General features: G+C 36.1%; 6 protein-coding genes and 1 pseudogene across 7 annotated transcripts; 6 read left to right on the top strand and 1 right to left on the bottom strand.

The window, feature by feature from the left end:
- Positions 1 to 2045: 2045 nt before the first annotated feature.
- LOC104241241 (uncharacterized) lies at positions 2046 to 4346 on the top strand. The gene is made up of 5 exons (XM_070174003.1): positions 2046 to 2177; positions 2244 to 2756; positions 2857 to 3015; positions 3136 to 4022; positions 4106 to 4346. Exons 1-5 carry the CDS (start codon positions 2046 to 2048, stop codon positions 4344 to 4346), a joined length of 1932 nt encoding a protein of 643 aa, XP_070030104.1.
- Positions 4347 to 71294: 66948 nt separating this feature from the next.
- LOC104226116 (CSC1-like protein At4g02900) lies at positions 71295 to 80433 on the top strand (annotated as a pseudogene).
- Positions 80434 to 81987: 1554 nt separating this feature from the next.
- On the top strand, positions 81988 to 83681 carry LOC104226117 (uncharacterized). Its single transcript, XM_070174002.1, has 3 exons — positions 81988 to 82303; positions 82402 to 82538; positions 82665 to 83681. Exons 1-3 carry the CDS (start codon positions 81988 to 81990, stop codon positions 83679 to 83681), a joined length of 1470 nt encoding a protein of 489 aa, XP_070030103.1.
- Positions 83682 to 104335: 20654 nt separating this feature from the next.
- Positions 104336 to 108278, bottom strand: LOC104211898 (U-box domain-containing protein 15). Its single transcript, XM_009761036.2, has 4 exons — positions 107740 to 108278; positions 107117 to 107233; positions 106077 to 106502; positions 104336 to 105624 (listed from the first exon to the last, which is right to left on the bottom strand). Exons 1-4 carry the CDS (start codon positions 108085 to 108087, stop codon positions 104566 to 104568), a joined length of 1950 nt encoding a protein of 649 aa, XP_009759338.1. The 5' UTR covers positions 108088 to 108278; the 3' UTR covers positions 104336 to 104565.
- Positions 108279 to 113903: 5625 nt separating this feature from the next.
- On the top strand, positions 113904 to 116593 carry LOC104221583 (uncharacterized). Its single transcript, XM_009772660.1, has 4 exons — positions 113904 to 114875; positions 115304 to 115371; positions 115894 to 116043; positions 116227 to 116593. The coding sequence occupies exons 1-4, from the start codon at positions 113904 to 113906 to the stop codon at positions 116591 to 116593; spliced, it is 1557 nt and encodes a 518-aa protein (XP_009770962.1).
- A 3802-nt stretch (positions 116594 to 120395) lies between these two features.
- Positions 120396 to 123531, top strand: LOC104221570 (G2/mitotic-specific cyclin-2). Its single transcript, XM_009772644.2, has 12 exons — positions 120396 to 120632; positions 120787 to 120846; positions 120991 to 121132; positions 121231 to 121290; positions 121377 to 121425; positions 121497 to 121649; positions 121734 to 121862; positions 122188 to 122277; positions 122373 to 122594; positions 122688 to 122786; positions 122864 to 123042; positions 123138 to 123531. Exons 2-12 carry the CDS (start codon positions 120792 to 120794, stop codon positions 123283 to 123285), a joined length of 1326 nt encoding a protein of 441 aa, XP_009770946.1. The 5' UTR covers positions 120396 to 120632; positions 120787 to 120791; the 3' UTR covers positions 123286 to 123531.
- Positions 123532 to 131388: 7857 nt separating this feature from the next.
- LOC104211899 (BTB/POZ domain-containing protein At2g30600) lies at positions 131389 to 138445 on the top strand. 2 transcript variants are annotated; one of them, XM_070172430.1, is made up of 13 exons: positions 131389 to 131646; positions 132321 to 133169; positions 133680 to 134006; positions 134487 to 134717; positions 135068 to 135229; positions 135755 to 135967; positions 136056 to 136103; positions 136190 to 136248; positions 136375 to 136501; positions 136592 to 136666; positions 136754 to 136834; positions 137766 to 137834; positions 138030 to 138445. In XM_070172430.1, exons 2-13 carry the CDS (start codon positions 132366 to 132368, stop codon positions 138246 to 138248), a joined length of 2415 nt encoding a protein of 804 aa, XP_070028531.1. In that variant the 5' UTR covers positions 131389 to 131646; positions 132321 to 132365; the 3' UTR covers positions 138249 to 138445. The 2 variants fall into 2 exon arrangements, with proteins under 2 accessions (XP_070028531.1, XP_070028530.1); XM_070172429.1 differs by lacking the exon at positions 131389 to 131646 and having other exon boundaries at positions 131757 to 133169.
- Positions 138446 to 144179: the final 5734 nt, after the last annotated feature.

The following is a 144179-nucleotide window of genomic DNA, read 5'->3' as shown; positions in this document are numbered from 1 at the left end:
CATTAGATGAAAACGGAACATTATACAGAAGGACGTTTGATGGACCATTGGCGGTATGTTTAGGGCCAGGGGATATCGATTATGTTCTATGATAAGTCCACGAAGGCACCTGTGGGAATCAATCCAGCGCCGAGTCTTTGATTCAAAAAATTATTAGAGAATGGTATTACTAGGACAACATGGAAAAAGACACTAAGGAGTTTGTCAAAAAATGTGACAAATTGCCAAAGGTTTTCACCGATGATTCATCAGCCCAAGGAACAACTTCACTCGGTTCTGTCCTTTTGTCCTTTCATGAAACGGGTAATGGACATAGTCGGCCCTCTACCAGCGGCCGCAGGTAAAACTAAATTCATTTTGTTTATGACTGATTATTTTTCTAAATGGGTGGAAGCGCATGCCTTTGAGAAGGTCAGAGAAAAGGAAGTTATTGACTTCATCTGAGACCACATCATATGTCGGTTCGGGATACCTACTGAGATTGTATGTGACAATGGAAAGCAATTAGTTGGTAACAGGGTAACGGAGTTCCTTGAAGCACACAAAATAAAGAGGATCTTATCGACACCTTACCACCCAACCGGGAACAGACAAGCTGAGTCAACAAACAAAACTATCATTCAAAACCTAAAGAAAAGGTTGGACGATGCAAAAGGAAAATAGAGAGAAGTTCTACCCAAGGTCCTTTGGGCATATCGAGCGACATTGAAGTCCAGCACGGGGACTAGTCCGTTCTCTTTAGTATACGGCTCCGAGGCCTTAATCCTGGTCGAAGTCGAAGAACCCATTGCTAGGTTTTGACATGCATCGCAGGAGTCAAATCACGAGGCTATGAATACTAGCCTCTAACTATTGGATGAAAAACAAGAAGCAACACTCGTTCGGGTGGCCGCACAAAAGCAAAGAGTCAAGAGATACTATAATAGGAGGACCAACCTCCGACACTTCGGAATTAGGGGCTTAGTTCTACGGAAAGTCACCCTCAATACTCGAGACCCGAATGAAGGGAAATTGGGCCTGAATTGGGAAGGACCGTATCAAGTCATCGGAGTTGTTGGCAAAGGATTTTACAAACTTGGAGCGATGAAAGGCGAGCAATTGTCAAACAATTGGAATGTATCATTACTCAAACGATATTACTGCTAAGGTATGGACTTTTACTTTTTTCATTTAAATTTAAGGCTAACTCATTGCAGGTGTTCGATCAATGTCGATGACACCTTTACACACGAAGACCTTGGGTTTTAAAGCATGTGTTGCACTCTTTTTCCCTTAGATCGAATTTTGTCCCAAATGAGTTTTACAAGTGAGGTTTTTAACGAGGCAACAACTATGTGCTACCTAAGGAGAACTCAAGCGTATTCAAGTCTTCTTTTTAATCAACCTCAAATACTGGGGGGCATCACCCTCAGAGATTATATTTTCAAGAAAATACTTAACGCCAAAGAGGGCCTCAATAGGAAAATTTTGCAATGGACCAAATGGTCAGATGAACCGTGTCCATATAGAATAGTCAAGCCCCGACGGCAAAACATATACGCATGTATCAAATTATTCAAAGACACATTCTTTCTATATCAAAAAACACTTTGTGTGTTAGGCGACCGACGCAGATTAAGCTAATCTTCACCGTTAGCGGCGGCCATGACTAGAGGGCGAGGAAGACCAAAAAACAAGCAATAGTTACAGTAGGAAGGTCAGTCAGTGCTAGGGTTATAGCAGAAACACTAGAGAATGGAAGCGAACAGAAAGTAATTACTCCATTACCAAACCAATTTCCCCCTTTATCTCCATTTTTATCAGGGGAATCGACATCTGGACCAAGGAAATTGAATTCAAGTGAATCTCTAAAGATGCAATTACCAGGAATTATGGAAGAACGTATAGCAATTCCTATCAAATAGCCAGAAGCGAAGCAATTCAATTAAACAGTGAAAGAGCAAGAGACGAGCAAATCATGGTCTAGGCTTTTCAATCGCAATCGAGCATCAAATAACGGTATGTCACTTGATTACATACCACCAGAATTGATTGATGGAAATGTCATGGTAAAACTGGATAAGGATGACACGAATAGGGAAGCTGATAAATGGAAAGCAGCACTAGTGGTTTATGTGATTGGGGAAACACAAGGATATAACTATATGAGGAGATTTATAGTCCAAAACTGGAACATGGTTGCTGAATTCTTAACTGAATTGCCTTTGTGGGTGAAATTCCCTAGTCTACTAATGAATTGTTAGAGCAGAGATTCACTAAGCAGGATAGCTAGTGCAATTGGAGTTCCAAAATATGTTGATGAGTGTACCACAAAGCAGACTAGAGTTTCATTTGCAAGGATGTTAATAGAGGTTAATGTTACTAAGCCCCTACCAGATGAAGTTACTGTTATGGATCCAACAGGAAGAACATTTCAACAATTGGTGATATTTGAGTGGAAACCTGACTATTGTAATGATTGCCTAATGATTGGGCACAACTGTGCAAAGAAGAACAAGATGAGAAATGAGCAAAAGGGCAACAGACTTGAAAATAAGAAACAAGTGCCTACAAAAATGACACAGACATGGATTCCAAAAGAAGACAAGAGAAATGTAAATGATAGCAATGCAGACAAACATAATTCCCAGACTGAGGAAGCTCACCAGCAAACCCAAAAAACAACAGAAAATGTAAAAGCAAAGGAAGTGGATCCACAATCTAAAGAGAAGAGACTGTTAAAGGGAAAGGAGGCTAAAGAGATTAATGGGAGACCAGTTGGGCTTTTAGTTGAAAGAACCATACCATTAAGGAATGATTTTGACTTGCTGCAAAGGGAAGATGAAGTGATGATAAAACTCCTACCTAGTGATATAGGAGGAGGTTTTATATGTCATCATTAATGACTTGGTTAGCATTGAACATGAGGGACTGAATAAGAGATATAACAAAAAAGAATTAGCTAATTATCTCAAAGAGAATAAAATCAAGCTAGCAGATTTAGTGGAGACAAGGGTGAAGGAGCACAGGGCTATGGTAATACATAGTAAAATAACAGCAGAATGAGGGTTTGAAAATAACTATAGATATGCATAAAATGGAAGAATTCAGATAACATGGGATACTAATGCTTACAAAGTTGACATCCTGATAAAGGAAGCACAATTCATACATTGTGCAATATTGAGCAGAAATCAGCAGACTGACTGCATTATAACCATAGTCTATGGTTTTAATACATTGGAGCAGAGGAAAGAATTATGGAATCAACTGGAGAACTTGGCTAAATCTATAAGAAAACCTTGGATTATTTGGGGGGATTTCAATGCCATCATAAGCCCACAAGATAGACTAAAAGGGGCACCAATCACAAGACATGAAATAAAAGACTTTGCAGAATGCATACAACAACTGATGATAAATCAATTGCCATGGAAGGGGGATTACTATACATGGACAAACAAACAACAAGGAAGTGACAGAATCTGGAGCAGGATAGACAGAGCCTTTGGTAATACAAAATTGATGCTGCAATATGGTCACTTGATGACTGAATATAAACTCCCACATATTTCTGTTCATTGTCCAATGATGATCTACATAAATATGAAGGAGTCACGAGTTAAGGCAGCTTTCAAGTTCTTTAATGTTTGGGCAACTCACAAAGACTTCCTACAACTGGTGGAGGAAGAATGGAAACATATATACTATCCACACAAGATGAGGAATTTCTGGGCTAAGCAGAAGGCACTAAGGGAAAAGCTGAGGAGACTAAATGAGGCGGAATTCAAAGGCATAACAACAAGAATTAATCAAGCTAGAGAAGACCTTAAAGAGATACAACACAATTTAAGGCAACACTACTCAGATGAGCAAGCAACAGAAGAAAAGAAGGTGATATGCCAACTTGAGCAATGGTCACTGATAGAAGAAAGTGCACTTCAGCAAAAGGCACGAGCAAAGTGGATCAAGTTGGAAGATGCGAACACAAGTTACTTTTCAGCTGTAATTAAAGATAGGAAACAGAGGAAACAAATTCTGAAGTTAGATACACAAGAGGGTGAGAAAATAACAGATCCTAATGATATAAAATTGGAGATAATACAGTTCTACAAATCACTTATAGGGACAGCCTTACAGAAGTTACAGCAGTCAATACAATAGTTATGAGAAGAGAGAATGTGTTGAGTCATGACCAACAAAGGCTACTATGTGAAGAAATAACAGAGAAGGAAATCTACCAAGGGCTTCAAGCAATAGGTGATGACAAAGCACCTGGAGTCGATGGGTACAATGCAGTGTTTTATAAAGAAACATGGCCAGTTATCCAAACTGAATTCATAGAAGCTGTTCAAGAGTTCTTCTAAATAGGAAAAATGTTTAAGGGGATTAACTGTACTGCAATTACCTTAATTCCAAAAGTTTCCAATCCTGCTACAATTAAGGAGTATAGACCCATTGCTTGCTGCACCATCTTATACAAAGTTATAACAAAGATCCTAGAAACAGAATTCAAAAGCTGATTGCTTCCATAATCACTGAAACTCAGTCAGGATTTATCCCAGGGAGAAAGGTAGTAGATAATGTGATAATGGCACATGAGTTGATTAAAGCATATACAAGAAAACATATATCCCCCAGGTGTATGATTAAAATTGATATACAGAAAGTGTATGATACAGTTGATTGGAGATTCCTGAAACAAATGTTAACAGAACTAAAATTTCCTCAAAAATTCATCAATTGGGTGATGGAATGTGTTACTATCGTGAACTACTCCATCATGATAAATGGTGAACCTACGCCACCCTTTTGATTCTGCTAGAAGGCTTAGTCAAGGAGACCCAATGTCACCATTTCTGTTTGCTATACATGCCAAGCAACATGGTATTCAGCTATGTTGTTTCTGTTACCGTTAGTTGTTAGATTTATGTTATCATTTTATTATTCCGTAAAATGTTAGGCTTACCCAATCGTAGAGACTAGGTGTCGTCACAACGTTACACAGAGGAAAAATTGGGTGGTGACACCCTTCTACTCTGTTAAACTCTAGCAACTCAAAAGAAGAAAATACTAACATGGAAGATTCAAATGGAATGAACATAGATGTTTATCTACACGATAACCCTCCTCCACTTTGGAAGAAGTTCTACAAGAACATCCCAATGAAGTTATTCAAGATCATCCAATTGCTAATGTTCTTCAAGAAAACAATCCAACTGTTAAAATTCCTCAAGAAATTCATAACAATGTTCCACTTCCTCAAGAAATAATACCACAAGCACCATTTCCAAATTGTGGGGCATGCATCATTGGGAGGAGACAATGTAGTCCAAATTGCCAATTTAGACCCTATTTTTCTGAAGAAAGGAAAGATGACAAGGCAAATGCAAAGGTTTACACCAAACAAAACCTTTCAAACTAGCTAAATAGCATAGAAGAATGTTACATACAATAATTCTTTGACAATAGGGCAGTAGAAGTCAAAAATATACAATCTGATTTACTAGGTGGAAGTGCAAGGCTCCTAAGAGAGAAGGATGAGCGCATGGAGAAAATAAAAGAGCAAATATCTATCAAAGATGCTACAATACTATACTTGTGGTAGTAAGTATTTCTTTACACTCATGTACCTATTGTGACAATTTTAGACAAAAATCTCAATGGCATCACTAATAAAGTAAATATTAACTATTGGAGAGATTATAGTAATCATCTTTTGCTTTATTTGACCACGAGATAAATGAATTTTGCAAGAATGTATAAAAACGAGAGGAAAAAGAAATGGGAAGGATGACTTTTGTTCATTTTTATTAATCTTGAGGAGTTGGTCTTTTTTTTTTCTTTTTTTTTTTTCATTTTTGGTCATTTTTTTGTTCATTTTTATTCATCTTGAGAGTTGTTCATTTTTTTTGGCCAGCGGCCAACTTGATACTTATAATTTTGGTATACATTTATATTATGACTAAATTATTTCTTTGTAAAATTTTGAGGAGGGTTAAAAATTACATATCTACAACACGGGTAATGAAATTTAATTTAAAATGGACGCAACAAATTTAATGTTGTGGCTTTAGATTATTACAAATATAATAAACCGTATTTTTCCTTAAAATGTTTGAACCAAAATATTTTATTCAATTCCATTATGTTGTAAATTTTATGGAATAACAATTAATACATATAATAGTCCAAAATATTCTTCGCGAGCTTTCTTTTTTGGGTACATTGTTTTATATTTTTCACAATTATTGCATGCTTCTCCCTAAGGAAATGTTAAATAATAAGAGAAATACATATTTTTAGCTGCTCCCAAAAATAATAGTTAAAATATTTTTATTTCTATATATGTGTATTATATACACTTTTTGAATTAATCTCGGCCGCCGACCGGCCAATTTTATATTGAAAAAACTACATAGATGTACAACAAAAAAGACATTGCTTACCAACTATTAGCCATTTTAGTCATGCTATAAACAAACAAAAAGAAAATCAAAAACAAAAATTACTAATGATATATAACATTAAAAAATTCTAGGGAAAATAAACATTTTTATAATGGTATTGTTAGAATTCATTGAAAACACATTTATAAGGCAATATACAAAATTTGAGGGAGATTGAAGGTGAATTAGACTAGTTTGAAGTCAAAATTTGTTACCAGTGATACAATATTATAAAAATACTAGGCACAAAAGGTTTTTTTCCAATGGGTATGTTTTGAATTCATTGAGAATAAATAGATAAGGTATGTCGCGCCCCCTTTTTATCACGAAATTGGGTTTCGATATTTCTGGGACAACTCCTTTTAGTGAGGGTAGGGAATTGGATTTGAAAGAGTCGTCACCTAACGAATTTAAGGTGTGTTAGGGCACCTAGAACAATTAACTCGAATAACCGGTTTACATCACCAGAGATCGGGTAAGGGCTCGAAATAACCTTGAGGGGAAGATGTTAGGCACCCCTCGAGGTCAACAACGATGGGTCCTGACCGAACTTAAATTAAGAGAATTAGTCTTAAAGGGGAAGAAAATAATTTGGACGAATACAATATTCAGTTTATTTCAAATAGGAGTATAGGGGGTGGTCCTAAGTTTTTTAGCCTATAGGATTATTCCATGCAATGCTTTGCAATTCCCTCAGGTCAGGGTTTTACTCATAGCATTAGCGCACGGGCTATCATCTCTTTTACTGTCCAATTACTATCTTTAAATAATTACTTAGGTGCACTAATTGATTCTAAACCGCACCCTACGAGTGCATTACCCATCCCTTACCTATGGTCCTGGAGGTATTAGGACCTCTATTTGGGATGGTTCTAGACCAACCTATATTATTTAAAAATATAAAATCTAGGCGACACACAAAAAGCAAATAGGACTTTCAGATAAAGAGCAAGTATAGACTCATATTAACCTCCACACATAAGAAACAAAGCACGCAGTTGAACCGACAAACTTATTAATTTAAAAATCTTGTAGACAGGATATCTATGCGAGAAAACAGGGTATAAAGGCAGTTTTATTAAGTCTAGCATCAAGACCTATTTGTTTGCCTACTGATTTTATCCAACATTGATCTGGGCTTTCAGGCGGTAGTATGTCATAGTTCTAAACCCAGAATCATTACTGAGTCCTATTGTCACGACCCCAAATACCCAGTCGTGATGATGCCTATCATATTAATAGGCAAGCCTACCCAAACATCGATCATAAGCCAATAGTAGCCTGCCCGTATGAGACATCTAACGAGGGCTCGATTACCAGTATGGGTTCCATCGTGGCCTTCGTGCACTTCTTCGAGGACGTGCCTAGTTTTATTCGGTCCTAGGCATTTTGCCAAGGGACCGCCAAATGTTCTTTTTATAGGTCAGAGTTGATGACATTGTATCTGGCCGCCTGCATTCGAAGCTTCTTGGCTTTTTTTGTTGGGTGGGAGCAATCTGTCCTGCAAATATGACATAATACAATTACGCCAGTCCTAGGTCAAGTTTATAGTGCGTACCTCGATTTGGTCTATTGACGAACGGAGGAGGGTGACTACATTTTCTTTTACGTCTATGTTCTTGGTGGCTGCTGCTAATTTGGCGAGTCTATCTGCTTCGATATTTTGTGCTCGGGGTATTTGGTCGAGTTGGCACTCGTCGAACTCGGGCAGTAGCTTATGAATTTTTGCCTGATATTTTGTAGCCTTTGTTCTTTGATTTGGAAAGTCCCTGTGACATGGTTGACGACGAGTTGCGAGTCACATCGGAGGATGAATCGCCGTGCACCATACTTGAGAGCTAGTTTTAGTCCTGCAATTACGGCCTCATACTCAGCCTCGTTGTTAGTCATGTAGGGACACCGTATGGATTGGCGAATGAATTCTCCTATTGGGACCTCGAGCACGAGTCCTAGTCTGATCTTAACGCATTGGAGGCACCATCGGTGTATAGGACCCATAGGTCTGGTAACTTGGTGGAAGTACGGGCGGATTCGTGCTCGACCTCAGGTAGTATTTTGGCGCTGAAGTCGGAAAGTACCTGCGACTTTATCGCCGTTCGTGGCTGATATGTTATATCGTGCTCACTTAATTCGGTGGCCCACTTGGCTAATATACCTGACAGCTCGGGTTTATGTAGGATGCTTCTTAAGGGGAAAGTCGTGACTACCAAGATGGGGTGACATTGAAAATAAGGTCTCAGCTTTCGTGAAGCTACGACTAATGCCAAAGACAACCTTTCGAGGTGGGGGTACCTCGTCTCGGCATCGACCAGGGTTTTACTAATGTAATAAATTGGAGATTACGTACCTTTGTTTTCGCATACCAAGACTACGCTTACTGCCACGTCGGATACGTCCAAGTAGATTAAGAACGTTCGCCGGGTTCTGCCTTAGCGAGTAATGAGGGCGAGGACAAGTAGACCTTTAATTCTCTTAGGGCACTAATGCATTCGGAATTCCACTGGAGTCCATTGTCCTTTTTGAGTACGTTGAAGAATTTATGGCATTTGTCTGATGATCATGAGATGAACCTTGACAGGGCAGTTATATGACCAGTCAATTTCTACACCTGTTTCTTGCTGGTCAGAATCTCAGGTATTCCCTCTATAGCCTTGATTTGGTCAGGATTGGCCTCGATGCCTCTCTATGATACCAAAAAACCTGGGAACTTTCCCGAGGTCACGCCGAAAGCACACTTTTTGGGGTTTATCTTTATGTTGTGTGTCGTCTAAATATGTCGAAGGCTTCTCTCATATGGACGATGTGGTCTTATTTTCTTTTTGATTTGACCAACATGTCGTCTATATAGAATTCCATCGTTTTGCCGAGTTGTTCTTTGAACATCTTGGTGACTAGCCTCTGATAGGTTGCCCTTGCATTTTTTAACCCAAACGGTATGACTTTGTAGCAGTACGTTCCTTGGTGGGTGATGAAGGTAGTCTTCTCCTGGTCCTCTTCCTCCATGAGGATCTGGTTGTAGCCTGAGTAGGCGTCCAAGAAGCTTAATAGCTCGTGCCCCGATATCGCGTCGATGAGCTGATCGATGTGAGGCAACAGGAAGGAGTCTTTTGGACATGATTTGTTTAGGTCCATGAAGTCCACGCACATGCGCCACTTCCCGATTTTTTTTCACCATGACCGCATTGGCGACCCATTGGGGGTACTTTGAATCTCGAATGGAACCGTTGGTGAGCAATATTTCTACCTTTTCGTGGACGACCTCATTGATTGCAACATTAAATTTTCTTCTGATTTGTCGTACTGGCGGGTAGAGCGGATCGACATTTAACTTGTGTGTTGCGATATCTTTCGGGATACCTGGCATATATGCATGGGAGAAAGCAAACAGGTCGGCGTTATTAGTTAAAAATTTATGAAATTTACCTGGCTCTATGAGTTTATGGCTGATGTAGGCTTTTTTGCTGTGGTCGCTTTCGTCCAGCTGGACGGGATCATGGTCTTCCATTGTTGACTCTGCGACTTCCATGATGTCGGGGTCTCTAAAGACATCTGTTTGTTCATCAGACTCGGGCCCCGACTTTGGTAATTGCTATGCTCCTGAGCCTTCCTCTCTTAACTGTTAGGTGTATATGCAATCTTGGGAGATGCAGTAGCATTCTTGAGTTGTGCGTTGTTCATCGCGGATGCTGAATATTCCCCATAGGGTAGGGAACTTGATGACCTGGTATAAACTAGATGGGATGTCCCTCATGGAGTGTATCCAAGGTCACCCTATAACGACGTTGTAGGCGGTGTCTTGATTCATGATATGAAACATTGTTTCAAGGGTGACGCCCCCGACTAATATGGGCAATGTTTTCTCTCCAGAGTTTCGGTCAACTGCATTATTAAAACATGTTAGTGTTATGTAATGTGGTACTATCTTATCCTCGAGTCTCATTTGTGTGAGAATTTTGCGATGGATAATACACGTGCCACTCCCGTCGTCTACTATGATTCTATTTACATTAGTATCTGAAATTTGTAAAGTAATGACAAGAGCGTTGAAATGAGGAAAGGTCAAACTGTGGGTATCTGACTTATCGAAGATGATATTGTCTTCGAGGTCATCATACCATTCATGGGTGATCGACGCTTCAATTTGTGTAGTGGTGAATTTCACATGGTTGATTGTTGCTTCAACGCCTCCGCCGATGATCATTTGGATGGTGCAGGCGGGGGAGGGTGGTTTTGGGGGGCCTTGATGCAATTCTCTTCCGCGGGCGAAATTGGCTCTCCCTCGGTCGCTCATCAGCTCTTTTAGATGTCCTTGGTGGAGCATGTTCACTACTTCGTACCGAAAGGCTATGTAATCTTCGGTCTTGTGGCCTCGTTCCTGATGGAACTCGTAGAGGTCATTCGTCTTTCTGGTGTTTGGGTCCGACTTCATCTTTTGCGGCCATTTCACTTTAGGACTAAGCTTCTCCAGGGCGTAGACTATTTCTGAAGAAGATACACAGAAATTGTGAGCAAATAAAAGTGGGGGCATACCTATCTCATTTTGGTGAGTTCCCGTTTGTGGCCAGGACGCCCTTTCGGCGTGGCTGGGAGATAGTGGTATAGTCGCTCTGTAGTATGGTTGGTGCCTTTACTGATTGATGCGTGGGCTCTTCAGCTATCATTCTGTCGATCCTTTCTTGATTCTATTTGGATTGTCGTTAGCAGTTGGGTTGGACCATTGAGGTCCTCTTCATCTGCCCTCACCTCGGTGAAGTAAGCGTTGTGAATTTCTTCCCAAATTGCGGGAGGGTATTTCATGAGTTTACTTAATAATTTTCTGGTCGCCCTCGACCCATTTCTGTTCAGCCCATTTTGAAAGGCCGTTACCGCCATCCCTTCTGATACATTTAGCAGGCTCATTCTTACCCTATTGAACCGGGCGAGGAAGTCCCTGAGTCCTTTGTCAGGCGATTGTTTAACGGCGAATATGTCATTTACTCTAGCTTCTGCCTTCTTGGCCCCGACATGGGCTGTGACGAACTTGTCGGCCATTTCTTCAAACATCATTATGGAACGTGCTGGCAATTGTGAGTACCATGTCAAGGCTCTGTCGTGCCCCCTTTTTCCCTTCTTGATGGTGAAGTCCGGGTTTCGATATTCATGAGGGTAATAACTCATTTCCTTTTTGGAATTGGGTATTTGAAGAGTCGCCACCTAACGGATTACGGTGCGTTAGGGCACCTAAAGTTATTAACTCTTGGATTGGTTTGCATTACCAGAGATTAGGGTAAGGGCTCGAAGTAACCTTGAGGGGAAGGTGTTAGGCACCCCTCTCGGTCCACAGCTGTGGGTCCCGGCCGAACTTATATTCACAGATTAGTCCATTACAAGTAAACAATTAAATCAAATAGGTTGCAAGTAAAACATGTTGGATAACTCAAGTAATAAGATAAAGATTTGGTCAAGTTGTAAAACAAAGGTTTAAATAAAAAGGGAATTTTGGTAAAGAAGGGGTCCTAGGTTGGTTATCCCATAGGATCACCCCACATAATGTCTGGTAAACACTCATCAATGAGGGGCTACACGTGACATTAACGTGTAGTCATCATATCCCATATCTACTCTTCACATCCCCTTATTGGTCATAACAAAGCGAGTGTTTGGTCAGCAATCTCTGTTGCGTGCTGCCACCCGTCCCGTCTTAATGGTCCTGGAGGGAGTTAGGACCTCTACCTATAGGTGGTTCTAGACATACCCCTAAGGTTTTAATAGGTGAAAATTCTAAGGCGACAATCAAAAACACTTAGGACTTTTAGCACATAAAAAGGAGCAATTAGAGGCTCAAAGTTTCCTCCTCAAACAAGAACATAAACAGCATGACTCAAGCACAATTAAGGGCTTTTATTAGACAGTGTCCTAAGGCAGGATAACTAGGTGAATATGCAGAAACAAGCAACTTATGTTTTAGAAACTCAAGAGTAGTGACCCTAGCAGTTGCCTATTGATTTTTAAAGCCTGTTAGGATCAGAAAAACATTAAGCAATAGAAATAGTTTTCAGAAATGCAGTTTTGAAAATGCCCTAAAGGCTTGCCTATGCGCGGAGTACTGATTAGCACATTTACATAGAAACAAAGCAAGTTTTAAAACGGACTTCTTTAATACCTATAAGCATGTTGTTCTAATGGTAAATAGAGGCAATTTTAAAGAACTTGTTTCAGGAAATAAACTACATAATTAATCCCAATTCAGAAGTGAACTACGCGTGGACTAAGTTGAACTACTTAGACTAACCTATAGGCATGATATCTAACTTTGTTAATCTGATTTTAAGACATGCAGATAGGAAAACATACACAAACACTTGCCATGACATAATCTAGATTAAGTTTTATAGGCATGACATCTATTAGTTAATCTGATTTTAGACATGATTATTTGGAACCTATAGGCATGGTTTCTAACATGGTGAGACGACAAAATGTAAAGCCCTATGAACATGATTTCTACTTAATAAAGTGATCAGATTAAATATAAAGCCCTATGAACATGATTTCTACCGGTACTACCCATAAACATGTATTTACCCATCCCTTTCACTAAATACCCCAATATTTATTTACAAGTTATTGCAGACCAATGACTGAATTACATAAGTATATAAAAAACAAGAAGTTATTCTATAGGGAGCCTCCGATTAGGCCCAGATTTCCCAAAGCCTCCAATGGCCTCAAATACCTCAATTCCATAGAAAATGTCAGAGTCTAGGTGCATCAAAGTTCCCTAAGGATATCAAGGATCTCGGGCAGTGCTTACACCTAGACTTGGTAACCAAGAATTGAACAAGTGCAGTATGGAAGGGCCAGCCTCAGTATGCCAAAGTTCAGAGGGTTCTTAAGAGGATCTCAAGACAGTACACATACTGGATGAGGCAGAACTTATTGACTAAGAGTAGAGTGAAAGTGATTTTAGTGAAAAACTATATAAAAGGAAGACCTGTTTGAAAGTAATTTAATAAAACTCAGGGACTGTTTGAAAAGAGATTGAAGAAATGAACAAAAGTCCAAACACAACACCTTAGGACATGTTTATACACAACTAGGGGTCACAACACCCAAGCAAGTTCAGTAGTCACAAACAGGGGTCAAGGGGGTCTGGGGAATACATAGGACACATAATTAAGCAAAGATCCAGGAATTAGTATAGACATGCTCAGAAGCATCTGACCAGACATAAAGAACAAACTCACATGCAGGGGATAGGGATTTGGGGATTCATGGTGGTAAACACACAACAAGTAAGAGATGATTGGTGTAGACATGCTCAGAAACAAACAGAAAGGTAATACAATGATTTTTAAGGGAGGGGAGTACATAATATGTAAACATCAACTACAAATTTCACAACAAAACCATAAATAGAAGCAAACTAGAAACGGGATGAACTGAAACAAGAACAGAATCATATCGTTGTTGGAATTTTGAATTGAAACTAGAACATACCAGTAAAGAGGATAGTAAGCAAAGTGAAAGAACATGAGAACACAATGGTTAGCATTGGCTTGCAACCGGCTAACTTGGAGCAGTAGCAAGTAGCACAAAAGAGAGCAAAAAGTTTTCAGTGTTAGAGATAGTTTTGAACCAAGAGTGTTCATGTGTTGTGTTAATGAAAGACTAGGGTATTTATAGTTTGAAAGCAGGTAGTAAATAAGGTAAAAAATCAAAGTCCATCAGAAATTAAGGAACTCAGAATTAGTCAGTCAGGAAATCAAGGCAAGTACTCCCCTTAAGTCAAGGGAATTAACTCAAATGGTAAGAACAAGTGATAAATAAGGAAAGAACTCAGTATACAACTAACAAAGAAAGATTCAAATTCAGTAAGTATAGGGTAGACAATTAGGGCCAAATTCAGAAAGCTCTTATTAAGAAAATAATTCAGTAAGAATAAAGTACTACATCAAAATAAGGTAGGAGAATTAGTTAATTCCCTCAGACTAGGTAGAAATTTAGGGTTTAAAAGAAATTTTTTGAATCAAATCATAAAATAAGGAAATCAGAATCAATCAAGAGGAAGTTATGATTCCATACTCAACATATAAATAGAGTAAGAACAAACAGACGTAGCAAACAAGCAAGGTCAACAATATCGACATAAAGAGGCAAGTCTTGAACAATCAAGATAAATATAATCACATGGAGGTGGTAGAAGTTAGACTAAGAACTCAGTAAAACATATTCGAAGCAAGGTAACCACAGAAACTTAACAAGAATCGAGTAGTCATGCTGACACATAGAACCAAACAAAGAAGATCTAGAAAAATTAGGGCTTTTAACATAGGCGAGTTGAAAAAGTAGTAAGAACATAGAATCATTCAAGATATGGAAAGGATAGAAGTTTGAACATACAAATCGGTTTAAACAAAGTGTAGAAAAAGTTTCGAAAAATCCTAACTTTAGAAAAAAGTAAAAACAACTCGAAATCGATAATTTTTGCAAAAGAAGTTCAAGAACAGTGTAAAATATAAAAGGAACAGACTTGAATCGTTTAAAAATAGCACAGATCTAGGAGGTGTAAACAAAAATTAGGGTTTTAGAAGAAACTCAAATAAAAACGGAAGAACCTGTTTAGAACTTCAAGTATCGTAACAAATATAGTGTAACTTTGCTCGAAATCACACTGGGGTAGCCATGAATAGCCAAAACATCAAACCCTAGACATAATTCGGCATGGCCCAGGGCCCTTGAAGGCCTCAGAGAAGATGAGCAAGGCAATGAAGGAGCCATTGGAGGCTTGGGGTTGAAGGGTGGTCACCGGAGAAGATCATAGAATGGAGGCGGTTGAAAAGGGGTTAGGGTTAGGTTGAGAGAAGAGGGGAGACGAGAGGATATATAGGCGGCTCCCTTTTGGAAATGAGGTAGGGTTAGGGGGTCTTAGGAATTAAAAAAGGAAAGGAATCATATGGGCCGTTGATGTGGGAGATCAACTGCTAGGATTTGATTTATGTTGGATTAGGTAGATGAATTCCGAGTTTGGATAAGTGTATATAGGGTCTGGGTTGGGTAATTTAGTAGGAAATTGGGCTGGGTATTGGGTTAAATTTAGGCTACAATTGAAAGCCAAATCTGGCTATAATTTAAATAGCCAACTTTCCCTATTTAATTTATAATAAGTAATAAACAATTTCTGGAAAATAAATGGAAAATAAATTTATGTACCAAAATGATTTAAAATATATACTTATTATTTTAAAAATATAGGGACCAATTTTACACATATAAAAAATAATTATACATTAAATGGGCTAATATTGCAATTATATGCAATTTAGCTTAAAAATACCAAATGCAATTATAAAAATGCATAAAAAATATATTAACCATATTTTGAACTAAATATAGAAATTGAATGACTAAATCACCATAAAAATAATTTTGGGAAATAATTATTGGGGATTTTATGAATAAAAAGGGAGGAAATAAATCAATTTAAATTCTTAAAATTATGGAAAAAATTATAAAAGCCTTGTGCATGCTTAAATATGCATGTATATGCTATTTTGAAGGTATTTATACATATTTAAAAATATACAGAGAAAATTGGGTATCAATAGGCTCCCCCTGTCATTATGGAAAGAGCAGCACCGACGGTACCTTTTCTTTCGAGAGGTCATTCCTTTTCATTGCCGTGATGTAATGAATGATATGGTCTTTAGAGTTTATTATGTCGTTATATATTTTCAGATATGGTGGCATTTTGAAAGTTTAGGGTATGACATGTGGGGCTGCCTCTTTGTTGTATGACTGTTCCACGAACCGACCGACGTCTCTTTTTTGGTAGGAGTTTCGGGGCGCCCGATATCTTGTCGAACCTTTCTTGGTGCTCCCTCATTTGGTTGTGAGGTCCTTTATTCTCGTTTTCCATTTATTCCATTTTCCATTTATTCCATTTTCTTCAGAACAGCCACGAGAGCGTCATTACCTACATCGACAGCGGTGTGAGTGTTACCTGCTTGGGGAGGGGCGTGTTGCTTGTTGTAAACTATTGAGGTGTTTTCTCTTGCGGTGTTCCTACTCGCCTATTGAGCTGGTTTGTCGAGTATGCTGCTCAGGGTACTTGTCAGCCACATCTCTAGTAACTTTTTCACTACGGGCGAGGCTTCTGCTGTCATGGACGTGGAGGCTCCCTTCTCATGCGAAGCGGTTACACTACCATGAGGAGGGGATGAATTAATTTGTCTTGGTGAGGAACTTGCATCACATCTTCCACGTCCTCCCTGGTCACATCATTGATAGTGCCTAGGAGGTTAGTAGTGACACCCATCACTACTTTCAGCCTTTCCTCTCCTTTTCCTGCCATGGTTAGCTTGTACAAACAAGGAAGGAAAAGGTTTTGTTGTTGCATTTTTAGATCTAGAAGAAACTAAACTTTTTAACTAGGAAGTCCCCACAGGTGACGCCAAATTGTTTGACCAAAAAGTGTTAAGCCCTTTTTGGTTAAATCAATTTTAATGAATGGATAAGAGGTAAATCCAAGTTAAAAGTAATAAATCCTAGATCCGAAATTTAACAACTTAGATGATGTGAACTGTATTCTAATCAATAGAATACCGAGTTAATGCTCAATGATTAGAAATAAATATGAGAATGAGTGCATATAATAAATGTGGTAAATGACATTTAATATAATAAGAAGCAATGCGTCACCCAAATATTGGATGAGGTGGACGATTCCTTCTTCAGAGATAACGTGTGACGACATACAATGACAGTGAACAATATGCCCTTGGATCTTGTGAACTAAAGAAGAATATTATATGATGGAATCAAAGAAGACAAGACAAGCTTTTTGTATATTCTTGATAGTCAATTCTATTACAGGATATTCTTTTACAGAAGTTTCGAATCCCCCTTTTTGTTTTCTCTCTTCCTATTTATAAGGGATATTCCTATAAAACCTTAGAAAGGTACAATGTAAGGGAATATTCAATAGAATATTCCCATTCATAGTTATAGGAACGTTCTAACAATTGTAGCCGTTTCTCTGTATCTGACCTCGGCACTGATTTTCCCCTTTGAGCGACTTTTCGCTACTAGACCATACGTAATCTCAATCTCGGCCTTAGCTCGTCCATTTTCACTTGCCACACTAGATCGAATTTTGATCCATACAGTTTGTAAACCCGATACATGAATTTACACTTTTCTATTTGACCACTCTAACTCGATGAAATGAGTATAAATAAACTACTTTGATCATTGACTAAGCTTATGTGGCAGTGACATATGTGATGTGGACAAAATGAGTGCCCATCACGTAAAAAATGCGCGTGAAACCAATAGTCTAGTTAAGAATAATAAAATTAAAAGGAAAAAAATTTGAAAAATAAAAAAGAAAGTGAAAAAGGACCCCGCCAGTACTCCCCTCCCCTTTCTTTCTTCTCTTTACCAGTAAACCCTCCCCCTTTATCCCCCGTTAGTACACATTCTTCTTATCAAGTTCTTCTCATTCTCTTTCAAATCTTACATACATTGTGATATTGCTGATTTTTCGACGACATATGAAAAAGCATCCTCTCTTTCTAATTCAATCTCTTCCTTCACTGCTATACTAGCCACTATTTGATGAAGAACTTTTCAGAACATTTGACTCTTTATTAGGTCTATGAGTTTTAGAAACTTTGGAAACTTTCAAATTATTCTTATTTGATTTGGGTTCTTGAGATTTGATTGAAGAATGGGTTCCTGAAGATGATTATGAAGATTGTGGAGAAGAAAGGGGGCACCTACTATTTTGGATTTGGGGTTGGTCGGAGGCTTTTCCGACAGTAGCGTCTTTTACTGATTTGGAGGGAGGGTGTTTGAGTGGAGAAGAAAAGTAAAAAAATAAAATAAAATTTTGATGAATAAATTTTAGAAATGGGACCCACAAATAACACATGTCAAGCAATAAATAGTCTAGCACATGACGTGTTGTACATGTCAGTGCAATTGGTATACACGCTCTATTAGATGTGTTTATTAGTACTCATTCTGTTAAGTTGAAGTGTTCAAATGAGAAAAATATAAGTTTGTATATCGATTTCGCAAACTAATGCAAGTTTAAGTAACCACGAGGCCATTTGACCTTCCTAAAATGGAACAACGTAAGAAGTTGGACATTTTGGCATTGACTATATATCAAATGTAGAGACAAAACTTACTATTCCACTTCAAATAATCTTGAGAAGACATTACATTAATGAATCCATCAAGTTAAATGATAAAAATAGCTTGTTATTATATATGTAAATTACTACTAGAAATCCGCTAATTTACGACCAGGAAAAGCGACCAAAGTTGGTCGCTTATTGGCCAAAAAGCGACCAAACAGGCATGGTCGATATTAAGCTGGTCCCTTTACCTTAGGGACCAAAGTTGGTCGCCAATTAACGACCAACTTTGGTCTCTAAGGTAAAAGGACTAAATATTCCGGTAAAGAAAAAAGCGACCAACTTTGGTCGCTTTATTATTTTAATAATATAAATTTGGCGACCAAAGTTGGTCTCCACAGGTAAATTACGTTTTTATTTATTTATTATTAATCAAAAAAGCGACCAACTTTGGTCTAAAAAGAAAATATTATTTTTTAAAATCTGGATATTTGAGACCAAAGTTGGTCGCTTTAGTATTAATTTTTTTAATTTTTTTTAAAAATAAGCGACCAAAGTTGGTTGCAAAATGCAAGAATTAATTATTTTTTAATTGTAGGCGACCAACGTTGGTCGCTATATTTCCAGAAATTATTTTTTTAAAAATGGAATAGCGACTAACTTTGGTCGCTTTTTGAGAAATTTGGGTTCAATGGCGACCAAGGTTGGTCGCCATTTAGAAATTTGTTTTTTTTTTCAAGGAAAAGAGACCAACTAGCGACCAAAGTTGGTCACTTTTCTTGGTATATTTTTGGCAGAAAATGCCTGTATTGGCAACTACACCACCTGTCAGCTTACCAAAAATCCTAAATAGGCATTTTATGCCAACAAAAACAACAACAACAACAATAAACAACAACAACAACATTAAAACTAACAAACTATAAAGTTCAATAGAAGTAACACATTAAGCTAACCAAACTAAGTTAAATGTTATTACAAGTCCATTCGAAAACCGATTGTATTTGTCTAGTTGAAAGTGTATAAAAGTCAAGGATTGTTTTGTACATCATTATCATCACCGTATGATGAACTTTCATCACCAAGACGGTATCTAGAAGGGTGTACTTGTCTAGGATGGGAATAACGATCACGGGAAGGATGGGAGGAATGAGCACGGGGAAGGCGAGCTTCTGGCGATGAGTCACGAGACCGGGGAATCGAAAAATTGCCAGAAGCTAAGAGAGATTTGATCTGATCTTGCATGCCAATGTACTGAGCATCTCTAATCTTTTCTCTCTCCTTGGCGGCTTCTAGCTCGGATGTGACCTTTGTCACAGTCTCCCGCATAAAGGAGAAGCTCTCCCCATCAAGTTGCTCGGCTTGCGAGGAAGTCCCTATTCCTTGCATACCACACTTATAGCGATGTAATTTCTTAGTAGGAAGCCTGTATACCTTCCCCCATTTTGGACCCCCAGCAGCCTGCATCCGAAGGTTGGATTGGGTCACCCGACTCACTAGGTGGCTGACTGCGTATGAATTCCTCCACTTCAGCTGTGAAGCAACCCTATAAGAAAAATTACATTGAATTAGTATTTCAAAATTCATATAAAAGTAAATCAAAATACTTAATGAAAAGTGAAAACTTACATGTACAGTCGAGGATCGGCCCTCGACCCACCTTTCTTGATCCGTCTCTTTCTTCTTCTTTACAATATGAGTCTCCTTGAATAGCTCATCTTGGTTCATCGGACGCCCCAACTTCTTCTCCTGAAAACTCATAAATTTAGTTAATAAACAGAATAGATATACTTTGAAAATTAAAATAAATTAAGCAATTACGAACCATTCTTCTCTTTATTGTCCCTAGGCTGATCGCACCTCCAGTGCGCAAGGATCCTCCCTTCTCAGATGCACGAGCTTTCTTTCCTTTGTCGCTCTTCTCTAAGAACTCTGCGGTAAGCCATTGCCTTTGCAAATCCTCCCATAAATTCTAAAGCAACCAGCCAGGCTTCTGGTTCAACTTTCTAGCTTTGGAGAAACAATGCGACAACCGCTTGCGAGCTTTGAGATAAAAATTTGCAGCCACATCCGCGTTATAGCGGTGTTCCCATACACACTTGATCTGTATTTCAAAAGTTAAGTATTATATGGAAATATCATAAATTCTATATTCGATATATTATACTTAGCTTTTGTTAGCTAATAATTATTCAAAAGTTAAGTGCATTAACTGCTTATAATATAGTATATAGTATATTAGTTCATTAGCTAATATATATATATATATATATATATAAGCTTTTATCGAATATATATAAAAGCTATATTCGATATAATATTAGCTAATGCACTAATACTTAGTGCATAGTATAGTGTAAGTATATATATATATATATAAAGTATATATATATATATATATATATAAAAGCTATATTCTATAATACATATTTAGATGGAAATATCATAAATATAAATAATTGTACTGCTTAAAAGAACATTTATACCTTAAAGTCATTGAAAATTTGCTCCTTCAGCGCGAATGGGAAATCACTCCAAGACGCATAAGGGCCATCATAAAACTTTCTGGTGGCTTTGGTGATAATCATTGTCGTAATATTACTAGGGATGAACCTGCAATTTAATAAGAAAAATACATTAATATCTTAGTAAAACTATACAAAACAATAAATGTAAAAATAACAAATAACTCTTACCCATCACCCTCAAGGATTATGATGATCCTGCCATACTGATCATAATGCACCTCCTCGTCATCATCAACATCACCGTCCGGAGCATGTATATCAGAGGCATGTGTGAAAGGTGTAGGGGGGTCAGAGCTAGTATCTCGCAGGCGAAGGCCTGAAATAGGTGGAGTTTCAGATGAAGATGGCTGTGAGCCCTGTGCTGCGACATAGTTGTATGGCCCGCAAGTGGACGTGACACTGATAGTTATGACCCGAGTGGCGTGACCTGAGTGGCTGTGACACTGATGCCTGTGATCCATGTGGATGTGACATGGATCGATGCGATCCATGCGATGCAGATGGCTGTGATCCACATGGTCGTGCGACAGCTGGACTGTATGTCGGACGTACAGTCCTATGGCCCTGTGACGAAAGACCTGGTGTCTGCACGAAGGTGTAGGGCTGGTGATGTTGTGGCAGCTCAGAATAGCCCTGGGGTGGAGGCAAAGTCATAGGCATAGGCATAGGCATCTCTAAAGAGGCAGGAAAAGATGGAGGATTATCTTCTACTCTCCTCTTTAGTTTATTAGCCTTTTCTCGACCCTTGCCTGTCATCTGCATAATATAATACATATTTAAATTGAAACATATAAAGAAACTAGCTATAAATGAGAGTTATTAAAGAAACCAACTTTTTAAAGCTCATCGACGTATAGTTCCTCGTCCGAGAATTCTTCTTCCTCACTAGTTTGAGCTTCATTAGTTGATTCTTCTTCCTAGTTTTCTATAATTCTTACTTCATTTATATCAACTTCTTCCAATATGTGTTCAGGATGTTCCAAATCATTTTTTAAAACTTCGTCCACTATTTGGTCAACACTGGAGATATCGTTTTGATATGCAACATCTAACACATTCTCGACTTCCACCCTACCCACATGCTTAGTTTTTATTACAACCCACCAATCAGACTTATTCCGCCGCAATGGATAAGGAGCATAATACACTTGCCTAACATTATGTGCAATTATGAAAGGATCATAACGATCATACTCCCTCATATGATTAACCTCAATTATGTTGTATTGATTGTGTACTCTTGTACCTCTTGTTGGATGTGGGTCAAACCACTTGCATCTAAAGAGTATCAATTTCTTATATGGCCAACCTGTATATTCTAGTTCTATTATTTCTTTGAGCACACCATAATGATCAATATCTCCATCTTGGTTGCCATCACCACCTTGAACCCACATCCCACTGTTGTTGCTATTTTTATTTTTAGAGCAATCCTCTGTATGAAACTTATAACCATTCACAACGTACTTAGACATTGTTGTGACTTCAACCCCAGGTCCCCAAGATATATCTTTCAAAAATTGATTTACACCATTATTTGGATCATTTACTTACATATTGTTAAAAAAATTCATAAGTTAGCATAACTTTCAAACATTGTTTACCTACATAGTGTTAGAATATTTTAAGGAGAAACTTACAAATTGTTTGAACTATGTATCAAATGTCGTATATACAACATCATGGCCAAATTGACCCACGAAGTGACTGTGACACATCAAATATTTTTAGTAGTTGCATTGAGATGTAATCACAATAATTTTTATATTTTGATAACCACTAAATCAATACTTACTTGAGAAATGGTACAACTTCGGGACAATTTAGCAACACGTGAAGTGTAGCTGACTTGAGCTCTATATCACTCAAACTTCTCTTTCTAACATCCTTAGAACATCTGCCTGCTTGATTGAATATGGACATAGGCGGATATAATGGATCATTCCTAAGGTCGACCTTGTGCCTGTTGGGCCTATTCCTAGCACATGGCACATTACTCTTAAAATAATAAGAACAAAAATGAGCAGTTTCCTTTGCAAGATAAGTTTCGCATATAGATCCTTCAATCCTATTCCTCTGCTTAACAAATTATTTGCATTTCCCAATTGTCCTACATAATTTCAGGTTAGCCAAGAACATTCAAATAAAACAGAAAATTACATCAAATATATAATATTACCTCTCAAAGGGATACGTCCATCTGCATTGAACAGGCCCTCCAAGTCGTGTCTCGTGTACAAGGTGGATTGGAAGGTGTTCCATCACATCAAAAAACCCACATGGAAATATCTTTTCCATCTTAGAAGAAGTTACACAAATGTTCTGATCCATCCGGTGTAGGTTTTCTTCCCTTAATGTGGAAGAACACAAGTCTTTGAAAAATAAACTAATCTCTGTGATGGGTTTCCAGATTCTTTCAGGCAAACCACAAAATGCAATACGCACTAAGGTGTCTATGAAAACATGACAGTCATGACTTTTCAAATGGCTCAACTTCCCTACTTCTATATCAACTTTTTCCCCAAAATTCGACGCATAACCCTCAGGCATCTTCAATTTCGTTACCCAATCACAAATCTACCGTCTTTCCTCCAAAGTGAATGTGTAACTTGCTTTGGGCTTGAATATCTTATCATTGTTTGCGGTCTACAAGTGTAATTCAGGCCGCCTGCAATATTCTTGTAAGTCCATTCTAGCCTTCGGGTTATCCTTTGTCTTACCTTTAACATCCATCACTGTGTTGAACAAATTGTCAAAATAATTCTTCTCAATATGCATGACATCAAGGTTGTGACGGGAAATATTATCCTTCCAATAAGGCAACTCCCAAAATATATTATGTTTTTTCAAATTATGAGTAACACCGTATCCATGGAATCTATAAGGTGGAGCTTCAGTAACTTTACTGAAGTTCTGGACCCTCTCCCAAATTTCCTCACCTGAAAGTATCGGAGGTGGATAATCATATTCTATTTTATTCTTTTTGAATGCATTTTTCATCCTTCTAAACTCATGACCCTCAGGAAAGAATTGACGATGACAATCAAACCATGATTGCTTTCGGCCATGTTTCAAAGTGAACGCTTTACTATTTTCCATGCAGTAAGGACAAGCTAGCTTCCCAGCAGTCATCCACCCAGACAACATTCCATATGCAGGAAAATCGTTAATTGTCCACATTAAATTAGCACGCAAATTGAAATTCTACTTGGTTGATATATCATATGTTTCAACACCATCGTACCACAATTGTTTTAGCTCATCAATCAAAGGTTGAAAATATACATCTATCAAACTTTTCGGATTACGTGGATTGGGGATAATACAATTTAAGTATATATATGGACTAGTCATGCACAACTCGGGTGGTATATTATAAGGTGTAAGAAAGACAGGCCAACATGAATACAGTGTCGCAGATACAAAAAAAGGCGTGAAGCCATCCGCACACAAACCTAACCGAATGTTCCTTGGTTCACTAGCAAAATCTGGATATGTCCTATCAAAGTGCTTCCAAGCTTCTCCATTTGAAGGATGACACATAACACCAGGTGGTCTTCTATTTTCAAAGTGCCATCTCATATGAGGAGCAGAACTCATCGACGCATATAACCTTTTTAGCCTAGGTATAAGAGGTAAATAATGCATTGCCTTGATAGCGACCATCTTCCCGCTGGAAAGCCTCTTGAAACGAGGCTTTTCGCAAAATTTACAACTGCTTAAATTTGCATCAACTTTATAATATAACATGCAACCATCTTCACAACAATCAATTCTCATTGACGAAAGTCATAACTTAGAAACTAATCTCTTTGCCTTATAGAAATCACCAGGTAATTCGATATCGGAGTCAACTAGTTCACGCATAAGGTCAATGACAGAGTCCATGGCTCCTTGAGAAATGTTCCAATCAAATTTGATACTTAGTAATCTAACTGCAACAGACAACTCAGAGTGCAGACTTCCTTTACGTAGTGGACGACTAGCTTCCTCTAACTGTTCATAAAAATGTTTTGCTTCATCATTAGGAGTTTGTTCTACATTTTCATTGGGCTCACCCCTAAGTGCATTCCAAAAGCATCCGCAACCATATCATGCATTCTGGAATCACGATTTGTATTCTCCACCGACCTACTACTTTTACCAACAACCATATTATGAAATATCCCATGGCTACCATCGATCTCTCCATGATTAGTCCACACAAAGTAATTCGCTATAAACCCCTTACTATAAAGATGAACCTTAACATCCGTCGGTTTTCCAAACTTCATACAGTTGCACCTAACACAAGGGCACCTAATTACTCCTTCATTTATGTATGGCGGAAGTGACATTGCATGTCTAATAAAGTCATCAACCCCTTCTACAAAATCCTCCCGCAATCCCCGCCGATTAGGATAATTCCTATTGTACATCCAAGTATAATGTTCCATCTATATAAATAAAGCAAGAACAAATTAAATTAGTTAATTCATATCCTAATCTTTTTTTAGTTAACTAAAAGTCTAATTCATATCCTAAAAGTCCAATATGACCTTAAGTTCATAATTAATACATTAATAAACTCCTCCCTTTAATTCTTTTTTCTTATCTTATAAATGTATAATGCATAGTTTAAAGCATGAATTTAGTACTCTTATTTAGGTATTGCTCCTCTTCTAAGACAATGGATTGTTTATTTTCACAATTGAACTCAATATATATTAATACAAGAACTAAAAGATTATAATTTCTACCTTAAGTTCATAAATCTAATGTAGTTCAAACCAAAAACCCTAATACTAAATAGACAAAAACTCTAAAAAATTACATAAAATTATATAGCAAAAATTAAAAATTAAAAAGCTACTAAGGTAGATTACTAATCTTGGTAGATTAAAAGGAGGATTAAAAAGCAGTGGTGGCAAGGGGTGGGGGACAGCAGCTCCGGCGACAGTGGTGGCGGCGAACAACGGCTCCGGCGACAGGTTTAGCAGCGGCTCCGGCGTGGTGGCGCGCGGTCACAGTGGTGGCAAGAGGTGGGGGGATTGATTTGTGTAAGGGAAATAGAGAAGGGGGGAGAATATAGCGACCAAAGTTGGTCGCTATTTTACAAAAAAATGAATTTACTTTTTTTTGCTATTTTGATATTAAATATATATATTTAAAATAAGCTATATATATAATGACAATATTTCAGATAAGGATATTCCTTCTCTATCTGAGATGGATTTCGACCCCAATAATATTTAATGATTCCACACCAAATTGATTTTAGCCCAGGTTCCCGGGCCCGTATTTATATTCAAAAAGAATTTTTTAGTGAAAAATGGAACCAGTTTAAAACATGGTTTTTTGATACTTATAGTAAAGAGGATTTGAGTAATATATCTCAAGAATTTTATGAAACTTGTGCCTTACATAATCAAATTATGTATTTTGTTCCTTGGTTTATAACAACTTATTTACCTCTTTATATAAAGGTATTAGAAAGATCTTATAAAGACGGGAGTGGTAATATTACTAAAGCAATTTATCCGCCTCAGGCTCCCTTTATTTTACCTAATAATACTGGTATTACTTTCACTGCCTTTCAAAAATTTATTGATGATAATGTGGCAGCTATTAGTATTGCAGAAATTAATAAATTGATTTCTCAAAACAATTATTTGGGTTTATATGTTAAAATTTTAGGAGAACATATTGGTTCTCTTGATAAAAAACTTGATGATTTGACTATTTTAATAAAAAAAATGGGTACTAAGAAAGGACCAACTGATATTGCCTCCACTTCAGGAAGTAAAACAGTTGATCAAAACATTCTTACCCATATTCAAAGACCTCCTGAGATTCCCTCAAACAAATATTGTTCAAGATAATGACAATATTTCAGATAAGGATATTCCTTCTCTATCTGAGATGGATTTCAACAGGGGAAATATGTTGCATAGCAGGTAGAAGTCTGTGATTAGAAAAAGAATGTCTATTATAAATAGTAGACTTATCATCAAATTGAATACAAATCCTACCATCCGGATTTTGAGTGACATGCGAAAATTCAGTATTTGACAAGTCGTTAGTAATCTGACTTGGGGATATAACAGAATTTAAAGTCCATGTAGTCGGAAAATTAATTTCCTCCCATCTGATAGGTCTCCTAGTGGTGACCTTGGACTTTGCAAAATTGGTTTCGACCAATATGGTCTGATCCGAAGTATCGTATAACTTACATTTCGGATTTAAAGTAGATAATAATTTGAAATAAATCCTATAGGACAGACATATAAGTTCAGAACCAGGCGCATAATTATAACCATGCGTTTTCACATTTAAAGTTAAAGCATCAAGAATATTAACATCAGAAAGAGATAGTTGCAAATTGGGTTGAGTATTAAAATATACTGGACCATAGGCCACTGTAGATTCTATCGAACCCATTAGAGACTGTCTGAAATTCAGATTTCTAGCATCTCTAAGAGCTGCTAAGAAGGTCTCTGGTAACCCTTTAAGGGTTAAAGGTTTAAAAGCAATTTGAACCATACCAATATGCACATAATGGTAATGATGTTTATATAAATCTATATCATGCTTGTTTAACAAACGAATAGTCTGTTCAGATGAATTTAATGCTAAAGACTGTTCAGTCGTTTTTATCAATTGTTTAGAAGAAAGTTTATCAAACCAACCATAATCATAAATGGTTTTTATAGAAACTTTAGGAATTGTCCATTTATTTAGCAAATCAAGGTTTTGAGGTATATCTACCTCTTCAAGTCTAGTACTTTTAGTACTTGTTTCTCCCAGATCCATTCCAAAAGCTTCATATCTATGCTAAAGCTTTCATATCTATTACACAATTACCATGAAAATTCCTAGGCTCTGATACCATTTTTTACACCAGGATCTAGGTAGGCGGGCGGTAGTCCGCACGGCCATCCAGATCTAGCTGCTTTAGTACACTTTTAAAGGTTGGCGGTAGTCCGCACGACCAATAAGGATTCGAAATATACGGAAATTCTATTATAGTTTAATGACTGTATGGAAGGATCTATATCCTTTTACCCAAGCAAGGGGCCTGTCTAAGCCCGATACATACTCTTACTGAGCCCATGTGTCTAGCAGTTCTAACTGTGAAAGAGATAGCCCTTTTGACAACTTCAGCGGGCTTTAATGTCACAGCTGGCTAGACGTAGCCACTAAGGCAAAGCCAATAAGAGTAGTACCAGAACCGACTGTACCACCATCTTGGAACCAAATCAAGAAACTATATTAAAATTTCTTTATATTTTGAAAGAGTCTGGATTCTTCATGGTTAATATGCAAGAGAAATTAGTGCTTCAACATAGATATGAATCCGTTTAGCCGGACATAGTCACGGCTAGGGAGAAAGGATAAGCTATTCCTTTGTTACAGATCCCGTAACTAGAGATATTAATGCCTTGATTAATATGAAACAAAGGCATGTTGATTCACTACAATTAGAAATTCTTAGTATGAATATATTTGATACTATACAATCTGCAAAAGTTCAGCAGAAGATTAAATTAATTGCTGAAAAAATGGCCGTTGATGTTTGCGCCGATCACCCTAGTGCCTTTTGGAACAGGAAAAGGCATATTGTAACTCTTCCATACGAAGAAACCTTCTCTGAGGATGATATTCCTACTAAATCTCGACCTTGCCAGATGAATGCTGAGCTAGTTGAATTCTGCAAAAACGAGATTGATAGTTTGTTACAAAAGGGTTTGATAAAACCCTCAAAATCTCCTTGGTCATGTTCTGCCTTTTATGTTAATAATGCGGCAGAGAAGGAACGAGGTATTCCTCGCTTAGTCATAAATTATAAACCATTAAATAAACATCTGAAATGGATTAGGTATCCTATCCCTAATAAAAGGGACTTGCTATCCAGATTATATGACGCCAATATATTTTCAAAATTTGATTTAAAATCTGGTTATTGGCAAATTCAAATATTTAAAGAGCATACTTATAGGACTGCTTTTAATGTTCCATTTGGGCAATATGAATGGAATGTTATGCCATTTGGTTTGAAAAATGCCCCTTCTGAATTTCAAAAAATTATGAATGATATTTTTAACCCATATTTGGATTTTATCATCGTTTATATTGACGACATATTGGTATTTTCTAAAACTCTGGAGATGCATATTAAGCATCTTGATATTTTCAAGAAAATTGTTATACAAAACGGTTTAGTAATCTCTAAACCCAAGATGAGTCTATTCCAAACAGGTGTTCGTTTTCTAGGTCATAATATTTGCCAGGGAAAAATTACCCCAATACAAAGATCTATTGATTTTGCCTCAAAATTTCCTGATGTTATCACTGACAGGACTCAATTACAAAGATTTTTGGGAAGCCTAAATTATATTTCCCCTTTTTATAAAAGTTTGTCACGAGATCTAGCTCCTCTATACGATCGGCTAAAGAAAGATCATAAACACCCTTTTAAATCATCAAAAGAAGTATCTCGACTAGGAGTACTGGACTTTTGAAGTCTTCTATTTATTTCAGATAAAGAATATGGTGCAAAGTGTTCAAATTCGTTTTTGTATTTTTCAACAGTTTTTGAACTACTAGAACTTGAACTTGCAGCTAAAGTAATAATTTTTTCACGAAGTTTTTCATCAGTAACTTCTTTTAAAAGTTCTATTACATTGTCAGATGTAATAGTTTTTATATTAAGATCATCAAATTGTGATTTCAATTTATAAAATTCGTCACTATCACAAGCACAAATATCACCTTTGCAAGCAGTGCAAGCAGTATCAACATTTTTATTATTATCAGAAAAATCAATTAACTCAACTTCAGCTTCAGATTCAGTCTCTGAGTAATAGTCAGATTCTGATCCCGAAGTGTATAACAAGCCATAAACCTTATCGTGTAACTCATCATCGAGTTCTAAGGTTTTTAGCATTTATGATTATGGTTGGTTTGATAAACTTTCTTCTAAACAATTGATAAAAACGACTGAACAGTCTTTAGCATTAAATTCATCTGAACAGACTATTCGTTTGTTAAACAAGCATGATATAGATTTATATAAACATCATTACCATTATGTGCATATTGGTATGGTTCAAATTGCTTTTAAACCTTTAACCCTTAAAGGGTTACCAGAGACCTTCTTAGCAGCTCTTAGAGATGCTAGAAATCTGAATTTCAGACAGTCTCTAATGGGTTCGATAGAATCTACAGTGGCCTATGGTCCAGTATATTTTAATACTCAACCCAATTTGCAACTATCTCTTTCTGATGTTAATATTCTTGATGCTTTAACTTTAAATGTGAAAACGCATGGTTATAATTATGCGCCTGGTTCTGAACTTATATGTCTGTCCTATAGGATTTATTTCAAATTATTATCTACTTTAAATCCGAAATGTAAGTTATACGATACTTCGGATCAGACCATATTGGTCGAAACCAATTTTGCAAAGTCCAAGGTCACCACTAGGAGACCTATCAGATGGGAGGAAATTAATTTTCCGACTACATGGACTTTAAATTCTGTTATATCCCCAAGTCAGATTACTAACGACTTGTCAAATACTGAATTTTCGCATGTCACTCAAAATCCGGATGGTAGGATTTGTATTCAATTTGATGATAAGTCTACTTCAAAAGTCCAGTACTCCTAGTCGAGATACTTCTTTTGATGATTTAAAAGAAGAAATCGAAAATTTGAAAAGAGATATTAAGTCTCTTAAGCAAAATCAAATGATTTGCGATCACCGGATTACTCAAATTGAGAAAAATATTTCTCTACCTGAATCTTCGACTAAAGGATTTTCTGATTTTTTGAGAAAATTCCTAGGCTCTGATACCATTTTACACCAGGATCTAGGTAGGCGGGCGGTAGTCCGCACGGCCATCCAGATCTAGCTGCTTTAGTACACTTTTAAAGGTTGGCGGTAGTCCGCACGACCAATAAGGATTCGAAATATACGGAAATTCTATTATAGTTTAATGACTGTATGGAAGGATCTATATCCTTTTACCCAAGCAAGGGGCCTGTCTAAGCCCGATACATACTCTTACTGAGCCCATGTGTCTAGCAGTTCTAACTGTGAAAGAGATAGCCCTTTTGACAACTTCAGCGGGCTTTAATGTCACAGCTGGCTAGACGTAGCCACTAAGGCAAAGCCAATAAGAGTAGTACCAGAACCGACTGTACCACCATCTTGGAACCAAATCAAGAAACTATATTAAAATTTCTTTATATTTTGAAAGAGTCTGGATTCTTCATGGTTAATATGCAAGAGAAATTAGTGCTTCAACATAGATATGAATCCGTTTAGCCGGACATAGTCACGGCTAGGGAGAGAGACTAAAAATACTTAAAAGAAGAATAAATATGTACCTTGTAGGCCGAGAAGCAAGGCCCTGAAGATGAACTTCAAAACTTTTATTAATTCTTGAACTCGATTTACAAACTAAGCTATGAACTAAGTGTTTACAAAGGGGGTTGGTTGAGAGAGAGAGAGAGGAGAGAGAAAGTCGAGAGAGAGGGGGGTTCCGGCCTTCTTCTTCTTCAAATGAAGAAGCATTCTTAAATAACAAAAAAAAAGAATCTTGAATAGTAAAATGGGTCCCACATCTGGGTCCCTACACAGTGTTTTTACTGTAGATAAACAGTGTTTCTACTGTTGATGAACAGTGTATCTACTGTTTAAGTGGGTCCTGGCGGCTGATAAGCTGTCAAGTCTTCTTTTTGTCCATATTTTGCATCTGTTGGAGGAATTCTTCCACCTTGTCAATTTCTCTGTCAGATAATATCATTTCTGGCTGTATAGGTTGAGTATCTTCTACGAGGTCATCACCACTCGTCTCACTTCTCATTGAAGTGTCTGATTTTTCACACTGATCTAGTGATTGGAGCAGATTTCTTTTCAACCCTTCTAAGTATTGATTTATCAAATCCATTTTATCTCCATCTTGGATTGATATTCTCCGAGCAATATGTTTAACAGTGCTTTCTTCTACTATCCTTTTTTGAGGGGCTGTCACATATAAATGAATTTGTGTTTTTATAGAATCTAATAATTCTTGGCCGTATAACGTCTTTGTTTTGGGATCAGTTTTCATCAATTTGTCCCAAAAATTGTTGTAGAATACCCTATATAAACAAGGGATTTGTTCTTCCGTATAACCCATTTCCGGGGTCCATTTATGGATCCAGGGGATAGAAAATTCAATAAAGAAGTAAATCTGATCAATTTTTTCTAAATAGCAGATATGATCTGCGTGATATAAATCTGTTAAGAACGGAGAGGCTTTTGTCCATTCTTTGTATAATTTCAGGAATGGTTCAGGCAAAATTTTGGTAGTAGGACCGTGGTATGACCACCAGTTTAAAAACCAGTTAGGGATAGGTCCTGTAAATACCTTGGCGCATACCTTGATAAACCAAGTATGCTTATGTCTTTCATTGTTATAATAAAGCACTCTATCAAATGCTTGAATATAATCCCAATAAGTGAAATTCATTGGTGATTTATTAAGGCTTATCTGCCTTTCTTTCATTGTGGAAATACCCCATTCTTCAACAGATATAATCTGTTTGATAATGACCTTTGAAAAGTTATAAACATTTTCATTTGTGTTATAACCTGAAAAGTGCTGGAATTCTGCACTACCTGTACTGATCAGGATAGTTTCATAATAGGTGCGAGTTTTATATGATTCACCCGGATAGTATAATCCATTAATCAGATATCTCTGAAATATTTTCCACGGTTCTTCTTTTCTCTGAATCTCAGAGTTTTCAAGGAGAAATATCATTTCTCTTTTTGGTAACTTTTCATATGACTTGATATCATCATTGTCTTCCTCTTTAGCAATTGAAGCAAAAGTATCACTTTGCTTTTTAGATGCTAAATAAGCCTGCAGATGTCCGTATAACGGACTGTCTTCTGGAATATCTTCCAGATGTATAGAATGTCCTGAGGATTCTCCTGTATGCGGTACCTTTGAGTTTATCAAACTCTTTTTTCCTCTTTGTATTACTGGAGAGGTTGATGAGGATCCGTATGACGATCCCTGAGAATAAGTCCTACTAGGGGAAGATCTTCCCCTACCTCTGCCCCGGGTGACCCATGAAGGGTCCATTCTGCGGAAATTGCAAATCATTATTAATTAAAAAGTGATTGCAAATCATTATTAATTAAAAAGGATAACATAATTCTAGTGCTGATATCATCTTGACCGAAGGGACACACATTTTCAATTAACTGAAGAATATCAATAACTTCTTGAAAATTAGAGTGTTCTTTCTTCCCTTGTTTGAATAATGTCAGCCATAATAATATCAAGTATAACTTCTTGTAAGTCTCTATTTAATTTAATCACTTTAAGAATAGTGATTAGTACCTTATCATCCAAAAACATGGTATAATAATTCATAATCTATTCTAAATATTCCCGGGATAGAAAATCCGGAAGGGAATTATCAATTCCTTTTTTGTATTGTATTTCAAAATCGAAAGGTGCTAGCTGAGCCTGCCATCTAGCAAATATTAATTTTGAAGCATCGTGCTTAAAATCTTTGTCAAACATGTATTTAACCGATTGAGCATCAGTTTTTATCAAAAACTTTTGGTTGTATAAGTCGTCTTGAAATTTTAATACACACTTAACAATTGTTAACATTTCATGCGCCACAGTAGCGTATTTCTTTTGAGCTTCGGTCCATTTACCAGAGTGAAATCTTATTAAGTATTCACTCTTATTATTGGGATTTACTTGTTTCAAAATCCCTCCATATCCAACATTAGACGCATCTGTCTCGATAATCTTTTGCCAAGTAGGATTGGCAAGGGTTAAACATGGTAAAGATTTAACACGCCCTTTAATATTTTTGACTAACTCAGTATGTTGGTTAGTCCAAGGGTGTTTATGATCTTTCTTTAGCCGATCGTATAGAGGAGCTAGATCTCGTGACAAACTTTTATAAAAAGGGGAAATATAATTTAGGCTTCCCAAAAATCTTTGTAATTGAGTCCTGTCAGTGATAACATCAGGAAATTTTGAGGCAAAATCAATAGATCTTTGTATTGGGGTAATTTTTCCCTGGCAAATATTATGACCTAGAAAACGAACACCTGTTTGGAATAGACTCATCTTGGGTTTAGAGATTACTAAACCGTTTTGTATAACAATTTTCTTGAAAATATCAAGATGCTTAATATGCATCTCCAGAGTTTTAGAAAATACCAATATGTCGTCAATATAAACGATGATAAAATCCAAATATGGGTTAAAAATATCATTCATAATTTTTTTGAAATTCAGAAGGGGCATTTTTCAAACCAAATGGCATAACATTCCATTCATACTGCCCAAATGGAACATTAAAAGCAGTCCTATAAGTATGCTCTTTAAATATTTGAATTTGCCAATAACCAGATTTTAAATCAAATTTTGAAAATATATTGGCGTCATATAATCTGGATAGCAAGTCCCTTTTATTAGGGATAGGATACCTAATCCATTTCAGATGTTTATTTAATGGTTTATAATTTATGACTAAGCGAGGAATACCTCGTTCCTTCTCTGCCGCATTATTAACATAAAAGGCAGAACATGACCAAGGAGATTTTGAGGGTTTTATCAAACCCTTTTGTAACAAACTATCAATCTCGTTTTTGCAGAATTCAACTAGCTCAGCATTCATCTGGCAAGGTCGAGATTTAGTAGGAATATCATCCTCAGAGAAGGTTTCTTCGTATGGAAGAGTTACAATATGCCTTTTCCTGTTCCAAAAGGCACTAGGGTGATCGGCGCAAACATCAACGGCCATTTTTTCAGCAATTAATTTAATCTTCTGCTGAACTTTTGCAGATTGTATAGTATCAAATATATTCATACTAAGAATTTCTAATTGTAGTGAATCAACATGCCTTTGTTTCATATTAATCAAGGCATTAATATCTCTAGTTACGGGATCTGTAACAAAGGAATAGCTTATCCTTTTATCTTGATAAGTAGCAGAAAAACCATGTTTATCTATATTATTAAACGGATAAATAACATTAATAAAAGGTGTTCCAAGTATGATTGGAGGGTATAACTGGTTTTTTACCAAAAAGAAGAAATGTGGAATACAGACTTTATTCTGGCAAATATGAGTATTAGGCAATTTGTACTCTATATCTAAAGCATGACCAGAAGCGGATTTCACCAAATGAGTAGTCTTTTGAAAATATCTAGTAGGAATCAATCCTTCCTGAATGCAGCTTACATCTGCACCACTATCAATCATAGCTATATCCGTTATAGAAAAATTATTATCAATTAAAATAGTACATTTAATATACCATTTGTGTGCAGTAACAATTTGCATCATACCTAAAAATAAATCAGATTTTTCATCAGAAATTTCTTTTCCTTTATCATTAGAAAAATCAGAAAATCCTTTAGTCGAAGATTCAGGTAGAGAAATATTTTTCTCAATTTGAGTAATCCGGTGATCGCAAATCATTTGATTTTGCTTAAGAGACTTAATATCTCTTTTCAAATTTTCGATTTCTTCTTTTAAATCATCAAAAGAAGTATCTCGACTAGGAGTACTGGACTTTTGAAGTCTTCTATTTATTTCAGATAAAGAATATGGTGCAAAGTGTTCAAATTCGTTTTTGTATTTTTCAACAGTTTTTGAACTACTAGAACTTGAACTTGCAGCTAAAGTAATAATTTTTTCACGAAGTTTTTCATCAGTAACTTCTTTTAAAAGTTCTATTACATTGTCAGATGTAATAGTTTTTATATTAAGATCATCAAATTGTGATTTCAATTTATAAAATTCGTCACTATCACAAGCACAAATATCACCTTTGCAAGCAGTGCAAGCAGTATCAACATTTTTATTATTATCAGAAAAATCAATTAACTCAACTTCAGCTTCAGATTCAGTCTCTGAGTAATAGTCAGATTCTGATCCCGAAGTGTATAACAAGCCATAAACCTTATCGTGTAACTCATCATCGAGTTCTAAGGTTTTTAGCTTTTGAAGCTTGCAGTTTGGAGAAATATGACCAAACTTTCCACACTTATAACACTTAATATCAGCGAGATCACGTTTGGATCTATTCTTCGCAAATCGAGTAGATTTCCTGTTCGCTTTTCTAGTATCACGTTCTTCCTTAGGCCTATATCTAGACCTCTTTTTCTTATACGGGCTATCCGGGTTAGGGTACCTATGATATTTGGTTTTCTTCTTCCTGTTTTGAGTGGAAGTTCCGGGTAAACCAAACTGGGTACAAAAGTCACCTACTTGGGACCTTTCTTTAAGCTTATCTATCTTAAGCTGTCTAGAAAGTCTTAGCTCATTACATAATTTAAGACCTTCTTCTGTACAAACACCTATAAGCTTACCATAGGTATAATTATTATACAAGAATCTCTCCGCAACTACCCTTTAACACATTCCTTACTCTTTCAGCAAATAAGGAAGGGAGGCCGTCTATAAACTTGGCTTTCCAGTGCTCATATCTATTCTCGGGTAGTTCCATAACTCTACTCATAAAAGTATCTTTATACCATCTAAACTCACTAAGGGTCTTACATCTAAGTCCATTAAGTAAAGTTCGGACGGTCTGATGGTTTGAGGTAAATCTACCGTTGAAATGCTCTAAAATTGTAAGGATAAGAGTATAAACTGCATCTTCTCTACCCACTACTAGAGCCATACCTATGTTATCAACACCTTCGTCGGTTGCCGTAGCATTTATAACGAACGCCTTTTCCTCTACAGATAAATGATTATCCCACCAGCCACGAAGTTGGCCAGTAAAACCTGCAATAATCATTTTGCAAATAGTTCTATCTGTATTTTTAACACTTTTACAGATAGTCGAATACATGAGCATTCTGTGTACGAGAATGGTTAATTGTCTATCAGTTAGACCATCAAGATTCCATTCATAAATTTCGGAACCGTTATAAGACGTATTAGTCTGATTCCAATCTCGTTCCTCAATCAACACATCTTGAGGAGTAGGACGAGGATAATAATAGGTCTGCATTCTCGGTTTATCAGCATACCTATGATTTTGTTTAACAATCCCTTTGAGTTTATTAAACTCTGACCAAGTCTCAGTTTTATAATCAGAAACGGTCTCCATTTTATCAGCAAAATTTTTTGATAAATCAATAGGTCTAATATTTAAACCAGAAAGCTTTTTATCTAAAAGCTGAGCTAAGTCATCAAGAGATTTAAATTTAAAATCCTGAATCTCAGGAGGTCTTTGAATATGGGTAAGAATGTTTTGATCAACTGTTTTACTTCCTGAAGTGGAGGCAATATCAGTTGGTCCTTTCTTAGTACCCATTTTTTTTATTAAAATAGTCAAATCATCAAGTTTTTTATCAAGAGAACCAATATGTTCTCCTAAAATTTTAACATATAAACCCAAATAATTGTTTTGAGAAATCAATTTATTAATTTCTGCAATACTAATAGCTGCCACATTATCATCAATAAATTTTTGAAAGGCAGTGAAAGTAATACCAGTATTATTAGGTAAAATAAAGGGAGCCTGAGGCGGATAAATTGCTTTAGTAATATTACCACTCCCGTCTTTATAAGATCTTTCTAATACCTTTATATAAAGAGGTAAATAAGTTGTTATAAACCAAGGAACAAAATACATAATTTGATTATGTAAGGCACAAGTTTCATAAAATTCTTGAGATATATTACTCAAATCCTCTTTACTATAAGTATCAAAAAACCATGTTTTAAACTGGTTCCATTTTTCACTAAAAAATTCTTTTTGAATATAAATACGGGCCCGGGAACCTGGGAATTGTCCATTTATTTAACAAATCAAGGTTTTGAGGTATATCTACCTCTTCAAGTCTAGTACTTTTAGTACTTGTTTCTCCCAGATCCATTCCAAAAGCTTCATATCTATGCTAAAGCTTTCATATCTATTACACAATTACCATGAAAATTCCTAGGCTCTGATACCATTTTTTACACCAGGATCTAGGTAGGCGGGCGGTAGTCCGCACGGCCATCCAGATCTAGCTGCTTTAGTACACTTTTAAAGGTTGGCGGTAGTCCGCACGACCAATAAGGATTCGAAATATACGGAAATTCTATTATAGTTTAATGACTGTATGGAAGGATCTATATCCTTTTACCCAAGCAAGGGGCCTGTCTAAGCCCGATACATACTCTTACTGAGCCCATGTGTCTAGCAGTTCTAACTGTGAAAGAGATAGCCCTTTTGACAACTTCAGCGGGCTTTAATGTCACAGCTGGCTAGACGTAGCCACTAAGGCAAAGCCAATAAGAGTAGTACCAGAACCGACTGTACCACCATCTTGGAACCAAATCAAGAAACTATATTAAAATTTCTTTATATTTTGAAAGAGTCTGGATTCTTCATGGTTAATATGCAAGAGAAATTAGTGCTTCAACATAGATATGAATCCGTTTAGCCGGACATAGTCACGGCTAGGGAGAGAGACTAAAAATACTTAAAAGAAGAATAAATATGTACCTTGTAGGCCGAGAAGCAAGGCCCTGAAGATGAACTTCAAAACTTTTATTAATTCTTGAACTCGATTTACAAACTAAGCTATGAACTAAGTGTTTACAAAGGGGGTTGGTTGAGAGAGAGAGAGAGGAGAGAGAAAGTCGAGAGAGAGGGGGGTTCCGGCCTTCTTCTTCTTCAAATGAAGAAGCATTCTTAAATAACAAAAAAAAAGAATCTTGAATAGTAAAATGGGTCCCACATCTGGGTCCCTACACAGTGTTTTTACTGTAGATAAACAGTGTTTCTACTGTTGATGAACAGTGTATCTACTGTTTAAGTGGGTCCTGGCGGCTGATAAGCTGTCAAGTCTTCTTTTTGTCCATATTTTGCATCTGTTGGAGGAATTCTTCCACCTTGTCAATTTCTCTGTCAGATAATATCATTTCTGGCTGTATAGGTTGAGTATCTTCTACGAGGTCATCACCACTCGTCTCACTTCTCATTGAAGTGTCTGATTTTTCACACTGATCTAGTGATTGGAGCAGATTTCTTTTCAACCCTTCTAAGTATTGATTTATCAAATCCATTTTATCTCCATCTTGGATTGATATTCTCCGAGCAATATGTTTAACAGTGCTTTCTTCTACTATCCTTTTTTGAGGGGCTGTCACATATAAATGAATTTGTGTTTTTATAGAATCTAATAATTCTTGGCCGTATAACGTCTTTGTTTTGGGATCAGTTTTCATCAATTTGTCCCAAAAATTGTTGTAGAATACCCTATATAAACAAGGGATTTGTTCTTCCGTATAACCCATTTCCGGGGTCCATTTATGGATCCAGGGGATAGAAAATTCAATAAAGAAGTAAATCTGATCAATTTTTTCTAAATAGCAGATATGATCTGCGTGATATAAATCTGTTAAGAACGGAGAGGCTTTTGTCCATTCTTTGTATAATTTCAGGAATGGTTCAGGCAAAATTTTGGTAGTAGGACCGTGGTATGACCACCAGTTTAAAAACCAGTTAGGGATAGGTCCTGTAAATACCTTGGCGCATACCTTGATAAACCAAGTATGCTTATGTCTTTCATTGTTATAATAAAGCACTCTATCAAATGCTTGAATATAATCCCAATAAGTGAAATTCATTGGTGATTTATTAAGGCTTATCTGCCTTTCTTTCATTGTGGAAATACCCCATTCTTCAACAGATATAATCTGTTTGATAATGACCTTTGAAAAGTTATAAACATTTTCATTTGTGTTATAACCTGAAAAGTGCTGGAATTCTGCACTACCTGTACTGATCAGGATAGTTTCATAATAGGTGCGAGTTTTATATGATTCACCCGGATAGTATAATCCATTAATCAGATATCTCTGAAATATTTTCCACGGTTCTTCTTTTCTCTGAATCTCAGAGTTTTCAAGGAGAAATATCATTTCTCTTTTTGGTAACTTTTCATATGACTTGATATCATCATTGTCTTCCTCTTTAGCAATTGAAGCAAAAGTATCACTTTGCTTTTTAGATGCTAAATAAGCCTGCAGATGTCCGTATAACGGACTGTCTTCTGGAATATCTTCCAGATGTATAGAATGTCCTGAGGATTCTCCTGTATGCGGTACCTTTGAGTTTATCAAACTCTTTTTTCCTCTTTGTATTACTGGAGAGGTTGATGAGGATCCGTATGACGATCCCTGAGAATAAGTCCTACTAGGGGAAGATCTTCCCCTACCTCTGCCCCGGGTGACCCATGAAGGGTCCATTCTGCGGAAATTGCAAATCATTATTAATTAAAAAGTGATTGCAAATCATTATTAATTAAAAAGGATAACATAATTCTAGTGCTGATATCATCTTGACCGAAGGGACACACATTTTCAATTAACTGAAGAATATCAATAACTTCTTGAAAATTAGAGTGTTCTTCTTCCCTTGTTTGAATAATGTCAGCCATAATAATATCAAGTATAACTTCTTGTAAGTCTCTATTTAATTTAATCACTTTAAGAATAGTGATTAGTACCTTATCATCCAAAAACATGGTATAATAATTCATAATCTATTCTAAATATTCCCGGGATAGAAAATCCGGAAGGGAATTATCAATTCCTTTTTTGTATTGTATTTCAAAATCGAAAGGTGCTAGCTGAGCCTGCCATCTAGCAAATATTAATTTTGAAGCATCGTGCTTAAAATCTTTGTCAAACATGTATTTAACCGATTGAGCATCAGTTTTTATCAAAAACTTTTGGTTGTATAAGTCGTCTTGAAATTTTAATACACACTTAACAATTGTTAACATTTCATGCGCCACAGTAGCGTATTTCTTTTGAGCTTCGGTCCATTTACCAGAGTGAAATCTTATTAAGTATTCACTCTTATTATTGGGATTTACTTGTTTCAAAATCCCTCCATATCCAACATTAGACGCATCTGTCTCGATAATCTTTTGCCAAGTAGGATTGGCAAGGGTTAAACATGGTAAAGATTTAACACGCCCTTTAATATTTTTGACTAACTCAGTATGTTGGTTAGTCCAAGGGTGTTTATGATCTTTCTTTAGCCGATCGTATAGAGGAGCTAGATCTCGTGACAAACTTTTATAAAAAGGGGAAATATAATTTAGGCTTCCCAAAAATCTTTGTAATTGAGTCCTGTCAGTGATAACATCAGGAAATTTTGAGGCAAAATCAATAGATCTTTGTATTGGGGTAATTTTTCCCTGGCAAATATTATGACCTAGAAAACGAACACCTGTTTGGAATAGACTCATCTTGGGTTTAGAGATTACTAAACCGTTTTGTATAACAATTTTCTTGAAAATATCAAGATGCTTAATATGCATCTCCAGAGTTTTAGAAAATACCAATATGTCGTCAATATAAACGATGATAAAATCCAAATATGGGTTAAAAATATCATTCATAATTTTTTGAAATTCAGAAGGGGCATTTTTCAAACCAAATGGCATAACATTCCATTCATATTGCCCAAATGGAACATTAAAAGCAGTCCTATAAGTATGCTCTTTAAATATTTGAATTTGCCAATAACCAGATTTTAAATCAAATTTTGAAAATATATTGGCGTCATATAATCTGGATAGCAAGTCCCTTTTATTAGGGATAGGATACCTAATCCATTTCAGATGTTTATTTAATGGTTTATAATTTATGACTAAGCGAGGAATACCTCGTTCCTTCTCTGCCGCATTATTAACATAAAAGGCAGAACATGACCAAGGAGATTTTGAGGGTTTTATCAAACCCTTTTGTAACAAACTATCAATCTCGTTTTTGCAGAATTCAACTAGCTCAGCATTCATCTGGCAAGGTCGAGATTTAGTAGGAATATCATCCTCAGAGAAGGTTTCTTCGTATGGAAGAGTTACAATATGCCTTTTCCTGTTCCAAAAGGCACTAGGGTGATCGGCGCAAACATCAACGGCCATTTTTTCAGCAATTAATTTAATCTTCTGCTGAACTTTTGCAGATTGTATAGTATCAAATATATTCATACTAAGAATTTCTAATTGTAGTGAATCAACATGCCTTTGTTTCATATTAATCAAGGCATTAATATCTCTAGTTACGGGATCTGTAACAAAGGAATAGCTTATCCTTTTATCTTGATAAGTAGCAGAAAAACCATGTTTATCTATATTATTAAACGGATAAATAGCATTAATAAAAGGTGTTCCAAGTATGATTGGAGGGTATAACTGGTTTTTTACCAAAAAGAAGAAATGTGGAATACAGACTTTATTCTGGCAAATATGAGTATTAGGCAATTTGTACTCTATATCTAAAGCATGACCAGAAGCGGATTTCACCAAATGAGTAGTCTTTTGAAAATATCTAGTAGGAATCAATCCTTCCTGAATGCAGCTTACATCTGCACCACTATCAATCATAGCTATATCCGTTATAGAAAAATTATTATCAATTAAAATAGTACATTTAATATACCATTTGTGTGCAGTAACAATTTGCATCATACCTAAAAATAAATCAGATTTTTCATCAGAAATTTCTTTTCCTTTATCATTAGAAAAATCAGAAAATCCTTTAGTCGAAGATTCAGGTAGAGAAATATTTTTCTCAATTTGAGTAATCCGGTGATCGCAAATCATTTGATTTTGCTTAAGAGACTTAATATCTCTTTTCAAATTTTCGATTTCTTCTTTTAAATCATCAAAAGAAGTATCTCGACTAGGAGTACTGGACTTTTGAAGTCTTCTATTTATTTCAGATAAAGAATATGGTGCAAAGTGTTCAAATTCGTTTTTGTATTTTTCAACAGTTTTTGAACTACTAGAACTTGAACTTGCAGCTAAAGTAATAATTTTTTCACGAAGTTTTTCATCAGTAACTTCTTTTAAAAGTTCTATTACATTGTCAGATGTAATAGTTTTTATATTAAGATCATCAAATTGTGATTTCAATTTATAAAATTCGTCACTATCACAAGCACAAATATCACCTTTGCAAGCAGTGCAAGCAGTATCAACATTTTTATTATTATCAGAAAAATCAATTAACTCAACTTCAGCTTCAGATTCAGTCTCTGAGTAATAGTCAGATTCTGATCCCGAAGTGTATAACAAGCCATAAACCTTATCGTGTAACTCATCATCGAGTTCTAAGGTTTTTAGCTTTTGAAGCTTGCAGTTTGGAGAAATATGACCAAACTTTCCACACTTATAACACTTAATATCAGCGAGATCACGTTTGGATCTATTCTTCGCAAATCGAGTAGATTTCCTGTTCGCTTTTCTAGTATCACGTTCTTCCTTAGGCCTATATCTAGACCTCTTTTTCTTATACGGGCTATCCGGGTTAGGGTACCTATGATATTTGGTTTTCTTCTTCCTGTTTTGAGTGGAAGTTCCGGGTAAACCAAACTGGGTACAAAAGTCACCTACTTGGGACCTTTCTTTAAGCTTATCTATCTTAAGCTGTCTAGAAAGTCTTAGCTCATTACATAATTTAAGACCTTCTTCTGTACAAACACCTATAAGCTTACCATAGGTATAATTATTATACAAGAATCTCTCCGCAACTACCCTTTAACACATTCCTTACTCTTTCAGCAAATAAGGAAGGGAGGCCGTCTATAAACTTGGCTTTCCAGTGCTCATATCTATTCTCGGGTAGTTCCATAACTCTACTCATAAAAGTATCTTTATACCATCTAAACTCACTAAGGGTCTTACATCTAAGTCCATTAAGTAAAGTTCGGACGGTCTGATGGTTTGAGGTAAATCTACCGTTGAAATGCTCTAAAATTGTAAGGATAAGAGTATAAACTGCATCTTCTCTACCCACTACTAGAGCCATACCTATGTTATCAACACCTTCGTCGGTTGCCGTAGCATTTATAACGAACGCCTTTTCCTCTACAGATAAATGATTATCCCACCAGCCACGAAGTTGGCCAGTAAAACCTGCAATAATCATTTTGCAAATAGTTCTATCTGTATTTTTAACACTTTTACAGATAGTCGAATACATGAGCATTCTGTGTACGAGAATGGTTAATTGTCTATCAGTTAGACCATCAAGATTCCATTCATAAATTTCGGAACCGTTATAAGACGTATTAGTCTGATTCCAATCTCGTTCCTCAATCAACACATCTTGAGGAGTAGGACGAGGATAATAATAGGTCTGCATTCTCGGTTTATCAGCATACCTATGATTTTGTTTAACAATCCCTTTGAGTTTATTAAACTCTGACCAAGTCTCAGTTTTATAATCAGAAACGGTCTCCATTTTATCAGCAAAATTTTTTGATAAATCAATAGGTCTAATATTTAAACCAGAAAGCTTTTTATCTAAAAGCTGAGCTAAGTCATCAAGAGATTTAAATTTAAAATCCTGAATCTCAGGAGGTCTTTGAATATGGGTAAGAATGTTTTGATCAACTGTTTTACTTCCTGAAGTGGAGGCAATATCAGTTGGTCCTTTCTTAGTACCCATTTTTTTTATTAAAATAGTCAAATCATCAAGTTTTTTATCAAGAGAACCAATATGTTCTCCTAAAATTTTAACATATAAACCCAAATAATTGTTTTGAGAAATCAATTTATTAATTTCTGCAATACTAATAGCTGCCACATTATCATCAATAAATTTTTGAAAGGCAGTGAAAGTAATACCAGTATTATTAGGTAAAATAAAGGGAGCCTGAGGCGGATAAATTGCTTTAGTAATATTACCACTCCCGTCTTTATAAGATCTTTCTAATACCTTTATATAAAGAGGTAAATAAGTTGTTATAAACCAAGGAACAAAATACATAATTTGATTATGTAAGGCACAAGTTTCATAAAATTCTTGAGATATATTACTCAAATCCTCTTTACTATAAGTATCAAAAAACCATGTTTTAAACTGGTTCCATTTTTCACTAAAAAATTCTTTTTGAATATAAATACGGGCCCGAGAACCTGGGCTAAAATCAATTTGGTGTGGAATCATTAAATATTATTGGGGTCGAAATCCATCTCAGATAGAGAAGGAATATCCTTATCTGAAATATTGTCATTATCTTGAACAATATTTGTTTGAGGGTTAATCTTAACCCTTTCAACCCTCTTATCTTTGGAATCAGGCTTATCGCTTGATTGTCAAAAGGGCTATCTCTTTCATTGTTATAATAAAGCACTCTATCAAATGCTTGAATATAATCCCAATAAGTGAAATTCATTGGTGATTTATTAAGGCTTATCTGCCTTTCTTTCATTGTGGAAATACCCCATTCTTCAACAGATATAATCTGTTTGATAATGACCTTTGAAAAGTTATAAACATTTTCATTTGTGTTATAACCTGAAAAGTGCTGGAATTCTGCACTACCTGTACTGATCAGGATAGTTTCATAATAGGTGCGAGTTTTATATGATTCACCCGGATAGTATAATCCATTAATCAGATATCTCTGAAATATTTTCCACGGTTCTTCTTTTCTCTGAATCTCAGAGTTTTCAAGGAGAAATATCATTTCTCTTTTTGGTAACTTTTCATATGACTTGATATCATCATTGTCTTCCTCTTTAGCAATTGAAGCAAAAGTATCACTTTGCTTTTTAGATGCTAAATAAGCCTGCAGATGTCCGTATAACGGACTGTCTTCTGGAATATCTTCCAGATGTATAGAATGTCCTGAGGATTCTCCTGTATGCGGTACCTTTGAGTTTATCAAACTCTTTTTTCCTCTTTGTATTACTGGAGAGGTTGATGAGGATCCGTATGACGATCCCTGAGAATAAGTCCTACTAGGGGAAGATCTTCCCCTACCTCTGCCCCGGGTGACCCATGAAGGGTCCATTCTGCGGAAATTGCAAATCATTATTAATTAAAAAGTGATTGCAAATCATTATTAATTAAAAAGGATAACATAATTCTAGTGCTGATATCATCTTGACCGAAGGGACACACATTTTCAATTAACTGAAGAATATCAATAACTTCTTGAAAATTAGAGTGTTCTTTCTTCCCTTGTTTGAATAATGTCAGCCATAATAATATCAAGTATAACTTCTTGTAAGTCTCTATTTAATTTAATCACTTTAAGAATAGTGATTAGTACCTTATCATCCAAAAACATGGTATAATAATTCATAATCTATTCTAAATATTCCCGGGATAGAAAATCCGGAAGGGAATTATCAATTCCTTTTTTGTATTGTATTTCAAAATCGAAAGGTGCTAGCTGAGCCTGCCATCTAGCAAATATTAATTTTGAAGCATCGTGCTTAAAATCTTTGTCAAACATGTATTTAACAGATTGAGCATCAGTTTTTATCAAAAACTTTTGGTATGGATCTGGGAGAAACAAGTACTAAAAGTACTAGACTTGAAGAGGTAGATATACCTCAAAACCTTGATTTGTTAAATAAATGGACAATTCCTAAAGTTTCTATAAAAACCATTTATGATTATGGTTGGTTTGATAAACTTTCTTCTAAACAATTGATAAAAACGACTGAACAGTCTTTAGCATTAAATTCATCTGAACAGACTATTCGTTTGTTAAACAAGCATGATATAGATTTATATAAACATCATTACCATTATGTGCATATTGGTATGGTTCAAATTGCTTTTAAACCTTTAACCCTTAAAGGGTTACCAGAGACCTTCTTAGCAGCTCTTAGAGATGCTAGAAATCTGAATTTCAGACAGTCTCTAATGGGTTCGATAGAATCTACAGTGGCCTATGGTCCAGTATATTTTAATACTCAACCCAATTTGCAACTATCTCTTTCTGATGTTAATATTCTTGATGCTTTAACTTTAAATGTGAAAACGCATGGTTATAATTATGCGCCTGGTTCTGAACTTATATGTCTGTCCTATAGGATTTATTTCAAATTATTATCTACTTTAAATCCGAAATGTAAGTTATACGATACTTCGGATCAGACCATATTGGTCGAAACCAATTTTGCAAAGTCCAAGGTCACCACTAGGAGACCTATCAGATGGGAGGAAATTAATTTTCCGACTACATGGACTTTAAATTCTGTTATATCCCCAAGTCAGATTACTAACGACTTGTCAAATACTGAATTTTCGCATGTCACTCAAAATCCGGATGGTAGGATTTGTATTCAATTTGATGATAAGTCTACTATTTATAATAGACATTCTTTTTCTAATCACAGACTTCTACCTGCTATGCAACATATTTCCCCTGTTGAACCAGTTTACGGTCCAGCTCGCAATCGTGCGGCTTCTTTACACACTATTGCTAGCGATAAGCCTGATTCCAAAGATAAGAGGGTTGAAAGGGTTAAGATTAACCCTCAAACAAATATTGTTCAAGATAATGACAATATTTCAGATAAGGATATTCCTTCTCTATCTGAGATGGATTTCGACCCCAATAATATTTAATGATTCCACACCAAATTGATTTTAGCCCAGGTTCTCGGGCCCGTATTTATATTCAAAAAGAATTTTTTAGTGAAAAATGGAACCAGTTTAAAACATGGTTTTTTGATACTTATAGTAAAGAGGATTTGAGTAATATATCTCAAGAATTTTATGAAACTTGTGCCTTACATAATCAAATTATGTATTTTGTTCCTTGGTTTATAACAACTTATTTACCTCTTTATATAAAGGTATTAGAAAGATCTTATAAAGACGGGAGTGGTAATATTACTAAAGCAATTTATCCGCCTCAGGCTCCCTTTATTTTACCTAATAATACTGGTATTACTTTCACTGCCTTTCAAAAATTTATTGATGATAATGTGGCAGCTATTAGTATTGCAGAAATTAATAAATTGATTTCTCAAAACAATTATTTGGGTTTATATGTTAAAATTTTAGGAGAACATATTGGTTCTCTTGATAAAAAACTTGATGATTTGACTATTTTAATAAAAAAAATGGGTACTAAGAAAGGACCAACTGATATTGCCTCCACTTCAGGAAGTAAAACAGTTGATCAAAACATTCTTACCCATATTCAAAGACCTCCTGAGATTCAGGATTTTAAATTTAAATCTCTTGATGACTTAGCTCAGCTTTTAGATAAAAAGCTTTCTGGTTTAAATATTAGACCTATTGATTTATCAAAAAATTTTGCTGATAAAATGGAGACCGTTTCTGATTATAAAACTGAGACTTGGTCAGAGTTTAATAAACTCAAAGGGATTGTTAAACAAAATCATAGGTATGCTGATAAACCGAGAATGCAGACCTATTATTATCCTCGTCCTACTCCTCAAGATGTGTTGATTGAGGAACGAGATTGGAATCAGACTAATACGTCTTATAACGGTTCCGAAATTTATGAATGGAATCTTGATGGTCTAACTGATAGACAATTAACCATTCTCGTACACAGAATGCTCATGTATTCGACTATCTGTAAAAGTGTTAAAAATACAGATAGAACTATTTGCAAAATGATTATTGCAGGTTTTACTGGCCAACTTCGTGGCTGGTGGGATAATCATTTATCTGTAGAGGAAAAGGCGTTCGTTATAAATGCTACGGCAACCGACGAAGGTGTTGATAACATAGGTATGGCTCTAGTAGTGGGTAGAGAAGATGCAGTTTATACTCTTATCCTTACAATTTTAGAGCATTTCAACGGTAGATTTACCTCAAACCATCAGACCGTCCGAACTTTACTTAATGGACTTAGATGTAAGACCCTTAGTGAGTTTAGATGGTATAAAGATACTTTTATGAGTAGAGTTATGGAACTACCCGAGAATAGATATGAGCACTGGAAAGCCAAGTTTATAGACGGCCTCCCTTCCTTATTTGCTGAAAGAGTAAGGAATGTGTTAAAGGGTAGTTGCGGAGAGATTTCTGTATAATAATTATACCTATGGTAAGCTTATAGGTGTTTGTACAGAAGAAGGTCTTAAATTATGTAATGAGCTAAGACTTTCTAGACAGCTTAAGATAGATAAGCTTAAAGAAAGGTCCCAAGTAGGTGACTTTTGTACCCAGTTTGGTTTACCCGGAACTTCCACTCAAAACAGGAAGAAGAAAACCAAATATCATAGGTACCCTAACCCGGATAGCCCGTATAAGAAAAAGAGGTCTAGATATAGGCCTAAGGAAGAACGTGATACTAGAAAAGCGAACAGGAAATCTACTCGATTTGCGAAGAATAGATCCAAACGTGATCTCGCTGATATTAAGTGTTATAAGTGTGGAAAGTTTGGTCATATTTCTCCAAACTGCAAGCTTCAAAAGCTAAAAACCTTAGAACTCGATGATGAGTTACACGATAAGGTTTATGGCTTGTTATACACTTCGGGATCAGAATCTGACTATTACTCAGAGACTGAATCTGAAGCTGAAGTTGAGTTAATTGATTTTTCTGATAATAATAAAAATGTTGATACTGCTTGCACTGCTTGCAAAGGTGATATTTGTGCTTGTGATAGTGACGAATTTTATAAATTGAAATCACAATTTGATGATCTTAATATAAAAACTATTACATCTGACAATGTAATAGAACTTTTAAAAGAAGTTACTGATGAAAAACTTCGTGAAAAAATTATTACTTTAGCTGCAAGTTCAAGTTCTAGTAGTTCAAAAACTGTTGAAAAATACAAAAACGAATTTGAACACTTTGCACCATATTCTTTATCTGAAATAAATAGAAGACTTCAAAAGTCCAGTACTCCTAGTCGAGATACTTCTTTTGATGATTTAAAAGAAGAAATCGAAAATTTGAAAAGAGATATTAAGTCTCTTAAGCAAAATCAAATGATTTGCGATCACCGGATTACTCAAATTGAGAAAAATATTTCTCTACCTGAATCTTCGACTAAAGGATTTTCTGATTTTTCTAATGATAAAGGAAAAGAAATTTCTGATGAAAAATCTGATTTATTTTTAGGTATGATGCAAATTGTTACTGCACACAAATGGTATATTAAATGTACTATTTTAATTGATAATAATTTTTCTATAACGGATATAGCTATGATTGATAGTGGTGCAGATGTAAGCTGCATTCAGGAAGGATTGATTCCTACTAGATATTTTCAAAAGACTACTCATTTGGTGAAATCCGCTTCTGGTCATGCTTTAGATATAGAGTACAAATTGCCTAATACTCATATTTGCCAGAATAAAGTCTGTATTCCACATTTTCTTCTTTTTGGTAAAAAACCAGTTATACCCTCCAATCATACTTGGAACACCTTTTATTAATGCTATTTATCCGTTTAATAATATAGATAAACATGGTTTTTCTGCTACTTATCAAGATAAAAGGATAAGCTATTCCTTTGTTACAGATCCCGTAACTAGAGATATTAATGCCTTGATTAATATGAAACAAAGGCATGTTGATTCACTACAATTAGAAATTCTTAGTATGAATATATTTGATACTATACAATCTGCAAAAGTTCAGCAGAAGATTAAATTAATTGCTGAAAAAATGGCCGTTGATGTTTGCGCCGATCACCCTAGTGCCTTTTGGAACAGGAAAAGGCATATTGTAACTCTTCCATACGAAGAAACCTTCTCTGAGGATGATATTCCTACTAAATCTCGACCTTGCCAGATGAATGCTGAGCTAGTTGAATTCTGCAAAAACGAGATTGATAGTTTGTTACAAAAGGGTTTGATAAAACCCTCAAAATCTCCTTGGTCATGTTCTGCCTTTTATGTTAATAATGCGGCAGAGAAGGAACGAGGTATTCCTCGCTTAGTCATAAATTATAAACCATTAAATAAACATCTGAAATGGATTAGGTATCCTATCCCTAATAAAAGGGACTTGCTATCCAGATTATATGACGCCAATATATTTTCAAAATTTGATTTAAAATCTGGTTATTGGCAAATTCAAATATTTAAAGAGCATACTTATAGGACTGCTTTTAATGTTCCATTTGGGCAATATGAATGGAATGTTATGCCATTTGGTTTGAAAAATGCCCCTTCTGAATTTCAAAAAATTATGAATGATATTTTTAACCCATATTTGGATTTTATCATCGTTTATATTGACGACATATTGGTATTTTCTAAAACTCTGGAGATGCATATTAAGCATCTTGATATTTTCAAGAAAATTGTTATACAAAACGGTTTAGTAATCTCTAAACCCAAGATGAGTCTATTCCAAACAGGTGTTCGTTTTCTAGGTCATAATATTTGCCAGGGAAAAATTACCCCAATACAAAGATCTATTGATTTTGCCTCAAAATTTCCTGATGTTATCACTGACAGGACTCAATTACAAAGATTTTTGGGAAGCCTAAATTATATTTCCCCTTTTTATAAAAGTTTGTCACGAGATCTAGCTCCTCTATACGATCGGCTAAAGAAAGATCATAAACACCCTTGGACTAACCAACATACTGAGTTAGTCAAAAATATTAAAGGGCGTGTTAAATCTTTACCATGTTTAACCCTTGCCAATCCTACTTGGCAAAAGATTATCGAGACAGATGCGTCTAATGTTGGATATGGAGGGATTTTGAAACAAGTAAATCCCAATAATAAGAGTGAATACTTAATAAGATTTCACTCTGGTAAATGGACCGAAGCTCAAAAGAAATACGCTACTGTGGCGCATGAAATGTTAACAATTGTTAAGTGTGTATTAAAATTTCAAGACGACTTATACAACCAAAAGTTTTTGATAAAAACTGATGCTCAATCGGTTAAATACATGTTTGACAAAGATTTTAAGCACGATGCTTCAAAATTAATATTTGCTAGATGGCAGGCTCAGCTAGCACCTTTCGATTTTGAAATACAATACAAAAAAGGAATTGATAATTCCCTTCCGGATTTTCTATCCCGGGAATATTTAGAATAGATTATGAATTATTATACCATGTTTTTGGATGATAAGGTACTAATCACTATTCTTAAAGTGATTAAATTAAATAGAGACTTACAAGAAGTTATACTTGATATTATTATGGCTGACATTAGAATTATGTTATCCTTTTTAATTAATAATGATTTGCAATCACTTTTTAATTAATAATGATTTGCAATTTCCGCAGAATGGACCCTTCATGGGTCACCCGGGGCAGAGGTAGGGGAAGATCTTCCCCTAGTAGGACTTATTCTCAGGGATCGTCATACGGATCCTCATCAACCTCTCCAGTAATACAAAGAGGAAAAAAGAGTTTGATAAACTCAAAGGTACCGCATACAGGAGAATCCTCAGGACATTCTATACATCTGGAAGATATTCCAGAAGACAGTCCGTTATACGGACATCTGCAGGCTTATTTAGCATCTAAAAAGCAAAGTGATACTTTTGCTTCAATTGCTAAAGAGGAAGACAATGATGATATCAAGTCATATGAAAAGTTACCAAAAAGAGAAATGATATTTCTCCTTGAAAACTCTGAGATTCAGAGAAAAGAAGAACCGTGGAAAATATTTCAGAGATATCTGATTAATGGATTATACTATCCGGGTGAATCATATAAAACTCGCACCTATTATGAAACTATCCTGATCAGTACAGGTAGTGCAGAATTCCAGCACTTTTCAGGTTATAACACAAATGAAAATGTTTATAACTTTTCAAAGGTCATTATCAAACAGATTATATCTGTTGAAGAATGGGGTATTTCCACAATGAAAGAAAGGCAGATAAGCCTTAATAAATCACCAATGAATTTCACTTATTGGGATTATATTCAAGCATTTGATAGAGTGCTTTATTATAACAATGAAAGACATAAGCATACTTGGTTTATCAAGGTATGCGCCAAGGTATTTACAGGACCTATCCCTAACTGGTTTTTAAACTGGTGGTCATACCACGGTCCTACTACCAAAATTTTGCCTGAACCATTCCTGAAATTATACAAAGAATGGACAAAAGCCTCTCCATTCTTAACAGATTTATATCACGCAGATCATATCTGCTATTTAGAAAAAATTGATCAGATTTACTTCTTTATTGAATTTTCTATCCCCTGGATCCATAAATGGACCCCGGAAATGGGTTATACGGAAGAACAAATCCCTTGTTTATATAGGGTATTCTACAACAATTTTTGGGACAAATTGATGAAAACTGATCCCAAAACAAAGACGTTATACGGCCAAGAATTATTAGATTCTATAAAAACACAAATTCATTTATATGTGACAGCCCCTCAAAAAAGGATAGTAGAAGAAAGCACTGTTAAACATATTGCTCGGAGAATATCAATCCAAGATGGAGATAAAATGGATTTGATAAATCAATACTTAGAAGGGTTGAAAAGAAATCTGCTCCAATCACTAGATCAGTGTGAAAAATCAGACACTTCAATGAGAAGTGAGACGAGTGGTGATGACCTCGTAGAAGATACTCAACCTATACAGCCAGAAATGATATTATCTGACAGAGAAATTGACAAGGTGGAAGAATTCCTCCAACAGATGCAAAATATGGACAAAAAGAAGACTTGACAGCTTATCAGCCGCCAGGACCCACTTAAACAGTAGATACACTGTTCATCAACAGTAGAAACACTGTTTATCTACAGTAAAAACACTGTGTAGGGACCCAGATGTGGGACCCATTTTACTATTCAAGATTCTTTTTTTTTGTTATTTAAGAATGCTTCTTCATTTGAAGAAGGAGAAGGCCGGAACCCCCTCTCTCTCTACTTTCTCTCTCCTCTCTCTCTCTCTCAACCAACCCCCTTTGTAAACACTTAGTTCATAGCTTAGTTTGTAAATCGAGTTCAAGAATTAATAAAAGTTTTGAAGTTCATCTTCAGGGCCTTGCTTCTCGGCCTACAAGGTACATATTTATTCTTCTTTTAAGTATTTTTAGTCTCTCTCCCTAGCCGTGACTATGTCCGGCTAAACGGATTCATATCTATGTTGAAGCACTAATTTCTCTTGCATATTAACCATGAAGAATCCAGACTCTTTCAAAATATAAAGAAATTTTAATATAGTTTCTTGATTTGGTTCCAAGATGGTGGTACAGTCGGTTCTGGTACTACTCTTATTGGCTTTGCCTTAGTGGCTACGTCTAGCCAGCTGTGACATTAAAGCCCGCTGAAGTTGTCAAAAGGGCTATCTCTTTCACAGTTAGAACTGCTAGACACATGGGCTCAGTAAGAGTATGTATCGGGCTTAGACAGGCCCCTTGCTTGGGTAAAAGGATATAGATCCTTCCATACAGTCATTAAACTATAATAGAATTTCCGTATATTTCGAATCCTTATTGGTCGTGCGGACTACCGCCAACCTTTAAAAGTGTACTAAAGCAGCTAGATCTGGATGGCCGTGCGGACTACCGCCCGCCTACCTAGATCCTGGTGTGAAAAATGGTACTAATCACTATTCTTAAAGTGATTAAATTAAATAGAGACTTACAAGAAGTTATACTTGATAGATGATATCAGCACTAGAATTATGTTATCCTTTTTAATTAATAATGATTTGCAATCACTTTTTAATTAATAATGATTTGCAATTTCCGCAGAATGGACCCTTCATGGGTCACCCGGGGCAGAGGTAGGGGAAGATCTTCCCCTAGTAGGACTTATTCTCAGGGATCGTCATACGGATCCTCATCAACCTCTCCAGTAATACAAAGAACCAGTTATACCCTCCAATCATACTTGGAACACCTTTTATTAATGCTATTTATCCGTTTAATAATATAGATAAACATGGTTTTTCTGCTACTTATCAAGATAAAAGGATAAGCTATTCCTTTGTTACAGATCCCGTAACTAGAGATATTAATGCCTTGATTAATATGAAACAAAGGCATGTTGATTCACTACAATTAGAAATTCTTAGTATGAATATATTTGATACTATACAATCTGCAAAAGTTCAGCAGAAGATTAAATTAATTGCTGAAAAAATGGCCGTTGATGTTTGCGCCGATCACCCTAGTGCCTTTTGGAACAGGAAAAGGCATATTGTAACTCTTCCATACGAAGAAACCTTCTCTGAGGATGATATTCCTACTAAATCTCGACCTTGCCAGATGAATGCTGAGCTAGTTGAATTCTGCAAAAACGAGATTGATAGTTTGTTACAAAAGGGTTTGATAAAACCCTCAAAATCTCCTTGGTCATGTTCTGCCTTTTATGTTAATAATGCGGCAGAGAAGGAACGAGGTATTCCTCGCTTAGTCATAAATTATAAACCATTAAATAAACATCTGAAATGGATTAGGTATCCTATCCCTAATAAAAGGGACTTGCTATCCAGATTATATGACGCCAATATATTTTCAAAATTTGATTTAAAATCTGGTTATTGGCAAATTCAAATATTTAAAGAGCATACTTATAGGACTGCTTTTAATGTTCCATTTGGGCAATATGAATGGAATGTTATGCCATTTGGTTTGAAAAATGCCCCTTCTGAATTTCAAAAAATTATGAATGATATTTTTAACCCATATTTGGATTTTATCATCGTTTATATTGACGACATATTGGTATTTTCTAAAACTCTGGAGATGCATATTAAGCATCTTGATATTTTCAAGAAAATTGTTATACAAAACGGTTTAGTAATCTCTAAACCCAAGATGAGTCTATTCCAAACAGGTGTTCGTTTTCTAGGTCATAATATTTGCCAGGGAAAAATTACCCCAATACAAAGATCTATTGATTTTGCCTCAAAATTTCCTGATGTTATCACTGACAGGACTCAATTACAAAGATTTTTGGGAAGCCTAAATTATATTTCCCCTTTTTATAAAAGTTTGTCACGAGATCTAGCTCCTCTATACGATCGGCTAAAGAAAGATCATAAACACCCTTGGACTAACCAACATACTGAGTTAGTCAAAAATATTAAAGGGCGTGTTAAATCTTTACCATGTTTAACCCTTGCCAATCCTACTTGGCAAAAGATTATCGAGACAGATGCGTCTAATGTTGGATATGGAGGGATTTTGAAACAAGTAAATCCCAATAATAAGAGTGAATACTTAATAAGATTTCACTCTGGTAAATGGACCGAAGCTCAAAAGAAATACGCTACTGTGGCGCATGAAATGTTAACAATTGTTAAGTGTGTATTAAAATTTCAAGACGACTTATACAACCAAAAGTTTTTGATAAAAACTGATGCTCAATCGGTTAAATACATGTTTGACAAAGATTTTAAGCACGATGCTTCAAAATTAATATTTGCTAGATGGCAGGCTCAGCTAGCACCTTTCGATTTTGAAATACAATACAAAAAAGGAATTGATAATTCCCTTCCGGATTTTCTATCCCGGGAATATTTAGAATAGATTATGAATTATTATACCATGTTTTTGGATGATAAGGTACTAATCACTATTCTTAAAGTGATTAAATTAAATAGAGACTTACAAGAAGTTATACTTGATATTATTATGGCTGACATTATTCAAACAAGGGAAGAAAAGAACACTCTAATTTTCAAGAAGTTATTGATATTCTTCAGTTAATTGAAAATGTGTGTCCCTTCGGTCAAGATGATATCAGCACTAGAATTATGTTATCCTTTTTAATTAATAATGATTTGCAATCACTTTTTAATTAATAATGATTTGCAATTTCCGCAGAATGGACCCTTCATGGGTCACCCGGGGCAGAGGTAGGGGAAGATCTTCCCCTAGTAGGACTTATTCTCAGGGATCGTCATACGGATCCTCATCAACCTCTCCAGTAATACAAAGAGGAAAAAAGAGTTTGATAAACTCAAAGGTACCGCATACAGGAGAATCCTCAGGACATTCTATACATCTGGAAGATATTCCAGAAGACAGTCCGTTATACGGACATCTGCAGGCTTATTTAGCATCTAAAAAGCAAAGTGATACTTTTGCTTCAATTGCTAAAGAGGAAGACAATGATGATATCAAGTCATATGAAAAGTTACCAAAAAGAGAAATGATATTTCTCCTTGAAAACTCTGAGATTCAGAGAAAAGAAGAACCGTGGAAAATATTTCAGAGATATCTGATTAATGGATTATACTATCCGGGTGAATCATATAAAACCCGCACCTATTATGAAACTATCCTGATCAGTACAGGTAGTGCAGAATTCCAGCACTTTCAGGTTATAACACAAATGAAAATGTTTATAACTTTTCAAAGGTCATTATCAAACAGATTATATCTGTTGAAGAATGGGGTATTTCCACAATGAAAGAAAGGCAGATAAGCCTTAATAAATCACCAATGAATTTCACTTATTGGGATTATATTCAAGCATTTGATAGAGTGCTTTATTATAACAATGAAAGACATAAGCATACTTGGTTTATCAAGGTATGCGCCAAGGTATTTACAGGACCTATCCCTAACTGGTTTTTAAACTGGTGGTCATACCACGGTCCTACTACCAAAATTTTATTCTGGCAAATATGAGTATTAGGCAATTTGTACTCTATATCTAAAGCATGACCAGAAGCGGATTTCACCAAATGAGTAGTCTTTTGAAAATATCTAGTAGGAATCAATCCTTCCTGAATGCAGCTTACATCTGCACCACTATCAATCATAGCTATATCCGTTATAGAAAAATTATTATCAATTAAAATAGTACATTTAATATACCATTTGTGTGCAGTAACAATTATCATCATACCTAAAAATAAATCAGATTTTTCATCAGAAATTTCTTTTCCTTTATCATTAGAAAAATCAGAAAATCCTTTAGTCGAAGATTCAGGTAGAGAAATATTTTTCTCAATTTGAGTAATCCGGTGATCGCAAATCATTTGATTTTGCTTAAGAGACTTAATATCTCTTTTCAAATTTTCGATTTCTTCTTTTAAATCATCAAAAGAAGTATCTCGACTAGGAGTACTGGACTTTTGAAGTCTTCTATTTATTTCAGATAAAGAATATGGTGCAAAGTGTTCAAATTCGTTTTTGTATTTTTCAACAGTTTTTGAACTACTAGAACTTGAACTTGCAGCTAAAGTAATAATTTTTTCACGAAGTTTTTCATCAGTAACTTCTTTTAAAAGTTCTATTACATTGTCAGATGTAATAGTTTTTATATTAAGATCATCAAATTGTGATTTCAATTTATAAAATTCGTCACTATCACAAGCACAAATATCACCTTTGCAAGCAGTGCAAGCAGTATCAACATTTTTATTATTATCAGAAAAATCAATTAACTCAACTTCAGCTTCAGATTCAGTCTCTGAGTAATAGTCAGATTCTGATCCCGAAGTGTATAACAAGCCATAAACCTTATCGTGTAACTCATCATCGAGTTCTAAGGTTTTTAGCTTTTGAAGCTTGCAGTTTGGAGAAATATGACCAAACTTTCCACACTTATAACACTTAATATCAGCGAGATCACGTTTGGATCTATTCTTCGCAAATCGAGTAGATTTCCTGTTCGCTTTTCTAGTATCACGTTCTTCCTTAGGCCTATATCTAGACCTCTTTTTCTTATACGGGCTATCCGGGTTAGGGTACCTATGATATTTGGTTTTCTTCTTCCTGTTTTGAGTGGAAGTTCCGGGTAAACCAAACTGGGTACAAAAGTCACCTACTTGGGACCTTTCTTTAAGCTTATCTATCTTAAGCTGTCTAGAAAGTCTTAGCTCATTACATAATTTAAGACCTTCTTCTGTACAAACACCTATAAGCTTACCATAGGTATAATTATTATACAAGAATCTCTCCGCAACTACCCTTTAACACATTCCTTACTCTTTCAGCAAATAAGGAAGGGAGGCCGTCTATAAACTTGGCTTTCCAGTGCTCATATCTATTCTCGGGTAGTTCCATAACTCTACTCATAAAAGTATCTTTATACCATCTAAACTCACTAAGGGTCTTACATCTAAGTCCATTAAGTAAAGTTCGGACGGTCTGATGGTTTGAGGTAAATCTACCGTTGAAATGCTCTAAAATTGTAAGGATAAGAGTATAAACTGCATCTTCTCTACCCACTACTAGAGCCATACCTATGTTATCAACACCTTCGTCGGTTGCCGTAGCATTTATAACGAACGCCTTTTCCTCTACAGATAAATGATTATCCCACCAGCCACGAAGTTGGCCAGTAAAACCTGCAATAATCATTTTGCAAATAGTTCTATCTGTATTTTTAACACTTTTACAGATAGTCGAATACATGAGCATTCTGTGTACGAGAATGGTTAATTGTCTATCAGTTAGACCATCAAGATTCCATTCATAAATTTCGGAACCGTTATAAGACGTATTAGTCTGATTCCAATCTCGTTCCTCAATCAACACATCTTGAGGAGTAGGACGAGGATAATAATAGGTCTGCATTCTCGGTTTATCAGCATACCTATGATTTTGTTTAACAATCCCTTTGAGTTTATTAAACTCTGACCAAGTCTCAGTTTTATAATCAGAAACGGTCTCCATTTTATCAGCAAAATTTTTTGATAAATCAATAGGTCTAATATTTAAACCAGAAAGCTTTTTATCTAAAAGCTGAGCTAAGTCATCAAGAGATTTAAATTTAAAATCCTGAATCTCAGGAGGTCTTTGAATATGGGTAAGAATGTTTTGATCAACTGTTTTACTTCCTGAAGTGGAGGCAATATCAGTTGGTCCTTTCTTAGTACCCATTTTTTTTATTAAAATAGTCAAATCATCAAGTTTTTTATCAAGAGAACCAATATGTTCTCCTAAAATTTTAACATATAAACCCAAATAATTGTTTTGAGAAATCAATTTATTAATTTCTGCAATACTAATAGCTGCCACATTATCATCAATAAATTTTTGAAAGGCAGTGAAAGTAATACCAGTATTATTAGGTAAAATAAAGGGAGCCTGAGGCGGATAAATTGCTTTAGTAATATTACCACTCCCGTCTTTATAAGATCTTTCTAATACCTTTATATAAAGAGGTAAATAAGTTGTTATAAACCAAGGAACAAAATACATAATTTGATTATGTAAGGCACAAGTTTCATAAAATTCTTGAGATATATTACTCAAATCCTCTTTACTATAAGTATCAAAAAACCATGTTTTAAACTGGTTCCATTTTTCACTAAAAAATTCTTTTTGAATATAAATACGGGCCCGAGAACCTGGGCTAAAATCAATTTGGTGTGGAATCATTAAATATTATTGGGGTCGAAATCCATCTCAGATAGAGAAGGAATATCCTTATCTGAAATATTGTCATTATCTTGAACAATATTTGTTTGAGGGTTAATCTTAACCCTTTCAACCCTCTTATCTTTGGAATCAGGCTTATCACTAGCAATAGTGTGTAAAGAAGCCGCACGATTGCGAGCTGGACCGTAAACTGGTTCAACAGGGGAAATATGTTGCATAGCAGGTAGAAGTCTGTGATTAGAAAAAGAATGTCTATTATAAATAGTAGACTTATCATCAAATTGAATACAAATCCTACCATCCGGATTTTGAGTGACATGCGAAAATTCAGTATTTGACAAGTCGTTAGTAATCTGACTTGGGGATATAACAGAATTTAAAGTCCATGTAGTCGGAAAATTAATTTCCTCCCATCTGATAGGTCTCCTAGTGGTGACCTTGGACTTTGCAAAATTGGTTTCGACCAATATGGTCTGATCCGAAGTATCGTATAACTTACATTTCGGATTTAAAGTAGATAATAATTTGAAATAAATCCTATAGGACAGACATATAAGTTCAGAACCAGGCGCATAATTATAACCATGCGTTTTCACATTTAAAGTTAAAGCATCAAGAATATTAACATCAGAAAGAGATAGTTGCAAATTGGGTTGAGTATTAAAATATACTGGACCATAGGCCACTGTAGATTCTATCGAACCCATTAGAGACTGTCTGAAATTCAGATTTCTAGCATCTCTAAGAGCTGCTAAGAAGGTCTCTGGTAACCCTTTAAGGGTTAAAGGTTTAAAAGCAATTTGAACCATACCAATATGCACATAATGGTAATGATGTTTATATAAATCTATATCATGCTTGTTTAACAAACGAATAGTCTGTTCAGATGAATTTAATGCTAAAGACTGTTCAGTCGTTTTTATCAATTGTTTAGAAGAAAGTTTATCAAACCAACCATAATCATAAATGGTTTTTATAGAAACTTTAGGAATTGTCCATTTATTTAGCAAATCAAGGTTTTGAGGTATATCTACCTCTTCAAGTCTAGTACTTTTAGTACTTGTTTCTCCCAGATCCATTCCAAAAGCTTCATATCTATGCTAAAGCTTTCATATCTATTACACAATTACCATGAAAATTCCTAGGCTCTGATACCATTTTTTACACCAGGATCTAGGTAGGCGGGCGGTAGTCCGCACGGCCATCCAGATCTAGCTGCTTTAGTACACTTTTAAAGGTTGGCGGTAGTCCGCACGACCAATAAGGATTCGAAATATACGGAAATTCTATTATAGTTTAATGACTGTATGGAAGGATCTATATCCTTTTACCCAAGCAAGGGGCCTGTCTAAGCCCGATACATACTCTTACTGAGCCCATGTGTCTAGCAGTTCTAACTGTGAAAGAGATAGCCCTTTTGACAACTTCAGCGGGCTTTAATGTCACAGCTGGCTAGACGTAGCCACTAAGGCAAAGCCAATAAGAGTAGTACCAGAACCGACTGTACCACCATCTTGGAACCAAATCAAGAAACTATATTAAAATTTCTTTATATTTTGAAAGAGTCTGGATTCTTCATGGTTAATATGCAAGAGAAATTAGTGCTTCAACATAGATATGAATCCGTTTAGCCGGACATAGTCACGGCTAGGGAGAGAGACTAAAAATACTTAAAAGAAGAATAAATATGTACCTTGTAGGCCGAGAAGCAAGGCCCTGAAGATGAACTTCAAAACTTTTATTAATTCTTGAACTCGATTTACAAACTAAGCTATGAACTAAGTGTTTACAAAAGGGGGTTGGTTGAGAGAGAGAGAGAGGAGAGAGAAAGTAGAGAGAGAGGGGGGGTTCCGGCCTTTTTCCGCCCGCCTACCTAGATCCTGGTGTGAAAAATGGTATCAGAGCCTAGGAATTTTCATGGTAATTGTGTAATAGATATGAAAGCTTTAGCATAGATATGAAGCTTTTGGAATGGATCTGGGAGAAACAAGTACTAAAAGTACTAGACTTGAAGAGGTAGATATACCTCAAAACCTTGATTTGTTAAATAAATGGACAATTCCTAAAGTTTCTATAAAAACCATTTATGATTATGGTTGGTTTGATAAACTTTCTTCTAAACAATTGATAAAAACGACTGAACAGTCTTTAGCATTAAATTCATCTGAACAGACTATTCGTTTGTTAAACAAGCATGATATAGATTTATATAAACATCATTACCATTATGTGCATATTGGTATGGTTCAAATTGCTTTTAAACCTTTAACCCTTAAAGGGTTACCAGAGACCTTCTTAGCAGCTCTTAGAGATGCTAGAAATCTGAATTTCAGACAGTCTCTAATGGGTTCGATAGAATCTACAGTGGCCTATGGTCCAGTATATTTTAATACTCAACCCAATTTGCAACTATCTCTTTCTGATGTTAATATTCTTGATGCTTTAACTTTAAATGTGAAAACGCATGGTTATAATTATGCGCCTGGTTCTGAACTTATATGTCTGTCCTATAGGATTTATTTCAAATTATTATCTACTTTAAATCCGAAATGTAAGTTATACGATACTTCGGATCAGACCATATTGGTCGAAACCAATTTTGCAAAGTCCAAGGTCACCACTAGGAGACCTATCAGATGGGAGGAAATTAATTTTCCGACTACATGGACTTTAAATTCTGTTATATCCCCAAGTCAGATTACTAACGACTTGTCAAATACTGAATTTTCGCATGTCACTCAAAATCCGGATGGTAGGATTTGTATTCAATTTGATGATAAGTCTACTATTTATAATAGACATTCTTTTTCTAATCACAGACTTCTACCTGCTATGCAACATATTTCCCCTGTTGAACCAGTTTACGGTCCAGCTCGCAATCGTGCGGCTTCTTTACACACTATTGCTAGCGATAAGCCTGATTCCAAAGATAAGAGGGTTGAAAGGGTTAAGATTAACCCTCAAACAAATATTGTTCAAGATAATGACAATATTTCAGATAAGGATATTCCTTCTCTATCTGAGATGGATTTCGACCCCAATAATATTTAATGATTCCACACCAAATTGATTTTAGCCCAGGTTCTCGGGCCCGTATTTATATTCAAAAAGAATTTTTTAGTGAAAAATGGAACCAGTTTAAAACATGGTTTTTTGATACTTATAGTAAAGAGGATTTGAGTAATATATCTCAAGAATTTTATGAAACTTGTGCCTTACATAATCAAATTATGTATTTTGTTCCTTGGTTTATAACAACTTATTTACCTCTTTATATAAAGGTATTAGAAAGATCTTATAAAGACGGGAGTGGTAATATTACTAAAGCAATTTATCCGCCTCAGGCTCCCTTTATTTTACCTAATAATACTGGTATTACTTTCACTGCCTTTCAAAAATTTATTGATGATAATGTGGCAGCTATTAGTATTGCAGAAATTAATAAATTGATTTCTCAAAACAATTATTTGGGTTTATATGTTAAAATTTTAGGAGAACATATTGGTTCTCTTGATAAAAAACTTGATGATTTGACTATTTTAATAAAAAAAATGGGTACTAAGAAAGGACCAACTGATATTGCCTCCACTTCAGGAAGTAAAACAGTTGATCAAAACATTCTTACCCATATTCAAAGACCTCCTGAGATTCAGGATTTTAAATTTAAATCTCTTGATGACTTAGCTCAGCTTTTAGATAAAAAGCTTTCTGGTTTAAATATTAGACCTATTGATTTATCAAAAAATTTTGCTGATAAAATGGAGACCGTTTCTGATTATAAAACTGAGACTTGGTCAGAGTTTAATAAACTCAAAGGGATTGTTAAACAAAATCATAGGTATGCTGATAAACCGAGAATGCAGACCTATTATTATCCTCGTCCTACTCCTCAAGATGTGTTGATTGAGGAACGAGATTGGAATCAGACTAATACGTCTTATAACGGTTCCGAAATTTATGAATGGAATCTTGATGGTCTAACTGATAGACAATTAACCATTCTCGTACACAGAATGCTCATGTATTCGACTATCTGTAAAAGTGTTAAAAATACAGATAGAACTATTTGCAAAATGATTATTGCAGGTTTTACTGGCCAACTTCGTGGCTGGTGGGATAATCATTTATCTGTAGAGGAAAAGGCGTTCGTTATAAATGCTACGGCAACCGACGAAGGTGTTGATAACATAGGTATGGCTCTAGTAGTGGGTAGAGAAGATGCAGTTTATACTCTTATCCTTACAATTTTAGAGCATTTCAACGGTAGATTTACCTCAAACCATCAGACCGTCCGAACTTTACTTAATGGACTTAGATGTAAGACCCTTAGTGAGTTTAGATGGTATAAAGATACTTTTATGAGTAGAGTTATGGAACTACCCGAGAATAGATATGAGCACTGGAAAGCCAAGTTTATAGACGGCCTCCCTTCCTTATTTGCTGAAAGAGTAAGGAATGTGTTAAAGGGTAGTTGCGGAGAGATTTCTGTATAATAATTATACCTATGGTAAGCTTATAGGTGTTTGTACAGAAGAAGGTCTTAAATTATGTAATGAGCTAAGACTTTCTAGACAGCTTAAGATAGATAAGCTTAAAGAAAGGTCCCAAGTAGGTGACTTTTGTACCCAGTTTGGTTTACCCGGAACTTCCACTCAAAACAGGAAGAAGAAAACCAAATATCATAGGTACCCTAACCCGGATAGCCCGTATAAGAAAAAGAGGTCTAGATATAGGCCTAAGGAAGAACGTGATACTAGAAAAGCGAACAGGAAATCTACTCGATTTGCGAAGAATAGATCCAAACGTGATCTCGCTGATATTAAGTGTTATAAGTGTGGAAAGTTTGGTCATATTTCTCCAAACTGCAAGCTTCAAAAGCTAAAAACCTTAGAACTCGATGATGAGTTACACGATAAGGTTTATGGCTTGTTATACACTTCGGGATCAGAATCTGACTATTACTCAGAGACTGAATCTGAAGCTGAAGTTGAGTTAATTGATTTTTCTGATAATAATAAAAATGTTGATACTGCTTGCACTGCTTGCAAAGGTGATATTTGTGCTTGTGATAGTGACGAATTTTATAAATTGAAATCACAATTTGATGATCTTAATATAAAAACTATTACATCTGACAATGTAATAGAACTTTTAAAAGAAGTTACTGATGAAAAACTTCGTGAAAAAATTATTACTTTAGCTGCAAGTTCAAGTTCTAGTAGTTCAAAAACTGTTGAAAAATACAAAAACGAATTTGAACACTTTGCACCATATTCTTTATCTGAAATAAATAGAAGACTTCAAAAGTCCAGTACTCCTAGTCGAGATACTTCTTTTGATGATTTAAAAGAAGAAATCGAAAATTTGAAAAGAGATATTAAGTCTCTTAAGCAAAATCAAATGATTTGCGATCACCGGATTACTCAAATTGAGAAAAATATTTCTCTACCTGAATCTTCGACTAAAGGATTTTCTGATTTTTCTAATGATAAAGGAAAAGAAATTTCTGATGAAAAATCTGATTTATTTTTAGGTATGATGCAAATTGTTACTGCACACAAATGGTATATTAAATGTACTATTTTAATTGATAATAATTTTTCTATAACGGATATAGCTATGATTGATAGTGGTGCAGATGTAAGCTGCATTCAGGAAGGATTGATTCCTACTAGATATTTTCAAAAGACTACTCATTTGGTGAAATCCGCTTCTGGTCATGCTTTAGATATAGAGTACAAATTGCCTAATACTCATATTTGCCAGAATAAAGTCTGTATTCCACATTTCTTCTTTTTGGTAAAAAACCAGTTATACCCTCCAATCATACTTGGAACACCTTTTATTAATGTTATTTATCCGTTTAATAATATAGATAAACATGGTTTTTCTGCTACTTATCAAGATAAAAGGATAAGCTATTCCTTTGTTACAGATCCCGTAACTAGAGATATTAATGCCTTGATTAATATGAAACAAAGGCATGTTGATTCACTACAATTAGAAATTCTTAGTATGAATATATTTGATACTATACAATCTGCAAAAGTTCAGCAGAAGATTAAATTAATTGCTGAAAAAATGGCCGTTGATGTTTGCGCCGATCACCCTAGTGCCTTTTGGAACAGGAAAAGGCATATTGTAACTCTTCCATACGAAGAAACCTTCTCTGAGGATGATATTCCTACTAAATCTCGACCTTGCCAGATGAATGCTGAGCTAGTTGAATTCTGCAAAAACGAGATTGATAGTTTGTTACAAAAGGGTTTGATAAAACCCTCAAAATCTCCTTGGTCATGTTCTGCCTTTTATGTTAATAATGCGGCAGAGAAGGAACGAGGTATTCCTCGCTTAGTCATAAATTATAAACCATTAAATAAACATCTGAAATGGATTAGGTATCCTATCCCTAATAAAAGGGACTTGCTATCCAGATTATATGACGCCAATATATTTTCAAAATTTGATTTAAAATCTGGTTATTGGCAAATTCAAATATTTAAAGAGCATACTTATAGGACTGCTTTTAATGTTCCATTTGGGCAATATGAATGGAATGTTATGCCATTTGGTTTGAAAAATGCCCCTTCTGAATTTCAAAAAATTATGAATGATATTTTTAACCCATATTTGGATTTTATCATCGTTTATATTGACGACATATTGGTATTTTCTAAAACTCTGGAGATGCATATTAAGCATCTTGATATTTTCAAGAAAATTGTTATACAAAACGGTTTAGTAATCTCTAAACCCAAGATGAGTCTATTCCAAACAGGTGTTCGTTTTCTAGGTCATAATATTTGCCAGGGAAAAATTACCCCAATACAAAGATCTATTGATTTTGCCTCAAAATTTCCTGATGTTATCACTGACAGGACTCAATTACAAAGATTTTTGGGAAGCCTAAATTATATTTCCCCTTTTTATAAAAGTTTGTCACGAGATCTAGCTCCTCTATACGATCGGCTAAAGAAAGATCATAAACACCCTTGGACTAACCAACATACTGAGTTAGTCAAAAATATTAAAGGGCGTGTTAAATCTTTACCATGTTTAACCCTTGCCAATCCTACTTGGCAAAAGATTATCGAGACAGATGCGTCTAATGTTGGATATGGAGGGATTTTGAAACAAGTAAATCCCAATAATAAGAGTGAATACTTAATAAGATTTCACTCTGGTAAATGGACCGAAGCTCAAAAGAAATACGCTACTGTGGCGCATGAAATGTTAACTATTGTTAAGTGTGTATTAAAATTTCAAGACGACTTATACAACCAAAAGTTTTTGATAAAAACTGATGCTCAATCGGTTAAATACATGTTTGACAAAGATTTTAAGCACGATGCTTCAAAATTAATATTTGCTAGATGGCAGGCTCAGCTAGCACCTTTCGATTTTGAAATACAATACAAAAAAGGAATTGATAATTCCCTTCCGGATTTTCTATCCCGGGAATATTTAGAATAGATTATGAATTATTATACCATGTTTTTGGATGATAAGGTACTAATCACTATTCTTAAAGTGATTAAATTAAATAGAGACTTACAAGAAGTTATACTTGATATTATTATGGCTGACATTAGAATTATGTTATCCTTTTTAATTAATAATGATTTGCAATCACTTTTTAATTAATAATGATTTGCAATTTCCGCAGAATGGACCCTTCATGGGTCACCCGGGGCAGAGGTAGGGGAAGATCTTCCCCTAGTAGGACTTATTCTCAGGGATCGTCATACGGATCCTCATCAACCTCTCCAGTAATACAAAGAGGAAAAAAGAGTTTGATAAACTCAAAGGTACCGCATACAGGAGAATCCTCAGGACATTCTATACATCTGGAAGATATTCCAGAAGACAGTCCGTTATACGGACATCTGCAGGCTTATTTAGCATCTAAAAAGCAAAGTGATACTTTTGCTTCAATTGCTAAAGAGGAAGACAATGATGATATCAAGTCATATGAAAAGTTACCAAAAAGAGAAATGATATTTCTCCTTGAAAACTCTGAGATTCAGAGAAAAGAAGAACCGTGGAAAATATTTCAGAGATATCTGATTAATGGATTATACTATCCGGGTGAATCATATAAAACTCGCACCTATTATGAAACTATCCTGATCAGTACAGGTAGTGCAGAATTCCAGCACTTTTCAGGTTATAACACAAATGAAAATGTTTATAACTTTTCAAAGGTCATTATCAAACAGATTATATCTGTTGAAGAATGGGGTATTTCCACAATGAAAGAAAGGCAGATAAGCCTTAATAAATCACCAATGAATTTCACTTATTGGGATTATATTCAAGCATTTGATAGAGTGCTTTATTATAACAATGAAAGACATAAGCATACTTGGTTTATCAAGGTATGCGCCAAGGTATTTACAGGACCTATCCCTAACTGGTTTTTAAACTGGTGGTCATACCACGGTCCTACTACCAAAATTTTGCCTGAACCATTCCTGAAATTATACAAAGAATGGACAAAAGCCTCTCCATTCTTAACAGATTTATATCACGCAGATCATATCTGCTATTTAGAAAAAATTGATCAGATTTACTTCTTTATTGAATTTTCTATCCCCTGGATCCATAAATGGACCCCGGAAATGGGTTATACGGAAGAACAAATCCCTTGTTTATATAGGGTATTCTACAACAATTTTTGGGACAAATTGATGAAAACTGATCCCAAAACAAAGACGTTATACGGCCAAGAATTATTAGATTCTATAAAAACACAAATTCATTTATATGTGACAGCCCCTCAAAAAAGGATAGTAGAAGAAAGCACTGTTAAACATATTGCTCGGAGAATATCAATCCAAGATGGAGATAAAATGGATTTGATAAATCAATACTTAGAAGGGTTGAAAAGAAATCTGCTCCAATCACTAGATCAGTGTGAAAAATCAGACACTTCAATGAGAAGTGAGACGAGTGGTGATGACCTCGTAGAAGATACTCAACCTATACAGCCAGAAATGATATTATCTGACAGAGAAATTGACAAGGTGGAAGAATTCCTCCAACAGATGCAAAATATGGACAAAAAGAAGACTTGACAGCTTATCAGCCGCCAGGACCCACTTAAACAGTAGATACACTGTTCATCAACAGTAGAAACACTGTTTATCTACAGTAAAAACACTGTGTAGGGACCCAGATGTGGGACCCATTTTACTATTCAAGATTCTTTTTTTTTGTTATTTAAGAATGCTTCTTCATTTGAAGAAGAAAGAGGCCGGAACCCCCCCTCTCTCTCTACTTTCTCTCTCCTCTCTCTCTCTCTCAACCAACCCCCTTTTGTAAACACTTAGTTCATAGCTTAGTTTGTAAATCGAGTTCAAGAATTAATAAAAGTTTTGAAGTTCATCTTCAGGGCCTTGCTTCTCGGCCTACAAGGTACATATTTATTCTTCTTTTAAGTATTTTTAGTCTCTCTCCCTAGCCGTGACTATGTCCGGCTAAACGGATTCATATCTATGTTGAAGCACTAATTTCTCTTGCATATTAACCATGAAGAATCCAGACTCTTTCAAAATATAAAGAAATTTTAATATAGTTTCTTGATTTGGTTCCAAGATGGTGGTACAGTCGGTTCTGGTACTACTCTTATTGGCTTTGCCTTAGTGGCTACGTCTAGCCAGCTGTGACATTAAAGCCCGCTGAAGTTGTCAAAAGGGCTATCTCTTTCACAGTTAGAACTGCTAGACACATGGGCTCAGTAAGAGTATGTATCGGGCTTAGACAGGCCCCTTGCTTGGGTAAAAGGATATAGATCCTTCCATACAGTCATTAAACTATAATAGAATTTCCGTATATTTCGAATCCTTATTGGTCGTGCGGACTACCGCCAACCTTTAAAAGTGTACTAAAGCAGCTAGATCTGGATGGCCGTGCGGACTACCGCCCGCCTACCTAGATCCTGGTGTAAAAAATGGTATCAGAGCCTAGGAATTTTCATGGTAATTGTGTAATAGATATGAAAGCTTTAGCATAGATATGAAGCTTTTGGAATGGATCTGGGAGAAACAAGTACTAAAAGTACTAGACTTGAAGAGGTAGATATACCTCAAAACCTTGATTTGTTAAATAAATGGACAATTCCTAAAGTTTCTATAAAAACCATTTATGATTATGGTTGGTTTGATAAACTTTCTTCTAAACAATTGATAAAAACGACTGAACAGTCTTTAGCATTAAATTCATCTGAACAGACTATTCGTTTGTTAAACAAGCATGATATAGATTTATATAAACATCATTACCATTATGTGCATATTGGTATGGTTCAAATTGCTTTTAAACCTTTAACCCTTAAAGGGTTACCAGAGACCTTCTTAGCAGCTCTTAGAGATGCTAGAAATCTGAATTTCAGACAGTCTCTAATGGGTTCGATAGAATCTACAGTGGCCTATGGTCCAGTATATTTTAATACTCAACCCAATTTGCAACTATCTCTTTCTGATGTTAATATTCTTGATGCTTTAACTTTAAATGTGAAAACGCATGGTTATAATTATGCGCCTGGTTCTGAACTTATATGTCTGTCCTATAGGATTTATTTCAAATTATTATCTACTTTAAATCCGAAATGTAAGTTATACGATACTTCGGATCAGACCATATTGGTCGAAACCAATTTTGCAAAGTCCAAGGTCACCACTAGGAGACCTATCAGATGGGAGGAAATTAATTTTCCGACTACATGGACTTTAAATTCTGTTATATCCCCAAGTCAGATTACTAACGACTTGTCAAATACTGAATTTTCGCATGTCACTCAAAATCCGGATGGTAGGATTTGTATTCAATTTGATGATAAGTCTACTATTTATAATAGACATTCTTTTTCTAATCACAGACTTCTACCTGCTATGCAACATATTTCCCCTGTTGAACCAGTTTACGGTCCAGCTCGCAATCGTGCGGCTTCTTTACACACTATTGCTAGTGATTATCCCGATACCAAAGATAAGAGGGTTGAAAGGGTTAAGATTAACCCTCAAACAAATATTGTTCAAGATAATTATCTATTGTAGTAGTATGTTATGAGTTAATCACGAAACTTAACTAGATTCGATATTAAAGAAATTAAATATTGGGCTATCCGTTTAGCATCAAACTTTTCAAAACGCTGTTATGACATGGTCTCGCCCTCTCTAAATGCCGGCCGTGCCGTGTCCATTCTTGTTGCCGCCCTCTCAGGTCCCGCTACCGACCAATTCCATCCAGCTAAGAAACTCTAATTACTATGTCCTCTCTTTCAAAGCAAACTCTAATTCTTCCTTTCTTCAGACTTCTTATGATAACAAGAAAGGCGATAGCTGTTATGTGTTCTCTCTTTGGATGATTTTGTGTGCCAGAATCTGACGTCGTCGCTTTCCCTCTGGCTGTGGCATTTTTCTGGTTAGTTTGTACTTCGGTATTCTTCTGTAGCTGAAATTTTAAGTCACAGTTCTATTGGATAATCAAAATTCTTCAGGCTTGCTTTATTTATAGACCACTTCTTTTTTCAATTAGCCAGTAGTGGTGAATGTTGCTGTCATGGGATAAAGTTTGTTGCCATGTGATCAGGAGGTAACGGGTTCGAGCCGTGGAAGCCGTCTCTTGCAGAAATGCACGGTAAAGCTGCGTACAATAGCTGCCCAGTAGTGGTGAATGTTTCAAGAGTCAACCATCATAATGACAAAGCTATCCCAAGCCCTCAATGTCATATTCCCTAGTTATGGGCATATAATGACAATCATGTGAGCAGAGGTGAGGTGGAGCCAAGATTTCAAGCTTATGAGTTTGGGATTTTAGTCGTTTTAATTTACTGAGTTCTAAATTAATAGTTTAAATATATTTAATTAATTTTTATAACAAATACTGGATTCAGCCGAACCCCCTCCACCCCTGCATGTGAGTGCTTTCTGAAAGAACTGAAGTTGGATTTTCATTTCTCTTTTTACAGTTCCCATGCAGCTTATAGGTGATTAACATATTATGTTATCTCTTTAATTTGTTCTCTACAGTAAGCACAGTAGCCTGTAGGAATTTCCTATTTATAGTACATATTAATATTTTCTTACTTCACTGAGTAGTAATCGTGTCATTATGTTACATGTTTTCAACAAGTTTAGGTGACTTATGTAAGTTTTGATGGTTAACATTGGAGGATGCTATAGTCAAATTATTGATAATTGCTAAAATTCCCCAGTTAGGAGTGTCCTCAATCTGCAGATCCATTTTCCAAGCGTTCTTCTGTCCTTACTAATAAAGCAAAAATTGCTGGAACTGAAGTAACAACATTCCTGTTAACATTTCTGAAATACGAAAAAAAAAAGCAAAGCAGTTCCTCTTTGTTCATACGCATAATATCAATGAATTTTATGCTTTCTCATCATTCCCAGGTCTAATTCCTCAGGTATTATCTCATGTTCGACTCCTTCATTATCACATTATATCTTTAACAGTGGGTCGTAAGAATGGAGATTGATTTGTTCCAGAATGAAAAATATGAAAGAAAAGAGAAGGATAAAGCAAACAATATCTCTTATTTTATACTCCCTTCGGTCCACAATAAGCGACCAATTTGCTTTGGGCACAGCCATTAAGGAAATACTAAATTCTAGACGAAATAGTTAGTGTGGCTAAATTACCCTTCATTAAATATTGCACCATAGTTATATTAGCACTTACTTTTCTTCTCAAATGTAAGTAAATGACTTTTTAGGGATACTTACATAAGAGTAATTTTGGAAAAACAAATTGAATTTTTTCTTGATTATATAAATGAACACTTATTTTGGACCAAAATAAAAAAAGCAAATTGGTCACTTATTGTGGACCGGAGGGAGTATACATACTATTAGTGAAATCTACACTTTTTACCCTATCATTTCCTTTAGAAATATTCTAAAAATATTCCACTCAAATAACAGGTGACATCTAACATTTCAAGGGAGACATGGCTAGTGTTCAAGATATTTCTGTTTCAGCTGTGATCAACCTACTATCTGCACTCATTTTCCTTTTGGCCTTTGCAATTGTACGGCTTCAGCCAATCAATGACAGAGTGTACTTCCCTAAATGGTATTTGAAGGGTATACGAGCAAGTCCTAGAAGTTCTGGAGCATTTGTTAATAAATTTGTAAACTTGGACTTCAGAACATACATTAGGTTCTTGAACTGGATGCCTGCAGCTGTAAAAATGCCAGAACAAGAGCTTATAGATCATGCTGGTCTTGATTCTGCAGTGTATAGACGGATTTACCTTCTTGGGTGAGTCCCACAAGGTTTGCGTTATTCCTTTTGCATTTCATAAGGAGATGATAACAAAGAGCTCTATTTGGAAATTTAGAACAAAGGATAAGTAAAAGATATTGGAAACTTGTTTTACAAAGTTCCTTGTATATTATCTAACTCCTGAAATATCAATGCAGCTTGAAAATCTTTGTTCCTATCACAATGCTTTCTTTTGCGGTTTTAGTGCCTGTTAATTGGACTGCTGGGGAAACATTAGAGCACATTGAGGATCTAACATTCAGTAATATTGATAGAGTTTCCATATCCAATGTCCCTTCAGGATCACAAAGGTGAGGGTTAACTTGTTTCCATTTTGTATTAGCACCTCAGCTTGATCTTGTTGTTGTAAGTGGCTACTTGATTCTATCTAACCATTTTTTGTGAAAGGCATTTGTTGGTAGAGTATGTTCCACATTGAATAATTAGCTTGATGAATAAATGCACATCAGAATTCATTAATATGTTTGTCAAAAATTATAAGTTGCTGTAATAAAGGGATTAAAAATAAATTCATGTATGTTTCGTATGTTTGTAAAAAGATATTAATGAACATGTAGTCATGTACCTGTGACAAAAAATCGATACTTTGTTTTCTTCAATTCTATAACAAAAAACAGAAAGTGTACCAAATAGCGCTCTTCATTTAGTATTGCTGGCAGGCCGAGGGACTACAGTTGCCTTTATTTGCAATATCTCCTTCCATATCCACACTAACCATGATAAACTAGTAATTATAGTTTCCACACAAAATTATAGTAAATGAATGCAAAGAATATTTTTTTTGTTGGAAATTTGATGTTTTTTTGGTTTGCTAAAGGAGGAGACTTATGCCTTTGCAGATTTTTCCAAATGAAAAGCTTGTCATATTCTTTCAGGTTTTGAGCACACGTGATGATGGCTTATGTATTCACATTTTGGACTTTCTATATTTTGTACAAAGAATACAAGACAATATCAACAATGAGACTGCATTTTCTTGCCTCTGAAAACTGTCGGCCTGATCAGTTCACGGTGGGTGCCATACGTATTTTGTTGACCATAAATGTTACGAGTGTTTATACATACAATGTTTGGTCAGTTACCAATTCTGATTCCTCACATGGGTCCTTGTTAAAAATATCCCACCAGATCCTGATGAATCAGTGGACGAGCACGTTGAACATTTCTTCCGCATGAATCATCCAGATCATTATCTGTCACATCAGGTTTGTACTGTATTAGAATATTTATGTACGAAGTATTTCAGTATTTGACAGGCAAAGATATATCATTTCTCTTTCTGTTTAGGTTACGTAGTCAAAGTATGTGTGGTCTGGCATTTATTTAGAAAAAAATATGTTCTGTCTAGCTTAGTGATTATGAGAAATTTAGGAGTAGAACCATTTTCATTCTTATTTACTGTGGTATTGTGCAGTTACTACAACAGATGAACCTTAAATTGATGTTACTTGTAGGTTGTTTACAATGCAAATAAGCTTGCTGAATTGGTGGAAAAGAAAAAGAGTTTCCGTAATTGGCTTACGTACTACCAAACCAAGTATGAGAGAAACCCTATGAAGAGGCCAAAAATTAAGGTATTATGCTTTGTTCAGCAAGACTTTATTTCCATTTCATTGCCTGTTTCTGCTTCTTGTTAAATGTATTGAGTTTCTGCTCATAACTGAGTCTCATATTCTGTCATGTATAGACAGGCTTTTGGGGCCTTTGGGGAAAATCTGTGGATGCCATCGACTATTATATGACTGAAATTGAGAAGTTGGGCAAAGAAGTAAGTTTCTCTGACCATGGGTTACACTTGCTTCTAATTCCTATGTCTATTTTATATGGCGAACTCATTTATTTGTTATGTTACATTCTTTTTTTTCTTGTGAAATGAGCTGCCTGTTGATAAAGCAAATGATGTACACAGCAGATGTATGTTAAGGAAGAAGCAACTAAAACACACTCTGCTTCAATGGATACTTGGTTGAATCTAGAGACATAAATCTGCCAATAGGGAACTGTGTAAAGGACATATAAGCCTTCCAAAAGCCTGAGATTGTTATGCAATACAATTTGATAAATCAATTAGTATGAAACAACTACAAAATAATTTGTGTCTTAACCACAACTTAAGGTATTAACTAGATCTCATACCTATCCCTACACTACAACAAGTCTCTAACTAGTCTAAAATACTGAATCTAATGTAGCATAAAAACAACAACTAAGCCTTAACTCGTAAGTTCAACGTATAAACAAGTACCATGTCATTTATGTACAGGGAATCAAATGATTTTTATTTCTATAAACCATCAGACTTTTCTGGTTTGACCCCTTCTATCGCTAAGATGATGCTTTGGAGGTAACAGATTAGTAACAAAATGTAAATTTTGCTGGTGGAGAAAGCTTAAAGAAGTTAACACATATTATAGCGAATCTTTCATGGCACTACAGTAATTGGCTTTCCTCTTTGATGTAGGAAGCTGAAGAAAGAGAAAAGGTTATAAGTGATCCCAAGGCAATCGTTCCTGCAGCATTTGTCTCATTTAAATCTCGTTGGGGAGCAGCTGTATGTGCTCAAACACAACAATCAAGAAACTCAACCAATTGGTTGACAGAATGGGCTCCTGAACCACGTGATGTCTATTGGGGTAATCTTTCAATACCATATATTCAACTTGCTGTCCGGAGACTGCTAATGGCTGTTGCTTTCTTCTTTCTTACTTTCTTTTTTATGATCCCTATTGGATTCGTTCAAGCATTTGCAAGCATTGATGGCATCAAAAAGGTTCTTCCGTTCCTGAAGTCATTAATAGAAATGTACGTGATACTTCTAACTCGGATAAATTTGCTACATGTGTGCTTGTAGTTATTTATAAATTCAAAAAAAAAGTGTAAGAAAACATCTGAATATACTGGATGTGATTGACAATGTTTTTACCTGTTCTATATTAGCTTTTAGAGTTGATCAAATGAGCTAAACTTTGGGAAAGACTGCTTTTTTGAAATTTATTTGTCTCTGTTAGAACAACTGCGATTCATAAGTAATGCGTCTATTAGGTGTAGTTTCTTGGAAAGTAAAGAAGTCGTATAAACTATTAAGTTGTTTCACTTAGTAATTGAGTTGTTCCCCTCAATGTTAATGTGAATTACTTGTAACAGTTACCTTGCCTATATCTTGTATGGAGTCACTTTTGCTATATTGCAATGAATAGAGTCAATTCTTAAATGTTATTTTGAATATATTTGCACTTGTGGAACTTCTTGTACATTAAAAGTCAATTTCTAATGTCCGCGCTGCTGGAATTTCTTCTACAAGGATGTTGTCAAATCATTTGTCCAAGGTTTTCTACCCGGGATTGTATTGAAGATATTTCTGATTCTTCTTCCTATGATTCTAATGACCATGTCAAAAATAGAAGGCTTTACATCGCTCTCATCTTTGGACAGAAGATCAGCATCTAAATATCATTTGTTTGTCATTGTCAATGTGTTCTTTGGAAGTATCATTACTGGTGCTGCATTTCAACAGCTTCAGAGGTTTCTCGACCAGTCTCCAACAGAGTGAGTTTTGTTTCTCATCTAAAAGGATGATATATAAACATGCTGACTACTCTTTGTTTGGAGTGCTTTCCTTTGTTTAAAGGTTTACTACTTTCTGTGATCAACATATAATATTGCTGCAGCTGAGATGAGATAACTCCTTTCGTTACTGATGACATACTTGTTAGACCATGCGCAGCGGAAGCAAGCATACAATCCAGTATCAAATACATGTAAACTAGACAACGCAATAGTAACGAGATTAGAAGTACTAACCTCTTGAAGGAGTTGCACAAACCTTCCAAACAGCGAGAATCCAGGGTTGCAGTCTTCCGCTATTTGCCTAGTAAAACCTTGGACGATTTTGCTATTGGGTGGGCAAGAACAATACAACTGAAAGGTAAGTTATTAGGTGGAACTAGTCTTCCTTTAATAGACCCGAAATTAAGCCACAATAGGGGCTCAAAAACGTGTAGGAGTCTGCAAATAGAATCCTACTCTAACTCAAAAGGATAACTTTTCTCTCAAGCTACTTTTTACCCAAGTCTGTCTAGGTTTTTACTAGGTATAACAGAGACCACAGAAATAATAAGAGGCTACTAATTATAGTATTAATTCGAAATTAGCATGAATTAATTCTTACTATAATTAATTGCAATTTATTCCACTAAAAAACTGCAATTAATTCATGCTAATTTCGAATTAATACTATAATTAGTAGTCTCTTATTATTTTTTGGTCCCTGCTATACCTAGTAAAAACCTGGACAAACTTGGGTAAAAAGTAGCTTGGGAGAAAAGTTATCCTTTTGAGTTAGAGTAGGATTCTACTTGCAGAATCCTACACGTTTTTGAGCTCCTTTTGTGGCTTAATTTCGGGTCTATTAAAGGAAGACTAGTGTCACCTAATAACTTACCTTTCAGTTGTATTGTTCTTGCCCACCCAATAACAAAATCGTCCAAGGTTTTACTAGGCAAATAGCAGAAGACTGCAGCCCTGGATTCTTGCTGTTTGGAAGGTTTGTGCAACTACTTCAAGAGGTTAGTGCTTCTAATCTCGTTACTATTGCGTTGTCTAGTTTACATGTATTTGATGCCTGGATTGTATGCTTGCTTTCGCTGTGCATGGTCTAACAATTGGTATCAGACGTCGTCTTACATCTAACTAGATAATGTAATACTGCATGCATAGAGTAATATTAAAACGTGTTATTTATTGATACATGTTTGGGATGATTATTCTATGTTAAAAACGTGATTGCATTTATTAGTATCTTAATTCTGTAATTCTGAAATTATGAATTAATATACACATGTATAAACAATGGTGTTACATTTAAATAACATTATGTTTAAATTACGTTTATTGCTGAATAGCAATTTTTTTTGATAAAAATGTGACTGTGTTTTTGAATGTTATTAATTCTGTAATTATGGGTTAATATACATATGCATAAACAGTGAATTAATACCATTAATCTGTTTTAGTTGAGTTATGTACATAATCATAGTGTTATATTAATAAAAACTTGACTGTTTTGTATGATATTAGTTCTGTAATTTTGGATTAATATACAGAATTATGAACAGTACCGTTTTTGACTATTGAAAAACATATTGTTTTTACAATTCTGTCTAAACACGTTTTTATTAAATAAAAAAAAAATTATTTTGAGTCCTGAAATCATGTGTTAATAAACATCAGTATATTATGTGATTTGAACAAGTCAAAATAATTAAAAACCCTTAAAACGCCAAAAACAAATTCTAGAAATTTTAGAATTCTGAAATTCTGTCGAACTCCGATTGACCTCAAATTTGATGATGTACGTCGTTTTTTAAACTTTCGGGGTCGTTTAGATGGAGTTTTGGCCTTTTTTTCTTTTTTCTGGAATTTTTTTTAATAAAAAAAATATTAATAGAAATCTGTGGTGGTAGGGTTCAATTCTCATTGTTTCCAATCATGTTTTACAATAATATAATGAATTTATATGTTGACATAGGTCTTCTTCCACATCGGATAAATTCATTATAGATGATTACTGTAGTTTTGCCTCTAGTTATTTCATTACTTGTATTAACTCTCCAACTGAGTTACATGTTGATAAAATGAAACTAGAGTTTATAAAAGTGATATTTACCTATCTTAAATTAACAGTTTACTCTCCATCTGAGTTGGTCCTGTTTAAATTTATGGGGTTAATATCTTACATCACTCATATATTTTGCATGAATAGTTAAGTTTCCCTAACGAATCTAACTGTTCAATGAGCACGATTATATGTGTAATGTGTTGTTTTGAATCATTCTAAATACATATCTAATAATCTATTTAATGTGAATATCTCTCAGATTAACCATGTCTTCATTCAACCCACTTACCTCAATTTTGAACCAAAACAAGTTAGAAGGACCGAATTATGTTGACTGGAAAAGGAACTTTGATATTGTCCTAACTGCTGAAGGCTACAAATTTGTAATCACTGAGGAGTGCCCAGAAAAACCTGAAAATGCTACTGATGATCAGGTTAAGGCCTATGACAAATGAGTTAAGGCTGATGAGATGGCGCGATGTTACATCTTGCCTCTATGGCGAATGTTTTGCAACATCAGCATCAGCATCAGTCTATGGGGTCTGCTTATGATATGCTCGAAAGTCTCAAAGAGATGTTCGGTGAGCAAAATCGTGCAGCTAAGCAGACAACCATGAAAGCCCTTTTGAACACCAAGATGGCTGAAGGATCATCGGTCAGGGACCATGTTCTGAAGATGATGAGTCTTCTGAATGAACTGGAGGTCCTTGGAGCTATGATTGATAAGGAGTCTCAAGTTGAGATGGTCCCGCAGACTCTGCCTGACAGTTTTCAACAGTTTCACTTGAACTATAATATGAACAAAATGGATTTGTCACTAGTGAAATTGTTGAATGAGCTGCAAGCGGCAAAATCTATATCAAACAATAAGCTCCAGTTATGGCACTCAATGTTGAGAAAGCTTCGGTTTCTAAGTCGAAAGACAATAAGAAAAGGAAGAAGGCTCAAAAGGTTCTGGCACCTGGTGGTGCGGCTGGTGTGAAAAAGCCCAAAGGCAAGTGCTATCATTGCAAGCAACCTGGGCATCACAAGAAGCAACTCCCTGCCTATCTGGCAATGTTGAATAAGCAAGGTAATTCAAATTTAAATGTCGTTGAAACTTGTTTAGCGACTGTTTCTACCATGTTTTGGTGTGTAGATTTGGGAGCCACTAATCACATCTACACTATTTTGCAAGGGTTTCAGGAAACGCGGCGGCTAAGTGAGGATGAAGTTTGCGTTTTTCAAGCCAATGGCGAGCCAGCACCAGCTTTAGCTTTAGGAGATATTAGAGTTTCGTTTAGTAATGATAGAGTTTTAGTTTTAAAAGATGTTCTCTATGTACCTTCTATTAGAAGGAATTTGATTTTGGTTTCGAAAATAATGGATGCTGGTTATAATGCTTATTTTGGTAATAACTCTGCTATTATTAAGTTTAATAAATGTTTTATCTACACTGCTGCTAGAGTACATGACCTTTTTATTCTTGATATATCTCCTCATGTGCTACAACAACCAAAGAACTAAATAACATTAATCTACCACATAAAAGAAAACGTATTTCTGAATTGAGTCAAACTTATTTGTGGCACTTACGTCTAGGCCATATAAATCTAAATAGGATTTCGAGATTGGTCTCTGATGGACCTTTGAGTTCATTGAAAGTGGAGTCACTACCAACATGTGAATCCTGTTTAGAAGGCAAAATGACCAAGAGACATTTCCCCTCAAAAGGAAATAAAGCCAGTGATAAGCTAGAATTAATTCACTCTGATTTGTGTGGTCCTATGAATATACAAGAAAGAAGTGGTTTTGAGTATTTTGTGACTTTCACAGATGATTACTCAAAATATGGATATATTTATCTGTTGCGACGTAAGTCTAAATGCTTTGAGAAATTCAAAGAATTTAAGACGCAAACGGAGAAACGACATGATAAATATATCAAAACATTGCGATCTGATCGTGGTGGTGAATACCTTTCTGCGGAATTCATAAAATACTTATCAGATAATGGAATTACATCTCAATTATCTACACAACAAAATGGTGTGGCAGAAAGAAGAAATAGGACCCTTATGGAAATGGTTAGATCAATGTTAAATTATTCTGATTTGCCTTCTTCCTTTTGGGGATATGCTTTAGAAACAGCAAACTACATCTAAATTTGGTTCCTTCAAAGTCAGTACCTTCAACTCCAGTAGAATTGTGGACTGGGTGCAAGCCAAATTTACGGCATATTCAGGTTTGGGTTATCCAGCACATGTGCTGAAAGGGAAAACGGATAAATTGGAATCAAGGACAGAAGTATGCATTTTTATTGGATATCCAAAAGGAACAAAAGGCGGTTTGTTTTATTGTCCCAAAGAAAAGAAGGTAATTATTACGACAAATGCCAGATTTTTAGAAGAGGACTATCTAACGAACCATATTCCTAGAAGTAAACTAGTTTTACCGGAATTAAACAATGGAGTAACTAAAGACTCATCTCTAGAACGTATCCCGGAAGCCATTATTGACATACCACTACATTATCGTAGTGGGAGAAATGTCAATAGGCAGCAGATTGCACAAGAGCAATTGCCTGACATTTCACTACCCCAAAGTAGTGGGAGTAATGTTGAGCAACCTCAGATTGTTAAACAACCTAAAATTGTTATGCAACCTGCACTCCAGGAAGAAGTTAATGATATCCCAGCACTGCAAGGTGTGGAGGATAACATTGAGGCTTCAGTTCCAGAAAATGATGTTGTGATTCAACAACAAAATTAGCCTCCACCTGTAGTGACTAGTCGTAGTGGGAGAATTATTAGAAAACCTCTCCGGTTTGTGCTCTTGGGAGAATATTATGATAGAATCCCTGAAGAGCCTAATACAGAACCTATTAATTACGATGAATCACTACATGATATAGATGCTGATAAATGGGTTAATGCTATGAAATGTGAAATGGAGTCCATGTACTCCAATCAAGTCTGGGATCTTGTAGAACCATCTACTGGTCTCAAACCCATAGGTTGTAGATGGATCTATAAGAATAAGAGAGAAGTGGATGGAAAAGTGCAAACTTTTAAAGCTAGGCTTGTTGCAAAAGGGTTTACTCAAAAAGAAGGGATCGATTATGAGGAAACTTTTTCGCCGGTAGCCATGCTTAAATCCATTAGGATTCTCTTATCCATTGTTGCTCATTACAATTATGAGATCTGGAAAATGGATGTCAAGACCACTTTTCTAAATGGAAGTCTTGATGAGTGCATCTATATGAGTATCTAAGCAGGAACCTTAATGCACTGAAAGAGGAGAAGTACTTCAAATTCCATCCAAATTGTTCCAAACTTAGCATCACTCATCTGTGCTTTGCAGATGACCTCTTAATGTTTGCTAAGGGGGAAATAATTTCAATGCAGCTGCTACAGGAAAAATTCAAGATATTCAGAAAAGCTTCAGGGCTAATAGCAAATCAATCCAAGAGTGCAATATATTATAGAGGAGTTGCAGAGGTACACAAGTAGGAAATTCAACATGTCCTAGGTTACAAGGAAGGAGAACTACCATTCAAGTATTTAGGGATTCCATTAGCCACTAGAAAACTAAAACTGGTGGAATGACAACCTCTAATCAACAAGATCACAACAAGAATATCATCATGGACTGCAAAGAAATTATCATACGCAGGGAGAGTACAGTTGGTGAAATCAGTATTGTTTGGCATCCAATCATATTGCGCACAATTATTCATTATTCCAGCTAAGGTGATGAAAGCAATTGAAGGATATTGTAGAAGTTACATCTGGTCAGGAACCAATGAAATCACCAAGAAATCATTGGTAGCTTGGAGCAAGATATGTTTGCCTAAAACAGCAGGAGGTCTGAATCTCACTAACCTCAGATTGTGGAACAAAGTTGCCATAATTAGAACTTGCTGGGATTTGAAGAACAAAAAAGAAATTCTATGGATTAAATGGATCCATGAATACTACATAAAATCTCAAACACTGGAGAGTATGACTATCCCTCTACAAGCTAGTTGGATGGTCAAGAAGATACTCAAGGCAAGAGAGAATCTAGGATATGTACAACCAGAAGATATGAAGAATAAAAGTATGATCAGGAATATCTATCTGAAAATGGTTGGGGAGCTGCCTAAAGTAACATGGAAAAATATCATGTGTAACAATGAAGCAAGACCAAAGGCAAGGTTTATCACTTGGTTGCAGCAGCAAAACAGATTACTAACAGCTACAAGATTAGAAAAATGGGGAATTCAAGTGGATAGTCGATGTGTCATGTGCAAAACAGTAGCAGAAACAAGAGATCATTTATTTGTTAAATGCCCAATAAGAAGATATATATGGCAGAAGATTATGCAATGGATACAGATCACCTGGAGAAATTTGAATACATGGAACCAAATGCAACACTGGATAGAACAGAACACCAAAGGGAAGTCTGCCAAATCAAGAATAGTAAAGATGATATACACAGAATATGTGTATGCAATCTGGATGGAAAGGAACAAAAGGATTTTTGAGCAAAAGGAGACTATAGAGGACACAGTGGCTAGAGAGATTGCATATATTTGTCATGTTCGAGCTAGTAGTACTACTAAGAGGATGTTGCAACACTGTAAATTTCCTAGGTAGTTAGAACTAATAGTAAGATGTGTAAGTAGGAGGATATACAGAGAGATAAATGCTTAGAGAAAAATCAGACTGAGTATAAAGTTTGATCGATTTGTAAATACTTTTGGTTATTAATGAAAACTTTAATTACCAAAAAAAAAACTCTTTGTGTCTCAAAGAAATTTGTGACTATACGAACATCATACTTGCGATTTTGCAAGAAATAGCTCAAGGGCCAAAACGCGAATACACCTCGAATACTCGGGGACTGTCATCGACAGTCAATGCATTCGAGTCATCTAAACTCGAATTCATAAGACCTCAAAGAGGCATCCCCTCGACATAAAGGCCAAGGCCATCATACTCGGGGACTAACCTTTTAAACAAGTTCGAAGGGTTATCGGGAAACAAGCCCAAGAGACATACCCGAAGGCTACGACCATATTAAAGGCTACAGCCATATTAAAGGCTACGACCGAAATAATGCGGCTCGGAGACGTCCGACTTCCGCTATAAGTTAAAGGCCTACAAATACTTTGAGAAACCGGCTAAACTAGGCTACCTTCGGCAAAAGCAAAAAGGGCTCGAATAATTTAAAGACTACGATAATATCAGCTTTCGAAAAAAGCCTCAAGAGGTATTCAATTATCGTAACACGAGCTGATTGTAAATGAGGTTCCGATCGATCGAACCTTCGAAAAACCCAACGGGTACAAAAAACACATGCTAAGCCATAAAGAAATTTTCACTAAGTCTTTTAACCGAATAGAGGGAAAAATTATAGCCGTCTTAGAGGCCGAATTGGCCCAACTCAAAGAGCCTAAGAGCCGACCTAAAAGAGCCTAAGGGCTAATATAAAAGAGTCTAAGGGCCGAAGCATGCGGAGTTCGAGACTTTACTCTCACTCAATTCGGACTCAAGAGCCTCGTCATCCCGAGCTCACATTAAATCAACTTAAACATAGCTAGAGGGTTAACAAAAGCCTTAAGAGGTATTATACTAATAGTTCGAAGATCGCCCATTGATTACAAAAAAACTAAGGGTTGTTATATTCAGAATCTGAGCTGATATTCACTTGATCATTGAAGTTATCAAAATTTGTAACAAAATGAAGACAAAGAAGAATTTTATACAAATCGGAGATAAAGCAAGAAGAAAGGGAATTCCTTATATTCACATAGAGTATTTACAACGCCCGCAAAGGGCCATACACAAAAACAAAACAAAGGAACCTAATCTACTTCGGGGCCACATCCCCGGGAACTACATCTCTGGAAGCCACATCCTCGGGAGCCGTATCTTCGGGAATCTCCTCCTTGGGGAATTCGTCCTCATCTCCCCCGCTCTCGAAGCCACTAGCGAAATCCTCGTTATCGGAGAGTAAAGCGGCAGCCTCTTCCTCCAAAGTTTTTGCTTTTTCAATATCAGTAGAGAGGTCGAAGCCACGAGCGTGCACCTCCTCGAGAGTTTCTCTCCGAAACGGTTGCCTGGCATGGTCGAGGGCACATGATAACTTAACTTCAGCCGCACTGGAGATCTCTTGTGCCCGAGTGTTAGTAGCTTCAACATCAGCTCGGTATGAGGACACAAATGCCTTTGCCTCAGATTTAGCCTTCGCAAGCTCAACGGCTAATTTAACTTCGAGCTCCTCAACTTTGCAGCTCCGGGCCAAGCTTTCCTCCTTTGCATTTTGAAGCTGGCGTTCGATTGAAGTTAGTTGTTCCCGAAGCGTATCTTTCTCTGAGGCGAGACTGTCTGTGTGTTGCTTCCACCCTAGGGTCTCGGCCTCTTTCATGTTGAGCTCTTCTCAAAGCTGTTCCACCAGCTCGCCCTTCTGCTGGGCCTGCAAAGTTGAAGTGTTAGTCACCTAATCGGATAAATGCATAGCAAATCCTCAAAGGCCATATTACCTTTTCAATAAGCTCGGTTTGGTCTTGACGAGCCTTCGCCAGTTTGGCTCGAAGATCGCTGATTGTAAGCACGTGATTTTTGCCCAATGAAAGAATTACTCCCAAAAAATCCAAAATAAAATAATTTTCCTTTGTGTGCAATTTTAGAATTTTTGTGGCATTTTTGATAATTATTTGTATTTATGTCTGTGCGTGTTTATTGGTTAAATTAATAAAAAATTACAAAAATATGTCGCATTTGCATTTAGTATTTATTTAAGTTTGTTTTACAAAATCATAAAAATAATGTACGTTGCATTTTTAGCATTTAACGTCTAAATTGTGTGATTTTTATAGTTAATTGCTATTTAAATGTGCGATAATTGTTATTTGGACAGATTTTTGAAGTTATAACAGATTTTGAATCAGGGCAGTAACAGTAGTTTTAGGGGTAATACGGGAATTAACCAATTGCAGATTATTTAATTATGGTGGGGGGCAAGACGTAATGATAAAAGCAAAAAGGAAAAGGTGGATAATGATGTCTTCTTTTCAAAAAGAGGGAACAAGGGGGCCCACTTTGACTACTTTTCAAAAAGAGGGAACATAGGGGCCTACTTTGACTACTTTTCAAAAAGAGGGAACACGGGGGCCCACGTTGACTACTTTTACTAAAGTAAAAGTGTGGGTAATAATAAAAGTTAAAGGGGAAAGAGGTAAAAGGGGGTCTTGCTTTGTATATAAGGGGGGATGATGAGATTGAAAAGAGAGGAGAGTTTTGGAAGAGAATTGAGAGATAGAAATTGAAAAACAAAAGGAGAGAATAAGAACTGAAAAAAGATCTTCTACTTTCCTTCATTGTATGAAATCAGCATTAATTGCTATTGTTTCATCGAAGCTTGAAACTTCTTTCTTGGTTGTAGTCTCTTGGGTTTTCTGCTATTCCTACTGTTACTGGTCTATTCATGTGTTGCTGGACTGTCGTTGCTGTGCTGCATTGTTACTACTACTGCTGCTTCTCATCTTTATCTTCTCTTGTTTCCAATACCAGGTACACGACTGTAATACTAGCTATTGCAAGTTAAAACTGTGGCAGCATGAATACACATGAAGAATGGAATTTTGAAGTTTTAATTTCGCTTTTTCTTTCTTCCTTTTATTGATTGTATTTAGGTTATTTCATGTATTACTGAATAATAATTGGAATAAGAGAAAATAACATAAGTTAGTCTTTAATGAATCGGCTCGGCAAAACGGGTTAATTCGCTAGTTATGAAGGTTTTAAGATTATCAACAGTAGGTTAATCGTAAACAAGTAGCTAAATTTAGCTAAGGCATGAATTTGAACTAAATTTCATGAATTAGGCATTAAGGCATGATTTGAGTTCAAACAAGATTAGAAGAACGTTTAAGTTTAATAAACTTTCTAATAAGGTTTAGTAATTATGGTTAAATCTAGTTTCAAATGGTTATGAATAATTAATCTCAATAATTTTTTATAACAATGCGAGTTTTAATCTAGCTATATTTGATTCTTTTGAATATTAGTTGTCGAATTTTATTTTTAATAATTTCGATTTTTTTTTGTAAAATTCCTTTTCATCAATATTTGTATTAATCTAGCAATTAGTATGCCATGCTTTCTTAAATAAATAAAAAGGCTCGTAATTAATTAGGATTTTCTTTCTTTATTTTAGAGACTAATTTTAATAGAAAAAATGTAGTCGCTTTAGGATTTGTCCATTTAAAATAAATGAGATGAGATGAGCCTAGTAAAATGTATAGATTGCGGGGCCCTCACAAATGTATGCATTAATTACTTAGAACATCGGAGTTGACCGTCTAGAGAAATTTTACGGCTTTTCCCAAAACAACAATACGCTAGTCGTTCTAGGCGCGTCTTTAACAAATCATTTTCTTAAATATGGGTGTGCATTTATGTAACCCAAATCCAAATCTCAACGGAGTCGAAATGTGTCGATAACCATGGGTGCATTGATTGCGACGTGGTCTGAAATACGTTTTCACAATGTTGCAATTCTCCGTAAAATAATAATAATAATAATAATAATGAAAGCGGTAAAGAGTTAAAATCTGCACATAAGCTCATAATTGTATAAAAAATCAGATAAACAAGCCGAATATGACAATTGAGCGACCGTGCTAGAACCACGGAACTCGGGAATGCCTAACACCTTCTTCCGGGTTAACAGAATTCCTTATCCGGATTTCTGGTTCGCGGACTGTAATACAGAGTCATTCTTTTCCTCGATCCGGGATTAAATTGGTGACTTGGGACACCCTAAATCTCCCAAGTGGCGACTCTAAAATAAATAAACAAATCCCGTTTCGATTGTCCTTTAATTGGAAAAACTCCTTCACCCCTCGCGGGGGCGGAAAAAGGAGGTGTGACAGCTCTGGCGACTCTGTTGGGGAATATTAACCCAGAATCACTGGTTCAGGGCTAGAAATTCGAGCTTAGATAAATTGTTATATTTGGCTTTATCTGATTTTTGCATGTTTGAGCCTAATGTGCTAAATGCTGCTTTTACCGCTTTGATATTATCTGAACTGTATATAAACTGTGCCGAAACCATTCTCTTCTTACCTTCGGGGATGTGCTTACTGGTTGAGACTCCCTATTCTATTAGTGTCATACCTTGAAATAAGAAAGAGGCCGGACAAGTTACTAAGCCGGATGGCCCTTTGGTTCCCGGAAAGTTGCCCCCTCCTCGATTTGAGTTGTCCGCTCGGGTACACAGTCTAGAACACCGACTCAGGTTTTGAACATAGACTAACATGACTTCATGTTGGATCCCTAGTAGGAACGATTATTTGCATCATGTTGCTTTGACTTATGGGACTCAACACAGGGGTTGGGTCCGTCTAGGACTAGCAACCTGAAATGAAAAGACCATCCTGCAACATCCTGTTTGCTTTACGCATTTATTTGCTTCAAACTTGCATGCTGACCGACTTCGAAAAATCAGGAATATTAGAAAATTATGGAAAAAAAGAAGAGCGAGGTAACTGTGTAGAGAATTAATCGCCTATTTTAGGAAGAGAAAAAAAACAATACCCAAATAATGTCGAAATTCTGCCGAAAATCTTGAAAAAGTGAAGAAAAGAAAAATGTTTTATTTTATTTCACTCAAAAAAAAAGAGTCTTTTTATTTTTTAAGTTTGGAAGATAGGTTAGTCATTTTGGTGAAACGAAAAAAAAATCTTCACTTTGTCTTGTTTTCAAAATAAAAAAATAGTTTATCTTGCCATGAAAAATGAAAATGAAAAAGAGTCTTATTTTTAAAATATTTTTTTTATTTGTTTATGAAAATGCCAAAAATGAAAATAAAAAAGAGTCGTGTGTTGAACGTGGTTTTATTATTTGTTGCAAATATATATATAAATCCAAAAAGTATTTTTCTTTATTTCCTTTCTAGAAAAGTTTTTTTTAGACCCCCAATTTTCAAAAGAAAAATCCAAAAATATTTTCCACTATTTATTTCATTAGAAAGTTTTTTTTAATTGTTTTTTTTAAATTAAAAAAAATATTTTCTTCTAATTTCTTCAAAAAAAAAATCCAAGAAAAATATTTTCATTCTTCTTTCAAAATTGATAAAAAAATTCAAAAATATTTTTTAGAAGCATTTCTTTCAAAAATGCTCCCTTTCTTCTTTATAAGTCTTTCCTTTAAAAAAAACAAATAAAAAAAAAGGTTAGTTCATTTACTTCATTCATCATTGCCCGAACTACGCTGGTTTGATTCTCACCGGATGTGAGATACGTAGGCAGCCCTAATCGGGTCCAACCTCCCCTTTTGCTAAAATAGCCAAAAAAAATGTCAAATTTTAGTTTCATTATAAAGAAGTCAGGTGACGCTGTTTTGTCAAAACATAGCTGAATGTTCCCGAAAGGAACGCAGGAAGGCTGATTTTGCATAAACAGCCACCTTTGGGTCATTTTTTTTTAGATTTGGTCCAGTCGACCCACACAGCCTTAAAAATCTTCGTCCTAGAGGCGCTGAAAGGCCGTGTTTGCAATACCGGATTTTTTATTATTCTAATTTGAAAAAAAAACAAGAAAAGAGTCATAAAAATTTGGGTCACGCTGTTTTGTCAAAAACAGCCGAATGTTCTCGAAAGGGACGCCGGAAGGCTGATTTTGCGTAAACGACCATCTTTGGTCATTCTTTTGGGTTGCGACCAGTTATCCCGCACAACCTTAAAATCTTCGTCTCCGAAGTGCTGAAAGGTCGTGTTTGCAAAACCAGGTCTTTTATTATTTGAAAAACAAGAAAAATAGCCAGTGGTCAAGTGAATACCGTTTGGTTTTTAATTAAAATAAGCCGACCCGGTTTCGGTGATGTCTTAAATCGTTCTTGCCGAGATAGCCTTATAGTATCTTTCGGTTGTCGAAGGGCTATTTTCATAAAAGAACAAACAAGTTTGTGAAAGGTTGTAAAGTAATCCTTCCCGACCTCAAAATTCAGATGAAATTGGGAAGGGGCCACATTTGAAAAAATAACCGTTTGGTTGCATTTGTCAAACGGGGAAAGAAACTGGCCGTTCGTCTTTGAGTTTGTAATTCTTTGATTAGAGTATGCAGGCTATTTGATTTTCGAGGCCGTTTGTTGTCTTTTGTCAAAGTCTGTTAGTATGGTCAGTTTTTAAACTTTTGTAATCAAGTTTGTTTTAATATGAAAATTGAAAAAAAAATATTTTATTATTATTTATCTTTTATTAGCCCGAACTACACAAGGTCTGATTCATGCGGGGTCATGATACGTAGGCAATCTCCATAAGATTCGACCACAACAAACAAAAAATCAAAAAAAAGAATCAAAAAAAAGAGAAAGAAAAAAAAAGAAAAAAAAAGGGAAAAAAAGATGTTGTTAATAATGAGGACAGACTGAGTCCATTCTAACCTGTTTTGTCTTGAATCGCAAAGAAAGTTAAGGTGGTTGGTTTGTGGTAAGCCGGACAATGACACCCAGAATATCGCGCATAATCCTTTACCTGCACATCATGATACACACTTTGCGGGGATCAGGCCTAATGACAGAAGCACTCGAATCCTATTGGGGACTTGTTGACTGAGGTTGATGATATTGAAGTTGGCAATGGTCTGGGCAATACTGATGCGAAGCTCAGTGGCTAAGATGCCAGTTTTGATAAAGTGGGAGGATGCTTCGTTCCTTGGTTAGCAAGAGAGAAGCTTTTGGTGGCTTATTTTATTGTCATTTCTGTTGTCCGGATTATTAGGGTTGTAATTCGGATATTGTCTTGTGTCAAACTTTCTTATCTTTCCATTTTGTCATAGCGGCTTGTTTAAGTTTTGTCCAGGTTGTTTTACGATTTTATTCTGGTTTGTTTTTGTTTGTTTTGTTATTCAAACCATTTCACCGGTAGTCTAATGCAAAATCCGGTCTTTTATTATTTCCAGTCATCTTTTGTTTGGTCCTTTTATCATTTTTGTTCAGCGCTGATTCTGGTGACATGACATGCGCACACAGTTTGGGCCTGATCTTAAAAGATAATCGTAAAACCATTGGGAGGTGATCAGAACGTTTAAAGGAAATAAGAACGGTTTGAGATTATGTGAAGCCCGAGCCATCTGAAACTGGGGCAAATAAAACATAAAGAAAAACCATAAAATCAAGTGAGAGTATTGCCCAATGGTGCTTTAAAAATGACAAAAGAAAAAGGCAAATGTATGCATATGGTTATCAAGTCCGGCACAATCAGAAGATGTGGTGAATATTTAATGGTGTTGTTTGTGCTTGGCGTGTTTTGAAGATTGGAATGACGAAGACATTTTATTCTGCTATCTAAACACTTTCTCCTTCGTTAACCCTTTGAGCCTTATTTGTTTTCTTTCGTACCCCTCTTTCGGAATCAGTAGCAAAGAGTAGAAACACAAACATAAAAAGATAAGAAAAGAAAAAGAAAAAAAAACACAAAAAGAAAAAGAAAAAAAATCAACAAAACGACAAAAGAAAAATGAAAAAAAAAGAAGAAAAGAAAAAAATGATAACAAAAAAAAAAGAAAGTCAGAAGAAAATAGAGGATTTGGGAACTACGTTTGACCTGATTCCTCAAAGAGGATACGTAGGCGCCTCACGGCTCGGTCATAATGGTCATAGTGTGCATGGTGTAATAAAAATTAAAAAAAATATATATAAATAATCCTCAAGCAAAAAAATAGGGCAAGCGTTGCGCTTGTTGTAAACAAATATGGTTCCGAAGGTTGTAATTTTGAACCTCAAATTGATTTGTTTTTGAGCCTTTAATACCCTTTCTTTCTAGCCTATCCAAAGACCCACATTACGGTCCAAAGAAAGACCTTCTGATCAGTCTGCAAAAGATGCCAAGTTAGACAAATGAGAGTCTTACCGGTGAACATAACACTCTGTTCCACAACAGAAGGGACTCTAATCCCCAGTAGAGAGAATCATACCGGCAACACTCCAAATCCCCAGTTGGAAAATGATACAAATGAGAGAGTCTTATCGGTGAAAATCTTCACGGACACTATAAGGCGATGAAAGCTGGGAAAAAAAAAATGAGAGAGGCTTGATAGTGAAAACCCTTCGGGCATTACAAATCGAATAAGATTGAGAATCAGATGGAGAATCGCCAAATGAAGATCTTGAAAGACGATTGACGGTAGAGGATAGTCCACATGCGCATGTCATGACCATTAGAGTCGGTATCTGCGTTTGATAGGTTTTTATTTATAGTTTCTCTTGTTAAAGAGTCATCTTTTTCCTTTGTCTTTTATTCGGTTCCCTTTTTGTTCATCTTTCTCCTTTCATAGCAAATTCCCCAGTAGAGTCTGTTTGGTCAGAACAAGTAAGAAATGACTTCAAAATCTGCCATCAGCTTTCCAATTAGGCAAGACCAGATCTGATTAGAAGATCCAAATGGTCTAAGTCAGGAAGGAACAAGCGCGAGGCTAGTGTCAAGAAAGATATCCCCAGCAAAAGGAGATTGACAAAAGGATTGACGAGTGTCAAGAGGGATATCCTTGCCGAAATCAAAGGTTATTAAACTTCAAGGCCAAGGCCCGTGGACAAATCAAGAAGAGCAATGGGCATGATTTGGGAAATTCATGCGAGACTAAAAGGTCGGGGAAATGCCAGTTTCCGAGCTATGCCACAAAAGAAGAAGGATATCCCCAGCAGAAAGGGATCATCCCCAGCAAGTTTTTGGAACGCAGAGCAGGGAAGGAGAAAGGGAAAAGCCATCCCCAGTAGGAGTATCACAACCAACCACCACAGTCAAACCTTAAAAGGAAATGGCATTGATGGCGGAAAGGCATGCCATAAGGGAGATTATCAAACTGGGGCAGAAAATTTTCCTTTTATTTAGAAAATTTTCTGAAAGTCAGATACCCATTCGGGGAAGAATAAAGATAGCACCAGTCTCAAGGGAAGTGGTCTTTGAACCAGTTTTACCCCAAGCATAACAAGTTTTAATAAAGGAAGTTGTTCCCCAGCGGACAGAACAAAGGGATGAAACTTGTGCTCGGAAAAAGCAAAAGGCCAGTATCATTCCTAGCAGCCTTCAGAAGAGTGAAGCACTAGTTTTGAAGGAATCAAAATCTCCCAGCAGTGTTATCCTCAACAGCGTTATCCCCGACTGATAACATTTTATCCCCAGCAATGTTGAGAGAGAAAAGTTTTGAAGGAGGTAGTTTTTGAGAAAAGGGGAAGAAAGGAGATTCCCCAATAATATTATTCCCCAACAGGTAAGTAAATAATTCCCCATCCGTGTTATCCCCAGCAGTCGCGGGGAAAGACAACACGAGCTTTTAAAGGAGAAAATCATCCCCAGCAAGGCCACAAATCGGCCACCATTTTAAAAACTGATAAAATTTTCTTTGCTTGAGAGTTGAAACAGGAACAAAGCAGCGCAAGGGAAAAAGAAAAGAAAAAAAAAAGAGGAATTACCAAGGTACGTTTCTCAAACCTTTGATCTTTATATTTTCCTCCTAGGATAAAAGTCCTAGTCTGATGAAATTTTCTCCTGAGATATCAAATCTTAGTCCGATGAATCTTTCTCCAAAGCTCTAAAGGAGCTTGATTTATTTTTAAAAGTATTAGAGTTGAAGTCAGGAGCCCGCCTGGAGAATGGAGGTGTTAAAATTTAAGAAATTGTTAAAGTCAGGAGCCCGCCTGTAGAACGGAGGTTGTTAAATTTTAAGTTAAAGAAGTCAGGAGCTCACCTGTAGAATGACAATTTAAATTTCAAGTTTTGAAGTTGGAATACATTTCAGTCTTTACATTTAAGTTGAAGAAACTGGGTTCATCCGCCCTCGAATAGGATATTTTGGGTTCATCCGCCCTCGAATAGGATATTTTGGGTTCATCCGCCCTCGAATAGGATATTTTGGGTTCATCCGCCCTCGAATAGGATATTTTGGGTTCATCCGCCCTCGAATAGGATATTTTGGGTTCATCCGCCCTCGAATAGGATATTTTGGGTTCATCCGCCCTCGAATAGGATATTTTGGGTTCATCCGCCCTCGAATAGGATATTTTGGGTTCATCCGCCCTCGAATAGGATATTTTGGGTTCATCCGCCCTCGAATAGGATATTTTGGGTTCATCCGCCCTCGAATAGGATATTTTGGGTTCATCCGCCCTCGAATAGGATATTTTGGGTTCATCCGCCCTCGAATAGGAATAGGATATTTTGGGTTCATCCGCCCTCGAATAGGATATTTTGGGTTCATCCACCCTCGAATAGGATATTTTGGGTTCATCCACCCTCAAAATAGGATATTTTGGGTTGTTGAAATCAGGAGCCCGCCTGAAGAGAGGAAAGACGTTTTATTTTTTAAAGTTGTTGAAGTCAGGAGCCCGCCTGAAGAGAGGAAAGACGTTTATTTTGCAAAGTTGTTGTTGAGGTCAGGAGCCCGCCTGAAGAGAGTAAAGGCGTTTTGTTTTTAAAAGTTGTTGAAATCTCGCCAGCCTAAAGAAAGGAATGGCGTTTTAGTTTCAAAGTTGTTGAAGTTAGGAGCCCGCCTGAAGAGAGGAAAGGCATTTTGTTTTTAAAAGTTGTTGAAATCTCGCCAGCCTAAAGAAAGGAATGGCGTTTTAGTTTCAAAGTTGTTGAAGTCAGGAGCCCGCCTGAAGAGAGGAAAGGCGTTTATTTTGTAAAGTTGTTGTTGAGGTCAGGAGCCCGCCTGAAGAGAGGAAAGGCGTTTTGTTTTTAAAAGATGTTGAAATCTCGTCAGCCTAAAGAAAAGAATGGCGTTTTAGTTTCAAAGTTGTTGAAGTTAGGAGCCCTCCTGAAGAGAGGAAAGGCGTTTATTTTGCAAAGTTGTTGTTGAGGTCAGGAGCCCGCCTGAAGAGAGGAAAGGCGTTTTGTTTTTAAAAGTTGTTGAAATCTCGTCAGCCTAAAGAAAGGAATGGCGTTTTAGTTTCAAAGTTGTTGAAGTCAGGAGCCCGCCTGAAGAGAGGAAAGGCGTTTATTTTGCAAAGTTGTTGTTGAGATCAGGAGCCCGCCTGAAGAGAGGAAAGGCGTTTTATTTTTAAAAGTTGTTGAAATCTCGCCAGCCTAAAGAAAGGAATGGCATTTTATTTTTCAAAGTTGTTGAAGTCAGGAGCCCGCCTGAAGAGAGGAAAGACGTTTTATTTTTAAAGTTATTTAAATCTCGCCAACCTAAAAAAAGGAATGACATTTTATTTTCAAAGTTGTTGTTGAAGTCAGGAGCCCGCCTGAAGAGAGGAAAGGCGTTTTATTTTTAAAGTTGTTTAAATCTCGCCAACCTAAAGGAAAGAATGACACTTTATTTTCAAAAGTTGTTGTTGAAATCAGGAGCCCGCCTGAAGAGAGGAAAGACGTTTATTTTTCAAAGTTGTTGAAGTCAGGAGCCCGCCTGAAGAGAGGAAAGGCGTTTTATTTTTAAAAGTTGTTGAAATCTCGCCAGCCTAAAGAAAGGAATGTCATTTTATTTTCAAAAGTTGTTGTTGAAATCAGGAGCCCGCCTGAAGAGAGGAAAGACGTTTATTTTTCAAAGTTGTTGAAGTCAGGAGCCCGCCTGAAGAGAGGAAAGGCGTTTTATTTTTAAAGTTGTTTAAATCTCGCCAACCTAAAGGAAGGAATGGCACTTTATTTTCAAAAGTTGTTGTTGAAATCAGGAGCCCTCCTGAAGAGAGGAAAGGCGTTTTATTTTTAAAAGTTGTTGAAATCTCGCCAGCCTAAAGAAAGGAATGGCATTTTATTTTTCAAAGTTGTTGAAGTCAGGAGCCCGCCTGAAGAGAGGAAAGGCGTTTTATTTTTAAAGTTATTTAAATCTCGCCAACCTAAAAAAAGGAATGACATTTTATTTTCAAAGTTGTTGTTGAAGTCAGGAGCCCGCCTGAAGAGAGGAAAGGCGTTTTATTTTTAAAGTTGTTTAAATCTCGCCAACCTAAAGGAAAGAATGACACTTTATTTTCAAAAGTTGTTGTTGAAATCAGGAGCCCGCCTGAAGAGAGGAAAGACGTTTATTTTTCAAAGTTGTTGAAGTCAGGAGCCCGCCTGAAGAGAGGAAAGGCGTTTTATTTTTAAAAGTTGTTGAAATCTCGCCAGCCTAAAGAAAGGAATGTCATTTTATTTTCAAAAGTTGTTGTTGAAATCAGGAGCCCGCCTGAAGAGAGGAAAGACGTTTATTTTTCAAAGTTGTTGAAGTCAGGAGCCCGCCTGAAGAGAGGAAAGGCGTTTTATTTTTAAAGTTGTTTAAATCTCGCCAACCTAAAGGAAGGAATGACACTTTATTTTCAAAAGTTGTTGTTGAAATCAGGAGCCCTCCTGAAGAGAGGAAAGGCGTTTTATTTTTAAAAGTTGTTGAAATCTCGCCAGCCTAAAGAAAGGAATGGCATTTTATTTTTCAAAGTTGTTGAAGTCAGGAGCCCGCCTGAAGAGAGGAAAGGCGTTTTATTTTTAAAGTTATTTAAATCTCGCCAACCTAAAAAAAGGAATGACATTTTATTTTCAAAGTTGTTGTTGAAGTCAGGAGCCCGCCTGAAGAGAGGAAAGGCGTTTTATTTTTAAAGTTGTTTAAATCTCGCCAACCTAAAGGAAAGAATGACACTTTATTTTCAAAAGTTGTTGTTGAAATCAGGAGCCCGCCTGAAGAGAGGAAAGACGTTTATTTTTCAAAGTTGTTGAAGTCAGGAGCCCGCCTGAAGAGAGGAAAGGCGTTTTATTTTTAAAAGTTGTTGAAATCTCGCCAGCCTAAAGAAAGGAATGTCATTTTATTTTCAAAAGTTGTTGTTGAAATCAGGAGCCCGCCTGAAGAGAGGAAAGACGTTTATTTTTCAAAGTTGTTGAAGTCAGGAGCCCGCCTGAAGAGAGGAAAGGCGTTTTATTTTTAAAGTTGTTTAAATCTCGCCAACCTAAAGGAAGGAATGACACTTTATTTTCAAAAGTTGTTGTTGAAATCAGGAGCCCTCCTGAAGAGAGGAAAGGCGTTTTATTTTTAAAAGTTGTTGAAATCTCGCCAGCCTAAAGAAAGGAATGGCATTTTATTTTTCAAAGTTGTTGAAGTCAGGAGCCCGCCTGAAGAGAGGAAAGGCGTTTTATTTTTAAAAGTTGTTGTTTAAATCTCGCCAGCCTAAAGAAAGGAATGGCATTTTATTTTCAAAAATGTTGTTGAAGTCAGGAGCCCGCCTGAAGAGAGGAAAGGCGTTTTATTTTTAAAAGTTGTTGAAATCTCGCCAGCCTAAAGAAAGGAATGGCATTTTATTTTTCAAAGTTGTTGTTAAAATTAGGCGCCCACATGTATAACGAGAGTAATACTTTTCAGTCTTTACATTTTATGTTTCAGGCGCCCACCTGTATAACGAGAGGAATACTTTTCAGTCTTTACATTTCATGTTTCAGGCGTACACCTGTATAACGAGAGGAATACTTTTCAGTCTTATACTTTAGGTCTTGAAATCAGTAACCCCTCCGGAAGGCAGAAGGTTACAACAGGAATCCCCAGCAGGAAACAATAAAAATCCCCAGCACCGGGAAGCAGAAGGTTGCAACAAGAGGTCCCAGCACAAGTTCAAGCGCATGAGTCAAAAAGAAGAAAGACGCGTCTTGAAAGAAGCGTCCTGTGAACATTAAATTATGCCCAACATAACAAATCTGATGAAGAAAGTCGTATCCCCAGAGGAACCACCGAAAAGCTTAATGAAGGAGGCCATATCCCCAATAGACCGAACAAAATGATGAAAACTGGTATTCAGAAAAGCAAAAGGCCAGTGTCATCCCCAAATTCTCGGAAGAAAAGCACCAGAAGAAACACAAGCCGACAAGAAAGCAAGGCAACAAGAACAAGTTGAAGATAGATGAGATCTTATGATCTGTAGTCTAGCCTAGCTTCTTGTTTTCTTTTAAGCACGGTGTAACAAGGAGATCGGTAAGCAGTGGTAATAGCATGCAACAACAGTAACACTGCAGTCCCATGGTAGTCCCAGCTACCAAAACTTCCCGAACTACATTAACCTGATTCCCCTTTAGCCAGGGATATGTAGGAAACCTTTGAAGCAAAGGTTCGGTTAAATCTTTTTCAAAAAATGCTTCACACGGAGTACTCGGATGGGCAAAAATCGCTCACTTTATCTTTGCACGAAAACCCTTCGTGTCTTCGGGCAAAGAGGGGCAGCTGTAAGCACGTGATTTTTTCCCTATGAGAGAATTACTCCCAAAAAATCCAAAATAAAACAATTTTCCTTTGTGTGCAATTTTAGAATTTTTGTGGCATTTTTGATAATTATTTGTATTTCTATCTGTGCATGTTTATTGGTTAAATTAATAAAAAATTACAAAAATATGTCGCATTTACATTTAGTATTTATTTAAGTTTGTTTTACAAAATCATAAAAATAATGTACGTTGCATTTTTAGCATTTAACGTCTAAATAGTGTGATTTTTATAGTTAATTGCTATTTAAATGTGCGATAATTGTTATTTGGATAGATTTTTGAAGTTATAACAGATTTTGAATCAGGGCAGTAACAGTAGTTTTAGGGGTAATACGGGAATTAACCAATTGCAGATTATTTAATTATGGTGGGGGGCAAGACGTAATGATAAAAGCAAAAAGGAAAAGGTGGATAATGATGTCTTCTTTTCAAAAAGAGGGAACAAGGGGGCCCACTTTGACTACTTTTCAAAAAGAGGGAACATAGGGGCCTACTTTGACTACTTTTCAAAAAGAGGGAACACGGGGGCCCACGTTGACTACTTTTACTAAAGTAAAAGTATGGGTAATAATAAAAGTTAAAGGGGAAAGAGGTAAAAGGGGGTCTTGCTTTGTATATAAGGGGGGATGATGAGATTGAAAAGAGAGGAGAGTTTTGGAAGAGAATTGAGAGATAGAAATTGAAAAACAAAAGGAGAGAATAAAAACTGAAAAAAGATCTTCTACTTTCCTTCATTGTATGAAATCAGCATTAATTGCTATTGTTTCATCGAAGCTTGAAACTTCTTTCTTGGTTGTAGTCTCTTGGGTTTTCTGCTATTCCTACTGTTACTGGTCTATTCCTGTGTTGCTGGACTGTCGTTGCTGTGCTGCATTGTTACTACTACTGCTGCTTCTCATCTTTATCTTCTCTTGTTTCCAATACCAGGTACACGACTGTAATACTAGCTATTGCAAGTTAAAACTGTGGAAGCATGAATACACATGAAGAATGGAATTTTGAAGTTTTAATTTCGTTTTTTCTTTCTTCCTTTTATTGATTGTATTTAGGTTATTTCATGTATTACTGAATAATAATTGGAATAAGAGAAAATAACATAAGTTAGTCTTTAATGAATCGGCTCGGCAAAACGGGTTAATTCGCTAGTTATGAAGGTTTTAAGATTATCAACAGTAGGTTAATCGTAAACAAGTAGCTAAATTTAGCTAAGGCATGAATTTGAACTAAATTTCATGAATTAGGCATTAAGGCATGATTTGAGTTCAAACAAGATTAGAAGAACGTTTAAGTTTAATAAACTTTCTAATAAGCTTTAGTAATTATGGTTAAATCTAGTTTCAAATGGTTCTGAATAATTAATCTCAATAATTTTTTATAACAATGCGAGTTTTAATCTAGCTATATTTGATTCTTTTGAATATTAGTTGTCGAATTTTATTTTTATTTATAATTTCGATTTTTTTTTTTGTAAAATTCCTTTTCATCAATATTTGTATTAATCTAGCAATTAGTATGCCATGCTTTCTTAAATAAATAAAAAGGCTCGTAATTAATTAGGATTTTCTTTCTTTATTTTAGAGACTAATTTTAATACAAAAAATGTAGTCGCTTTAAGATTTGTCCATTTAAAATAAATGAGATGAGCCTCGCCTAGTAAAATGTATAGATTGCGGGGCCCTCACAAATGTATGCATTAATTACTTAGAACATCGGAGTTGGCCGTCTAGAGAAATTTTACGGCCTTTCCCAAAACAACAATACGCTAGTCGTTCTAGGCGCGTCTTTAACAAATCATTTTCTTAAATATGGGTGTGCATTTATGTAACCCAAATCCAAATCTCAACGGAGTCGAAATGTGTCGATAACCATGTGTGCATTGATTGCGACGTGGTATGAAATACGTTTTCACAATGTTGCAATTCTCCGTAAAATAATAACAATAATAATAATAATGAAAGCGGTAAAGAGTTAAAATCCGCACATAAGCTCATAATTGTATAAAAAATCAGATAAACAAGCCGAATATGACAGTTGACCGACCGTGCTAGAACCACGGAACTCGGGAATGCCGAACACCTTCTCCCGGGTTAACAGAATTCCTTATCCGGATTTCTGGTTCGCGGACTGTAATACAGAGTCATTCTTTTCCTCGATCCGGGATTAAATTGGTGACTTGGGACACCCTAAATCTCCCAAGTGACGACTCTGAAATAAATAAACAAATCCCTTTTCGATTGTCCTTTAATTGGAAAAACTCCTTCACCCCTTGCGGGGGCGGAAAAAGGAGGTGTGACACTGATCTCCCCCTCTTTTTTGACATAGAGTATCTTAAGGTTGTCCCTCTCTTCCGTGAGCTTCTTGAGCTCGGCCTCACATCGAGCAAGCTCGGCTCGAGACTTTGAAAACGCTTCTTGATGGAGCGTCATAGCCTTCACAAAAGGGAAAAGTTAGACTCAGAACGACAAGGATAAAGAACATGCGTAATTTTAAAGGTAGAAACTTACTTTTTGAAGAGTCACTGGGCCTCATCAAAAATAAATAAGGCGTCAGGATCGGGACCATCCTCGATCCTCGCAAGACACTCCCGAAAATGTCGCTCCCTTCATGGGTCGTTCCCACATTAGAAGTCCTCATGACCTGGGCATCTCGGAATTGCCCTTCAGAGAACACCGGGTCCGGCGGCGAATCATCTACATTGATTACCCCAAGTGATACACTTGGGATATTATCATGTCTTTGAAGGGCCTCAGAGTTAGGCTCTTTGAGCTCACCCACCAAGTGTCCCTCGGGACGAGGCACACTTTTTCCACCTGATGGCACGGGGACTTTGCTCGAGCTCCCCTCCGAAATTTCTTCGGCTCGAGATTGAAACGCATCTGCCACCATCGGTTCAGCAACCTTTGGAGCGTCAATGTTTCCTCTTTTTTGAGATACCAACAGGCAGTCGTCATCTTCTCCCTCTTCATCCTCATCCCGAAGACGTTGGGCCATTTTTGGAGATAGGACCACGTATCGGCCTTAGGCTTTCGATCCTTGATTTTCTTTGACTTCGGGGAACTTGTAGGCGACCCTCTTTTCTTTTTCTTTTCCTTCACAGGATTTGGGATTTCATCTTCACCGGGCGGGGGCGGCCGCATAGCAACGACGTCTCCGAGGGCTGCATAACGAAAAAGTAAGTACTCCACTAAGAAACATAAACATGTAAATAAGAGAACTCACCATGGTTTTCAGCTTCCCATCGACCCTTGGCTAAGTCACGCCAACAATATTCTGCGTATAAAGAAGTGGAGGCCAGTTGCCGGACCTAACCTGCAAGGTCCGGGACCGTGCGAGGAAACCAAGGAACAGCTGCACCATCAGAAAATGATTAGATCGGGTAAAGGATGAGATCGAGAAAGAGTAAGAAAAGCAAAATATTAAGTCATTATCGATAAATCTATATTTATGTTTCATGTTCCATTCCTAGGGGAATGGCACCCTCTCAGCGAGGATCAGATCGGAGGTCCCGATTCGGACAAACCGGCTCATTCATCCCCGGTCCTTGTCCTCATCGATTCTAGAGAAAAGAGATTTTGAAGATCGATGCTGGAGCTTTATCAGACCACCTCGATAAAGGCGGGGGCTATATAACATGATCAGGTGGTCGAGGGTAAAAGGCATCCCCTCGACCTGGACCGAGAAATACCTGATCAAATTGATGATGCGCCAAAAAGAAGGATAGATCTAGCCAAGCGTCACCTGGTATTGTTGGCAAAAATCGAGAATAATTGGGTCTATGGGACCCAGTGATAGATCTACGGGACCCAATGTAAAAGGGTAGGTATACACTCTTAAGTATCCTACCTTGTGGGTGGTGATGTCCTCTTCGGGGAGGGGATCACCCCATCCTTATTCTCCCAATTGCAATCCTTTTTCACCTGCTCAAGTTCATCTTTAGTAATCAAGAAGATGTATCGAGACATGGCGCAGGTTTATCGATTTTAAAATCTGAAGTTATATCACATGGCCCGGGAGTGCACTCCTCGATACGAGGTGGCACCACTGTTCTACCCCTGGCCGACCGCGATGATGAAGAAGCTTTCTCTTTCTGGGGAACGGTCTTAGATGTTTTAACCATTGTTGTTGAGAAATTCAAAAGAGGAGAAAGAGTAGATGTTGTAGCAAGGGCAAATTGAGAAGAGGGTGACCTCAAAGAAGTTGAAGGAGCCAAAGAGATTTTAAGAGTGATTTGAGAAGTAAAGTTTGCAAAAATTATGAAGTTGGCCTATTTATAGAGGCCGCTTAAGCGTTTTGGGGAAGCCAAATAGCCGACCATCAACTGCTGATGGCCTTGGGAAACTGTGCAGATGCGACCTTTCAGTCACTTTAGTCGCCGACGTCACAAGATTGGCATCATGATCGAGGCATCGAAGGGTTGAGAATCAAATCGTTTCTTATCATTTTATTCTAAGAAACGCGGGGACTATTTGTATACGGTCAAAATCATAAGAGGCTCGAAGACCTAAGTGCTCGAGGAACATCGGAGCCAAGTACGACAGTGCCGTTATGAGTTTGTTACAGAAGGACAAGATTCCCGCCACGTCCCCAAGATCATGGCGTAAATGCCGGAATTGATTTGTACGAATTACTACAAATCCGTACTAGGCGGTTATACAACTGTCCCAATAAGATTCCTTACTGTAAATAGAAATGTACCTTATTTAGGGTTTCCCTATTATATAAAAGAGACCCCAATCATTTGTAAACATCATCAATCATTGGCAAAGAATATACTCTCTTACTTTTTCGCTCATTGTTCATCAGAATTGTCCTTTAGCTTTATTATTCTTGCCTTATTGTCCTTGGTCCATCTCGAGGTCCTTTTGGCTCGAGGTCGATACTGCCTAGCAATATTGGTTTGATTTACTCATTTCTTTCATTTATACGCTATACTTCTTGATTATTAATTAATATTGAACTAAATCACATATTTTTCAAATTAAATTTAATTGTTACTCGTATTTTCGAGGTAAACAACTTTTTATATCATCAGTAAATAAAAATTAATTCTATATGAAATAATAATAATAAATTTAGTTGATTGCATTAAAATATTAGATACAAAGGCCGTCACACTGACAAAATACAAAAGTGGCTGGTAGGCTAAACCTAATTGTATTTGCTAGCCAAAAACTATATATATTATATGCATAGAATACACATATATACAAAACGAATATATATATTTTGTTGGCTATTACTTTTTGGGAGGTTCAAAATATACATTTCTCAATATATTAAATAGTATTTGAACCAAACTGCGACTAAAAGTTTTTAAAGTCATTTGGTAACAATACCCATATTAATACTGGTCTAATAGCTTTTCGTGTTTGCTGTTTTCGCAGAAGTTTGAATCATTTATTGCTTAGATTAGAAAATGCATCTAGATTATTCTCCATATTAAAGAAAAAATATTTGCATTCTTGAAACGATCGTGTGACCAAAAGATTAATGGTTCAAGTCACAAAGAAACTCTTTTGCGCAAATATAACATGTCAGTACATGCAATACACTAATCAGATTCTTTCTCGGACCTCACACATAAGAGAGAGGTAAGTACACTCTACTGTTAAGACTTTCATCTTTATAAAACCTCGAATTTACAATAAATTACAACCTAGCATGATATTGGAAAGATTTGTATTCATAACTCTAATTTTCATCAAAATGAAAATGAATATGAAATGTTCTCATATTTGCTGCAAAAGTGAGTTGGTCCAGCAGATTTATGGACTTGATTTTGCCTTAATAATTCACAAGTTTTCAGCAGGAAAACAACAACAACGACCCAGTGAAATTCCACTAATAGGGTTTGGGAGTATAGTGTGTACGCAGACCTTACCCTACTCTGAAGGGATAGAGAGGTTGTTTCCGAAAGACCCTCGGCTCAAAAGGACAAAAAGACAAACGGAGACAATATAAGTATCACCACAGAAATCATAGGAAGAATAGGAAACAACCTATTTTTCCTGCAATGCGAAGCAAACAGTCAATGCGGAGACACGTGCAATGAATTGACTCGCTTTCGTCGAAAATTACAACGCATAAACAAAAACAATTTTTATACATAAACAAAATATACAAGAGAATACAGGTTGAAAACCAAGTGTGGCATTTTCGGATATTTTTGAATCCCCTTGTCAAAAATCCTGGCTCCACCACTGTACAGTATACACAATCTCGACTGTTTGACTCACAAGAAATAAAAAAGAGGAAAACAAAAAGATTGAAATTTTACAAGGATATACAATTCCAGCTAAGTCAGTAAGTACAATTTTTGACTTTGCATTGTCAGTATGGAATCTGCTCAGTTTTAGTCATAAGCTGTAATATTGATTTTGCTTTCCTTTGTCCTCGGTCAGTTCCCTCTTTCCCTATCTCTACTAAATGCTCATACACACCATACTGTAGAGCAGCAAGCATAAGATTTGAATTGTGTGTACTTAACTCAAGAAGCACAGCTGCTGAACATTCTTTGTTCTTTGGAGTACCATCTCTAATCAAATTTACAAGAGTTTCGATGAACGAAAGCTTTCCAACTTCCTGTCTACCTTCTGGATGTGTCGTTAGAACTAACAATATGGATAGAGTCTCATCAACCATGTCTAAATGTTTTTCCTCTAGTAGTTGAAGTAATGGTGCTACAATCCCGGCTTGGATCGCTATACTTTTGTTTGTGTGGTTGAAACATAGATTGAAGAGTGCAGTTATAGCATCCTTCTTCCCTCTGATTGTCCCATTTTTCAATAGATCAATCAATGGCGGGATACCATTTAACGAACCTATAGCTACTTTATTTTCATCAAGCATTGATAAACTAAACAATGCTGCTGCAGAGTTCTCTTTAGCACCAACACTTCCATTTTGCAATACCTCAATTATTGCTGGAATGGCGTTTTCTTTGGATATAAGTTTCTTATTTGATTCGTCGATTGACAAGTTTAAAAGAGCTGTGACAGCATGCTCCTGGATTTTGGAATCCGGATAGGACACTAATTGCACGATTGATGGGATTCCTCCGCTGTTAGCAATGAAAGTTCTTTTCTCCGGATTTTCTTTTGATAGCATCCGAATATTTGTCACAGCCTTTCTCTGCACTTCTAAATGACACGAGGATAAGTCTTCAATCAACGACAATAGTTTTTCATCACTTCCAGCAGAAGGACTTTCGGGGTTTGTAGAAGCCTGCTTTGTTGGAAGTTGAAAGTTGTTCTTCAAACACCATTCCTCTATTAAATTCTTTAGAGCAAAGTTTGGTGCCAATGACAAGTGTGTCAAAGTTTCCCCTGTTTTCGGACATGTACGATGATTAGTATCCAACCAATGCTGTATGCTCTCTCTTTCATATGTCTGCAACAGATAACAAGTTGGAAACAGAAAAGTTATTAACACTTCACTAACTCAGCTACTATACATAGATAACTTGAAGAATTTTCATGGATCAGTTCACTAGTTAAACATTCTTACACGAGTGTAGAAACCCTAACCTGATTCTGATACTAATTGTTACGGAAGATTGTGGGTTAACTAGCACACAATTATACACGAAGCAAATAGAAAAGAAAAATAACACAAGGATTTAATGAGGTTCGGCTAAGCCTAATCCTCAGGGCAGTATACTACAAAGAATCTCCAACTACAACCCTTATACATCTCAAGTAGTCCTAAATCTGTAAGAGAATGGTTTTCCCAATCCTACGGCAGACAATAGGTTTTCATTTCTCAAATTTATTAGAACAGTGGGTTTTCCAAACCTATAGGCAAGGGAAAAATTCAAGAATAACAGAGCGAAATGTTCTTACCTGTCCAGTTGAAACAATAACCGGGTCTGTCATAATCTGTAACGTGATCGGACAGAGGAATTCATTGGGGATCGCCAAAGAAGTGGATTTCTCAAGAGCTTTGGGAATAACAGGTTCGTCAAAAATACCAGTTTCTTCCATCCCTGCTAACCTTTTCAATTTGTTTAAAAGATCTATGATTTGTTGCGTGCTCTCAGCATTCTGTGCTCGTCTTTCTTTAATCACTTTTCTTATTGATATTGTTTCAGCCTTTAGGTCCTCAACAGTATGCAATTCCAGCTTGTTCGCGAGCCTCTCTATGCTAGCACTATCTGCATTTCTGTCATTCTCTGTGGATAATGATACCATTAGATCCATTGCAAGTTCCATATCTTGAGTATCGATTCGTTTCCTAGCTCGTTTGAATTGAACGAGCATCAACTCCACCTGAATGTATCACATCATGAATATATTATTCACATTGTAAGCTGCAGTACTATCATATCAGCAAAATAGGTACAGACTGTTCTACTCAAGAATGTTAAGTAAACTAAACATTTGGACATTACGAGCAGGTAACTTTCAACAAAACGATAGCAAAAGGGAGCAATCTCAAAAAAGAGTTCCTAAACAATTGACTCCATCATAAGATCCCATCGTGTATCTAACAGCGCACCACGCAAAATGCACCTTCAATTTATTAACCAGCTCAAGAATGCACCCTTCTTACCTTTTTTGATATAGAATAAGATGAAGGATGACTAGTCTATATCCTGTATCGATCATAAAATCACTCTATAAATAAGTCAATTCTTTGTGACCTCGTACAATTCACGATATAGACTTTGGTCTAACTATATGCCCATTCAGCTATGCTTCCATCGGCTCATCTATGAATAAATAAACAATGTTTAACAGCATTATATCAACTATTATGCCTCAATCTCAAACTAGTCGGCTATGTAATCCTCAATTACCACTCTACTCTATTTGGCCCCTTTCATCTAATTCTTTAGAAGATAATATTGTGATTCATAAAATTGATCTTTAAAGGATCTGACCTGTTCCTTCTCTTCATCTGAAATTCCAAGTTCTTCATAAGGCATACCATCCAAAGCATGACTTAATTTTTCATACACAGAATGAAATCTCCGCATTACAGCCTCGCTTTCTAAAGCCTGCATAACAATGTACAAAACGATAAATAAATCCCCGCAACATATATTCGAGACACATAATATAATTAAGAGTGGCCTTTCTAATAGCTTAAGCTTTTAAATGAGGTGGACACACAAATTAGCATGGTACTAGAGCATGCTGGAGGTCTTTAGGTTCAAACCTCCTCGCCACCCATAATATTTTCACGTGTTTGGTCCATGAAAATGAATCAGGCCCAAACATGAAGGGGCGCCTTGAGACATAATATAATTATTCAGTAATAGTTAAAAACATAGTATCTCTCTTAATCTTTTTGAGGTGGTTACACAAATTGACATTTATCACCTCCTACCAAAAGTAAAGCATGATGATAATACGCATGAAAAAAGGACAGCTGGTGCACTAAGCTTCCGTTATGCGCGGGATCCCTGGAAGGGCTAGACCACAAGGGTCTATTGTACGCAGTCTTACCCTACATTTCCGCAGGAGGCTATTCAGAATTAATAAAACAAAGAATTTTGCTAACCAGGTAAAGTTTGCTACCGCCATGACAAGATTTTAACAATTTCTTAGCAGAATGGAATGCCTTCTTCATCTTTACCAAACATTCAATACCCGATTCAGGAATTTGCTCTTCAAAATCTCTAATTTCTTCCAAAAGAGGTAATAAAAGCTTCATCCTTCGAACAAGATTACGACTTTCTTTTCTTTGAGTCCTCCTATATTCAGCATAAGAACTTACAGTTTGAATTATACCCATTAATTCATAAACCAATTCTCTTTTATCTTGTGGGCTAGTTTGACAACTTGATCCATTTTCTTCCTCCATTGTAAAACCTTGATTTTCAATATCCTTTTCCCCAGCAGTTACCATTTGTAAATTAAATTAAACCCCCAAAAAACAAGCCCTAGAATCCAGATCAAAAAGCTATGATTTTGGCTTCAATAAAGGTTGTTTTTTTGGAGGATATAATTGGGGAGAGAAAAAACAAAACCCTTAATTAATTTCGATGGAATTTTCAGGCTTTGATTTTCTCTTTTTCGGTCAATGTTCTGTCTCTGCTAATTTTACCCGCGTTACATGCGGGTGTGGATTAGAGGAGAAGAAAATAGGAAAAATATTTTTGCGGCTTTGGAAATGCCAAGATTTTGAAATTCCGTTATCTTAGCGGTTACCCTTTATCGCGCTTTAATTCCACGTACAATTAATATATTGTGTTTTTTTTGTTTAATTCCACGTACATTTCCACGTATATATGTGTGTATATATAAATATATATAAATAATTTTTTTTTTGATTTCTCACCCGGTATCCGGTACCCACATTGGGGCCCGACTAATCCGGATTCGCGCCGGGAAGTCCCATATTGGGGGGTAAAGCGCTCCCTAACAAAGGTGACTCCATACCTAGGGCTCGAACTCAAAACCTCTGGTTAAGGATGAAGGAGTACTTACCACTCCACCACAACCCTTATTGGTAGGGAGAGTATATATAATACTAAGGGAAAAAGGAGATAAAGGTTCCAACTCATATCGTGCAATTAGCTATGAACTGGAATTAGCTATGAACTTTGTCACTAATTCTCTCGTAGCTAACATAGTTTTTTGATAATCTGTCGCTAATCCATTACTTAGTAGGATTAGCAACGGATTTTGGTGTTTAATTAGCTATAGATTTTGCTCATCACTAATTCATGGAGTATTTGTTTTAGTAGCTAGTATAAGTATCTATTATCCCAAGAGTCATGATCGCTTATTATATTAAGTTATAAAATGAGTCTCACATATCTAAAAGATCGACATTTCAGTATTTACTACTCAACTTGGAATTTATTATCTAAAGAGATTTCATGCAATTAAAAATTTTAGTTAAACTATGAGTTAAAACGTATAAAGTCATAGGAACATATACTATAGTTACGCGGAACATATACTGTAGTTATGTATGCAAATTTTACCATCAATATCCATATCCATCGCATGAACGGGAGCCTTGGAATATCGGTAAAGTTATCTCCGGGATCGCGGGTTCGAACTATGGAAGCAGCCACTCGTGTTTGCATAATGGTAGGCTATCTACATCACACCTCTAGGAGTGCAGCCCTTCCCCGGACCTTGCATTAGGGTAAACTATCTACATCACACTCCTAAAGGTGCGTTCCTTGGGGTACTCTGTGCAAGGGCTGCCCCTTTTATCCATATACTATCACATGCTGTTCCCAGCTATTTTCCATGAGACTTTGACCTTCTTTTGGATTATTTCGTTTTATCACATCATTCGCATCCACAAAAAAAAAAAAAAAAAAGAACCTAAATTTTTGCTATTTATTCAGAAGTTTTTTTGTGTGTATGTGTAAACCTGCGCCATTTGTAAGCCAAAAAAATACCATCTTTAAGTATTGTTCGTTTAATGTCATGTATATATATATATATATATATATATATATATATATATATTTAGAAATAAAGATAGATTTGTAAAAAGCTTATGACTCAGTGGAGTGGATATACTTGGAGCAAATCATGGTGGAACTAGGATTTGCTGCACAATTTATCATATGGGTAACAGTCAATTATACTATATTGATTAATGATGAACCATCAGAACCTTTCAATGCCGCCAAAGGACTCAGACAAGGTGATTCCATGTATCCTTTCCTCTTTACCATTGTAATGGAATACTTGAGTAGGAGCCTGAAAGGAATGACAGATGTGGCAGAGTTTCATTATCATCCGAGATGTTCAAAGCTAGCAATCACACAGTTGGGTTTTGCAGATGATCTGTTGCTCTTTGCCAGAGGTGACATCTCATCAGTGACTGCACTACATCTTTGCTTTAATCAATTTTCTGAAGCCTCAGGTCTAAAAGCAAACTTAGGAAAAAGTTCAATATACTTTACTGGAATGAGCAAAGATGACAGAGAGAGAATCCAACATGAACTGGATTTCCCTAAAGGTGAACAACAACAACAACAACAACAACAACAACAACCCAGTATAATCCCACAAGTGGGGTCTGGAGAGGGTAATATGTACGCAGACCTTACCCCTACCCCGAAGGATAGAGAAGCTGTTTCCAGGAGACCCTCGGCTCAAAAGCAACAGAAGCCGATATATTAGTACCATGAAAATGCATAATAAAAATGCATAATAAAATAACAGCAATACAATAGATATGAAATACAGAATACGAAATACGAAAAAGATGGCTGGTATAGTAAAACTAGCAGGTAAAGCGCTGCATCAATAGACGACCAATGACATTCTTAGTCCAACTCCTAACTGGCTAGTCTCACTCTATTGTGCTGTAGAAATATTCACAACTCTCCCCTAACCTACAACCTTAATACTCGACCTCCATAATTCCCTGTCAAGGGCCATGTCCTCAGTAATCCTAAGTCGCGCCATGTCCTGTCTGATCACCTCTCCCCAATACTTCTTAGGTCGTCCTCTACCTCTCCGCGTGCCCACTACAGCCAGTCGCTCACACCTCCTCACCGGTGCATCAGTGCTCCTCCTCTGAATGTGCCCGAACCATCTGAGTCTTGCTTCCCGCATCTTGTCCTCCATGGGGGCCACGCCCACCTTCTCTCGAATATCTTCATTCCTAATCTTATCCATTCTTGTATGCCCGCACATCCACCTCAACATCCTCATCTCTGCTACTTTCATCTTCTGGATGTGTGAGTTCTTTACCGGCCAACATTCAGTTCCATATAACATGGCAGGCCTAACCACTGCTCTATAAAACTTACCTTTTAGTAACGGTGGCACTTTCTTGTCACACAAGACTCCCGACGCTAACCTCCACTTCATCCACCCCACCCCTATACGGTGTGTGACATCCTCGTCAATCTCCCCGATCCCCTGAATAACCGATCCAAGGTACTTGAAACTACCCCTCTTGGGAATGACTTGAGAGTCAAGCCTCACTTCAACTCCCGCTTCCGTCGGCTCAACTCCAAATTTGCACTCGAGGTATTCCGTCTTCGTCCTGCTCAACTTGAAACCTTTAGACTCAAGAGCATGTCTCCAAATCTCTAGCCTCTCGTTGACGCCGCCTCGTGTCTCGTCAATTAGAATAATGTCATCAGCAAATAGCATGCACCATGGCACCTCCCCTTGAATATGATGAGTCAGTGCATCCATCACCAGGGAAAATAGGAATGGGCTGAGCGCAGACCCTTGGTGCAACCCCGTAATAACTGGAAAATGTTCAGAGTCGCCTCCTACTGTCCTAACCCGAGTCTTAGCTCCATCATACATGTCTTTAATCACCCTAATATAGTCAATCGGGACCCCTTTATCCTCTAAGCAGCTCCATAAGACCTCCCTAGGAACCCTATCGTACGCTTTCTCCAGATCAATAAACACCATGTGAAGGTCCTTCTTCCTATTATTTAAATACCTTGGGGTTCTGTCGACCAAGAAGCTTTCCCTAATACACTGGCAACCTCTTATAGAGAAGATAGTGGCAAAGATTTCATCATATACTGCAAAGAAACTGTCTTATGCAGAAAGAATTCAACTTGTCCAAATTGTTTATTTTGTGGGCAAGCCTACTGGGCCCAACTGTTTGTGCTACCTGCTAAAGTCCTAAAGACTATTGATGCATAGTGTAGAAGCTACATATGGTCGGGCTGCAATACCATCACCAAAAAAGCTCTGGTTTCCTGGGATAAAGTTTGTGCTCCAAAAAGTATAGGTGGTCTTAACCTGACAAATTTACACCTTTGGAATAAAGTTGTTATAGCAAAGACCTACTGGGATCTAGCACACAAGCAGGATAAACTATAGATATACACATATTATATCAAAGGTCAATCAATAAACTCTATGGCTATACCTAAACAGGCATGCTGAATGGTTCGGAAGATTATGGAAGCAAGGTCCACACCGGAGGAAATGCAATGCAATTTCAAAACTAGAAGGAGTATCACAAGGCAAATATACATACAACTGATAGGAGAGGAAACTAGAGTGTCATGGAAATGCATGATGTTCACCAATGCTGCTCGACCAAAAATAAGATTTACGCTATGGTTGCAACTGCAGGACAGGCTACTAACTGCTGACAGATTAGCCAAATGAGGAGTTGAGATAAATACTTAATGTGTGATGTTCCAAAGCTCAGAGGAAACTAATGAGCACCTCTTCCTGGAATGCGAATTTGCTAAATAAGTATGGCATAGAGTGCTTCAATGGGCACAAGGACGACCAATAAACACAGTGGGATGGCAACAACATCAACAAGAGATTATTAGTAGATCAAAGGGGAGATCTCAAGCTGCACAGATTTTCAAGATGATATACACGGAATATGTCCATAGCATTTAAATCGAAAGAACATGAGAATCTTTGAGAAATTGTATAGAAATAATGAGTCATTAGCTAGAGATATTGTTTGTGTTTATAGTGTGAGAGCTCCAAGTAGAATTAGGAATGAAGTTCTTACGTTTAAATTCTAGAAAAGCTCTCTTAGATCATGTAGTAGTGGAACAATTACTTGGTTAGCTAATTGTGTTAGTTAGCTACGAGTTTGTACAGTTACTTTGGTAATAATAAAAATATTTAGTTACCAAAACAAAAAAACGTTAATTCTTGATATTCTTAAAAATCAAATAAAGTTTTATTTAAGATCGCATTTGGTTCACATTTATCCTATGACCATGAACCTAGCCATCCAAATATGCCACATAATATAAGTACTCGGTTTAACAATTGTATAGATTATTGGAACCGGAAGAGGAACCTTGAAGCAACGATAAAATTGTCTCCATGTGACCTATAAGTTCAAATGAATATCGCATAATTGTATTGATAAATGAAATTTTAATATAATGCAAGTTGGCAAAAATATTTAGCATTAGAAGTTCTTGATCACAAAGATTGAAAACCTGCAAACCACGAGATTAAAACTTAACCACTTGTTTTCCCTAAAAGAATTACTACATTATTAATATCTAAGGAGATTGTTAAGATTAATTATATCTTCCACTTGTTTATATAGTTAGTGTATTAGTATTAGCTTAGTTAGAGAGTCAGTTAGTTGTCGAGTTTGGGCAGCTGTCAGTTAGTTGGTTAGCTTAGCTCTCTCTCTTTACATACTTTTATATAGTGGGAGGAGTCCCATTAGTTTTACATAGTTTTTGAATGAATAATATCAAAACTCTCTTCCAGAATGTTCTTCTCTTCTCATCGAACGACTTCGAGTTCACAGCACTAAGCTTCCGCCATTGTTGTTGTTGCATTCTTAGCTCAGCTAAGGAAGAAGCTACTGTTCAATTACCGGAATTTAATATGGTATCAGAGCAAGGTCAGAAGCTCCGATTCACTTTTCCAGATCTATTGAATCTAATTTCATCATCCTCGATTTTGTTTTGTTCATGTGCATGCAAACTTTGATGATTTGATCTCATCGATTTCAATACATTTCTCTTAGAATCCTGTATCAGAGTTCTAGTTTTGTAGTTGGAATTGTCCTGGTTGATTAGTTGAGCTTTACGCCTCGTATGAGATGGCTACTGATGGAGATGTTGAACAACCTGCACCAACTGTGGTTGTATCTCCTAATCAGCCAATTGTTGATACTAGTAGCCCTTTTACATGCATCCCTCTGATAATCCGAGAATAGCCTTATTTCTTGTTTTATTTGATGGATTTGGTTATCGCTTATGGAGAAGAGGTGTAATGAGAGCCCTATTGGTGAAAAATAAACTAGGCTTCATCAATGGTAACGACAAAAAGCCAGATCCAAACTCCTCAAGCTATCGATTGTGGGAGAGATGTAATGATATGGTAACTTCATGGATTTTGAATTTATTGGAAAAGGAGATTGCAAACAGTGTTGAATATGTGACAGATGCAATGGAGTTGTGGAAAGAGCTTGAAGATCAATATGATCAGACAAATGGAACAAAGCTCTACCAAATTCAAAAGGAGATTAACGACTTGTCTCAAGGAGCACTTGACATTACTAGCTACTATACAAAAATGAAGAAGTTGTGGGATGAACTTACTACTCTAATTACTAAATCTCATTGCACCTGCAATTGTACATGTGGAGCAAGGGAAACTATGCACAAAGCAGAACATGATAGAAGATTAATACAATTCCTTATGGGGCTGAATGAAACCTACACTGTTGTTCGAGGAAGTATCCTCATGATGAATCCTCTTCCCATAATTGCACAGGCCTTCTCATTACTGATTCAAGAGGAAAGACAAAGAGAAATTAAGCCTCATAACCACTTATCTCTTGAGTCATTAGCCCTAAATGTCAACACAAATAGGACAACATCATTCAAGACAAATTATTCACCCAATAACTCTCAGTGCTATAGAAACAGACCCTTCTGTGATTACTGTAAGAGGCCAGGCCACACGAGAGAGAAGTGTTATAAACTTCATGGCTATCCTCAAGGCTCCAATCAAAATCAGAATCCAAATATAAGTCACAATCAATCTTCCAGTTTCAATCAAAATCCAAGACAAAACTATAACTATGGGAATAACTCAGGTGTAAACCAAGGTACCGGATTCAATAGGGGAAATAGAAGAGTGGCTAATGCACATGTAGCAGCCGCAGATACTCAACATACTGGTGATAAAAGCTGCAGTGCTCAAAATTTCAGTCTCACAAATGAAGAATACAATCAACTTGTGAATCTACTACAGTAGTTCCAATCAAGAGGAGGGACAGATAGCCCAGACAATGTCAACACTTCATCAACAAACTTTACAGGTATCATAGCTTGCACCTCCATTATTGATTTTGGGAAACTCTCATGTGAATGTTTCAAAAACAAACTGATTCATGGATTATAGATTCAGGGGCATTAAATAACATGACGTTTAATAGATCCTTACTAACCAATATAATAACTCTGCATTATCCCCTACTTTTCATTCTCCCAAATGGCTAAAAAGTGAAGGTGACTGAGATTGGCAATATTGTACTTACTCCTAAGATCACTTTGAATAGGGTAATGTTGGTTCCTTATTTTAAATACAACCTGATTTCCGTTCATTCTCTAGTTTCTCATCTTAATTGTCTTGTTGCCTTCATCAAGTCCTGTTGTATACTGCAGGCCCCTTCAATGAAGAGGCCTCTGGTGATTGGTAGAGTCAAATATGGACTTTATATCTTATGTCCCAGGTGCTTAAAGAACAACAGTACAAGTCCTGGAGCAAATGTCATTGATTTTCTGTCCACCCTTGTCACTCAATGCACTTGTAACACACAGTGTCCACTTCATTCTATTGTAAATACAACATCTCATGCCAATAAGTGTGTTTTCTCATCTTCAATTGTAAATAGTCCAAGTGCAAGCAATGAAAAAATAATTTCTTTCTCAGAGTTCATCTTCTAATTGTTCTAGTCCTTTTTCTCATCTGTGTGTTGGAAACATGTGGATGTTCTGTGGCATAACAGACTTGGACATGTTCCTTTTGTGAAAATAAAAAGTATTTCCTCTATCCCTGTAACCTTTTCTCCCAAACAACCCTTTAATTGTACCATCTGCCCAATGGCCAGATAGAAAAGGCTCACATTTCCTCAAAAAATTAATACAACCAATAGGATTTTTGAGCTTCTACATGTTGACTTATGGGGACCATATGATGTGCCCACACATGACAAGTACAAATATTTCATTACTATTGTGGATGATTTTAATAGGACCACTTGGGCTGATCTCCTATCCAGTAAAAGCAATGTTTACCAAGTTCTTAAGGGATTTTTTAGTTTGGTGGAAAATCAATTTGGAGTAAATGTTAAAGCTGTGAGAATAGACAATGGATTGGAGTTCACCAACACAGAGACAAACATGTTATTCCAATCCAAAGGCATCATACGTCAAAGAGCTTACCCTTACACTCCATAACAAAATGGTGTGGTGGAAAGAAAACACAAGTACCTCCTTGAGACAGCTAGGGCTCTCCTCTTTCAGTCAAAATTGCCCCAAAAATATTGGGATGAATGCATACTCTGTGCAACCTTCCTCATAAACAGGTTGCCTTCCACTTCTATCAATGATCAAACTCCATATGAACTGTTGTATAAGAGAAAGCCAAATTACTCTCACCTAAAGAGTTTTGGCTGCATGTGCTACCCCACTGTGCCTAGGCCTCATAGAGACAAATTTGAACCTAGAACAACACCACATCTTTTTGTTGGCTATCCTTTCAACACAATGGGATACAAAGTTCTAAGTCTGGCTACTAGAAAAATCATTGTTTCCAGAGATGTAGTCTTCAATGAGTCTATCTTTCCATTTGCAACCAATTTGGATATATCTTCCCAATTTTATGTCCCTCATTCAATTCCTTTCATTGAACCTCTATGTGAGAAACTTCCTGACAGTACAAATGTTACATAGCAAACATCTGAACATTTGAGTGTTCAAAGGAGTAATGTTGACAACACAACTAATCTCATGTCACCTACACATGATCATTCTTCATCCATGACACCAAATTCTCCAACACAATTTTCATCATAGGATCATACTGAACAGTCTCATGAAGAACCTATACAACTGAGACAGTCATCAAGAACACATAAGGCACCCAGTTACCTACAAGACTATGTACATTCCCTACCTAAACTTAAACTAAATACCAACTCCCTTAGTGCCCTGTTTTTTGTAAACTACCATGTTGCCTCTGATCTACTAACTCCTAATAGTCAAGTTCTTGTGAGAAATGTTTGTCATGACAAGGAACCATCATTATATGAGGAAGCAACCATTGATCCTGCATGGTAAGCTGCAATGACACAGGAGTTTGAGGCCCCATATTCCAACCATACTTGGTACCTAGTAGCTTTACCACCAGGAAAACAAGCAATATGATGCAAATGGGTTTACAAAGTGAAGCATAAAGCTGATGGTAGTATAGAAAGGTTCAAGGCCAAACTAGTTGTGAATGGCTACACACAACACATAGGAATTAACTACACAGAGACATTCTCCCCAGTAGTGAAGATGACAACAGTGAGAGCATTAATAGCCACAGCAGTGAAGAAGGGTTGGTGCATATCTCAGCTAGATGTAAACAATGTCTTCCTCCATGGAGGGCTTAATGAGGAAGTATATATGCAAACCCCTCCTAGACTTGTTGTGGACAAACCTGGACTAATATACAAACTAAACAAATCTCTCTATGGTCTAAAACAAGTTAGTCGACAGTGGTATGCAAAATTGACTGAGGCTTTATGCTCAAAAGGATATACACACTCCATGAATGATTATTCACTCTTTTATAAGAAAAAAGGAGATTCATTGATATATGTTGCAGTATATGTTGATGATGTGTTGCTTACTGGAACTGATCAAGAGGAGATCACACAGTGGAAAGACTCCTTGCATGAGCAGTTTAAGATCAAAGATCTGGGGCAATTGCACTTTTGGGCTGGAAGTAATGTACAAGGATGATTGTGTGATAATTTCTCAAAGGAAATTTGTGTTGGACATATTGAAGGAGTATGACTGCCTAGACTATAAGTCTTGTTCTTCACCCTTAGACCCTACAGTAAAGCTAAAGGCTAAAGAAGGTGTCATTCTACAGGATCCTACATACTACTGGAAACTGGTAGGAAAGCTGAATTTCCTAACCAACACTAGATTGGACATTGCATATAGTGTTCAACACTTGAGTCAATTCATGCAAGAGCCAAGAGAATCACATTTGAAGGCAACTTTCCATCTGCTTAGGTATCTGAAAAGTGATCCCACTCTGGGAATCTTCATGTCCATAGATGCAGATTGTACAGTTAGAGCATATTGTGACTCTTATTGGGCTAGTTGTCCTGATTCCAGGAGATCCATCACAGGCTATTTGGTGCTTCTGGAAAATAGTCCTGTTAGTTGGAAGTCCAAGAAACAGGAAACTATATCACTATCTTCTGTAGAAGCAGAGTACAGGGCTTTAAGGAAAGTAGTGGGGGAACTAGTATGGTTGAGAATGTTGTTTGAAGAACTACATGTCCCCTTTTCAATGACTATTTCAGTGTACTGTAATAGTCAATCTGCACTTCATATTGCCAAGAATCCAGTCTTCCACGAAAGAATCAAACACATAGAAGTGGACTGTCACTTTGTGCGCAATCAATTACAAGCAGGGTTAATTTCACTCCACCACATTGGAACATACAGTCAACTGGCAGATATTCTGACTAAAGCCTTAACTGGAATCAAACATGGTGCCACATTAAGCAAGTTGGCTGTGTTTGCAACACCTCCAACTTGGGGGGGGGGTGTTAAGATTAATTATATCTTCCACTTGTATATATAGTTAGTGTATTAGTATTAGCTTAGTTAGAGAGTCAGTTAGTGGTCGAGTTTGGACAACTGTCAGTTAGCTGGTTAGCTTAGCTCTTAGTTGGTTAGCTTAGCTCTCTCTCTTTATATACATGTGGGAGAAGTGCCATTAGTTTTACATAGTTTTTGAATGAATAATATCAAAACTCTCTTCCAGAATATTCTTCTCTTCTCATCGAACGACTTCAAGTTCACATCACTAAGCTTCCGCCATTGTTGTTGTTGCATTCTTAGCTCAGCTACTGTTCCATTGCCGGAATTTAATAGAGATAAACAATTATGATGAAGAAAAAAGAAGCTAAACAATTATATTTCCCAGTGTGATTTCTTCAAACATTTTAAGCCATTTTCCATTATAAATTTTGTCATTATTAGCATTATCATAATTCATTGAATCTATAAATATATAAATTTGTGACATAAGCAGTTATTCTCATTAATCCTCCTGTTTATTTTTGAACTAGTTCCAAAATTTTAAAGATTGATTATACAGTACAGAGTACAAGAAATTAACAAACTGCGAGGTCTCTGCAAATATGCAGATTTTTGGCAATTTGGTACGGCATTTTTTCGTATTTAGTTTTGGCTCATTCCATTGGAGACTGTAACCAAAATTCATGATAATTCAAAAATATATATTTACGAACAAAATTCAGCTCTTTATAATTTAATTTCGCTAGTAGCACTTTCTTTTTCTATATGATTCATTGGATTGCTCAATGAAATATTTAATAGCTAGTGGTCCAAGTTTTTGACCAGCACTATCTAATGAATATAAATTACTTCCTATTTTTTTTGGGTATATAAATATAAAATTACTTCCCTATAAAAGATAAACTTATTAATCCTCCTTTTGACTGAAACCTGACATCTGTTTTACCCATTTTGAAAGTTTATTTCAGATTATATTCGGATAATACATCCATAAAAGTAATAAAATCACAAACAATTATTTATTATTTTGGGGTATTATCACTTTTAGCCCGCGCAAAAAATTATTTATATTTGATAGCCGAAAAGCGTATAAAATCAATATAATTTTTGTATATATATATACAACAACAACAACCCAGTGTAATCCCACAAGTGGGGTCTGGGGAGGGTAATATGTACGCAGACCTTACCTCTACCCCGAGGGGCAGAGAGGCTGTTTCCAGGAGACCCTCGGCTCGAAATGTATATATATATATAGAAATATACATATTTTCAACTATTATTTTGAGAGGGGCTATACAATGTCATTTTCTCTATTATTTTCGTGTGTGGAGGATGGAGGAGGGATGAAATTAAGATAAAGTAACTAATATTTCCAACAGATTAGATTAGATTCGTTTAACGTAGTCGAGCATACGTGGAATAAAAACTCATACGACATTTTCAACTTGCAAGTGATGTAGTGGAGATTCAAACTTGCGACCATCATTGCAAGTGAACATTCAATAAAATTGTCGATCAATCATATTCGTTTCGATCACCTGAATAGCGATCATTCCATTAGACAAGAAGAAATAGCTAAAATTTAATTTACAGTAACTCAATAAACTTCCATAATATAAACATGCTTTACTTATTAACAAATACCATTATAAAACAATTCATTTTCCTCAAAAGTTGTATTAATTAATGGGAGAAAATAAAATTGCCCAAAAGGAGTAAAAAAAACAATTGTAATCTAAAAGCATTGATTATTTGAGACAAAAAAAAAGTGAAAAAAAGCAAAGATATGATGAGGAGAAATGATTTTGAAAGGAGAAAGGTCAAGGTAACCGTTAGGTTTCAGCTCGGAACTTCGCGACCTTTCATCCAACGGCCATAATTTACTAGCCGTTACTTTCAAAATATGAACAGACATATATCCGATGTTTACGACTTAATTCCATATACCCATTTCCCATTTCACTCTTTAATGATTCTCAAAATCAACCCCAAGAACAATCTTTAGAGAAAAGAAAGAAAAAAAAAGATAAAGAGAGGGATCTTTGACTCCATTGATTGATAAATTTTAATGGGGTTCTTCTAATTCATAGTCTCTCTCTTTTTTACTGAAATCATTTAAGGTTCTTTCCACTCAAAGATTTGATCTTTTGTGATAATCAGTGTAAGGGATTAGTCTATTATTGGGTTTTCATTATATAAATTTCTTATCTAGCTAAATTCTTGGTGATGTTTTCTTGGTTTGATTATTCAATTGGGTTTTTAATTTTATTTTTGTATCTGGTTTTACATGTGTTGTGGATTTGACTTTTGAGCAGTCAAGATGGTTGGATCAGACGAGAACTTTTCAGGTGTGATGAGGGCTTCAAATCTTCAAGGTGAGTTTTATTAATATTTGATTAATTTCTTTTGTTATGTTATGTGTTCTTGAGTTTGTGTGTTTTGCTTCTTTTGTGTTTGTGGATTTGACTGTTACAAAATCCTAATTTATGGATGGGAAATGTATGTTATTTTGTTATTAGGAGGATTAAGGCCTGTTGTTGGAGGAGGAAAATTGACTGCAGGAGTTGGACAAAATAGAAGGGCACTTAGTACAATCAATAGGAATGTAATTGGAGCTCCCCCTTTACCCTATGCTGTCAACAAGAGAAATGGCATTTCTGAGTAAAAACTTCTTAAACCCTTGAACTCCAATTCCATTTCTAATTTCACTTGATTTTACAACTTGTTTTGATTTTTATTTATTTTTCATTTCTTTCTAGCAACAAAGCCAATGCTGCTAACAAAATCCCTCCTGTTCCGATTCATCGTCCAATCACAAGGTTTGACTCTATTTCGTGTCCTAAATATTTATTTACACCTGATCTCAAATTCGCTTTAATTGACTGTGGAGTTCTTGACATTTCAGGAAGTTAGCTGCACAAATCGCAAGCAAACAGCAGCAACCTGCAGTCGAGGTACATTTTTTAATGCGATCTTGGTCTATTTTAATGACTGAGCTGCTGTTAATATTGTTGTATTTCCTTAGGTAACAAAGCCACCAGTCCCATTGGCACCAAATAGAAATGAATCAGAAGACTGCATTATTATCGATGCTGAAGAATACAAGGCTACTGGTGATTCTTCCGTGCCAATGTTTGTGCAACATACTGAAGCAATGATGGAGGAAATTGATAGGATGGTAAATTCTGACATGATCTATATAAATTGGAGGAAATTTTTTTTGTGTGGATTGCCATTGATGTTGGTCTATTTTATGATTTAGGACGAGGAGATAGAGATGGAAGATGTAGAAGACTGTCCAATTGTGGATATAGACAGCACTGATAAAAAGAACACGCTTGCAGTTGTGGAGTACATTGACGACATCTATGCTTACTACAAGAAGACTGAGGTAGAAATATTACTCCACTCTCCCTTCTATTATGTGTATAGGATAGGATATGGCCTGTAGTGTTTGTAGACCTCTCATATTTTCAACTGTTTATTTAATTCCTATGGATATGATCCCATTGTGTGAAACTAGTTCGGCTGATCCACCTTTATGATCATTAAGCTTAATAGTTTGCCATGTTATTCACAAAATTTAGGCATTTAATTTCAGTATAGACTTACATATCTTTATGTTTCCATCTCTTTCTTTTTCCCCTATATGTAGAAGTGTATATTTCCCCCTTTTGTTTAATGGAATAGCTGCTATGTGTCATTTTCGATTGCAGGTTCTTAGCTGTGTCCCTCCAAACTACATGGAACAGCAAATTGATGTTAATGAAAGGATGAGAGCCATCCTAATTGACTGGCTGATTGAGGTATACAACCAGTCTGTTGCATATGATTTCTGAATTTTATGAAGTAGAATATAGTAATTTTGGATCTCATTAATGTCTTTTTCCAATAAATAAAGGTACACTACAAGTTTGAACTGATGGAGGAGACCCTGTATTTGACTGTGAATCTTATCGATAGATTCCTAGCAGTTCAGTCAGTGATTAGGAAAAAACTTCAACTTGTCGGAATAACTGCATTGCTTCTTGCCTGCAAATATGAAGAGGTTTCTGTACCTGTAGTGGAGGATCTAATTTTAATTTCTGACAAGGCTTACACCAGAAATGAAGTGCTTGTGATGGTCAGTTTAAAGACCAAAATCTTATAGTAATGTTTTAACAGGAAACATATTTCCATAGCTGTATGACTCTTAACTGATTTCTTGTCAACGCAGGAAAAGTTGATGGTTAATACCTTGCAATTCAACGTAACAGTGCCTACAGCATATGTGTTTATGAGGCGATTTCTTAAAGCCGCTCAGTCTGATAAAAAGGTTGGTTAGACTTCTTTACCAGAATATGACATTCTGAATTCCAACTCATTTAACTTGTTGTTTAATGTTTAAATCAGGTGGAGCTCATGTCTTTCTTCTTGATAGAGCTATGTTTGGTTGAATATGAGATGCTTAAATTCCCACCATCAATGCTAGCAGCTGCTGCTATCTTTACTGCTCAATGCACTCTTGGTGTTTCTAAGGAGTGGAATAAAACCTGTGAGAAGCATAGCAGCTATGCTAAAGATCAGCTTTCGTATGTATACTTTTGTTTGTAAAGATGAATATATCATCTATTTATTGAATAGACTCAGACTCAGATGAATATATCCCTTATTTTTTTTACGACAGGGAATGCTCGAGATTGATGGTTTCTTTCCATCAGAAGGCAGCAAGTGGGAAGCTTACTGGCGTGCACCGAAAGTACAGCACTTCTAAATATGGCTATGCTGCTAGATGTGAACCAGCTTCTTTCCTGTTAGAAGCAGCATGGTTCTAGGATGTCAAGAAAGTAGTAATATAGAGAGTGTGGTTAGTTGAACGCAATTGAGCAACATAAGTTGCCCCGAGTGAGGGGAGGGGAGGGTGTTTTGAGTTCTTACTGCTGCTGAGAACATGCTTTTTTATTTGTTTGTTTGGTTTTTCATGTACATTATTGACATTGCTTTAGTATTTTGTGAAATCTAGTTTTTCACACTCGTGTTCTTGAAGCTTTCTGGAATCATACGCATTCATTTCTGTCCCAGTGGTGGCTCAATTCTTGAATTTTTGCCCAGTTCTTGAATGTTTTGCTCAATTCTTGAATGTTTTGCGCAGTTCTCAGTGTGTGCCCCCCCCCCCCCCCCCACCATAACACTAATACAAGTAGAACAAATACATTCCTGCTAGCTTTTATAATGATCTGTGTGTGACTATCTCCAACTATATAGAAGTTTGAAAAAAGAGAAGGAAAAATCTATTACCTCTCCTATACACAATAAGCTCATTTGTGTAAGACCGTAAAGTAAAGACAAGTATAGAGAGAAACTGTTATATTATTCGAATTCAAACTACTGTACATAATGAACTGAAATCTCTTCTGTTTATAGAAGAAAGGAAGCTGTTGTGTAAGCTGCTACTATACCAGATATGGATAATCTTCTACTGAGAGCAATGTTTATCCATAACGGAGTACTGAAAGGATAAGCTTAATACCCGATATGGATAATCTTCTACCGGGGTAATGTTTATCCATAACTGGGTACTGAAAGGATAAGCTTATTTATTATACCCGGTGTGGATAATCTTCTATCGGGGGTAATATTTATCCATAACCGGGTACCGAAGTGATAAGCTTCTTCAGGAAACTTATTTCCAATAGAGTACTAAATAGATAAACATATTTTCGGTGGAGTCTCATATGGATAAGCTTCTTCAAGAAGCTTATTTACAACTTGAGTGCTAAATGAACATCCATAATATAACACTCCCCCTTGGATGTTCATTAAAAGATAATGTGCCTCATTAAAACCTTACTAGGAAAAATCGCGTGGAAAAACATCCCAGTGAAGGAAAAAGGGTACACATATTTAGTAAGACGCATTGTCAGGTGCCTCAAAAAACCTTATAAGGAAAACCCCATGGGAAAAAACATTAGTAAGGGAAAAAGAGTGCATCGCGTATTTTACTCCTCCTGATGAAAACCTTGTTTCAAATATTTGAGTCTCCGCACCAATCTTGTATACCATCTTCTCAAAAGTTGAAGTTGGCAAAGATTTAGTGAATAAATCTGCTGAATTATCACTTGAACGGATTTGTTGCACATCAATGTCACCACTTTTCTGAAGATCGTGTGTGTAGAATAATTTTGGTGAAATGTGTTTCGTTCTATAACCTTTTATAAATCCTCCCTTCAATTGGGCTATGCATGCAGCATTATCTTCGTATAAAATTGTGGGTCTTTTCTCACATTCCAAACCACATTTTTCTCAACCATACGCATTCCCTACTTGCTTCATGAATAGCTATTATCTCAGCGTGATTTGAAGAAGTAGCAACAATAGATTGCTTTGTGGAGCGCCATGATATGATAGTACCTCCATATGTAAATACGTAGCCGGTTTGAGATCGAGCTTTATGGGGATCAGATAAATAACCTGCATCTGCATAACCAACAAGGTCTGCACTATCTTTGTTAGCATAAAACAAACTCATATCAAGAGTTCCCTTTAAATATCGCAATATATGCTTAATCCCGTTCCAATGTCTCCGTGTAGGAGAAGAACTATATCTTGCTAGTAAATTAACAGAGAATGCTATGTCAGGCCTTGTAGCATTAGCAAGATACATTAGTGCACCAATTGCACTGAGATAGGGTACTTCGGGACCAAGGAGTTCCTCGTCCTCTTCTGGAGGTCGGAACAAATCCTTATTCACTTCAAGTGATCGAACAACCATTGGTGTACTCAATGGGTGCGCTTTGTCCATGTAAAAGCATTTTAAGACCCTTTCTGTATAGGCAGATTGATGGATAAAGATCCCGTCTGCTAAATGTTCAATTTGCAGACCAAGACAAAGTTTTGTCTTTCCAAGACCTTTCATCTCAAATTCTTTCTTAAGATATTCAATTGCCTTTTGGAGCTCTTCTGGAGTTCCAACAAGATTTATGTCATCAACATAAACAGCAAGTATAACAAATTCTGATGTCATTTTCTTTATAAAAATACATGGACAAATAACATCATTTATGTAACCTTCTTTCAGCAAATATTCACTAAGGCGATTATACCACATGCGCCCAGATTGCTTTAAACCGTACAAAGATCTTTGTAATCTGATTGAATACATTTCCTGAGATTTTGCTTCAGGCATTTTAAATCCTTCAGGGATTTTCATATAAATTTCATTATCAAGTGAACCGTACAGATAAGCTGTAACTACATCCATTAGATGTATTTCAAGCTTTTCATGTAGTGCTAAACTGATGAGATATCGAAATGTTATGGCATCCATAACAGGTGAATATGTTTCATCAAAATCGACTCCAGGTCGTTGTGAGAATCCTTGTGCAACAAGGCGAGCTTTGTATCTTTCAACTTCATTTTTATCATTCCTTTTTCGCACAAAAACCCATTTATGACCAACTGGTTTTATACCAGCAGGTGTTTGGACTACTGGTCCAAAGACCTCTCTTTTAGCAAGTGACTTCAATTCCGATTGAATTGCCTCTTGCCATTTTGGCCAATCAGATCTTTGTCGACATTCTTCGACAGATCGAGGTTCAAGATCCTCACTATCTTGCATAATATTAAGTGCAACATTATATGCAAAAATATTATCCACCACTATTTCAGATCGATTTAAATTAATCTCATCACCGATCGAACTTATTAAAAGTTCCTCACTCACATGAGCTTCGGGTTCATTGATTTCTTCAGGAATCTCAGAACTAATCATATTTTGGGTCTCTTCAGGAGATACCTTCATAGTATCGTTTTGATCATTTGTCGATTTTCTTTTTCGAGGATTTCGATCCTTAAAATCCAAAGGCCTACCACACTTCAGGCGTGCTTTAGATTCACTTTCTCTCATACTAGTAGATGGTCCTACTGGGACATTAATTCGGATATGCACATTCTCTGCTGGGATATGTGACTTTGTTATCCTTTTCAAATCAGTAAATGCGTCTGGCATTTGATTTGCTATATTCTGTAAATGGATGATCTTCTGGACCTCCTGATTACATATAGGGGTACGGGGATCAAAGTGAGATAATGATGAAATTTTCCACACAATTTCTCTTTTGATTTCCTTTTTCTCTCCCCCTAATTGTGGAAAATTTGTTTCATCAAACCGACAATCTGCAAATCGAGCAGTAAATAAATCTCCTGTCAATGGTTCAAGATAGCGAATAATAGAGGGTGATTCAAACCCAACATATATTCCTATCCTTCTTTGTGGTCCCATCTTACTATGTTGTGGTGGTGCTACTGGCACATATACAGCATATCCGAAAATTCGTAGATGGGCAATATTTGGTTCATGACTAAAAACTAATTGTGACGGAGAATATTTATTATAATGTGTTGGTCTGAGACGGATAAGTGATGATGCATTCAAGATAGCATGGCCCCAAGCAGTAGTGGGCAATTTTGTTTTCATAAGTAGTGGTCTTGCTATCAATTGCAGGCGTTTAATAAATGACTCTGCAAGGCCATTTTGAGTATGAACATAAGCTACAAGATGTTCAACTTTTATCCCAACGGATAGACAATAATCATCAAAAGCTTGAGATGAGAATTCTCCAGCATTATCAAGGCGAATAGCCTTTATAGGATAATCTGGGAATTGTGCCCTTAATCGAATTATTTGGGCTAATAGCTTTGCAAACGCCAGGTTGCGAGATGATAGTAGGCACACATGAGACCATCTTGAAGATGCATCTATTAGGACCATAAAATATCTAAACAACCCACTTGGTGGGTGAATAGGTCCACATATATCCCCATGTATACGCTCTAAAAAGGCAGGGGATTCAATACCAACCTTCATTGGTGATGGTCTAGTGATCATTTTTCCTTGATAACAAGCATCACAAGAAAATTCGTCATTTGTAAGAATCTTCAAGTTCTTTAATGGATGCCCACTCGAATTTTCAGTAATTCGTCTCATCATTATTGATCCGGGATGGCCCAAACGGCCATGCCAAAGCACAAAAGTATTTGAATCCGTAAACTTCTGGTTTACGATAGAGTGTGCTTCAATTGTACTAATTTTTGAATAGTATAAGCCAGAAGATAAAGTTGGTAACTTTTCTACAATGCATTTCTGGCCAGAAATATTCTTTGTAATACAAAGATATTCCCTGTTCATTTCATCTATTGTCTCAACATGATACCCATTTCGGCGGATATCTATAAAACTCAACAAGTTTCTTCGGGACTTGGAGGAGAACAATGCATTGTCTATAATAAGTTTTGTTCCCTTAGACAGAAATATTATGGCTCTTCCGGAGCCTTCAATCAAACTTATATTACCAGAAATTGTTGAAACATTTGCTTTTTCCTTATGCAAATAAGAAAAGTATTTCTGATCGTTGAATATGGCATGAGTTGTTCCACTATCAATAACACAAATATCTTCATGATTTGTCTTTGATCCAAACATAATTTGAGGGTTATCCATATTCTTCAAAATAACATAAATAAAATATATTATAGTAAACATCATTATCAAAGCATAACTTTTATTTATGTACAACAATTACATAACCATACTATCTATTACAAACAACAAAAATTAAAATATTTACATTTCTACAGATTCACTACCGATTACATGACTTGTTTCTCCTTCTGGGAGTGCAAAGTAATCAGCTACATCCAAATGCATGAAGTCTAAATTATCTTCAGAAATAAAATTTGCTTCAGCATTTTTCTCTGTCTTCTTCAGGGAGGCTTGATAAAGCTCAACCAGGTGCTTTGGCGTACGACAAGTACGTGACCAGTGCCCTTTTCCTCCACATCTATAGCATGCATTTTCTGCATTTGGCGCTTGCACCGCTTCATGCTTTTGTTCCTTCCTTTTCCACTGCTGGTGGTGAGGAGGCTTCTTTGGTGCATTATTATTACCATGATTGGGGTTTCTTCCCCGACCACGGCCATGACCACGACTGGGGCCACGACCTCTTCCACGTTTAGCTTGGTGGAAGTTCGTCTCATTCACTTCAGGGAATGGACAAGAACCAATAGGTCGGCTTTCATGATTTTTCATTAATAGCCCATTATGTTGCTCTGCTATAAGAAGATGTGAGATAAGTTCAGAATACTTTTTAAATCTCATCTCTCGATATTGCTGCTGCAGGAGCATATTCGAGGCATGAAAAGTGGTGAAAGTTTTCTCCAACATATCATGATCAGTAATATTATCACCACATAATTTCAATTGGGAAATAATTCTGAACATAGCAGAATTATACTCACTGATAGATTTAAAATCTTGTAGCCTTAGATGAGTCCAATCATAACGTGCCTGTGGAAGAACGACCATCTTCAGGTGGTCATATCTATCTTTCAAATTATTCCACAGTATGACTGGATCTTTAATAGTGAGATATTCCATTTTCAGGCCCTCATCAAGGTGATGGCGTAGGAATATCATTGCTTTGGCACGGTCTTGGTTTGATGCCTGATTTTTATCCTTGATGGTGTCTGCCAGACCCATCGCATCAAGATGAATTTCAGCATCAAGCACCCAAGACATGTAGCTTTTGCCCGATATATCCAGGGCTACAAATTCAAGTTTAGAAAGATTTGACATTATTTAGGAAAAGAAAGTTCTTACCTCTAATACTTTCAAAGTATTTGCTCGAGATGTCAGAGTCTCGTGCTGATAACGTGTTATAAAATAAAGACTGTAAAGTAAAGACAAGTATAGAGAGAAACTGTTATATTATTCGAATTCAAACTGATGTACATAATGAACTGAAATCTCTTCTATTTATAGAAGAAAGGAAGCTGCTGTGTAAGCTGCTACTATACCAGATATGGATAATCTTCTACTGAGAGCAATGTTTATCCATAACGGAGTACTGAAAGGATAAGCTTATTATACCCGATATGGATAATCTTCTACCGGGGGTAATGTTTATCCATAACTGGGTACTGAAAGGATAAGCTTATTATACCCGGTATGGATAATCTTCTACCGGGGATAATATTTATCCATAACTGGGTACTGAAAGGATAAGCTTATTATACCCGGTATGGATAATCTTCTACCGGGGGTAATGTTTATCCATAACTGGGTACTGAAAGGATAAGCTTATTATACCCGGTATGGATAATCTTCTACCGGGGATAATATTTATCCATAACTGGGTACTGAAAGGATAAGCTTATTATACCCGGTATGGATAATCTTCTACCGGGGGTAATGTTTATCCATAACTGGGTACTGAAAGGATAAGCTTATTATACCCGGTATGGATAATCTTCTACCGGGGATAATATTTATCCATAACTGGGTACTGAAAGGATAAGCTTATTATACCCGGTATGGATAATCTTCTACCGGGGGTAATGTTTATCCATAACTGGGTACTGAAAGGATAAGCTTATTATACCCGGTATGGATAATCTTCTACCGGGGATAATATTTATCCATAACTGGGTACTGAAAGGATAAGCTTATTATACCCGGTATGGATAATCTTCTACCGGGGGTAATGTTTATCCATAACTGGGTACTGAAAGGATAAGCTTATTATACCCGGTATGGATAATCTTCTACCGGGGATAATATTTATCCATAACTGGGTACTGAAAGGATAAGCTTATTATACCCGGTATGGATAATCTTCTACCGGGGGTAATGTTTATCCATAACTGGGTACTGAAAGGATAAGCTTATTATACCCGGTATGGATAATCTTCTACCGGGGATAATATTTATCCATAACTGGGTACTGAAAGGATAAGCTTATTATACCCGGTATGGATAATCTTCTACCGGGGGTAATGTTTATCCATAACCGGGTATCGAAGTGATAAGCTTCTTCAGGAAGCTTATTTCCAATAGAGTATGTTGTATTAAGAATGACAAATGCATAATTTCTAAGAAGAAGGTGTAAATTATACCGGTGCTAATTACCCCACCTTCTATAAGGTATAAGTTATCCCAGTGTTAAAATTAACACCGGGATAACTTATACCTGATTTGCTAACCAAACAAAATATTAAGGTAGTATTAAATTTTTATATCACCCTTATACCTTCTTATACCCCATACCAAACGACCCCTAAGTGTAGGACTTTCATAATATAGGGAGTGCAAGTGCTTAATTATAAAATACAGACCGTATATCCGCAAGACCGCAACTGAGTCATATTATATGGGGTGTTTAGTATAATTAATACGATTCAAAAAATAATTTAATTTTAAAAATTCTTATTTTAAACTTTTTTAAAATGATCTATAGTCACATAAAAACTTATTTTAAATTATAAATTTCAGAAAAACTCCGTTTTAACTCAGTGCTTAGTTAAAGTTAAACTGTGCCACCCAAATTGGGATGAGAGGAATTATGATATACTAGCCCGTTTGGCCATGAATTTTTTTTTCACTTTTCTTCGGAAACTCACTACTATTCCCTCCGGTTCATAATAAGTGACCAAATTGTCTTTTTATTGTGGTCTAAAATAAGTGTTCATTTATATAATTAAGAAAAAATTCAATTTGTTTTCCCAAAATTATTCATATATACATATGCCTAAAATGTCTTTTACTTCTCACATTAAATTATGCTGCAATATTTAATTAAGAATAATTTAGTAACATAAATTATTTTTATCTATTTCTTTAATGGATGTATCCAAGACAAATTGATCACTTATTGCGCAGCCGAGAAACTATTAGACTAGTGCCCAGATGAAGACAGAGGCATATAGAGTGTGACACTTGGGTCAAGTCTAGTTGAAGAATAACGTGATGAAGAAAAACATGTACTGAAGTGGACAGAAGACACTTCAGCTTGACGTGGCTGATAAAGACTAAATATAGAAAATCTAAACTGTAATTCTCAATGTTGTCGCCGCCCTCTTAGCTCAGGTCAGGACCCTCCTTTACTCTAACCCCTTACCACTCTCAAAATTAGCTAATATCCATAAATATTTAGTATTTCCCTAAAAGACTCAAATTCCATTTCCCTAAAATATCCAATATACCAAGTTAACTGGATCTTTGTGCTCTGTCACTATCTTCCAACTCATCTTTTTCTGTTTTATCTACTTATTTCTGAATATAAAGTTAAACGCTATATAATTATTACATGGTCCAGTTGTTTTCTTGATCTACTGATAGAGATAGTTCAAGATGTTATGAGGTAATAAGCTTCATCCCCACCATGTAATTTCTCTAGTATTCTTTAAATTTTTGGAAGTTTTCTGTAAAGATCGGATTTTTTTCCATTTCTGGACATACCCATTTGCTGGATTTGAATTTTGTGTTTTATTGCATGATTTATAGTGTTTGTGATTTTCTATTGTTCTTGAATTTTTGTGGATATTCTTCATCAAAGATCAGGTTTTTATCCATTTTTAGGAATAACCATAAGCTGGATATTGAATTTGACTTTCTTTTTTTTTAATTTATAAAAATGTGGTGCAAGTTGAGAGCAAGTTGGATGTTGATATTTATTTTTGCTTGATTAATTGTATGGTGTCTAGAGATTTCTGGGTTATTTTCAGATGGTGACCATTCCAACTATATCATCATCATTTATCTGTGTAGATTTTGAGATTTTAGAAGTTGCACCTGATATATTTAGATATTGCTATCAAGGACATCTTTTTCCTTTACTTTTTATCCTGCTGTCAAACGTCAAAGCCCTTCCCTGATCTAATTTTATGATTCTTGCCCATCACTATCTATTGAGCAAGTTGTTTTTGGAATCTTTTTTATTACTATCTGTCAGGAACTATATATAGTAAGTTTTTGTTCAATCTTTTTTTCATATTGACTATTTATCCTCCGGCTAAAAATATGGTTCACTGCCAGCTATATTGTGAAGTGAGTAAAGAAGAATTGTTTCCTCCGGGAGAAATGATGGACAAGAAGCAGAAGAAGTTTCTTACTGTGGCGCCTTTTGAGTGTGCCTGGCCTAATGATCTGAGATTTAGAGAAGCAGGAAGGGGTTGTGTAGCTTTTGATGCTTTTGCACATAACGATGTAACAATCGTTTTTCGCGAGCAGGTAGGGAGTCAGCATTATCACTACAAAAGGGATAATTGTCCACACTATACTGTAATCATTGGTAGTCATAGGAATAAGAGATTTAAGATTGAGGTTGATGGGAAAACGGTGGTTGACGCAGCTGGTGTTGGTCTTTGTTGTTCTTCAGCATTTCAAAGCTACTGGATTAGTATCTATGATGGATTGATTAGCATTGGCAAGGGAAGGTATCCTTTTCAGAATCTTTGCTTTCAGTGGCTTGATTCGAATCCCAATTGCAGCGTTCAGTATGTTGGTCTTAGCAGTTGGGATAAACATGTTGGATACAGGAATGTTAATGTACTGCCTGTCACACCGAATCATTTATCTTTGTGGAAGCATGTGGATTATGTTGAGCATGACTTAGGCGAGGATGATTTAGAACAAGAGTTAGAAGATCAAATTGCTAATTATGAAAGTTGGGGTCTTGGAAAGTTTCTTGAGAATTGGGAGTTATCTGATATGTTCTTTGTTGTTGGAAAGGAAGAAAGGGTTGTTCCAGCTCATAAGCTCATTTTAGCTGCATGTGGAGATTTTGGTCTTAGTTCATCAGTTGAAGAAGTTGTTCACTTGCCAGACATTAGTTATTCCGTCCTTCATGCACTTCTTCAGTATGTCTACACCGGACATGCTCAGGTGAATCCTAACTTTCGGGCAAGTTCAAGTTATTATCCTTCCATTTTGTTATCTGTATACTTGATAGGCTATCAACTGGGACATTGTCTGCTCAACTTTGGATACATACTTATTGCTTATTACTTCGTTGAGGAAGGAATGTTTTTTTCTATCCGAACAAGGAATTAATTCAAATGTTTCAGAAGAAACAAAACTTATTATTCAGACTTAACTATGTACTCAAATGAATTTGCTCGATTTAACTTTTGTGTATAGACTAATTCTCTTTTGCTTTTTACCTCTTTCTATTGTCTAAATTTCTTTTAAGTATGTTGAATCTGCCATATCTTAAATCACCCTACCAAGCGTGTATCAACACTATGCACTCTGAAATAGGTATAGATGTGTGTGTGTGTGAGAGAGAGAGAGAGAGAGTATAAATATGTAGTTCCAAAGCGTTGTTCTATGAAACTATTAGTGTAAATATTTATCTTAAAGTTGCTGACCCACTGCAATATTTGAGCATTGTAGATTTTGGAATCTGATCTCCGCTCGTTGAAGTCTTTGAGTTTACAATACAAAGTGATGCCATTGGTGAAGCAATGTGAAGAGATCCTTGAGCAACTTACGTCTCATGAGCAACTTGTTGAATCACCTAAGCCTGTAGACATATCTTATCCGAGCTGGCTCCAATGTAGCAAAACTTTTCCATATGGGTTGCCCATTAATAGAGAAAGGCTTGAACAGTTCCTCTCGACCGGAGAATACAGTGATCTAGACATTTATGTTGGAGTTCATGACCTTGTTTTGCAGTCACATAAAGTAATCCTTGGGTCATGGAGTGTTCCTTTCGCAAAGGTATTTAACATTGTTATAACTTCTCTTTCACAAATTTTCCCTACTTATTGCCTTTAGTTAGAAGTCATTGTGAGGAAGTAGCACGTCAAAAACCATTGGCGAAAAATCATTTTTCTGTCTTAAATCCTGTGACGATGTTCTGTTAGTTTCCCAGAATTGATTGCTGCCTTGTTTCTTAAATTCTTGGACTAGACTAGGATACATTACAAGGTTCATCTTTTCTGATGTTCAAACTCAAAATCAGCAATTTTGAAGTGTTAGAATTTTTAATGAGCATTTTTGCTGTATAAATGCATTTGAGGTGCTTAGAGAAACTTTCCCTTAGGAAACGAAGTTTATTTTGAGATCAACATGTTAATATGGATTGCTTCAATATCTTAAATTGTAGTTAGCCCCTGAAAATAACATTGAAATCCAGAATCTATCATGTATCAACAGTCATACACTATGTCTGTTTTAAGCAAAATTTTGAATTGGCAGATGTTTACCAATGGAATGAGGGAGAGTGCTTCTTCAATGGTCTGCTTAAAAGATGTCCCTTTTGAAGCATTTAAGATTATGCTAGAATTCATGTACACTGGAGAAATTAATAAAGAAGCCACCGGCGGAATTAATACCTTGTTACTCCAGCTTCTTTTACTGGCGGATGAGTTTGGGGTTACTCTTCTTCATCAGGAGTGCTGCAAAATACTTTTGGAGTGCCTCTCAGAGGTAATCTTACGACTCTTCCCTCTTTCAATGCATACTTCCTCTTTTGTTGCTAAACCTGTATGGTCGTATGCATCATCATGTTGAAAGTGCTAATGTCAGACTACAATTAAAAGAATGGAGAAGTGATGCAGTTCGGACTTGTGAGCATGAGCGGAGCCGTTTTATGACAATGAGATATAAATTTATTAATACCTTTCGTCTATACATTATATGCAGGGATGGAGTTCTCCTATTGGAAGAAGGTTCAAGAACTTTTTCTATTATGCCAAGTTTATTGGACGAGGAAGAAGACACTTTGGTAAAGTCTTTGGGTCGTGATCTGTGACACTAATTGTTGGTCTTTGTTGCAGGACTCAGTATGCCCAATTCTTCAAGTGATATCATCTGTTCCCTCATGTAAACTCATTGAAGAAACCTGTGAGAGGATATTCTCGATGCACTTTGATTATTGTACAACTGCAAGCATCGACTTTGTCATGTTAGATGAAGCAAGCTTTAGCAATATCCTTCAGGTGATCATCATTCCCTTCTTATTTTTTAACTTGAATAATATGAACAATGTTGCGATTTTGGATACTTGAACAAGAAACCATCACTTGGATAAAGAAAGTCTAGATTATCTAGTTCGAGTCAATGTCTGCAAGGAGGAAATATTCTTTTTCTAACTTCACGAAGGTGCAGTGTGATTATGGGTCTTATTGAATGTTTCATCCCTTGTACAGAAGAGTTCAGATGATTTAATCTTTGGGAATATTCTTGATAACGAAGTACAGGCATATGCAGCCAACATATTTCTGCTTTCTGAAACAAATATGAGTAAAAGTTTAGGGGAAATCATATGCCTTTATCTGTCTTATAGTTGTGACCTGGTTTCTTTACTTTACATAGTAGTTTTATTCCTTTAATTGGGTAAGATTTCAAAGACCTGAGCCTGAAAGAATATATTAAAGTCACTTGATGTGCAGATGCATTAATAAAGCTTATGTGCTATTGAATTGGCAGTATACATCTCTAACGACAGATGATGTGTTCTGCAGCATACAGATTTGACAGTGACATCCGAAGAGAGAGTTCTCAATGCCATCTTACTTTGGTGCTTACAAGCAAGAGAATTGTATGGATGGGAAACAGTAAACGAATTGATTGTAAATTCAACACCAGAGATGCTTTTTGGGGAGAGGCTTAAGTCTCTAAATGGATTTCTGAATCTTGTGCGGTTCCCCTTACTGCCACTTGAATTGCTGAAGAAGGTATATACCTTGATATTGAGGAGCACCTCGCTTCGCCATCATTAAAGTTGAATATATGCTAATGTTGGCTTTGTTGGGAATCCTGCAGTTTGAAGGAAGTAACCTTTGCCAGCAGATTCCCACTTTTGACCATCTGGTATGTTACAACTATTTAGAGAAAGATTCCATGGGATGTTTATCATTTTGATACCTCTGGAGAATAACTCGTATGCTATGTAACAGGTTAAAGAGGCTATAAGATTTCTGGAATTTGGGGTCACCGGTTCTAAACGAAGCCAAAAGTAAGTAGTAATACTAGTATATTAATCATGTAATAATTGAAGGAAACTTGTGTATTTTAATCGGAGAATGATTATCAAAAACATCTAAAACTGACACTGATGAAGTGCTGTAACATATGATAATAGGTTTCAGCATAGGAAATCAAGTTTCAAGGAGCTGCTTTACATATGTGATGGAGACAGCAATGGGGTCCTCTATTTTGCTGGCACATCATATGGGAAACACCAGTGGGTAAATCCTGTCTTGTCTAAGGTAAATCATGAAATGCAATACGCAATTTACCTTCCTTGCTTTTGCCGCCTCATCTTGTAATCTACTTAACATGTATAATTCATGATTCAGAGAGTAACTATCACTGCTAGTAGCCCCATTTCAAGATGCACTGATCCTAAGGTCTTGGTGTCAAGAAATTTCCAGGTATGAATTGGAGGAGTTATTGTAAAGGATTTTCTCCTTTTAAATTAGTTGAAAAGAAAAGGCAAAAATGATCATTTCCTTTTTCAGGGTACATCTCTTGCTGGACCTCAGATGGAGGACGGAAGAAACGCTTCATGGTGGATGGTCGATGTTGGTCAAGATCACCAGGTGAGATTTATTGGTTTGTGTATACGGTGGGTGTATAAAGAATGAATAGGAAAGAAGTTATTTTGTTGCTGTAACCTGGTCCATGAATTATGAAAATAATGAATTTAATCAGTTGTAGGATTATTCCTTGAAACAATGTGAACTGCATATTTTGTTCATCGCCTTCCTTGCATGGTTTACAATGTTACATACTGATACATTCTAAAATCTCTTGTGAATGAGAAAATCTTACATGACTTGTGCATATAACTCTGCTCATTTAGTTGTCAATGTAGTTATAAATTTGGCTTATAAAGTAGAGTCTTAACATATCTAAGAGTAACAAGTTATAAGAGAACTCTTCTTGAACGACCAGGTTCACACATTATAATACCTACCTAAGACCTACCCTTACGAAAAGGAAATGAACTTGTATGTGCAGCTTGCACTTTGTTCGTGCTGATTCTCAAAATTCTGCTGTATGTGATCAAGTTCGATATTTGGTCATATTTTGTCTTTGACTGCACCTAGTGATGGGAAATGATCCTAGCTGTAGAAACTATGCATGTCCAGAGAAAGCTTTTAGTATTCTTCGGCCAAGGACATCTAATTAAACATGCCTTGTAATTGACTTGCGGCAAAACAATTGAAGATTCAACATTATAGTTTACAGTTCTCATTGTGAGGGCGTTGCATTGAGTCATGGTTGTCTAGAGTGGTGTTTGTTAGTATACCTCTGTCTGAACGGAATACCGAAAGTGAACACTTGTCTACTTTCTTTTTCTTTTATGTTTTTTGTTGGATCTGGGGTTTGCATTTTGGTTTCTTTGAAGGGTTATCTCTCAGTTTAATCATTTCCAAGTTTTGTCCCAATATCCGTGATCAATTATCCCATTTGGTATTCAACAAGAAATCAGAACTTCTGATCCATATAATATTTTTTCATGAACAGCTCATGTGTAACTACTACACATTAAGACAGGACGGATCAGGAGCATTTATGAGACGTTGGAACTTTCAGGTAAGCCATGCAACCAGTACTCACAAAAGCAGTATATATTTCATCTCGCGTGCAAATGCAACACATTAGTGATGTACTCGTCTGGATTTTACATTTATACGTTCCAATAACAACAACAGCCCAGTATAATCCCACATACATTTATACGTTCCGTTATACTTAATTTACTAGGTTCCTCAATTCTATGCATTTCAGGGGTCTTTGGATGGGAAAAGTTGGACAAACCTGAGAATACATGAGAATGATCAAACTATTTGCAAGCCAGGTCAATTTGCGTCGTGGCCTATTACCGGTCCAAATGCTCTACTTCCTTTCAGATTCTTTCGACTTCTCATGACCGCTCCTACTACAGATGATACTAACCCATGGAACTGTTGCATCTGCTTCTTAGAACTATATGGTTATTTTCGTTAGCGTGGTTTTTGGTTTAAACATGTAATGAATAGCTTAGTTTTTTCCACAAACTCTTCATTTACAGTTGAAAATGTTGCATGCAGAAAATAAATTGCATGGTCTTGATATTCTCCAAAGATGTCTAAAGTGCTGTGATATCATGTATTCTCCGCTTACTGGTTTTGATTGGCTGGTTTCTTGTAGAATGCTGTTGCATTTATTCTCTCTCTATATATATATTTTATAAAAGCATGAATATAACTTTGGTTTACCAAAGTAACCTTAATATATTAGGTTAACTTACCATAAATCAATTGGTTATATTGGTAAAAAAAGGCTTAATACATAGTTTACCACCCAACCTTTGGCCCAAATCCTCCTTACACACTTTCTGTGGACGATAATAACCTTACACAAGAAATTTTTCTAAAGTGTATCTAGTACCCACCTCCTTTGACCAGATCCTGTTAATAAGACATCCGTGTATGTCACGCGTTTGACTTTACATAATTTTAACCCATTACCTTATAATAACTAACCCGACCCTAACTGACCCTACCCGACCCACAAGGTAAAAGCGTTAAAACCAAACTTACCCAAGTCAGTACTCAAAATCCGATGCATATAGAAGGAGCTACTGTAAAGGCGATTTCGGCGACCATCTCAAGCTACGCTTTCATCGTGGATTTCCGGTGGATTTATGGGGTTAATAGGTTAGTAATTTTCTTCTCCTTGCATTACCCGTTTATTTTAGTAGTGGGTGGGTTGAATCTAGGGTTTTTTTGAAATTTCTTCTATTTTGCTTAGGGTTATCGGATTTTCAAGTGCTCTGGAGTTGGGGGGTCAAACCACATAAAGAAATTACATGCCGATCGTTTGTCCCTCTGAAAAATTGAAGAGACAAAATTATTACGGAATATAAAATCGATTAAAAAGTACAATTGATATTTACCTCATAAAATGGACATCCGTAAAATCGACGACCCGGATTATCAACACTCCATGACTGTATCACCACAGCTTCTTCACCACAATAGCAAATTTTTCTCATATTATGCATTTTCCCAAATCTTAAAATTGAGCCTTAGAAATTTAACTCTTATGTCAAAAAAGAGAAGGAAGAAATAGAAGAAGACTGTAATATTGGCTTCGAACTTCAAGAAGAGGAATAAATTTTGGCTTCAAGAAGATAAAATTTTCTTCAATTTAAAGCTTTCAAGGAGGAAGAAGAAGATGAAAATCGGGTTAGTATATAGATAGAAATGGGTTAAGGCCCTTTTAATCTTTTAAGGGTCATTGGAATGTGTTTTTGACCGTTTATTAAAACAGAAATTGTCTTGAAATAGTGTCCACGCGCTTGGTCCAGTTTGTATTACACACGCTTAGACCTGGTCAAAAAAGGTGTGTACTAGGCACACTTTAGAAAGGTTGCGCGTGTAAAGTTATTATGGTCCACAGAAAGTGTGTAAGCGAGATTTGGGCCATAGTTCGAGCCATTATGGTCCACACTTAAATAAAGGTAAAGTTTTAAATAAATGCATACTCTAAAATTCCATAAGTAACAAGTAAATCACTGTTAAGTCAAAACACTATTTCAAAGAGGTTTCAGTGTGAAATATTTTGAATTTGAAAAACGAAAAAAAAAAAACTGAATGGAGTATAATTTGATGATTGGACTTTGAAGCCTTCATCCCTCTCAAAAACATCTACTTTCTCTCAGATTCTAATTTTTATATTAATTAATTTTCTTTTTTCACTATTTTCTAAACGAGGTGTGTTGAAAAAAGTATTTTTACCCTTTGGAAGCTATTTTATTTCTTTCAAAAAGTAATTTCATACCGGATATGATAAATATTTGAGATTTTTCCTAATACCTAGGAATTTATATTCAAATAAAATTAAATTAGAATCCTAAAACTAAACCTACATGGTTGATCTTTTCATATTTAAGTTACATACTACTTAAATTGTAAAAGTTAAGTTATGATAAATTTTAAAATGTCATAAAGTTCATCACCAAAAGCCCATGATGTGAGCAATTAGCAGTGTTACACCAGAAAACCTATTATGTCATTATATATAGCTATAGTTTTTAATTTATTGTGCAGCAAGTCCGTATATAATTATGTAAACCATATCCTAGAATGTGTGTATTAGGGGTGGACATCGGTCGGTTCGGTTCGGTTTTGAACATTATCGGTTTGCCTATCGGTTATCGGTTTACAAATATCATAACCCGATAACCAAACCGATAAGATATTGATTATCGGTTATCGGTTATCGGTTAATCGGTTATATATCGTTATCGGTTCGGTTATCGGTTTACCCGATAACATAAAACAACTAAAAAAATTTGCAATATATAAAACAAAGAAATCAAACTGCCAGAACGTGTAAACTGCCAACTTTTGTTGTTTCTTAACAAAAGCACGCTCCCGCTTCTGTGCAGTATCTACTGATGTCTGGCGGAGAACTGGTGGTGAGTCTTGCGTCTTGACTCTTGGGGGTTGCGACAGAAATAAGAATGAGAACTGAGAGACAAACGACTGAAGAGTGAAGAGGGAATTAGAAAAATAAATAACCCTAGTATATACTTAAGGGTAAATTAGTAAATTATATCATTTTTATTGGGTTATCGGTTTTTACCCAATAACAAAAATGCAAACCGAGCCCGAACCGATAACCCAATAAAAAAATGTAACCCGTTACCGAACCGTTAACCTAATAACCCAATACCGATAACCCAATAAAAAATTAACGGTTCGAGTTATCGGTTTTACCCGATATATGCCCACCCCTAATGTGTATTAGATTTATGGACTGTTTATATGAAGGGATGCCGCTAAAGCTATTGTATAAATACCAATAATATAAAACAAATAGCAACGAGTAAAATCTTCTCTCAAAACCTCTTTGTTTTATTCTTCTTTAAATTTTGTAATGTTAATTAATTTGCAAATGATTATAGAAGGCTTCCAAATTCACTAACTTTCAAAAAGAATGTTAAACCATCATTCTTAAATCCAAAACCCTAAAATAATATTATGATGAATACTTTTAAGAGTTTAACTGCACTTGAATTCTAATGAATTTTTCGTAAACTAGATTACATTGACATTTAGTACTTCAAAACTAACTCGATTTTTGTGACCAAATTTATCACTTAATTAATTTGAATATTTATACAAGGATTGATATCATATGATTAAAGGTGCAGTTATTCAGGTATAATATTTGTAGATTCAACTAAATTAATGAGTGGAACACAAATTTGGATAACAATAGAAGATCTAAAGGTATGTACCTACTTGTTTAAAAGGATTTAAACTCTAATCCAAAATAAACACATAGAAAGTTCATACATAAAAACCTAAACGGAGTACTACAAATTAATCTACACCTCTCTGTAAGCACGTGATTTTTTCCCTATATGAGAATTACTCCCAAAAAATTCAAAAATAAAGTAATTTTTCTTGGTGTGTAATTTGGTGATATTTTGTGATATTTTGAATAATTATTTGTATTTGTCTGTGCATGTTTATTTGTTAAATTAATAAAAATACAAAAATATATCGCATGTTGTATGTAGGATTTAATTCTACAATTGTTAGTAATTAAATTTGTTTTACAAAAAATAAAAATTACAAAAATAGGCATCGTTTGCATTTTTAGCATTTAATGTCCAAATATACAATTTTATGCTTAATTATTACTTAATTGTGCGTTAATTGTTATTGGGAGTTAATTTGCGTTTTTATAACTTAATTTAGTTCTTAATAATAGTTTAAGTATTTTTATAATTTAGTTTTAGAAAAATAAAAGAAGAAAAGAGAGCAAAAATATAAAGAAAGTCGGAATTGGGCCTCTTCTTCGATTTCAAGCCACATGCCCAAAAAATGGCCCAATCTTCCCAAACGACCCAGTCCATTTCGAACTGGGTCGACCCGGTCCATAACCCAACACCCTTATTATCTTGCATTTCAAAAATAAAACAAAAAACAAAAGAAAAACAAAATAAAAAACCCTAACCTAAACACGAAACTACCCCCCCCCCTATCATTCTTCTTCTTCTTTTCTTCTATCTTCTCCAACCTCCAAACCCTACCTCCCATGGCTGCCCAACGTCGACCACCCTCCACCACGACCACCCCATCACACTCAACACACACGCACCAACAACTCCATAGCTACCCTCCTCCATCGAGCTTCGTCATCCATGGCAAGCTCAAAGCTCGTCCATGGCTGCCCTCAACTTCACGTCCAAGTAGACCAGTCCGACGAGGTGGAGCTCGACGTCCATGGCTGCTCGACGAACTGCTGCTGCTGCTCACGCAGTTGCTTCAGCTTCCTTCGTCCCCATCGGCTTCGTCGCCGCTACTTCTCCTCCTTCCTCCGAGCTGCTGCTGCCGTGATGCTGCTCATTTTCCTCCTTCCAGTCACGACGAGGCTGAGCAGCTGCTGTTTTGAGTCGGCATCTGCTGCCTCATCGTCCAAACACGCCACTGCTGCTACTGTTTCTTCTCTTCCGAGCTGTTGTTCCTCCGCCATGGTTGTCGCTGCTACTACTTCAACTTTCTTCTGCTGCTGCTCGCGTTTCATGGCCAGTTGCGGGTTGCTTCATCTTCTCTTCGTCTTCGTCGTCATTTGTTCGAGCTTTGGTCGAGGCTCGGACAGATTTGTTTACAATCGAAGTTCGTCGTTGATTCATCTCCGGTTAGTTGTTTTTGAGTTTATTTTGTCCATATTTCATTTTTATATTTCTCGAAGTTAAAATCGTTAAATATTTGATTCTTGTTTTGTTCGTTGTTCATCGTTGAAATAATTTTTTAGTTTGTTCATGTGTTTTGTTGATTTTAATTTTCAGATTCAAATGGTAAATTAATTAATTTATTTTCATGTTTATTTCATGTTTGTTTTATTGTTTAGGTAAGATTTTGTTAGTTTGATGTTTGTTAGATTCAAATTGAAATTTAATTGATTATTTCTTCAATTTGTTTCATGTTGTTATATATTTTCCAGAAATTATTAATGTTGTTTGAGTCATTTAATCCGTCATGTTTGTTGTTTTAAAAAATAGATTCATTCATGTTCATACTTTGTTTGGTTGATCTTGAATCCGAAATTTGTATAGTTTGATTTCTTGTTTATCATTTGTGATTATTTCTTGAATTTGTCTCATAATCTTGTCTAAGTTTAATATAGGAATTGTTGGTTGTAATGTTGTTAGAGTTAATTTTAAGTTCAATATGATTGAATTTAGAAATCTATATATACTTGTTTGTTGTTGTTGTTGAATCCGAAAATAGGATTGTTTGTTGTTAAAATATTGTTCAATCAAATTTTAGTTGTTCTTTGTTGTTCAATTTGTGTTCATGTGATTTGTTGTTGAAATATTGAAGAAATCATGTTCATGTGATTTGTTGTTGAAATATTGAAGAAATCATGTTCATGTGATTTGTTGTTTAAACATTGTTAGAAATTTATCATATTGTCTATATTTTGGTTAAGTTTGATTAATTGATTGTTATAGCTGATGGGGTAGTTTGGTAATTTATAGTACGTTCGGGGGTAAAATAGTAATTTGCAATAAGGTCGGAGGGGTAGTTTAGGAATTGTACATTTTGTAATTGTTTATATGAAGCATGGGGGACAAAATGTAATGGGGTGGGTTGTGATATAGTTGTTTAATATAAAGGGGGACAAGACAAAATTTAGTGGGGAGGAATCTTGTATTTGTTTAGTGAAGCATGGGGGACAAAATATAATGGGGTGATGATGATATGTTTATTTAATGTAATAGGGATGAGTGGGAAGATAATGGGTTTGGTAGAGAAAATGGGTTGATTTTAATTGATTAAAAGATTTATGGGTTGGGATTATATATAGGAAGTCTGGAACACAGACAGAAGAGAATACAGATAGAGGAATTAATCTGAATATAGAGAAGAAGAG

Source organism: Nicotiana sylvestris, chromosome 4, assembly GCF_000393655.2.
Source record: "Nicotiana sylvestris chromosome 4, ASM39365v2, whole genome shotgun sequence".
In the NCBI taxonomy this organism is placed as follows: Eukaryota; Viridiplantae; Streptophyta; class Magnoliopsida; order Solanales; family Solanaceae; genus Nicotiana; species Nicotiana sylvestris.
Note: the sequence above shows the minus strand (reverse complement) of the source record. Positions and strands in the feature narration are given on the sequence as shown.

Excerpts from the sequence above, each read along its gene's own strand:
- LOC104221583 (XM_009772660.1), top strand. The coding sequence starts at position 113,904 with ATGAGAGCCCTATTGGTGAAAAATAAACTAGGCTTCATCAATGGTAAC. Across the intron at positions 115,372-115,893 it reads CTTTATATCTTATGTCCCAG|GACCACTTGGGCTGATCTCC; the intron begins GTGCTTAAAGAA and ends TGATTTTAATAG. Across the intron at positions 116,044-116,226 it reads ACCAACACAGAGACAAACAT|GTTGCCTTCCACTTCTATCA; the intron begins GTTATTCCAATC and ends CCTCATAAACAG.
- LOC104221570 (XM_009772644.2), top strand. The coding sequence starts at position 120,792 with ATGGTTGGATCAGACGAGAACTTTTCAGGTGTGATGAGGGCTTCAAAT. Across the intron at positions 121,426-121,496 it reads AGCAGCAACCTGCAGTCGAG|GTAACAAAGCCACCAGTCCC; the intron begins GTACATTTTTTA and ends GTATTTCCTTAG. Across the intron at positions 123,043-123,137 it reads TATGCTAAAGATCAGCTTTC|GGAATGCTCGAGATTGATGG; the intron begins GTATGTATACTT and ends TTTTTACGACAG.
- LOC104226117 (XM_070174002.1), top strand. The coding sequence starts at position 81,988 with ATGGAGTCCATGTACTCCAATCAAGTCTGGGATCTTGTAGAACCATCT. Across the intron at positions 82,304-82,401 it reads TGATGAGTGCATCTATATGA|ATGACCTCTTAATGTTTGCT; the intron begins GTATCTAAGCAG and ends TGTGCTTTGCAG. Across the intron at positions 82,539-82,664 it reads ATTATAGAGGAGTTGCAGAG|ATCACAACAAGAATATCATC; the intron begins GTACACAAGTAG and ends CTAATCAACAAG.
- LOC104241241 (XM_070174003.1), top strand. The coding sequence starts at position 2,046 with ATGGTAAAACTGGATAAGGATGACACGAATAGGGAAGCTGATAAATGG. Across the intron at positions 3,016-3,135 it reads TGAAGGAGCACAGGGCTATG|GAAGCACAATTCATACATTG; the intron begins GTAATACATAGT and ends ATCCTGATAAAG. Across the intron at positions 4,023-4,105 it reads CAGAGGAAACAAATTCTGAA|GGACAGCCTTACAGAAGTTA; the intron begins GTTAGATACACA and ends AATCACTTATAG.
- LOC104211899 (XM_070172429.1), top strand. The coding sequence starts at position 132,306 with ATGGTTCACTGCCAGCTATATTGTGAAGTGAGTAAAGAAGAATTGTTT. Across the intron at positions 134,007-134,486 it reads GGAGTGTTCCTTTCGCAAAG|ATGTTTACCAATGGAATGAG; the intron begins GTATTTAACATT and ends TTGAATTGGCAG. Across the intron at positions 136,502-136,591 it reads TAAATCCTGTCTTGTCTAAG|AGAGTAACTATCACTGCTAG; the intron begins GTAAATCATGAA and ends TTCATGATTCAG.
- LOC104211898 (XM_009761036.2), bottom strand. The coding sequence starts at position 108,087 with ATGGTAACTGCTGGGGAAAAGGATATTGAAAATCAAGGTTTTACAATG. Across the intron at positions 107,234-107,739 it reads GCGGTAGCAAACTTTACCTG|GCTTTAGAAAGCGAGGCTGT; the intron begins GTTAGCAAAATT and ends ATTGTTATGCAG. Across the intron at positions 105,625-106,076 it reads TTATTGTTTCAACTGGACAG|ACATATGAAAGAGAGAGCAT; the intron begins GTAAGAACATTT and ends TATCTGTTGCAG.